This window comes from Bacillus rossius, chromosome 13 (genome assembly GCF_032445375.1).
Source record: "Bacillus rossius redtenbacheri isolate Brsri chromosome 13, Brsri_v3, whole genome shotgun sequence".
NCBI classification, from domain to species: Eukaryota; Metazoa; Arthropoda; class Insecta; order Phasmatodea; family Bacillidae; genus Bacillus; species Bacillus rossius.
In genome coordinates, this window is record NC_086340.1 from 21,727,903 (window position 1) to 21,872,081 (window position 144,179).

Consider the following 144,179-nt stretch of genomic DNA (forward strand, 5'->3'; position numbering starts at 1 on the left):
ATTCAAAACATTTTTTATACATAAAATTTAATCATGTAGCCAGAAATTCACAAGTTGAGCTTTCGTGCAAAACTCGACATGTCCATCGCCAGTAAAAATATATGTTTCGAGACCATTTTTCTGAGGCGAAGCACACTGCCATCTTAAGATGATGTGAAACCCAACATGTCCAAGCCAGTTAAAGTGTAAAGTATGGGTTTTTTTTATGCAAAATTCAACTTTTCCTCGTGCAGCTGTCCCTATTATCGAATACATTTAAAGAAACTTAAGGAATTTGCTCTAAATGAAAGTGGGCTGTATCAGGTTGTGAACAGGCCATATTCAATTTACTTTTTAATAGGAAGATTGATTACATTATTGCACTTTATAATGCAAGTTTTTAAGGGGTAGTGAATTGATAAACACTAAATAATGTAATATTTTAGCATAATAAGAAATTTACATTTATATAGTGCTGGCAATTTGTGTATAATAAAGAATGTGCAACCATGGAATTCGTAAAGGTATTTTTTATTTTGACGGACATAATTACTACGTATATTGTTTTATCTTTGACTTTCAAATATTGTTATAAATTCAGTGCCCTGACTTATTATGTCATGTTTCTGCAGCAAGATAACCTTATAAATCATGAATTCTACAAAAAAAGTTTAAATAAATGCAGGAAATGAAAGCCAAGAGAGAGAGAAAAGAGAATATGCCGAAGAAGCAAAGGTTTGTTGTAACTGTTGAATGATATGTTTTTTTAAGTAATAAAATATATAATACTAGCTAAACCCGGCCACGCTTTGCTGTGGCACAGTTTAATATTAATTCATTGTTTAATTTAATATTTTACTGTGCATGGCTGTGGAATGTAATAGAAGAAATAAAAATGTGTTTAGCTTAAATATTTTTATTGTAAAGCTAATGGAAGGACTACATTCCTTGTTTTCCCATTTTTTGCATAAACATATATAGATCAGATGGTTTACCGACTCTGGAGCACCCGACATATAACTGTCCATGAGAGAAGCATTCATTTTCTAAATTCAAACCGCACACTTGCAAAGATTGTCCTTGTGCTTTATTGATGGTCATAGCGAACGCAAGGCGTATTGGAAATTGAAGTCGTTTGAACTCGAACGCCATATCTGTCGGAATAAGTGGCATTCGTGGAAGTAATACGTCTTCACCTTTATGAAGTCCAATCAAAATTGTTGCTTCAATAAGATCATCCATTAATTTTTTAACTACTAATCGTGTACCATTACATAATTTAGGCTGACAGATATTTCGAAGCAATATAATTGGCACACCAATTTTCAAATTCAAAATATGTGGTGGTAATCCTGGAACATCGAGTGAATTGAGAAATTCCGTTGGAAAGTTCACTGCTTCATTTTGGTGCACTACTGAATCAATAGATTTGTATGTCATTGTTTCACCTTCGATTCTGTTTATAATACTATTGTTCATATCGTGTACGTCAACATTTTTAGCCGCTAGAATGGCTCTTTCGCTCAACCATGCATGATTTTTGAATTTTGTTTCGATGTTTTGGAATACCTTGTCTACTAATTCCTCTTTTGAATCTACGATGTTGCATAAATCAGATGATAAGCTGATTTTTCCTGTTTCTGGATTTGTAGGTACAGTGCCGTTACCAACTTCAATTAATTGTCTTGAAAATATGACTGCTGTTGGATCGTTCTGAAGTTTAACTCGCATATTCGTGGTTAAATGCATTTTTTTTACTGTGCTCCAAAAATTTGAATATTTTTTAATTTAAACGTATTTTTATCAATAGAGTCGAAAGAATATACTTTCAAATTAAATAAAGTTTTTTATTCTTTCTTGAAATATATATATATATACACACATACATATTTGTGTAAATTATAGTCGTCAAGGCACAATGGTCGAGTAGCCTGATGTGCTTGAACTTCGACAATATGGTACAGCATCGTCGAGCGTGGTCACAACTAAGTTGGGTGACCATGATATTTAGTTATAGAAACTTTTTTTTCCGACTTTTCCGGTGGATTTTCCCAAACTTTTATTTCATATAAACACTCTTCTGTTAAGATGCAATGTTCTGTAAAAATTTCAATCCAAACCATCGTATACTTTCCGAGTTTTGCGGCCAAATACATACGGAAGCTAAATTTTTATATATATATATATATATATATAGATAGATTGTCTTACAACCCCTTTTATAATACATATATGCATTTTATCATTACAGGTATGAAAATGCAAATCCTCTATTATCAACTGTCCAAATGCCATGCGAACACTAAAACAAAACCTTTACATGTAAAAAATTAACGGTGGCAGACTTTGATTGTGTGGATCAGAGCCAAATTTTATGTAAAGACGGGTAAAGAATTAAGATAACCGTGTTGCCCTATGCTTGGAGTAGCTGAACCTCACGAACAACGTCAGAAGCATTTAGTTGATGGCAAGAAGAAAACACATGCCATACACATTACTTATCAGGTATGCAGGAGCGCAACAACTAAATTTCCAAGGGGGGGGGGGGGGGGGGCAATATACCTTATTATAAAGAATCATCGATCCCCCCTATTGAAGCGGGGGGTCCGGGGGTCCTCCCCCGAAAATTTGTATTTCAAGGTGGAAAATGGTGCTATTTAAGCAGTTTTATTATCTAAAAATTGAATACACAGCACTTTCTATGCCCCCGTTTGCCCCCCCTTAAAGGTTTCAGAGGGGGGGCAAGATACCCTGCCCCCCCCCCCCCCCCCCCTGTTGCGCCACTGCAGGTATGTATCATAAAGTCTGTGTAGAACATACAATTGACGTCGTCTGGCCGACGACCACCCCAGAGCCCGACCTGCACCCGCCAGTATACGCTCCCGCTAACGGAACACACCCCTGGCCATGGCCCACCCGAGTCAGGCGAGCCGAACAGCAATTAAAGGCAAAACCGCGGAAACCTGAGTATACAAGAGAAGAACCGTACCCATTCCTCCTGAAACATTAAATTAGGATTTTAGCGACAATAAAATCTCTTCCAGACACATCCGTTTGGAGTCTAGCGTAATGAGGTCACGCCTGGCGCGAGAGAAGCCGAGCCTCCCTCGGACGCCATGCCAGTTCGGCAGTTCAGCGCAGCTCACGGACCGGGGCGGACCTACGTCCCACGGAGAGGCAACATCCTTTGTCTACATTGAAAGTAACGTCCGGTAAATATAGTCACTAATTAACGAAACCCCTTTTATTACTTAACCTCTCCGTGAGTACCCGGTCCCTTTTTTCGGTCCAGGACCTAATCCGGCCGCATCAACTTAAGGACACCCCGCACCACACTTGGTCAACGGGGCTGCTCTTCAGCATACGGCACGGGCCGTCTCCCGCAACGTACAGAACTTTATTTAAGGTCACGCGCACGGCGCTGACCACAAACCCGCAAGGGAACTTGGACAAACTTAATTGCGGTGCGTGTTTCACCACAGTGGGCACAACACCCGCGCCGAGACATTTGCATACGGGATTGGCCGTTTCCAATCGCCCGCCCCCTTAATTCAGTGTATTTTTGTATCCCGTATTTTGTACTGCTAACTTACGTTACCCGAGTAACGAGTGCCACGTAACTTGTGCGTGCCCCCTTAATTCAGTTTATTTTGTGTCCCGCCTTTGTGTTACGAAATTACGTTACCTGCGTACCCAGTGAGATGTCTGAGACATAACAGCATCCGAGGCCACGTAACGCGGAACACAAACAATACGGCGCCACGGAATAACAAGTAAAAACCCCCGGGGACCTCTGTAGAGTGTTGTATTGTGTACGACTCGCTCCTCTGAATAAAAGGTACGACACCGCCACCTCAACTCCACGTCTCTTATTTAAAATCATCTCACGCAACACCGCCGCCGGCCCTAGTGGGCCACGCAGGGGCACATACATCCACGACCCCAAATTCACGACTAGAAACGAGCTAGTCTGGCGCCCACCCGGACAACACAGATCAAGAACCGCCTTTTCCCACTAGAAGCCACACCGGGACTCGAGCCCGAGACCCCGGACGACGGCACAATAAGCATAGAATATACAAAAGTATTGTCTTTCTGTGTGGTGTTGCTGTTCGTAGCATGATAATCTTTGAATCCTAGAATCAGTCATTGATGGACATGTTACCACATACATCGTAAACCTTTTAAAAATAAAAGGGGGGGGGGGTATTTTACAGCTTAAAAACCTTACGAGCTATTTAATTCAAGATTTTAGTATGAATGTGTGTCTCAGTGCTCTACAATAAATTAATATTTTGTTTGTTTTAGCTACCGAACATAAAAGATGGAAAGAAAGCAATTTCTAGAAGTGTTTTCTGATGGTCTTGGGCACATAAGAAGACAGTGTAATTCTTGTAACCAAGATTCTTCACGGGGGCAATACTATCAAAGAAAAATGTGGAGGAGATCATGTTTCTCACAAATAAAAGTTGAAAAGGAACATGTTAGGAAATACATTGGAAGTCTAAAAGCTACAGAAAGTCACAACAGAACAAAACCCAGTCGAATATACCTGCCAGGAGATATGAATATAAACAATTTGCACAACATGTGTAACAATTCAGGCGGGTTACACACATATGCATCTCGCACGGTGCGATTAGCATTTTTGATGCCAGTAGCACTGTGCGAGATGCACATGGTCGTGGCACGTCCTAGTGGCAAGGTGAGAGAGGTGGGGACGTTCTGGCGCTCAGTTCATTGGAAAATGTCGTCGTCGTCGTCGTCGGATGATGAAATGCTGCTGTTACTTACCGTCATTAGAAGAAGACGACGTCGAAGAAGAATAAATATTCAACGTGAATATTGGGTACACCCTTATTGGCGCAAAATGTTGAAAGTAGCCAGTACATAATCAGTAAACAGCTCTTGGAACATCCAGAGAAGTTCCAGAAGTTGTACCGCATGAATCCAGACACATATATAAAATTACGTGAACTTCTGCGAGACCATTGTGACATAAAGAATAGTAGATGGCGTGATTCTGTCGGTGTTGAGAAACGACTCTCTATTTTCTTAAGGTATGTAGTATATGAAAGAATACATTAGAGTTTTTGCAATATATGATATATATGAATGTTAAACGCCTATCGCTAAGTATTAACATTATATGTAATGGAATCAGCTGATTATTTTAGCGATAATATTAATATGAGTCTGTTTCTTTAGTTATTTAAGCAAAACCATTTTAGTGAATTTCACAACAATAAACAAAACTTAACTAAATGAATAATTGTGATTTGTACAGTCATAAATTGAATGTACAATTAACAATGGTGAATCCATTTAATTTAAAACGTTGTAAATAGAGTTAATTGGTAGGCCTACGGTAGTCCCATGTCAAGTAGGAAGCAGTAGCTCCATCTGCATCCGAAGCATCGTAAACTTGCATGTTGTTGAAGTTCTGAGAAGAGGTCATGGGAAATTCATTTTACATCATTACTGGAACTGGTGGTGTGGTCGCTGAACAGTTGAAGTTTCTAGGAGAGTTCATAGATGCACTGGGAATATTTCCTCCAACCCTTTCTAATGGTGTATTTGCTGAAGATGAGCGGCTTGATGATGCAAGATCTTCTTCTACCAGCTCATCTATAAGATCCAACACTTTACGTTTAAACTGTCTTTTGGTTGGAGGTGTAAAACCCTTTATGTCCGGTAAAATACTTTTGAAGAAGTCGAGGTCGGCTGATGATGTATCTTCTCTTTCATACCTGGTTGATTTCTTGTCTAAGTATGTGGAAACAGCATTCTCTAATGAGTCTTCTTTTTTTTGTGCTTTTCTTAACTTCGAGCTCCGCCATGCTGATAAAAACGAGAAAGGCGTAGTTGAAGGAGGGGTTTGTGAAGAATTACCCGTAGAAAATGTTGTTGTGGCCGTTTCAGTAGGCTGGTTCTGTTGTTGTTCCTCAACTTCGTCCCCTAACTCTTCTATCCCATCTTCTGTTTCCTCCTGTTGAGATAATTGACTTAAGCCGAGGTTCCCCGACTGAGATTTAGACTTGGTATAGGGTCGTAAATATTGCAACTGGTTCCACAAGTAGTAAGGTTTCTTCGCTCCGCTTCTAGTATCGCTCATACTCTTCAAGTACCTTGTGAATCCACCACGGATGTTTTTCCATCGCAATCTGCATTCCGCCTCTGAAAAAATAATAACACCTATAGACATTTTAACCCTATAATATTTAACTCAAAACTTTAGAGTAGCTACATTGAAATTTTCTCAGATTTTTTAGTAGCAGCAGCAGAAGTCTTTTTGCTCCTCAATACCTTTTCATACTCAGCAAAATAATTGCTAAAAGTTACTTTATATGTTTGTATTTTCAGGTATTTATCTACGGGTTTGACCTTTACTGCGCTGGCCTACGAATTTTACCGTGGAGTGTCAACTGTAAGCGAAATTGTGGAACACCTGCTGAGTGTTTGTGGGAGACTCTTCAAACAGACTATATGCCAATGCCTTCAAAAAACGATTGGAAAGTGATAAGTGACAGGTTCTACCAACAATGGAATATCCCGAATTGTTTGGGAAGCATAGACGGGAAACATGTGCGTTTGAAGTGTCCGCAGAACTCTGGATCGGCTTATTACAATTATCATGGATTTTTCTCCTTGGTATTGTTGACCTGCGTTGATGCGGACTCCCTGTTCACATGGATAAGTGTTGGAGATTATGGTAGGAACAGCGACGGAAGAGTAATAAAATATAGTGGCTTCCTCCAACCTATAGAGAGGAATGATCTTCGTATCCCGGATCCGAAGCCATTACCAAACACTACAGACCCACCATTCCCTTACTTTTTCATCGGAGACCAAGGTTTTCCTTTAAAAGAGTTTCTATTTCGGCCGTACCCAAGAAAAGGAGACAATGATGTTAAGAGGGCATTTAACTATCGGTTGTCCCGTGCAAGAAAGAGTGTAGAATGTGCATTCGGAATGTTGGCACATAAGTTTCGAATTTTCTTGGGCCAAATAGAATGTGAGCCAACAAAAGCAATTAAAATAGTAAAATCTGCATGCGTTTTGCACAATTTCATCAAAGTTCATGATGGGAGGATCGGCAAACCTCAGTACGAGAATGAAGTTGAAGAAGCATACAACAACTTGACACCACTACAACAAACTCGCCCAATAGGACAGTCGTCTCGTGCCAAGGACCTTCGTACCATGCTGAGTGATTATTTTACAAGACCAGAAAACGCGTTGCCTTTTCAAAATATGTATAACTTTGTATGAATTTGTTAATTTAAAGAAGAAAACATCTTTCATTATGTAATAAATTATTCCTTATCTAATCTCATCAAATCTATATTACAAACATTCGAATCAGTTGTCCTAGTTTTTTCTATCGTTATATTGCCTAATTTAAAAATCTAAATATGTTGGGGCAAATCTTAAAATAAAAAAGCCTTATCAATTACAAAGTTTCCATGTATTGTATTACTAATATAGGTAGCTGTTGATAGCGTGGTATGTAATTTATCATTAATAATTATTATCTACGTACCTTATTATAATAAAATATATAAATAACACTAACCTGAAGCGTTGAACTTCGATGCAAGAAGTCTCCATGCCTTGTCCTGCTCATTTCTGTTACTGTATTCTTTCAACTTAAAATTATACAGTATTGGAGTCTCCTCCACAGCTAACACAAATTCAATATTTGTTTTTTTCGTCCTCCGGAAAAGGCATTTCTAATTATTACAGCAAACTATTCACACAATTTTATTCACTATTTAATTACAAATTACTAATAACAAACTCAAGCTATTCAAAAAGTGACTTTCCGCACTTGTCCACGCAGTACACGTGGGAACGAGAGCGTCAGGGCTCTCTGCGTATCGCCATGCGACTTGGAAATGTGTTCTGCGCATGCGCCAACTCAAGACGCACGCTGCATGCAGCGCAAAAACACCCACCGATCGGTTCCTGTGGTGCTGCAAGCTGCATGCGACTAGCACTCGAGCTGCACGATGCCAGTAGCACCGTGCCAGTCGCATATGTGTGTAAACTCCACGTGATTAACACAGGTTATTCTTCGAGCTGCATGCTAGTAGCAAGAAAAATGCTAGTGGCACCGTGCGAGATGCATATGTGTGTAACCCGCCTCAGTTGAAAAACCACTCCTTGTAAAATATGCCATTTGATAACAGAGAAAAGAGTTCACAAACTATGCTCTAATGCATTTTATGTTTGACACTGTGTTTTGATGTGCAGCAAATTCAACCTCTGCCGACAATACCTCTTCAAGAAGCATTATATGCACGTTAAATTTAGGGTTCTATGCTTTGTGTGTTGGTATGGATTCAAGGAATCCAACCTTTTATACATGTATGGAAGATTTGGCCAAAAGTGGAACAAGAGAAGTAGGATCAGCACTGTTAAATCATTGGACCAGCCTTAATTTGGAATGGATTGAAACGGTTCACTTATTTTGTGATGGATGTGGAGCACAAAATCCTGAAAGTAAGGGGCCGGACCTCCCCCCCCCCCTTCCTTTTACCAAACGTAGCTACTACGTCCCTGGTTTGAATGGGAAGCCTTATTTTCACAGACGAGAGAGCCAAAACCCGAAGTTCATGTTTTTTTTCCGTATCTTTAATGTAGATATCCTAACAAAATCAACCGTCCACAATGTTTTAAAGTATTTATAATGTAGCTAACCTATCCTAATTGACCATTAGAATCCTTTTATCAACACCGCCATATTTATTTACAATGAACAAAAAAACAAAGATGTACGATCGGGCGTTTGGCTCTCTCGTCTGTGAAAAGAAGGCTTCCTGTTTCGAATGAACCAGACACTGCGGGCAGAGAAAGAAGCCAAGATGTCGGACGTCGCCCAGCGCCTAGTGCGATAGCAGTTATCGCTGATAGTAATCATTCGAGGCCGAGTAGGTACTTTTTTTTTTTAACTCCCCATTCGCACGACGTATTCACGTTAAAAACTTGGCGCTTGTGTCCCGACACAGCCCACCCCAGTTTATTTTTCAAAGGGCAATTGCATGGATTATTTGATGATAATATGTCACGTCTTATTTCTTCTCCAGTTTCATTCTGTTCGCTCTGTCGACGAAGACGTCTAGTAAAAATAAAATAAAAATAACTTACGAGTCATGTTCATTTAAAACCCTATCGAAAAGCGTAGGAGAAAAATAAATGAAGAATTGAACACAAACAAGTATAAAAAGGTATTAAATGAAACGCGTTTCACAAAATCTTGCTGAAAACAAGTCACATGCGCTTTTAGGCCCGTTCTACAATGGCACGGAAACAGAGATGGATCTTTCGTCTGCTGCTTCCACAGTGCACGGAAACGTACCTAACAAATGGCAACCAATGAGATTGTACTTCAAGGTTACGAAATATTAATTTAATTTTAAAATATATTATGCTTCGAGATCATAGCACGGGCAGAATGTACGTATAAAATTAAAATAATCAACAAAGTTATAACAGAACACTAGATATTCTTGTACTTGAAGTAATTTTTTAACGTATTTGGAACAAACATGGCTACCACCGCAGACAAGTACACGGCTTATGTTGTTCGCACGGAGCAACGTAAGCTGAAGAGCTCAGCACTGCCGAGCTGATCCGTACGGGTCCGTCTCCGTTTCCGTGTCATTGTAGAAAGGACCTTAGGCAGGTGTTGTATTGAGGTTGTGGGGAATTACATCCGCGAAGAAAGACATCGGTTGCCTCTTGCAAAAAATCCAGAACAGCAAAGTCTGACTGCCACATATTTGCTGGATCGTTGTCCTTTAAACGAATTTAAAATAAAATTCAATTCACACGATGATAAATTTCTGTACTACATGCAGGATGGAGCTCTCTACTCAGAGCTGCACTTTATATTTGTCTCCTGTGTAAACTGTTAACAGCTCCGCATGGGTGATGTGAGGGTTGCAGAACTCCCAGGCGCCGTTGGTTGCCTTTCAAAAGAATTCCTACCATGACTTCTTCCAACAAACCTCTGAACTCTTGTAGCCATACTTTAAAGTTCTTGAATGGTTAATGCAATTAATTGTTTTTTTTTTACATCCGCCATCGCTGAGTATACTGCAATACTAAACCGCGGCTTTAGACCCGATTTTCGACAAGGAATTTTATAAAAGTAGCGTCCATATTTCAAAATTCATTTAAAAGTTAATGATATAACGTTTCCATTTGTCTGTGTGAACTTGGAGTTCGCGCCATCCGCCACAGATGGCAGCACTGTGGTTACACATTTCCGTTCCGAGTGACATCTGTTCCATTCACGAAATTATGCCCACCAAATGTATACCGAAAACTAAAATGTAACACCTCGTGCATGGTAAGTTGTTATTATATTTTTAAAATTTGTACTTGTCTTCAAAATATAGATTAACCTTTCACTCTTAAAAATGGAATGGTTCGATAGTTATCGTAGTTACTCCGGTAACGAATTCTAACGGCAGGTTCGGAAACTAAGTGTGTAGTTCAAAACGTAATTTTCGGATGTTTGTCACGCTCGATATTATTTTAAGGAATTCCGCGTTAAATTTCGTGTCCCGAGTTTTTTTTTTTTTTTACATTATTAGTGTATTCGCAACACGGTAACACGTGAATTTACTCGTTACCGAGGTTAGGTATCACATACACATCACTGGCGAGCACTGAAAGACTCGCTTACTTTTTGACGTGGCAACGTCTATTAAATCAATGAACGCCGGCTGCACGCACGAAAAATTGTCCCGTTACGCACTGTGTCCCGTTACGCTCATTGTACGTTTGCGCCGCATCTATCTCTCTTCCACTCGATTGGAACAACCATCGATTTGACTTTCTCGAGGCACATTAAACTTCAAAGACTCCCATTCGTTTCCTACTTTTCCTATCATCGTCCTATCCTTAACAGAATAACACAGATTGGAAGAAGTTAAATAGCAAACATGTACAAAAGTTATAGTTAAAATAATCTCTTCGTTAAAGCAATAAACATATTTGAATTAATGAGTGCAAATAAAAGTAAAATTATCAATTAAATTGTAGATTTCATTTTACTCCTTCTTTGTATCCATACAAAATAGTGATAATTCAATAAAAATTATTCAATTTATTCATAAAAGTATGCAATCATTTCAACAATGTTTTGTTATGACCCTGTCACGTTGAACTATCGTCCGTAAACCGACTTTACAGACAACCAACTTTTTTTTTTAAATGTTATTTGGCAGCCACAAGAACAGCATCAGAGCACTTCATATTGTTTGCAGGACGAGTTTAATTGGTGCGTGTGTGATGGAAATGAAACAAGTTTGTTCGGTGTGCGGTCCGCCCCCAGGTGCAACACGGCGTGCAGCGAGCGGTACGTTGGAGAGCTAGACCGCGTCGCGCGCGGACCCGTCCTCGACTCTGTCGCCAAGGCTGTCGGGTCGGGAGACCGGGGGGACACGGGTGGGCCAAGGCGACCCGGTGCGAGCTCCCGCCTCGCCGGGCTCGGTCGTCCCCGGAACCCGCCGCAGATGAAAGCATTCTTCGGCGAGCCCGATCAAAGCTAATGCGCGTGATGGTGTGGCGGGGGGGGGGGGGGGGGGGGGGGGGGGGGGAAATGTTATGTCCGTAAAAGACTGTCCCAGTTACAACCGCGATGAAGGGGACTGGATAATTTCTCTAACCGACTTCGGTCAACCTGAAACTCTACGTATCCACACTTGAGTGTAGGCCCGATGCACTAGCCCGTGACAAAATTATATACTATAAATTTAATAAAAGTTACCAAATACAAACATAAATGTAATGTTTATTGTAGGTTAGTTTACCTTCAATTTGGTGGATGATTTGTTGTAATTTGACTAAATTAAACTGCTATACAGTTGAAACTGGGGCATTTTATTGTGGACAACCTGTAAATAAATATTAACTTGAATGAATTTAAAACACATATTACAACACTAAGTATTTGTATTTTTATTTGTTTTTGCTAAGACGACTGAAATCAGTCACAAAATAAGTCTTACATACAAACCTTAACCTTATTGAGCTGATTCAATATTAAAATTTAACATGAAGTTTCATCACGAAATTCTTTTAATTTTTCATGGCTTCGAATATATGTAAGCTAACAATTTGTTATGCTTCTACAGAAATATGAAGGGTTGTAATGCCAGGATTCTAACGTATTTTTTAAGTGCGCTCCGTTCCGTTCATGGAATCACTCCTAACAAATGCCGTACACCGAGAGCTAAGATGTTGCACGTCAATAAATAGAGTGCGCCGTCAGGCGAGTCCAGCCCGTCGGCTAAGCGGTGGAGCTTCCGACTGATGCGTCAGATATCCCGGGTTCGATTCCCTACAGCAGTTGCCAATTGGCGGCCCGCGGCATCTTCAGTACCGTACGAACGGGTTAGCAACCTTTCATCAACATCAAAACCCTTATTGCCGTTTTAAGTTTTAAATGTTATATATTGAATAGTAATCATAAAAATTCAAAATTATGAAGAAAAAAAATGAGAATTATACATTGTTTAATCTAATAAAAAATAATTTAGAGTAGTTTGGTGACAGTCGATAATAATACAAATTTTCTGTATATCGATATAAATTCTATATCGATATATTCTCAGATCGATACATATCGTCAGTAACAATTTATTATCGAAAAACATGGCTGATTCAGGAATGGAGACTTGTATTTCGGATCCAGAGTTGTCAGATTCTAGGAAAAGACCACTGGACGGAGACGTCGAAAATGGCTCAACAAAGCGCTCACATTTTGGCGGAGGTAAATGATTGCACATGAACTACATGTTGTGAGCTTGTTAGATATTATTTTTATAACGCCATAAGCGTAGAAGAATGCTATCGCGAATCGCTGGTATGGCGACGCCACGATTGGGAGAAGTACAGTGTGTGGGTGTGTGTGTCGGCACTGTTTGTTGATGTATAGAGTATAATTGCGGTGTTTTTGTTTTGGAATACACTGTTATGATAATTATCCCGTTTTTAAAATTTTCCCTTTGTATGAGTTAAATTGTAATCTCGTAGACCCATGATTTGTTTTAGAACGGGATGATATATCGTTTATTAACGCCAAACTGTCAGAGCATATGGCAATATTTACACTTTAATACCCAGACTGGATCAACATCAGCATTTCATTAATACGTCATAATTATATACACATATATAAGGAGCGTGTTATTCAATATGGCTTGCTTTTAATGCCGATTCTATCTGCCTACCAAGCTACAATTTTAATGTTGACGCGAGGGCCGTTAGAAGAAACTTAAGCTGTGTCCGAATTCAAGTACATACGCGAGACTCTGCATTCTTCACTTGCCCTTGCGATATATTGGAGCAGTTTCGATGGATGTAACTTTAAGCCTCGATAAATACTATTAGCCAGCTAGACTACAGGCTGTCCACATTCTGGAAAGTCAGGGTAAAGTCGAGCGAACTGAAATTGGTCTGGGAAATTTAGAAAATTTACTTGAAATCCTGGCAAAGTCATTAAATTTTTTAGTGATAGTGATTTGAGGGAAAAATGTCTCGAGCCGGTTTACCAAAGTAACCCAGACTGAAAGCATTTTTTCTTCCCAGATGGTGTTTTAGTGCATGATCGTACACACAATAAAATGGTGTATGAACGGTAATTAGTTAATTTTTTTGTCTTTAAGAAATTTGCAAAATTAATCAATTATTTTGAAAAATTTCAGGGAAATTTGAAATTTTGGATCTGGGAGATTTTATTACAGATTTATGTGTGGACATCCTATAAACAGGCTGTTAACATTAATTTATTTCAAGAAATAAATTTATTCCCAGTAAAAATTTTTAAGATAAAAATAGTAATTGTTAATTTCAATTAAAAATACATGAATTTGTGGCACTATACCCTTTGAATATATATACTGTATAGAAGTCGCGAGTGGATAGGATTTACTCTACGTTTTTCAGAAGCGTATGATGAGCAGCTTGGGAACTTCACCGCTGCAGTGCGCTGCCGTAACGCCCTGTATTGTCTTAGTTGTTATTTACACGTTAGAACACAGCTCTGTCGCCCGCTGTCATTCCCCGCACCCCCCACCAATCATTCACTGCAGCTCAAGTTCGTTCTACGGGAGAGGGAAGGGGTGTTTGAAGAGTTCGACACTTGTCCGCTAGGGACCACCACAAGTCAATGCCCTAGAGATGGTGGCGATTGCGGCGGTGAATTAACCAACTACCTCAAAACCGTATTAGAAATTTTAACCTGGGCTGGCGACTTCTATACAGTATATATATTCAAAGCTATACCTATGTTTATATTTTAGTTTCATAAGTTACAATCTGTGTGTGTACGTACATTTTGTTGGTAAATTGTTACTATCATGAAGAAAACAAATTCCTAAGAGAATTTTTGAGCTATCGTCTCTTAATTTTTCCTGAAAGTGGCACTCAGTATTTTAAATGTCACGTTCTTTCATAACCAACCGTTAACACAATTTTACAAATGTAACTAACCTAACCAACCATTAAAATGATAGGTCTATTAATAATATTAGAATTTCTACAGAATGTTAATAAAAATTATTAGGAAATAAAAAAAAAATTAATTTTCAGATGTTTTCTATTGCTCCGATGTGCAGTGATAGAAACAAATTAACAGTTTTTTTTAGACTTTGCTATAAACCTGTTGAAAATTCATTCATTTTTTTTCTTTAAATATGGTTAACTCTGTAAAATAAAAATGAAAGTTATTTTATTTACTTTGCTTACTAAAAGTGTCTCTTGAATGTAACATACCTAAAACTTTTCAAAATGGAGAGGTTTCTTTACCAGGAAGTACGTGAGAAGAACACAGCTTTATTTACTTGCACACCTGTGTGTGTACATAGGGACGCAAATCTGTGGGATTTGCAAGGGGGGCAAACAGGAATTCACAGGGGGAGGGGGGGGGGGGCATTTCCAATAGTTTTGCACGTGGATGTTAACTGACTGACACAAGTTGTCCCTAAAGAAGGTGCTTTTATGTTACACTGCCCATATTTAGTTTGGCCTATATTCATAAAATAAACAGAAAATCTTAGAAATGTACAGAAAGATTACCATTAAACAATAAGTTTTGTCGTTCATGTTTATCAACCCAGTGTCACAGTCATGATTCTGTAAATGCAAGCGAGCTTCGCTAGTGAGGGGCTTCTTAATTCCGGGGGGGGGGGGGGGGGGCTGAGCCCCTCTCCACCCCCCTCGGATCTACTCCCATGCCTGTGCATGTCGTTTCCAGTTCGTACATCACGCATGATCCCACTGAGTATGTCTATACCTCAGGAAAATTCGGACATGCCCCAAGACCCTGGGCTAAATAACTTTGTCAAGGCCCCTCTCCATTAGTTAGCCTAATGTATAACTCTTCAAAACTTTCATTTTTAAAAAATATATATCTGAAGTCTTTAAACATTTAAGACATTATATTGCTCCATAAATAGAACAAAACTATGTTTTCAGATGTTTCTCTAAAGAAAATATTTTCGTAATTCAGTTTTTTAGTGATAAGAAAATACAGAATGTGGTATATTTTGAGTACCTACTAATGTCTTGCAAAGAATAATGTTTTATTTTTAACTTGATTCTGAAATACTTACTGGTAAAAGCAATAGAATCCAGGAAAATTTGGCGTTGAAAAGCATTAAAACACAAAAAATATTGAAGGATACTTATTTAAAATCACTTAAAGATTTAATTGGTCTTAATAATATTTTTCATTTGCATACCACGTGTTTTTCCTAGACTTCAAGACCCGTGGTAACTACTGAGTTTTTTAGAATTCATTTGGGGTAAAATACACTGTTTTTAAGATTTTAGAGTACTTCCTTTTTTATGTCGCTGGCCCAACTTTACGCACCTTCCACTTTAGTTAGATAACGTAGACATGTGAAATCTTACTCCTAAAAAAAAAAATTAACTAATTTTACATGCAATTAAACTATTGTACCTAACGACTTTCCATATTGTTTATGTAATTGACAGATTTTTCAACCTTTCGAATTAGCTAGACAAATGCCATCTACTCATTTTTATGTTTAACTTCTTACTGTCAAATTATTAACTGTAACTTTAATATTGCTTGAAAATAAGAGTGTAAAAATTTGAATATTCAATGAATTAACTGCTAGAAAAGTATTTCTTTATTAATGCGCAGCAAGCAGGTTGTGTTAGTCAAACAAATCGAAATACAGGTATATTCAACGTAGTTCCTCACTAAATGCAGCCTTGGGAATCAAACAAGGCTTTGGTTAATGCTACATCGGCAGTATTGATTGTGAGGCATGCACCGAATGTGTTTGAGTTTGAGTGTTTGCCGTGTCGCAGGTGGTGATGGGATGTATCACCTGAAGATCCTGGTGCCCGGCACAGCCGCGGGCGCCATCATCGGGAAAGGAGGGGAAACCATTGCACACATACAGAAAGATACCGGTGCAAAGGTTAAGATGTCCAAAGCTAATGACTTCTATCCAGGTAAAAAAATATGTGTAGAGTTTTATCAAAGAGAAAATTGATTTTGGTACTGCTTTAATACCAAATGCTGTTTTTAACATGAAACTATGAAACTCTCCAAATCGATAAATTAGGCGATGGAGTTTAGTCTCACATTTTACTGTCTCTGCCTGTGAATTAATTGACTCTTAACATCTCATTACAAGGAATTTTCTTTTTGTTAAAAAATGTGTAGGCCCTATACGGGGTTGATGTCATACCCATATGTTCAGAAAAGCAGTCATAATCGTAATACAATAAAACAAAGGAAAATGTGCTTATGAGATCACCTACTTCATCTCATAATTAACTTGACATTCATTTAACCAATTTACGGAATAAAATTTTGCATTAAAATAAATTTTTATATTATATATGTAACCATATTGGCTCAAAATTGGTTTTTTCAAGCTCTAGAAATTTGTTAAGATACTAATTGACTTAACAACCTTAATTAAATGACATTAAAATTGTATATATACTTGAAAACACTAAATTATTTATCCTTCATAAAAGTAACCTAAAACATTTGTTTAAAATTTTAACCATGTGCCCCCCCCCCCTCTTTTTTTTTTTTAGTGAATTATGGTATTTGAAACTGTTCTACTAAACCCGTCTTTATTAAAATTAGGTATTTAGTTATTTTAAAATAGGTATTTCCAAATAAACCAACAAATTTTTTTCTTTAAGTTAGTTTATAAGAACCACTGTAATGTAATTAAAACAAATAATCAAGGTTTTGTGGCTCTTAGCCTACCAAGTTTGATTTTTTCCATTTAAAATTATTTGATGCATTTCATCGTTCTCTACCAAATTCCATGCAATATTCAGCATCTGCTTCAACATGTGCAGAAGCTTACTTAATAAAAATGAAGTTGTGCTGGTTTGTTCATGTCCTAGATGTTTTCTGCCCCCCCCCCCCCTCCCCCCCCTTTTTTTTTCACATTGTTTTTACCGTAGGTTTTTAGAACTGAATGCCCACAGTCATTCATGTTAGTGTCTTTATAGGTTTTTTTGTGTGGAGTGGTCACTGTAAATGGCCACATCTTCATAATAGGTATTCATTATAATCACTACAGAATCCTTCGTGATCTTCCAGAGCCACCAACATGTGATGTCTTCAAAATCAGGATAAAAAGCACAAATTTTTCTTGTGGCCCATTGCCTTAATCTATGACGTTTACCCAGATATGCGGTCACTTTAACACAGTGTAACACGGCTTATGAGGCAGCCACAGCGTAGCTGATGTAGGTTATGAGTTTACGTGATAAGGGAAAGAAGTACAAATCGCGAGTTGGAAAAAGAAAACACGTACCATAACGTGTTGCTGTCTCTGAGACTGCGCCTCGGGTGTTAAAGGGTTAATGTTTTTGGCCAGTCAGTGTAGTAATACTCAAATTTTTTATATAGTAGTTTTAAAACATAACCAAGAGTTACAGGTATGCAGTTCACGATGAGTTGTTACTATCAAATTGTTTTTGTCTTAGGCACTTCGGAACGAGTGTGCTTGATAACAGGCAGTGTGGAGGCCATCATGTCTGTGATGAATTTTATCAGCGAGAAGATCCGTGAGAAACCAGAAAAAGAATTTGAAACAAAGCCGTCTGATAGAGAGAAACAGGTTGGTTTGTTAGGAGCTCAGTTGGCAATGCTTGTTTTGCTAGTTTGTACATCTTTTGCGATCCGGTTAGTGATTTTCTTAAAAATAAAAATTTAATTTAGACTCGCACTTCTGAAGTTAAGTTGTGCCTTCCTTATACTAGTATGTAATGTACTAGTGTTGGGTTTACAGTAGACTCACGATTATCCGGTTATAGGTTATCTGGTTTGTGGGTTAACCGTGCCATATTTCACTTCCACAAACCATGAAAACGAAAACTTTTTGACTTTTTATTTCCTTGTGCGCACAATGGCAATGGCACTTGTGGGCATTAAATACAATGCAATGAATTAGTAATGCAACAAATTAATAATGTGATGACTCAACAAACAATATTTTACAATTTCCTCAATAGCTATTCGCTTCCTTCATTGCATAATTATTTCCAACGCCGCCCAAGAGTTCAGCAAACGTTTATATTTGGCCATCCTACATGTCAATCAACAGCAGCTCTGAAGAGAGAAGCCAGAAGCTTTCAGGGATAGTTTACCCTTTGCCACTAGGATGTGCTAGTGGCAAATCATGGCAGACACATATTTAGTAAATAACAGTGTCGGGAATCATGTTAACAGGTCAAATATTCTTTCTGATAATAGAAAATGTTAATTTTATGCTTTTTAAATTCCTATTAGAACTAAATAGCTCCTATAAATAATTACATTATTAGTTTCTAACTAAGAAGTGTAGGTAGTGCTTAAATTGGAAAAAAAAAAACAATGCCCAAGCCCTATTATGTAAACAATTCAGTAAGTAAATTTTTAAATTTAATTTTAGGTTGTTTAATCTCTAAATGTAATACAATATTTATTTGAATGTACTTCAAATGTATAGATATTAGTAGTATAAATTAATTTTAACAGGAGTAGTGTCTTGATTAGAATGGTAATAAGCAAGTACAATTACCTGTTTGGAAAACAAATTATTTTGATTAAAATACTCTCTAATAAAAACAAGTATTTGACTAGCGTTGTTTTGATTAGCGCTCTGTTTTACTGTTTTAAAGAATTGGGGCGTTTCTTTGAGGGGCGGGTGCTACGGTGTTTGTTAAAATAGATTGGATAAAAAAATTAACTCAGTTTTTTTTTTTAAATTGTTTTAACAGTGTTTTCCAGTTATCCATGTACCCCTGGCCAATCATTATCCTGAGGTAATCGGGAGTCTACTGTATTTAGGTTAGTGTTGGAAGTTATGAAACTTTAATTTCCAGCAGCTTTTATAAACTTGTAGTTGGTTTATAGTCACATGTTAAATATAAATAGTTTGAGGCTATCCATTTAAATCTCATGGAAATAATCTCTGGAAAGATGTTATCTTTTTAATATAAAAATCTGATTGTTCCTTCTGATACCAGATTAATTAATTTTTTTATTTTGTTTAATTTTTGTTTATAGTAAAAAAGAGCCTGTGATATCAAAAAGTAGTTACAAAATATTATTAAATGGTCTTTTAAAGTCATGAATTAGTTCACCAGGTATTTGTAGACACTGGAAGTTGTCAATACTTTTTATTTTTTACATCAATAAACGCAGTGAAAGGTTTCTGAATCAGGAATACTGTGTTTTGGCACATTCTATAATCCTGCATCAATCAAACTACTTGTATTCAGATATTTGTGGATGGATTTCAGTTGTTGGCATTGGCCACTGGTTCGTAGCACTGCTCTGACGATGTTTTTAGTTCGCTCAGAGCATGTCGATTTTCATTTCAATACAGCGTTTTCTTTTGTATAGTGGGTTACTTTAAACATTTAGTATTCCTGTTAAAAATGACTACATCGGCGTGACCGTAGTCTCAAATATGCCTAATTAAAGACATTTTACTGTTTTGTTGTGCATTAAAAATAACTGGCCTCAAACAGTAGTACTAATGATATTTGTATGTTTTTGGTAGTTTTTTTAGTCAAACTCTATAAATTTTAGTTGATTAGTATTATGTTGGTAATCTTTACAAAACTATTAACTTGCATTCAGTCTCGCATACAGGTGAAGATTCTTATCCCGAACACCACAGCTGGCATGATCATTGGGAAAGGTGGAAACTACATCAAACAGATCAAGGAAGAGAGCGGTGCTTACGTGCAGATTTCCCAGAAAGCCAGAGACCAGTCGTTGCACGAACGCTGCATCACCGTTATTGGTAAGTTTGCGTTCCTGTCGGTTTTGATTCCAATCACTCAAACTTCGGGACCAATTTTCTTCGATGGATTAAACAGTTTCAATCCAAGAAATCAAAGATATGCTGTGAATGCAGATTCACATACGTAACTGAGTATATAAATTTTACCTTCCACTTTAACATGCACATAAAATGTTCTTGTTATTTTACTTTTTTTATTCTGACTCATAAATGTTGTGTACAGTGATTCTACTGCATCCCCTTAACCTTTTTTTTTATTTTTACTATTTTTTTAAACTATTAAATGGTGTTTGTGAATGAGGAGAGGAATGAATGAGTTAGCTTAACATTATGTTTGTCAAAATTGAGGTCATTAGAGATGATGAGATGTGATACGATAAAATAGATAAATTATGGAATGAAAGGATGGGGAAAACTGGATGGAGTACCCAGAGAAAACCAACCGGATCACAGCATCGTCCGCCATTTTTTCCACTTGGGAAAAATCCTAGTTCAACCCCTTTCTGAAAGCAAACTTGGATTGTCTTGGTGGAAGGCAAGTAAGTGGTCTGACCACTAAACCACTGTGGGCCCTAGCAGGAGAAGTTTAATGTAAAATTTCAAACACAGATATTGTGACTGGCTATTGTGAGGCGTGCTTTTGAACAATCTTGCCACCCGTTTGTGCATTTCAAGTATTCTATGCCTAATTTCAAGGTAAGTACGTCTTGCCTTTCTTTGCAGCATCGTTCTGCTTACTGGCAAGTTTTGCGTTCTGAACCAGGCCAAACCACTTCAGCATAGCTTCCTCTATAATTGCTTGTTACTTCTTTTCTTCTGCACTATGTTAAAAATTTATTCCCCCTTTTTTTTGCAAAATCGTGAAGAGAGTCGACTTTTGAGGTGCCATGTGCCGGGAAATCTCCATCTTTGGAGACATATCAGATAATACATTATTCTCATCCTCGTCCTGGATAATTTTGTTTTTGTGCTTTTAATCAAGGACAAACTAGCTCACTTTCTACTCAATTTTTCACAAATCTGAAGTTATGTTATTATTAAAACAATACCATACATTTCTTCTATGTCAATAATTGTTCACAAAATCAAGCCTAAAACCCAAAAAAATTGGAGCCCTAAAAAAAATGTGCGGGGCACCAATTGTTCACCAAATCAAGCCAAATTTTTTTTTTTAAATTGGAGCAAAAATTGCTTAATAATAAGTTGTCTACATGCATCACGCAAATCCCACAGAAGCAAACAGGAGGGTAGCATGTCCAAGAGCAAGCAATATAATGGTTGGTTGCCGGACACTGGGCGGCTGGGCCACGGAACCATTATCTGAGTTGGGTTTTTCCAAAACCGGCCATCTCCACAAAAAAGAAAAAAATGGTTTTGTTCTAGAAAATCTAATTCCATGGTAACCCACAGTGAATAAGGAGCAGTTAATTACAAAAGCGGCCATATTCATTTAATAAACCGTCTTGATTGCCACATCATGGAATTGAGTAAACAGTTTTCCTCGATTTCTCGAAAAACTGTTCTGAGGGAGATGGCCAGTTTTGGAAATACACAACTCATCTGTGATACAAGGGTATAGAGGATCAGCTGTGGGGGGGGGGGGGGGTGGAGGGAGGTTGTGTTTACTGCATGCCACGAATGATGTTCTCCAAGAGAAGTGCAGCGCAACGCCTTTCTAATGAATTTTCGGCTGATTTCCTTCAAATTTTTGAGTTTTTATCATCAATCTTTCATGGTTCCTCGAAAAGGGATCGTAATAAAGAGAGGAGGTTGTAAGAAACAGGGTCGTAACAATTGTTTTATTTTTTATTTTTTATTGGAATTCAACAGCAGCATTTGTAAAAATAAAACTGGTTCACACTTTCAAAACACACACAAACACACAGATTTATATGCATATATATGAATAAACAAGATTAGGTTTTCTTCGTGTGTAAACAGCAGAGTAGCTCAGGCCTTCAATCATAATAATCATAATAATCATAGTAAGTAGTTCTGATTTGTGGAATTCAGTTTTTACTATTCTAGAAATATCCATAAAAGTATGCTTACTTGCACTCATCTTTATACTAGTTGTTCATAGACTTACAGAGTAAGGTGATGCAACAGTTAATTGTTGTGCTCACTATTTGGGGAGCCAGGTTGGTTTAACAGTTTTTGTGAGTGGGGAAAAATGTCAGGCGATGCTGTAAACGAGTTGGTTTTCTCTGGGGACCCCAATTACCAGATTAAAGTTTTTCCATACTTTTTCTCAAAATCCTTCCAGGTAAATGCAGGGATTGTTCCTTACTAAGGTTATGGCTAATTCCTTCCTAAAATTTCCTGACTTGTGTTGTATGACAACATTGTGGTAAGATGCTGAAACAAAAAAAAAATAGTCTGATGGTGGAATCTCAACTATGTCATGGACGCAACATGGTTAAAACAATTTTCTATCTAATCATGTTTGACACTTTTAAATGTTTTAATGCACAGTGATTGTTCCAAATCAACGTTAAATTTTAATTTATCTCATACCAATCAAAAAAACATTAAAAAAAAAAATTGTAAGCGTGGATGGCTGTCGTATGTTCGGTGCATATGTAAATAAGCAAATTACATAGTTTGTGTTTGTTTGCCATAATGTTATAAGCCTCATGGTCACAATTAGCGTATGCAATATTTTGCTGTCGTGTCACATCCCTTGAGTCACGCTTTTGTGGTTCCAGCATGACTCCTCGCTATCAGTAACAGACTACTGTTACCAGGGGCGCAACAACTAAATTTCCAAAGGGGGGGGGCAATATACGTTTTTATAAAGAATCATCGATCCCCCCTATTGAAGCAGGGGGGTCCGGGGGTCCTCCCTCGAGAAAATTTGTATTTCAAGGTGGAAAATGGTGCTATTTAAGCAGTTTTACTATCTAAAAATTGATTACACAGCCCTTTTTTTGCCCCCACTTCAAGGTTTCAGAGGGGGGGGGGGGGGCAAAATACCCTTGCCTCCCCCCCCCCCCTGTTGTTGCACCCCTGACTGTTACAGAAGGAACCTGTGATTGTGTTTTCAGGCGACGTGGAGAGCAACAGGAAAGCTCTCCTGATGATCCTCGAGAAAATCGTGGAGGACCCGCAGAGTGGCAGCGTGCTGAACGTCAGTTACGCGGACATCTCCGGCCCGGTGGCCAACTTCAACCCCACTGGGTCCCCCTACGCGCACGGCGGAGGCGCTCCAGCGTCGATGCACGGCTTCGGCGGGAACTCTCTCAACAGTGAGTGTTTGGTGCGGAGTTGGGAAACTGTACTCGCGTTCCAGACGTCCTGGTTTCGAATCCCGGTCTGTCCAATCTTTTTTACAAAAATTTATAGATAAAATAATGATAAAAGACAAGAATATAATATGCTAAGAGAACACAAACAATTTTAGCACCCCTTTTTAAGAACCTTTTTACGTATAGGGTTATCAGTGTAGCTATGTCTCCATATCTATGACAGCACCAAAACCGCTGGAGTAAATAAACAATGACCACATTACCTGCGGGACGTTAGTTTGGAAGCTGGTATGAAACTTGGAAATGTACATTAATAACATTCAATAGATATTTTTTGGATGTGTTCTTTTTTAAACAATATTGATACATTATTTACAGGTTTATTTTGTTTGGTTTTATTTAGGGATGGGGCGAATCCTGATTTCCTCGAATCCGAATCCTAACTCGAATCCTCGACTAGAATTGCCGAATCTCGAACCCAAACCCGAATCTTTTAATAGATGATGTCCACATATCTAATGTAAGTGAGATGTATTCTGCTTGCACTAAAAGTCCCTTGACTTTATCACATGTAGTTTGGTACATTTCTGGTATAAGTGTATATAAAGACAACAATTTTTTCTTGAGAAATTTCAGTTTTTGTACAGATTAGCGGTTAGGATTTTTTCTATAAATAAGCTAGAGGTCTGCGAGCCTAAGAATTTTACTTCGAGCCGAGCTCGAGCTTTTGTGGTACAGTTACACTTTTGGGAAATTATTTTTATCTTAAACTTAATATCATGTTTGAATAAAGTATTAAAATGAAGTGGGCTTATTAATTTTGGGTAACTATTTACAGAGTGTGTTTACATTTTGCACTGCTAGAAAAAAAAAACATTTTTTTTCATTGAATCTTACCTGTTTCTATTGGTTCATTAGTAACTGATATCATCCAACATAACCAAGTATATGTTTGTGTAAATGTAACATATCTTTGGAAAAATTTCACCCTTGTCAATTTTTCTGGAGTCCTTACTGAGCTTCAACAAACTTGCACCAAAAATCATGTTGTTTGAAAAGTACATTCACATTGTTTCAACATTTCCACTTTTCAGCACAATAATTCTGAGAAAGATTGTCACAGAGTATTAAATTCTGTTCTTTAATCTATCATTCAGAACAATAATTTGTTCTGCACGTTCAGGAGTTAAATTAGCTCTACGATTGGAGATAGTGTTTCCAGCAAAAGAGAAGCGTCTCTCGCTGGCAGCCTGCTTGGCTGGAATGCGTTAGTAAAATTGCTTAACCTCAAAATTAGTGTCATAAATATCTGTAACTGGTCATTAAAGTTTAATCAATTGAAAGTAATAAAAATAAAAACATTTTACTTCATTCAATTTACACTTGCAAAAAAAAACATACACACAATAAACCTACATGGAAATTAAAGTCTTTTTCAATATCCTGAAGTCTGAAATATGTTTACTCATGTCATTAAATGTAGAGCTGTATTGAAGAAGCCGATTTTGCCAATATTTAGTTGAATCGGCATTTCTGCCGACTTCCGATACAGTACGCTCGTTAATTTTCGGCCGATATTACTGAAAAACGAAAGACACTGCCATCATAACCTAAAAATCCACGAGTACCATTTTCACTTTTCGTAGTAGTACTGCATTCTTTCAGATTGCATTATTTCTGAGCAACATGTGCCAACCGTACATATCAAAGTTTAACATCCTTTTTTTTTTTAACAATGTTCTTTAATTTAATATGTCATAAATAAATAATACATTACTATCACGGTAAATGTACATCTCAGTTGTTACGGTAACTATAGTGCAAATATGGTAGCTATCATGCTTCTGTAGTAATTATGGTATTCTACAAAGAATCTTTAGTTCTTTTTATGGTAATTATCTTAAAATAACTATTGGGTTTGTACTGTAGTTATGGTACATCATCCATATTTCTTCGTATGTTGTTGTTCATTTGTCTTTTCTTCATATTTACGTGTGCCATTATTTGAGACAAGAAGTTTCAGAAAAAATTTTAACGGACATTATATCACACATTTAATGGCGTAAGTGACGAGACCTCGGGCAATTTAAACGCTTTATACGGAAAAACCTACCATGCGGGACCTCGTAAGCGAGTTTTACTGTATTTTTTTCCCGTAAATAGTAAAAACCGAATCCTTTGACGAATCCTATATCAGACCCGCCGAACCTTCGAATCCCTAGGATTCGGCGGATTCGGCGGATATTGGATTCGGTCGCCCCATCCCTAGTTTTATTCTGTGGAAACAAGCAATTTAAGTGTTTTGTTGCAAATTTCAGTGTTTTATCAAAATTTGCTGAATTTCCGTGCCTCTATTCAGAGCTTTGTATTATTAGTTGTTGTAATGTTCTTGTTCCAGTGGGAGCCCTGCTGATGGGCGGTGGAGGTGGTGGGGGGATGGGAATGGGAATGGGTGGCGGCGGGGGCGGAGCTAGCAACAGCTTGAACCTCAGCCTGAACCTGAGTGGGCCGACGGGCAGCAGCCACTCGCTCACCTCCCAGCTGCTGGACCACATCAAGGTGACGCTGCGGTCCAGTGGCTACACGGACCAGGCGACGGGGGAGATCATAGGGGCCATGACCACGCTCGCGCGCTACGGCATCCTCGGCATGGGCCTGGGCCTGTCCGGCGGCGGCAGCTCCTCGCAGTTCCTCGGCTTCGGGGGCATGGACGGGGGTTCCCAGCCGCTCAACGGGGGCGCCTTCGGCCCCATAGGGACCATGGCCAGCTCGTCGCCCCGAGCGGGGGACCGCTTCGGCGACGGGGTCAACTACGACCTGTTCAAGCGCCAGGGGAACCCGCTCTCCGTGAACAACAACTCCTTCGGGCTGGGCACGTCGCAGTCGGCCCTGTCGCCGGGGGGCGACGGCGGCGAGGGGGCGGACAACCCCAAGAAGATCGAGATGGAGATCAGCGAGAACATCGTGGGGGCCATCCTGGGCACCGGAGGCCGCGCCCTGGTGGAGATCCAGCACTACAGCGGCGCCGCCATCCAGATCTCCAAGAAGGGCGTGTTTGCACCGGGCACGCGTAACCGCATCGTGACCATCTCGGGCCCGGGACACTGCATCAGCACGGCGCAGTACCTCATTGAGCAGCGCGTCACGGAGGAGGAGGCCAAGCGCTCGCGGGGGAGCAAAGTCACGGCCTGAACCGTGTCCCCTTCCTCTCTCTGACACACACGCATTTATTCCACGACTCATTGGTAGGGTGTCTGTTGGGTCGTGAATGTCCCTTTAGTCCTCGCAAAATCACAAATTAAAAAAAAAAAAGGCTGGAAGAGACCCTAAAAATATTGAAAAAATGAAATTTTTAGTTTCTCATCATTAATTCTGAAATTGGCAATAGTTGGTGCCTTAATTTTGCTATTGTAAAAAAAAGTTAAAGGACAGTCACTACCGTATTTTCCAGCATAGGAGGGAGCTAACATTACATACAGGCCGGAAGTGAGATTTTTAACTATTCAAAATTAGAAAATAATTCCCATTTTTATGTGATTCACATCCTAACTCTGTGCAACAGTATTGTAGGTACTGTTGGGTCTGCAGTTTCGTTGCGAACGTAACGTAAGTACCATCACGACCTGCCATGCAACTTACTCTATGTCCTGGAAAAAATGGTGGATATCCGCGATCCAGTTGCCACCCTAATTCATCTCACCGTGGGACAATCTGCAGACTTGTCGGCTGTGCGACAGCTCTGTTCCCCTTGAAACACGCAGTTACTCGTTCCCGCGAATATTACAAGATTTTATTCTTTCCAATTTTAGGTTTTAAAACTAGCCTCATCGTTTATGTTGCCAACTTATGTGTTTATTTTTCTCTGAGGTCTTTCGTTATTTCTTCATTCTTTGGAACACAAGCTCTATTTTCATATTACTTAATGTTGTGCATTTTTTAATTCAGTTTTTTACATAGACACACCATTCCATTTGCTTATTCTCAGCAGATGTATGGCAACAGTTCTGACGTCCAAGTTGTGCACATGTGGTTATAACATTCAAATATGAATTACGTGTATGGTTTTGTGTTCGGAATAAATTTTATGCTTAGGATCAAATTATATTTGTCGTAAAAAGTTGTTGAAGGGAGGTTTTCGTGGGATTTGATAATATGTAGCATAATTATTGTCGGGTGGTTTATTAAATTGCATAGTACGTACCGTATATACTCGTGTATAGCGCGCCCTTTTTTCCCCTCGGGTAAAGGAAAAAAAATTAAGGATGCTCGCTATACACGGAAAAAAAAAGTTAGGGGGTGGCGGGGAGGAGAAGTGGTAGTCGTTAACTGGACATTTCTGGCCAGCCCCCACACATACGCACAAGCAACAAGGCTTCTCTTTCACACACACACACACACACACAGACTCACAACCTCGTCTCTCCACACATGCTCACACACACACACACACACACACACACACACACACGTGCGCACGCAAGCTCGCACATCATGGTCTCTTGTTTATTTTTAGACCTCCCCCTCTACAGAAAGCCAGCACAGCAGCTAGTAAAATAAAAGAGAGAGAGAGAGAGAGAGAGAATGTTGTCACCAGTTCCCCCCCCCCCCCCCCCCCCCCCCCCCGACCACTTTCATCGCTTCCTCGTCCCGGTAGACCGGTGAGTCATCTAGTCCTCCGTGCCAGCTTAGCAACGTAGCGTGGCACGCTTCATTTTGTGTGTCCCTAACAATGTGTTAACTATCAGTTGAAATATCTATGTAGAAGCTTCGTGAAGGGAGTGGTGGTGTTTAGTCCTGTCAACTGTCAGGGTTACTTGATGGTCATAGTCCCATTCCTGCCTGCCTCCCTCCCCCTCGCTCCCGTCCACGTACCAGTTGTGATGATACAGCGCTTCATTATCGTCCGTCTACACAGCAGAGTTTAAGTATTTTCCTGACTCATCACCACACATCGATATAAATAATCATTTGTTTCATAAGTAATTACTTAACAGGTACTACAAAATGTTAGTAAAATGTATTTATGGGAAAAAAAATTAATTTTTTTTCTTTGGAATTTGTTGCAAAAATCGTGGTGCGCGCTATACACGAGTAAATACGGTATGTACAGTAGAACCCTGTTACAATGTTTCTGCTTATAATGTTTTCCTGCTGGTAACAACACATTTTTTTAAGTTCCGACATTTTCCCCATAAGGACATTCCTTTTACAAATGGTGCATATCCTGCTTGTAACGTTTGCTTTCTAAAATTCAATAAATGCAAAAAAAAAAGTAAAAACCTTACTGTTCTAACACTTATCACCATTTTGTTTACTGTTATACCATGGATGCAAATTGTTAGGGTAGTATTGTTTGCAGAAACAAAATGTAAATATACCAGAACACTAGAGCTACATGTTAGTGCTAGCTAACGCTGTGTATTATATATACCGAAGGTACAAAATGTTAGCAGTTATGTCTGTTGGCACCCTTGTCTTGAACAAAAAAATTTCAGTTCCTGGCCAATCTAGAATGTTTTCGGATGTACGTACGTAATCCATCAATCTTTTAGTTTGCACACCTTTCTGTGATGGCAAAAAAAAAAAGCTTTCTATTGCTGATGTGATAAGAGTTAAATTTATTTTATTCATAGGTAGGAATTCCAAAATCACACATTTTCAAGTAGCATCATCATGAATCATGAGACAGTTTTACAGAAATCTAGCAGTGTGTCTTTAAAGATAAATAAAATAGAAGCTGGAAGCATGACGAAGTTGAAAAGTTGGCTTGGTTAAGCATATTTGAGCATAAGAGTTTACCCATCGGTGGTTTTAACCATTAAATTTGTTTACTTAGCTTGATGAATCCATTGGTAGAAATTTCAAACATTGATAAGTGCTAAATTGATATTTCCTGCTTATGTTTTTTTTTTCCTTATACTCTCTTGAAAAACGTTATAACAGGGTTCAACTCTGTGATTATTGTAGTAACATAGATTATATCTTTGTGTTAAATGACAAACAGTAGCAGTAGAATGTGTTTGGAAAAAAATTATCTGTATGTTTGTTGTGTGTACAGTTGTGTTCTGTATGTGTGCCATAGCAAAAGGGAGTACTTGTTGGTTCTGATTTATTTTATTTTATTTTAAAGACAGGATGAATTTTATACCGTATATTAATTAGGAATTTTAAGTTGAACAGGGTAATATGATGTGTGTTTTTTGAAGTGATTGACTGTTTGGTTCCAGTACTTTATAGCTTGAACAGACGGACGTCTTTTTTTATATACGACCGATTCAAGTTTTGAGTGTGAAACTACGAGAAGAAACTGGAAGCCAAGGCAAAACTGAAGCAGCGCACCATTTCCTCTCATTTCATTATCATGTATTACCTCATTGTAAGCCATTATCAATAAATCCATGACAGACAAACTTGTACATTTATCATTTCAAAAAAGTTTCTACCCTCAGTACTTTTCCTGCACTCTCTTTTGCTGCCCTGGCTGATAAGTCTCTAGTGTTCCATATATTATAAACTCATTAACAGTGAATGCTTATTTTGCTACACATCTAGTGATTTACTGTGATTTTTTAATTTTAATTTTATTTATCAGCAAGAAATATTTCTATTAATTTGATTCAGGTTTTCCAAAAATTTATAAATACAGCACTCGTTTGCCCAGTGAAGAGTTGTACAGGATTAAAGTAACAGAGGATCAGCCATTGTCATGCCATGAAAACCCTTTCCTTGTGTCATGTTCACAGTGTCATTTCCTTGTGTCATGTTCACAGCGTCAGCCAATGCAGAGGTAATTCTTTGAAGTTTATGTCGTGAATCATAATCGTTTCTTTTAAATACAGGCCAACAAAAAAATTTTCACATTAACATTTGCATGCTTGGCTGTGGTTTCATCTGCAATTTATTTATTTATTTATTTATTTAACCACTCTACATGGTCCGTCACTCACTGTCTTCCAGATCATGACACAATCGCATCATCTTCATTCGCCATGCACTGAAGCCTTGGTTGAGCGTAAGTTGTGAAGACTGCAGGTAATATATCAAGAGATAAATTCTGGTGGTTATGTATTTTAAAGCAAAAGTACCAGCTTATTTCAGCATTAATATTTAATAATTTTAATTGTTTTATATTTGCATAGTGAAGGAAGTGCTTTCTCTGGTATAAGATTGCTATTTTTTTATTTTTTTTACATTGTGGTACTTTTTTATGGCTAATGTTAAAAGCACAGATATCATGTTAAATTTCAAGTATCTCATATTTCAGTAAGAGTTTCTTGGTTTTTATGTTGATTAGCTCTTGAAAAAATATGTATTGAATGTTTTCATTCTTGGCACATAACAAGGTTTTTTTTTTGTCTTGAAAAACATTTCTGTGCCAGCTCTTAGCGGAGCATATTCTGTGCTTTTATGAAGAAAGCGTGTATATTCGTATAGTAATGTATTGTATCCTATGGATGCGAGCAAGTGAAGAGAGCATTTTACAAGTGTGTTTCGTGCCTGTATGGTACTTTGTCTCGGATGTTCAGTGTATGTTGTTTCACTTTGAACAATCAAGATTGGTTTTTGTACGAGATTACAAAGATGCATGATCATAAATGTAAACTTGAAAGTTTCAAAATTGTATACATAGTTTTTTTTTTTTTTCATACTGAAATTTTAATATGCCGGTAGTTTATTGAATACTTTAACAGAGTTTATTATGGTGGAATAGTAGATAATAAATAAAACATGAGGTATATTTATGGTACAAGATAAAGAGTTGTTATTGAATAACATGTAGAAGTCCTTGTTTTACAGGCTGTTAACATCCCTGCTAAGCATTACATTCTGTTTAACAGAATGTTTATTAAGAAAATGATGATTCCTCATAATCGTAAGGAACAGCATTGATAAAGAAAAAGGTCCTGAGAAATATGCTGGATGATAATTTTTTGGGGGGGGGGGGGGGGTTTGGATATTGTGAAGTGTGAAGATACCAAATTTTTTTTGCATGCAGTGTTTGCAAATTGCATGGCATAAATTTAATGCATGCTAGAAAATACCAAAACAAGCAATTTTTGTTGTGTGTGTCCTAAAACAAAACCTTGTGAATATTAGTGCACAAATTTGAATTTGGCGGGCTTGTGGGAACTTTTCTACGGGCTGAGAGGAGACGCGATCTCAGCGCAGTGAGGAACAAACACCCCGCGGAAAGTTGGTGATAAGCTGGGCACAGCTTACGGCGAAGTTAAGCACGGTGTGTCACTGTCTTTGCCATGCTGTGGCCTGTCCTTTCATCCTGAAAAGTTTTAAAATTTTAAATACATTAACATGTAATTTATTACTGGATTCAATTTAAAATACTTATACTTTAAAATAACAAACCTTTGATTATATTCTAAGTGTAGTGAAGCGGTTGCATATAATCTTGTGTTACTGTTAACAATGAAGTTAAGAGTATTGCGTTATCAATGTTAATGTACCCAGTGTCAGTATATTAATGAGCTTGATATAGTTAATCAGTGATTCTTCTTTGTTTTTCCATGTGCACATGTAACTGCAGAATACCAGAGATTAAGATGATGGGACAGTGAATAGTAGACAATTTTTGATAAGTACAAAAAGCTAAAAATAAGCAAAAAAAAAGTTTAACATTTGTAATTATGATTTAGTATTTATAACCATTACTTAATGTGAAATATTTACTGTTGCACAATGCGTGTAAAAGTTTTTTATTTTTTGAAATATGTCTTTTGACTTAAAACTAGGTGTTAAAAAATTATTTGAAGAAATATTTACAGGTTTTTTTCCTTCTAAATTGTATGTTTGCATTTGAGAATATTTAGATATGTAAAGCATTCCAGGGAAAAATGATCCTTATTTTAATGGATCGTTCACTGACAGGAAAATGTTGGGAGCAGAGAATTTCTGCTTTGGACTGGTTCTGTTTGTTTTGGCAGTTTGTAAGCATTGTCTGTAGTGACTGGTAATGTTCACTGCTCGATGTAGCGTGGACACAGACTGCTCTAGTCTTCAATCCGGGATTTTGTGGTTACCCACATTCTGTGATCGGGTGCCGATTGAGTCGCTTGTGTTCAGATTATTTTTTTTGGGGTTGGTTCAGGCATTTGTTGTCCTGTTGCCTGTTACTAGTTCCAGTGTTGATTGTGACAGTTTTCATTTCAACTCACTTGTTTTTTTTTTGTTTTTTTTTCCTGTTTTCAAGTTGGTTACATATCACACTTGCACAGTATATAATAACTTTGTACAAAAAATTCACAGTCCCTGTTATGAAGATTCTAAAGTTACACAAAAATTTAAACTTACTAAAAGGGAAAACATATCATAAGGGAAAAAATTGTATGTATTAGTCGGACGATGCTGAATTTTTGCTACTTATTATAGTAGGGAATTTTTTTTAGTGGGGTTATTTCTTAAGTGTGTTTTACTATACCTATATAGACAAGATTTAATTGTTTAATTTTTGTTCCAATTTTGTTTTTAAAATAGGATTTTGGTTTTACTTTTTTTTTTTTTTTTTTTATAAAATCTGTTTTGTAATACTTCACAAAAAATATGGTAAAATTTACATGCTACTTTTTTTATGGTAAAATAAGTTTTAATAAATTGGTCTAAAACATGTTCATTCAGAACAATAAAAATAAATTAAGTGACCATTATGGTTTGAAAGTGATTCAATAAGAGATACACAATAAAAAAAAATTTAATTTATTTTTCTGGTCTATGCACTGGGGTACAAGCTTTTGTTCAAAAATGACATTGCTTGAATTTCAAACAATGAAAGATGATTTTTTAAATGATTGGAATATAGTTTCGGTTAAATGCTACTTAGTTCCGTGATATACCGTATTGGTCCGAATATAAGGCGACCATTTTTACATAAACGAGAGATGCAAAAATTGGAAGTCGCCTTATTTTCGCACCCAAGACGTCAGAACCGCAAACATTGGTTCCAAGCTGAAAGTTACAGTAGAAACATTGTTAAAAAAATGTTCACAATTTTTTATATTAACTAAAACTTCGTTACCTCACACGGGGAAAATGATAAATCCACCCAATATTGCAGTAATTCACAATTGTTTAAAGTTGAAAATTAAAATATTTGTTCTTGAGTAAATATGTGAATGTTGAAGCATCTCAAAATGGCAACCTTTTATTACACAATTCATATTTGTACTTTGTGTACAATCGCGTGTTAACATTTACAGTAATTTATCTTCAGATTTTTAACGGAAATATTTGTACTAATATATAACAGCTATTTTCAGAACGATTGTTTACGTTTACAAACATTTCTGATGTAATATAAATTAATTGTTATATGTAAATGCAAAAAGGATTTATCAACACAAAATGTATGTCTAATGAATTTTCACATTAATTTCTACCAAAATTATTTTTACATTTGTTTGGCCTCCTGAAACTGCAGGTCGCCTTATACTCGGGGTCGCCTTATATTTGGGCCAATACGGTAACTTGCATTTTGGGGTTATGTGTTGTTTTGACACACTTTTCTGTGTTACTTCGGTTCTATCGCAATTCACCATGTAATCTTGTCCCTGCTTATTATATCAAGAAATTTTCTTAAATGGAGGTTTTTTTTCTCGAGAGGGTTTTACTACACATACGTTCTTCAATAACCCAGCATGGCTGTGGTCCCAAAAGTTCTGGATTCAACTGCTTTTACGGACTACCCATTAATTAATGGTTTGGTTTTAAAAATTTTAAGATTTTATTGCTAATAGTTTTATTCCAGCAATTAACTTTCAAGTTTAAATACAGTATTCAACATACATGAAATAAAAATATGATAACTTCACCTAAATATTTTAATTCTGTGATACAGCCTACTTTGATAAAATAATCTAGAAATGACTATTCTAGGACATAAATGAAAAAAAAAGTTGCAAGCAGTTATTTCTTGTTGTTATATTGATATTTTTTTTATTACCCCAAGTGATCCAAACTTTTAAGTTCTTTGTGCCAGTAAAATAACTTCAGACGTCTAATTTTTAATGGTGAACCATAGCATTTACGTAATAACCTAATAACATTTAAATAATATTTTAAGTGATACTTATTAACAGATGGTAGGGTAAGTCAAGGCTCAGTGTTGATGAGTTGGGTTGAAGGTGAGGGAATTAATAAATTAAGAGAATTGGAAAGCCTTAAGACTCTTTTGTTTTCGCTTCCGTATTAATTAAAATAATGTGTACTTTCAGTTTCATCAAAGTGAATTTGTGAATATTTTGTTTTATATTTCAAGATTATTATTGGTATGTGAGGTTCCACTTATAGCATGCGTGGTGGCCACCCATTCGTTTTTTGTTTTTATTTGTATATTTTTTGTCTACACACTGTCGGAGTCGAGAGTTCTCCCAGAAGCTAATGAGACGAGCAGCGTGTGAGAGTTTCGTAGTCTGGTCGATATATGTTGTACTCTTTATCACCAGGCTCCAGGGACAAGCTTTAACATTGTCCATGTATTTTTTTTTTTTAATTAAGTAAGCAAGCAAGCAAGCTTCTATACGATTATAAAACTGTAAAGAGAAATGTGTTCGTCTGTCTGTTACGAGCATCATGCAAAAACTACTGAACCTATTTTTATGAAACTTTTTGCGTTTAAAAAATTTTGATTATACTTAAAAAACTTGTGTAGGTATGTTTTCTCGCTATGATGGTGGAAGCTGGAGTCTGTTTTTTTCGAGCATGATGCAAAAACTACTGGTCCGAATTTGATGAAACGTTTTGTGTTCAAAAGCTGATGATTATGTTTAAAAACTGGTATATGTTTTAACTCATTACTATGACGTGATCCAGAGATAACAATAAAACCACATTTTTTCACAACCAAGTGGAACAAATATAAGGTAAGCTCCCATTTCAGATTCATTCATATTAAAAGGAGGGGGGGGGGGGGGGGGGGTAAGGGGGTTTGCCAGTTTTGAGTGGCCCTTGTACTAAATGCCAAGTGCTGTAATATACCATAAAATAAGAGTTAAAAGAAAATAGGAGCAAAACTGTAGATTTGTACTCTTGCTAACCTGCGTTTTGATATTCAGGTTGAATTGAATTCTGCTTTAGGCGTTTATTTCACTAAGACAGTGATCTTTCTTGTGTATCGAAGGTCAAGAGTGCAAAAAGATTCAGAATAATTCCTAAAAAGTTTCTCGAGTTTCTGTTGTTTCTTATACAAATCTACAGCCTTCAGCATTACTTTTGCTGCGTCATAAAAGTGAGTGGTGAATTAACGAGTAGGATAATTACTTGTAGCTAATTTATTCACAACAATTGGAATCGAAGGATGCTAGCTAGTAAACTTGCTCATTTGATTTAATTTTAAGACGAAAGCCTGGACGAGCTATTGCAATTGTAGTTCAGAGCTGCATTATTATATTCTGTTTGCAGTCTGCATGAACATTTGAAGATGATGATGCCGCTTCTGTAAGATAGCTGTAAAAGGTAGGATGTTATTAGTAAGTTTCTCAGTAATTGTGATAGCAAAAATGTCATGCTCGTATCACAAGTGTGTCTCTTTTTTTTTTTTCTTTCAAACTTCTGGGTTAATTAATGAGCAAAGTTTGGTACGGAACTTCTGGCATGAGTAAATTAATGAGCTAATCCCAAAGTTTTATCTTATTGTATAATAGTTTTGTTTCAACTAAAATAATATAAAAACATGGGGGTGATCAATTTTGATTATTACAATCTAAAAGAGAACTGAAAATTTTTCATAGTAACAAAGAGTAATTTATTTTAACAGGTGTTAATGCACAAATACAGTGTTTACACAAGCATTTAAGGCATACAGCAATCTTTAGACAGACAATGTAAATATTTTGAACAGTTAAAAAGCAACATTTTGGTTGACAAATAGAACATAATTTCAATTTTGTTAAAAGGATAGTTCCATAAATTTAAAAAGAATTAATCTATATGTTGAAGGTTTTCATTTAATTAAATAACTGGAAATTTTGTACATACAAACCTACCTACTGTTTTGTAACAGGTACTGCACATTTTATATTTTCTTTCCCAATTGAATCACACCGTTACATCTCACTTCAGGATGTTTGGTAAGATATCATTGTGAAAGTTTGTTAAAATAATGGCTGGTTATATAAAAAGTTTCCAATTTTTTGAACTTAATAATGCCAAAAAAACAAATTTGGTTGCATTGTGTCTCACAAGTAAGGTCAATTTTTTTTTTTTTTCACTCTGAATTCTTATCACGTTAGTGTCTTGCTGTCTGGTTTAAGACGGAATTAACAAGTACCATATTTTTCAAATCCATAATTTCATAAATTCTTATACTCTTAACTATTTAAAAAAAAAAAAATATATATAGAATTCCATTTAAGCACTTGCTTTCCCCCACTCCACTTTGTCTCTGTCTCTCTCTTTCCCATCACCATCTCACTTCCTCTCTATTTTTCTCCCCTCCTTTCTCCTTTACGCTCCCTCTGAAGAAAAAATTGTGTCTGTTTGTTTTTCATGGATAGCTGTCTTCAGATTTGGGCACAGATTTTGGTCGATCGTGCAGTCTGTTTGATCTTTCTAAACAAATATTAGCCTTTTTTTCAGCATGGTCATTATGATTATTGTTACTTTATCTTCGTGTGATAGTTGACTAGTTAACAGTGATGCTGTGGTTAATGCGCTAAACTCTCATTTCATAGGTCCAGGGTTGAATCCTAGTTAAGCTGTTCTGATCTAGGTTTCCCATCACTTGAGGCAAATGATGGGATGGTTTATAACTATGTAGACATGGTCGATTACGTTCCTAATATCCTATCCGTATTGTGCGTTACGGTCGCTAATGACTTCGCTGACGACAAACGTCAATTCCAAATAAAATAGAATAACAAACCGTCTAGCCATCACCAAGAGCGTATCTGGCCAAAATGGAAAAGATTATAAATGTTTGGAAAAAAAAAGGGGGGGGGGGAGAGCATATTTTGGAATTTCTTCTTCATGGTTGTAGTATTTGTGACTTCTCACATATAACGCAGTGTCTCTATTTCTATTAGTTTCTTTCAAAGTGTTAAAAAACTGTTGGGAATTTGTAGTTCATATATATTTTCCTGGGTTATTTTTTTCTAATCTTCTAAAGCAATGACTGGGAATGCCCACTCTACAAACTCCCTGCCCAAGAAGGACATTTTCGTGACCACCGCTGTTTTGTGCAGTGTCCTGAATTACGGCGTCACTTAATATGTTTTTATATCTGTTTGTGATTGATAACGATTATTCATTTAACTGTAGGCTGACAATGATTTAAAAATTTTTCATGATACAAAAGTGTACAAAAGGAGTAATTTCGGTACATATTTATAGTGTGATTCGTGAAAACAGCGGTGGGAGAATTGGTCACCAGACCGCCCTGGCCTAAAGGTGAGAGTCGAGCGGTTGCAGGACGACCGGCTTGGGGTCGGACGACGACATCTCCAGCGCCCTCTTCAGCCTGAGCTCGTGGTCGGAGTTGAGGTTGAGGCGCGTGTTGCTGTTGCGCAGCGGGTGGGGCGAGCCCCGGGGGCAGCCGTCGGACGACGAGCTCCTGGGGGCTCGCTGCGGCGGCACGGTGGAGCTGTTGCCCCTCGCCTGCGCCGGGTTCCCCGTCTTCCCGGCGCGCCGCGGCCACCAGCCGCGCCTCACCAGCGCCGACAGGTCGCGGCGGTACTGCTTGGTCAGCAGCGCGTACAGGTAGGGGTTGGCGCACGAGTTGAGCGGGTAGCAGGACACGAGCAGGATTTTGGCGCGGGTGACGTCGATGAGCGGGTAGCCCGCCACGGCCGTCATGCCGAAGAAGGAGACGGGCGCCCAGCAGGCGAAGTCCGTGAAGACGAGGAGCGCCATGCGCTTGGCGACGGCGGTGTCGGAGCGCGCCGAGGCCGAGCTGGCCCCGCCGATCGCTGCGTACATGCCGCAGTAGCAGCCGCATATCAGCGCGAAGGCGGCACCGTTGAAGGCCATCAGGGAAGACAGGTACACCACGTCGGCCAGGTCCCGGTTCTCCATGGGCAGGCAGATGCTACACACGCAAACATAAATCTACGGTTCGGCACATTCTGTAATCGGGTGTTCATCTAGCCGCTCGAGTTCAAACAGTTTTGAGTGGCGTTAAAATATTATTGCCAACATGTGCAAAAACATGCTTAGTTTATATTTAATTTCAGTACATTGTTTACTGTTTTCTGGCTGTTTACATAGGTACCTGTGATGATTTTAGTGGAGATTTGAATCATGGATGCAACATGACAGCGCATCCTATCATCGAGCAGCTTACTATATTTTTATGCACCATTGCGCTTTATATTAATTTTCCGTTTGTATTTCCCGACAAAACTACTGACATTTAATCAACAAAAAAGCATTAGGCTGCATCCGAATACTGGCCTAATGGATCCCTTAGCTAAGGGATCCACTAAAAGTGCATCGTAGTGGACACAGCCATCTTTGTGTTGAATCCGAATTATCATAAGGGATGCCGATGCATCCCTTCACGCATCCACTAATTCGAGATTTCTAGGGATGCGACACTCGCATCCACTAACGCGTCCCTACATCCATTAGCTTCGGAATCTGGTTTTATTTTGTTTGTGTATACTATTACTTCAGATTTTCAGCATAATATTTGTTTAAAACATTATAAGCGAAAGTGATAACTTAAACAGAGGCTGTATCCGAATACATAGGGATGCGTCCTTAGCACACACATCCCTACATCCCTTAGCAAATGCAGCCACAATGTAGAGGACGCATTTCTAATGGATGGATAGTATCCGAATACTTTTACTGCTAGCACCACCTGTTGACTGTCAGTCGTACTAATGTTCACGCAGCCATTTTGTGTAGGGATTTCTACGAATATTCAGCAAAACGTAAATAATAAATACCTACCAATTAAAAAATAATGTAACATGTATGTTATACATGTTAGCGATCCAAATAAAATACATTTTATAAATTGTAAACTTTAAAAATACTTATGAGTTTTGAATTATCCTTTAAGTTTAAATTCGTATTTTTATTATATTTATTAACGTCTTCATTTGTCTCTGTTTAAGTTATCACTTTCGCTTATAATGTTTTAAACGAATCTTATGCTGAAAATCTGAAGTAATATTATACACAAACAAAATAAAACCCGATTCCGAAGCTAATGGATGTAGGGACGCGTTAGTGGATGCGAGTGTCGCATCCCTAGAAATCTCGAATTAGTGGATGCGTGAAGGGATGCATCGGCATCCCTTGTGAGAATTCGGATTCAACACAAAGATGGCCGCGTCCACTACGATGCACTTTTAGTGGATCCCTTAGCTAAGGGATCCATTAGGCCAGTATTCGGATACAGCCAATGACAAATGAATACGTTAATAAATATAATAAAAATACGAATTTAAACTTAAAAAGATAATTCAAAACTCATAAGTATTTTTAAAGTTTACAATTTATAAAATGTATTTTATTTGGATCGCTAACATGTATAACATACACGTTACATTATTTTTTAATTGGTAGGTATTTATTATTTACGTTTTGCTGAATATTCGTAGATATCCCTACACAAAATGGCTGCGTGAACATTAGTACGACTGACAGTCAACGGGTGGTGCTAGCAGTAAAAGTATTCGGATACTATCCATCCATTAGAAATGCGTCCTCTACATTGTGGCTGCATTTGCTAAGGGATGTATGGATGTGTGTGCTAAGGACGCATCCCTATGTATTCGGATACAGCCTTAATCGCGAACGCGTTAGATTAAAACCTTACTCTGTATACTATGCTAACTTCAGTCTTCTTTTTTTTTTTTGTGGGGTCCCACAAACATGGCGCAGACCATCCACTGGATAAAGGGGGGGCCTATTGCACTATGGGCAGCCCCCTATTGTAAATAGGCCTAAATATGGCGGCGTTGATAAAAGGATACCTACTAATGGTCAGTTAGGTTAGGTTACCTTAGAGGTGGGTTGTTACAGCAATTTTCGGTATCTGTTCCAACCTGATACTGATACAGTAATGTACCTAGTTACAAGTCTCTGATACTTCTGTATCAGACGGTCCCAGGAAGCAACAAAGCTCCGCGTACGCAGACTGTGCGACCAGAAGGAGAATCTGATACATTATTTATCACGCCCGGTAATTCTCTACCTCTGTTACTCTCATGCCCGCCTGATACAGCCAGTATCAATCAGTTCAACATTCACTGCAGTTCGTCCTGGCCGTGTATTAATTACCACCATGTACATTGTTGCGGGCTGTCATGCTTTGTAGTTAGTATCTTTATAGTGAAATAAGGAATGGATAAGTGCAGGAAAAAGACTTCATTAGTGTGGAATTTTTTAAAGGAAAATAATGAGTTTGCTAATTGTAATTTGTGTAAACAAAAACTGAGTTATAAATCATCATCGACTAATCTGAAGAAACATTTGAAACGTAAACATTGATATAGTATGCTCACTAATGTACGTATGTTTTTTTTAATTTTTAATTTTTGATAAAATCTTAATCTTTTAATGTATGAAAACACTAGTTACTAATTGTTTTCGGAAAAAAAGTCCATATGTTAATTACATCTGTTATTAGTGTCAACTGAGAATTTATTTGCATTTTCAAAGCTGTTAGGTGCACAAATATAAATATTATATCTTGTATTAATGTACTTTTTAATATTAAAATTTCATTAGTTTTATTATTGAACGAGACTGTGCACGCACTGCGCACTGAGTGTACTTTGATGTGGGACAATAACCAAACGACTCGTAACAATTTCGTTTTGCGCCTCTCCTTCAACGCCTTCCCCTGCGCTTCCTCCCCTACATTATTTCCCTTCTTTATCCCTTATTCGTCGTTCCTGCTCCCTCCCCTTTCACAAGCTCCGCCCAAGTGACCGTCATCTGCGATCGGGTTCTGCGCACATTGGCCGTGGTGTGGTTCCAGGCGAATTCTGAACTGTTACTAAAGTACTTGATACTTTTAAAGTGTACTCGTTTGCCGTTCCTGATACAGGCGCGTATCAGTGCCAAAGTATCAGGTTGATACTTTTCGACCCACCTCTAGGTTAGCTACATTATAAATACTTTAAAACATTGTGGACGGTTGATTTTGTTAGGATAGTTACATTAAAGATACTGTGAAATCACGTAAACTTCTGGGAACTTTGGCTCTCTTGTCTGTAAAAGAAGGCTGCCCATTGCAGTATCTATGTAGTGATGTGTGGAAGGCCAAGACACCTTTCTGATAGAAGACTTTCCATTGAGTTAGGAAATGTCCGGAGACAGTATATGAAAAGAATTTGAAGTCACTTTTTTACCTCACCATTGCCATATTGTTACGCACAAAGAGATTGGGGCTTGACCAAGTTTGGTGATGGTTTAATAAATATTGATGTCCCTCGGCTTTAGGTCCCTGATTCCCCGTTTACGTGATTGTCCAGTTAAGCCCGTACTGCTCTCGTCGGTGAGGTGTGGGTCCAGGCCAACGTGGCCGGGACCGGGTAATGCGGGACCTGGAGGGAGAGTTAGGTGAGGAGGGATAGTGGTAGGCTGTTCCAAGGATAACTCGACGTTGACGATTTCACGAGCCTCTTTTATTGTCGTTTTAGAGCCTGCCGCAGCCTGGCGGAACCGTCGCGGAACAAGCGCCCTTCTCGCGGCGACCCGGACTCCCATAAGACCGTACTGTCCGTTAACACGTCCCGACACGGATTGGGAATTTTCCCACGTAATACTGACCCTGATTAAGGTTACTCCGCGAAGAAGCGCAACACGTGCGCGGCCCGTTACGTAATGTTCCGTAAAGACGACGAAGGTTCAGTGACCCGTAATTGCGCGTCCGCGTTCTGGAACTCTCGACTGGTAACGTAACTCGAAAGACTCGTAAACTCAGTTAGATGAACGACTCGCGGAGGCAGTTCGGCTGCCGCGACAATCCGTGAACCTCAACGTACGACTGGCCACGAGCTCAGGGTATGCGCCTCGCGAGCAGCGCGGAGCGGCGTACACGTCTGTCTCGGCTCGAGCCCTGAACATTACTGCCCTTCCCCGCCCGCCAACGGGCCGGAGCCCGCGGGCTACGGGGGAGGGGAGGAGAAATCGGCCGGCGTGGGAGAGGTCCCGCCCCGCGGCGCGCCAGTCTGCAATTACATACTAGCACGGCGAAACACTTGAGAAATCACAGAATATCTACTCAACTAAACGAAACATTAATCAAAAGCAATTTTACAGAATTAATAAATTACGATTACATTATTTACATACTTGTTGAGGCCCGTGACCATTTGGGAAAAATATACAAACACAGAATTATCTATTGCACAAAAAAGGCTCACTGGCACGCTAGGGCGCACGCGGGTGCATCCCTGGCCGTCGCACTTCACCGATGTTGCACTGGGGAAAACACACTACCTCAGGCCAACGTCGGTGGCCAGGTACGGCCTCTGCATCTGGGAGGGTACGACGACTGTTGTCAATATGAATTAGAATCAAGGCAATAGAGAGAAACTATGGACCCAGGAGTAAAAATTTTTGTCCATTTTTAAAATTTTATTATTTATATTTAATTTACAACATTCCAAACCACATGAAACAAAATTTAAGAGACTAAACACAACCGTGACCATAAATGTAAATGTTTTTGTGCGTATCGCATAATTTGTAAGGTTTCTTTTGAATTATATTTAAAATATACTAGTAGTTTGTTATTTTATCAGGGTAAACACAAACATTATAAAAATCTTGAAATTCAAGAAGGCCCTGGGGATTATGCCCTACCTGCCTTTCCCGCTTGACGACCCTGATTAGAATCTCCATTGTTAAACACAGTCCCTTCTATAAAAAAAATCATGTAAAACTGTTTCAAAATGCAAACATTATGCTTCAGACAATGTTTTGCACATCTAACTAACATGGTGCAGACCATGAACTGGAGAAAAAAAAAGGCTTCACGTGTTTACCATGTAATCACACAGGCATGGCCACCCCCCTGGGACAACCCACCTTGTGCGGGAGTAGCTGCTGACTCCCAGAACCGGCAGCGCGGCCATGGCAAGAGCGTACAGCCAGCCGGCGCCCATGACTCGTACCGCGGCGCCCAGCCGCAGCCGCCGGTCCACGTGGACCGCATGCGTGATGGCGTGCCAGCGCTCTGTCGTGATGACGGCCAGTGTGTACACCGACAGCTCGCTGGAGAACACGGTCAGGAAGCCGGCCACCTGGCAGCCCACACCTGGGGACAGGGCGCAGTGGAGACACCACGTGCTTGCTCTCACCATCTCTCTTTCTGTCTCATTAGATTTATTTCTGTACCTACCATGCAAGCATAACACACTATGACCAATGTTGTTCAAATGAACCTTCTAAAATAATACTAACTGAACTTTTCACACGTTTTTAGCGGTACACAACATGGTGAGTGTACAATAACACTAGGGGGTTCATGAATCCAACTCTATCACATCCTATTTAGCTTTCTGCCACGTGGTTTGACTCCACTCCCATCCCATAAAACACTCCATCTCTGCTATTCTGGCTGGAGCATTTGTCGGCTCCCGACAATCCACAGGATGGTGTACACAAAACAACAATCTTATCTATTTAATATTTATCTGATGAAAAAATGTGAGAATACTAGGAAAATGCTATGAGTTGGGGACTTATAGATATCGTTCTCCTTTTTTTTCTGGACACAGAAATACAAGAAGTTTATCCCCCCCTCCCAAAAAAAAACCACACACTAATGATAACATGGAAGGGATTTTTACATGGGGACTCACCACGCTGCCAGTCGATTGCATGATTAAAGTACTCGCCGATGGAGTGCGCGTCTGTGGCAGCGATGAGCAGCAGGTAGAGCCCCATGCAGAGATCGGCCAGTGCTAAGTTGCACATAAGGAACTTGGGCACGCTGAGACGCGAGCCAGAACCGAGCAGTACCAGCAGCACGGCAAGATTGCCGACAAGGGCCGCCACGGCCACCAGCCACGCTGCAGCCCGTAGCGCCCAGTTGCCCATCAGGTCCTCGCACGGGCTGAACGCATCGGGCGCCGGCTGGCATGCCACATTCCGAGGCAGGCGGCTCACATTGCCGCAGTATGCCTGCCGCCAACGCCACCATCTCGGCCACTACTCATACCACACTGAACAGGGAACCTTCTACATAGGCGACTTGGGTTTGATTTTTCATCAGGGTCAAACATATATTTTTCGCGAATTGGAATCACATCTTTCTTTGCTGAATGCCAGGGTGGTATCTTGGGGTACTTTCATTTCAATCAACAAAGAATGACTCTTATCAATGCTCAATCACACTGTTTTACCTCACATATTTTTCTAATAATCCTCATATCGATATTCTGAAATTTAATTTATTAATTCTTTCATCAATTCATCTTGCCGTCCTTCATACATTATTTCTCTTATTTATACAAAGAAACTTTCTACTAGGTACCTTTGTATTGACGCCGACCGCCAATGCTCCTCTGTCGCATAGACCGCTATGCCTCATCAACGTCTCGCAAAAGCGTGTGCACCGAACGCGCCCGTGCGCGCAGCAAAGTGCAGTTCGTGCGACGAGGCGAACGCCATACAACGAGTGCTACACCGGCGCAAGGATCCGGCCGGGTGTGGCATATCCTTCCGCCGCACTACAACAAATTGTTATAATTATGTTTTTCCACAGGATTTTATTAAACATTATTTTTTATTAATTAATAATTAAGTCTTTGCAAAATCATGTTTCAATGTGCGATTTGTCCCGAACCTGGCCGGTTCAGTTTCCCGCGAAATTCACACGTTTCCGCGGGAGGGCTGGCGGGGGAGGGGGGTCGTGCGCGGCGACACCTGCAGTGTCCTTCGAGAGCTCAACCAGGCCGGCAGCCTGCGCGCAATGCGGAACCTTCAAACTTTGCATTCACCGACATGTAGTTTTCCATAGTGTAATTTCTTTTCAACCTTTTGTACAGTTCCGCGGTCGGCCTAAATTTACCATGAGGTACTAAACTTAATTCAATCAGTGCTCAAGATGAGTGTTCCACGTCATACGTAAGTACTGTGGGGAGATTATGTGGTTTCACGTCGGCGCTTCACGCCCAACCTAGCCTACCGGCTATTTAGTTTTGGCCCGCTCGGGGCAGCCAGCAGGCGACACGTGCTATCAGACTTAATAACGATTCAGTCCCTGGGACACACCTAGACACCACGTAGAGTCGCCAGAGACACGGGCCTACGTGCTGCTAGCCCAGTTTATCAAGTGTAATGTATTAGTGGAATAGTTGTTCGCCTAAGTGTAATTCGTCATGTCAGGGCTTATGTATCACCGTCGTACGGCAGTGCGCCACCAAACTTAATCCAGAGCTAGGTATTAGTGTAGTGTATTGTGCTTCAAAATATCGTGTGCCATGTCAGAGTGTCTTTTGTAACTTTCGCATCACGTAAACGAGTCTGCCCCTCACGCGCATAAGAATCGTGAGCTGCCACTGAGGAAGTGAGCTGCGTGTGTGACTAGTCGCGTCGGGCAAACCGTTACGGCCAGAACAGGCAGCACCATGTATTGGGCTGTGCTGTATTAAATTCACGAACTATCTGAAGAAGTTTTGTGTTATTATTCAGGCGTCCCGAGTGGCCTCAACAGCTCGGGGGGCCCTACTGCGTTGACTCCTACCTCTAGCCACAAGGCCGAACCTTCCCTGAGATCACGAACTGAACAAAATCACGTCTAAATACTCAGAGGTAGCGGGGACGGCGTCAGTATAAATTTCTGTATACATACATCATTTGGTGGTCAGGCACACATACATCACAACATTATTTTTGTTTACTAAAGAGCGAGTGCTTTTTACTATGCAGCCCAAACATTTAATATACTTTCTAGGACATTGCAGACACATTCCAATGTTCCACCTAGGTAAAAGTTATGTTTCTGAAATTAATCCGAATCATTGTGTGCTACATGTTATATCAACTGGTGAGAAAGCATACAAAAGAGCTCAAAATAGCTAGGTACCTTATTACTTCACTCTCTACAATGCTTTAAGTAGGAGGGACAGGAACATATATATATCTTGGATTCAAGTATGTTTTAGTAGGTACTTCTTAATTGTTTATTTTTGAAATTATACTTTGACACGGTCCCCACTACCTCCATTGAATTTTACGTGATTTTTATATGGTTCGTGATCTCAGGGAAGGTTCGGACTTGTGGCTAGAGGTAGGGGTTAACACAGTAGGGCCCCCCGAGCTGTTATGGCCACTCGGGACGCCTGAAGAAGAACACAAAGTTACTGATTGATGCCTGATGAATTTATTACGGCACAGCCCTATACATAGTGCTGCCCGTCCTAGTCGTAACGGTTATCCCGAATTGAATAGTCACACGCGCAGCCACTCTCTCAGTGGCGGCTCACGATTTTACTAAGCGTGAAGGACATACTCTTGCACATGATGCAGCGGTTACAGAATAAACCCTAACATGACATATTATACCCTGACGAATAAAACACTTCACTATTACACTTTACGTATTACACTGGGCTAATGACACGTAGGCCCGTAACTCCGGCGACTCTACCTGACACTTAGACTTGTCCCAGATATTGACTCATTAGTAAGTTTGGTGGCACGTGTCGCCTACTGGCTGCCACATGCGGGATGAAACTATTTAGCCGGTCGGCTAGGTTGTTTCGTGAAGCGCCGACGAAACTTCTCATAGATTCCCCACAGTACTTACGTATTATGCTGAACACTCGTCTTGGAGCACTGAATAATTTAAGTGAAATACCACATGGTAAATTGAGGCCGACCACGGAACTGTACGAAAGAGATTGAGAAAGATTACGACTATTGAAACTACATGTCGGTGAAAACAAAAGTTGCTGGTTCCGTGTTGCGCGGAGGCTGCCGACCTCTCCGAGCCCCAGAAGGATACTGCTGCTCTCATCGCGCGCGACCCCCCTCGCCCGCCAGCCCTCCCGTGGAAACATGTGATTTTAGCGGGAAACTGAACCGGCCAGGTTCGGGACAAGGCGCACAGTGAAACATAATTTTTGAGAGGACTGAAATAGTAAATGATGAAAATAATGTCTAATAAAAACCTGTGGAAAATATACATAGTTACATTTGTTGTAGTTCGGCGGAGGGATATGCCACACCCAGCCGAATCCTTCCGCCAACGTAGCACTTGTTGCCTGGTGTTCGCCTCGTTGCACGATCTACACTTTGGTGCGCGCACGAACGCGTTCGGTGCACACGCCTTTGCGAGACTTTGATGAGGCAGTCTATGCGACATAGAGGAGCATTGGCTGTATGCGTCAACTTCTTTAGATGCATTATGTAAAAATGACGAGTATGAATTGTTACGATCTGCGCGCACCCTGAACGAAATTTTTACAGGTTGAAAAAAAGGCTACATACAAATAAAAATTATATATATAAAATCTCATACTTTTGATTGATATTGAATTCTAGTCAATATAATTAAAACATTTCTTTATTGTGAATATTATTGGTAGAAATTGTGTAAATAAACTTTTTCAAGTGTTCTTTCAAGTGTATTTATATAAGTGAGGTTTTGTTTCCATGTGCATTAGGATGTCAGATTGCTTGCAAGCTTCCATGGTCCCTGGCAGGAAGTATCTGTGGAAGGTGTAGTAGTCTCCTGGTTTTCATGGGAGTGTTTGTTAGGTTAAGTTTCTGTATATATAATAAATTTGTATTATATTTTTATAAAGTTCAACATGATTATTTAATATGTAATTAACATTAATAAATTAGAATTAACATTTAGAATATTAATTAATTTTTATTATTAATTTAAAAATTATCTAGATTATATTAATAAATTAAATAAATCGTGTTATAAACATGTTTTAATTACTATAAAATACTGAGTATTTATTACAACTTTTTAAATTTATTGAATTTATACTTAGCCAAACATATTTTTAATACCATTATTTATTTATTATTAATTATATTAAATTTTTTTATCATACCACTTAAATGTAAATTCTAATTTATAATTTTCCTCTGTTACTGCAATGAGCAACAGTTGTTTCACAGGATAAATTATTTTCTGCAGCTAATGACTGTCAGAATTAAGTTTTCAGTTAGCTAAATGGTGTACTATACCACAACAAAGGAATAATTAAAAATATTAACAAAATAGATACCTATACTTAAAAACTGTCGAATCCAAGATTATGTTGACTGTTCATGTCTCTCTTACTTAAAGCATTGTTGAGAGTGAAGCAACTGAGTGAAAAATATATATTTTGAGATCTTTTGCATAATTACGTTAATTTATTCTCACTATTTGGTAAAAATGCAGCACACAATGTTTCAGATAATTTTTAGGTACATAACATTTACATTGGTGAAACATTGCAATACGTCTGAAACATCATAGGAACTGGATGAAACATTTGCGCTGCATGGGAAAAATATGTTATTTTATTGTTATATTTTTTGAGTCAGTGGCAGTTATAAACTTTGCAGGGCTCTGGGCTATTTAATTTTATGGAGGCTGTTCCCTGGAAAATTAGAAAAAATAATTTCTTAAAACAACATTGTTAACCCAACCTCTAACTTAAATTTCGACGATGGTTTTGTTAATTTATTTTAGGGTAGGTATTTAAATAAATAGTTAGACTAGGAAAACTGAGAATACGAAACTGTCGAAACTTAAAGTAACCCCCAGGTGGTGGGAGGGGAAGAACTGATGGAACCCCTGACCTGCACTAGCCTCGGACTGACGGCCGCAGTACTCTGGTGGAACACGCCATCCCCGGTCCAGTCAGGTCCTCCTTGCGGGAACATTTCCCGGCTGATGGCGCCCCAGTCGGGCCCGTCGTACCACTGGGTGCGGTTATCGGGCGAGAACACGACCCGGCCGAAGTCCGTCTCGTTGGGGCTGCCGCTGCTCCGCCGGCCCCTCCTCGCACCTGCGCCCGCACAATATTTGGCGTGAATGTGGGACACGAACTCCTGCCAACACACGCAAAAACTACGTTTGGAGTTTACATCACCAAGCGCTACAATTGTGCGCAATGTTTGAAGCCATGAAGTTAGGAATTGTCAGGAGATGGCATGATGTGATGTAAGTGGTCACTTTTTAACATTGCCATCGCCATATTGTTCCGCCCAAAACATTCTACAAATAGTGCTTAATAACATCTGACGATGTTTAGTGAGTATGAATTACAATCTCTGTCGTTAAAAAGAATCAATTTTGTAAAAACAAAAAATAGCCATTTAAAACTGTTTCCACAATGCAAACAGACTTGAGTTTTGTGTATTGATTCTACAATATTTGCTACAGTTCACAGGGAGTAAAGTCACAACCACAAACCAAAAATTTCCGGATTTCACCGAAGTAAAATGATAGGTTAGTTTTGATCAGTGTTGGAAATAATAGTTTTTTTAAAATGTAATTTTTGGTGAGTGTTTGTTAGTTTAGTTTAGCATTATGTAAAATACTCTTATGACCGTAAAATATATAAATCCTTGCAATAGGAATTTTTTTTCACGAGCGATCGGTAAACTTTGGAACTGTTTGTGTATGACTTTCATCCCTGTGAACTGTAACCTTCCTGTGATTCAAGCTGTACGTTCTGTTCAGCATTTGCCACGTCTTACAAATCAAGCATGCATTTATCTATGATGCTTACGTTGTTACTGAAATGTGCTTGGATTCTGTCTATCGTTAATTCTACCACAACTATATGAAGAAAATAAAAATTGTCGTAAATGCACTTCATAATGTTCAACAATTAGCACCACACTACATTTTATACACTTATTTTTAACCTTCCATGAAATTTAAAGCTGTGTTCTAAACAAGACAAGTTTGAAGATTAGGTTTAATTTTGAAGGAAGGTGAATTAGTGCTCACGCCCAAGGTTAAATAACAAAATAAACAGGCCTTTTGATGAAATATGAAAGTGTGTTCCAATTACGTGTTATCTTAACTCCTTCTGTTATAACTTAGATATACTATCCCCAACGAGCGAAAGCGAGTTGCGAGTATAATATGGAAAAAAAAAAAAAATTAAAATCAGTTTTAATGTAAAAGTTGTAATGTTTACAAAGACAAAAAAAAATGTTTGTTTTCCGTAGGTTTCTGTTTTGGTGTTCATGCTAGTTAGTTAAGTGATCATGTAACATGATTGTTTGTACGATCGATATTTGGGACCAAAAGTCGTTTTGTGCAGCAACTGTCTGCATTCTATTCCTATACCCACTCTATGTGTCTTACTTGAAATTTATTTAAACGGTTAGATGGGCAAATGCACTAGTGTACGTTATGTCGGTTACACTTTACCTCGTGCTTAGCAAACTCGTCAGGGTCGTGTGTAGCTGGGAACTGGAAGGCACAGCAGTGGTATGGATACGTCAGGTACGCTGTCTGCAAGTACTGAAACACACGTAAGTATATAATAGCATTAGCGGAGTTCTGTTAACTGTTCCAATGATAACAATCAACTTAGCGTAAACTACCTTAAGACTTGTTTTAGTTTTCATGTTTTGTGAGGTAGTTTGTAAAATACGAGTGAATTTAAAGTATTTTATTACAACAAAGCAGTGGCGATCGCAGAGCGTACAGGAAATACCTAGAGACTACCGGGTTGCTTCGTGCCGGACCATTGTTGCCAGATGTACTAGAGGTGGGTCGAAAAGTATCATCCTGATACTTTGGCACTGATACGCGCCTGTATCAGGAACGGCAAACGAGGACACTTGAAAAGTATCAGAGACTTTAGTATCAGTTCAGAATTCAGCTGGAACAACACCACGGCCAATGAATACAGTACCCGATCGCAGATGACGGTCACTTGGGCGGAGCTTGTGAAAGGGGAGGGAGCAGGAACGTCGAATAAGGGATAAAGAAGGGAAAGAATGTAGGGGAGGAAGCGCAGGGGAAGGCGTTGAAGCCTTGAAGGAGAGGCGCAAAGCGATATTGTTACAAGCAGGGCTGCCACTCATGGGTTTTTCCACCCAGATCTGGGTTTTTCCAATGGTGTTTGGGTTTCTGGGTTTTTAAATAATGAATTCCAACAATTCTAGGTTTTTTATAATTTTAATTATTTTTATACCTAAAACAATAATAAAGGTAGTAGCTACTGTATCTGTTGCAATATCTGTTTGATAAATGCAAACAAGTCTATGTGTTTCACACACAAAAATACATATAAACACAAAACTAGTTTTCAAGAAGCTAAGTCGAATATTAAATTAGACACGTTCTTCAAAGAGGCTTGCAGAACACAAAACCAATGCAACAATTAACCTTCAAACCAATCTTGTAGAATCAGACTCTGAATAAAGACTAACGTACATGATGCAGTTTTATAAAAACAATTACCGGTTTAAAGGATGCAGTGATGGTGTTTGTTTTGTCATGTATATATTTGTAGGTTTTTTTATGATATGTACTGGTCCAAGAATTACTTATACAGCCATTTTGCTGCAGTGTAATTTTCTTGTATTGGTTGTATTTAACCGTTTTCAGTCTTGTAAGGTAATTAATTGTTTTATATTAAAACCAGTTATGTTTATATTTTTGAATTAGTACGCAAACATTTTCAACGATAGCATTTTAGACGCATCTGGGTTTTTTACCCATGTGTCTGGGTTTTTTTGTAGGTTATCTAGGTTTTTCATGAATATCAGAGTGGCAGCCCTGGTTACAAGTCGTTTTGTTTATTCTCCTACTTCAAAGTACGCTCAGTGCGCAGTGCGTGCACCGTCTCGTTCAATAATAAAACTAATGAAAATTTAATATTAAAAAGTACATTAATACAAGATATAATATTTATATTAAAATGCAAATAAATTCTCAGTTGACACTAATAACAGATGTAATCAACATATGGACTTTCTTTTTTCGAAAACAATTAGTAACTAGTGTTTTTATACATTAAAAATGCACGATTTTATCAAAAATAAAAAATAAAAAACAGATAGGTACATTAGTGAGCATACTATATCAATGTTTTTTCAAATGTTTCTTCAGATTAGTCGATGATTTATAACTCAGTTTTTGTTTACACAAATTACAATTAGCAAACTCATTATTTTCCGTGAAAAAATTCCACACAAATGAAGTCTTTTTCGTGCACTTATCCATTCCTTATTTCACTATAAAGATACTAACTACAAAGCATGACAGCCCGCAACAATGTACATGGTGATACACGGCCAGGACGAACTGCAGTGAATGTTGAACTGATTGATACTGGCTGTATCAGGCGGGCATGAGAGTAACAGAGGTAGAGAATTACCGGGCGTGATAAATAATGTATCAGATTCTCCTTCCGGTCGCACGGTCTGCGTACGCGGAGCTTTGTTGCCTCCTGGGACCGTCTGATACAGAAGTATCAGAGACTTGTACCTAGGTACATTACTGTATCAGTATCAGGTTGGGACTGATACCGAAAATTGCTGTCCCAACCCACCTCTAAGATGTACCCGAATTCGGGTACGCGTACCCAAATTTTTATATCTGTACCCGCTACCCTAGAAGATCCGCTCGGTTACGCAAATGTTCCCGAATTTAGGAAAAAGAAGAAATTGATAGTAAAAATAATATTGAACAATATTCACTTGGAATGGAAAACCAGTTAGTCTTTGCCCTGGCCGTAAAGTACTGACATTAAATATCCCTGCCTTTTTGATAACAGCCACGGCTACGCTATATTCGTAATGATCTCTGGAGAATCACAGGTTCAAGTTGTAGCTAATATCAAATAAACAGTAGGGTGGCATCAGGATCAAGGATATCTCTCATTGAATTAGTATCGGTTACACTATTAAAACACAACACAAATTTACGTTGCCATATTTATATCACAGGTAATATTTACTATAAATTTACACAAATCTTTAAATTGAAAATACCACTTTTCGTTTGTAGCTGAAATAGATGTATTAAAAGTTCACTTTATTTCCTCTCCCTCCCTCTCCAATCACCAATGAAGCATTTTTAAAATTATACGCACTTGCCTTAGCAGTAAAGCAAATATTGTTGCATCTATACTATAAAATTTTATGTGGTCACACTATCGTGAGATTTAACAGAACAGTGTATGAGATATTTGCATTGAAGAAGTCAGCAATATTTTGTTTTCATATTTTTTTTGTGTGTGTATGTATTTGAATGACACCCGAACTGAGAACATCTTGTACCCGAAAATACTCGAATGCACATGCGAGTGCACCCAAATTGTATGTACTATGGCTGACAACACTGTGCCGGACGTAACAAAAACAAGCAGTAAAACTGTAAAGTTAACTTCAGTGAATCATATTTCACTGCTTATTGTTGTTCTCATGTTGAAATTGAAGTGCATGGGATGAATGTTGAAATATATTGTGATATAGCGGATGATACATTCTATTAAGAATAATGAAAGTGATTAAAATTTAATTATATATAAACAGTGTGTGATTCATAAATAAGGTCATCGAGAGAGAGGGTTAAAAAAAATGGTTGGGGAGAGTGAGAATATAAAAAAAGGGGGGGGGGGGGCAAAATCCCCGGGGCGTGGTTGTTTAATAATATTTATTTATATTCTATAAAGCAAAAAAAAATGTTAATAAATGTTCGTTATTTTCTGTTAAACCTTTTGAAACGGAAACCGGAAACAACAATTATTACGAGTGTTCATTCTTCTATGCTACCAAAGGACACAGATTGGGACAAGAAGTTCGAGTTGACCAATGTATTCGGACCATCGCCCACACCACGCATGACGTCAGAGGGTCACGTGGGCCAATCAGTGATCAGTGTCCGTCGGACACAATTTATCACATTGCAATTGTAGACGGGCCTTAACCCTCACACCCTTTGATCACAGGTCGCCTTTTGCGTTTGGTCTGCTGTGATACAACTCTATAGTGCTACTCTAGCCGAAGTCGGGGCGTGAACCACGAAATCCCGATATACAGAGTGACTTCAAAAGTGCCGCTCAATTTTACCCACGAGAGCTGGCGCAGTGAACGGTTAACTTTTCTTCCTCACTGACGCATAAAAACTAATTGTGTCTCAAAGGAAAAAAAAAATCACAACACTGTACATTTTGTTTTGTAAATTAAACAGAAATATTCATGTAAAATTTACAGATATTTGTAAATTGGTACATTTTCATGACAACAACTTTATCGCTACAAAATAGTGTTCGCAGTAATACTAGTTTCAGATTATTACCCAGGCAACCGTTCACTGAATAATTTTCCAGTTTTAACTACGCACATTAATAAGCATAATGAAACAACATAAGTCTAATCATCGAATATTCGATTATATTTTAAATGATTAAAAAATAATATATATATATTTAATGAAACATCAATCAAAATATAAAATCATGCGTCAGTTTTCGTAAGAATTACTCAGTGTTATCTCAAAGGACGTATTTCATCTATGCAAAAATACCATAGCTATGTGTTGTACGAAGTTATAATATATTTCTTGTAGTATTACAAACTATTTATTGACAACTGGTTTGAAAAGGAATTTTCGGTAAAAGTACAGAAAGTGATTTTCCATGAATATTGTACTTAAGCGAACGCGTGTTGGCCACATTATCTTAGTGATGATTTGGCATTAAGACACGGAGGACGATCTCCTACACACGTTTTTTAAACTGGAGGAAAATTTTCACGTAAGCTTGGCTTGACGGATAACGAACGCCCTTTCAAATATTTCTTTTAATTTTTTGTAAAGTACCCACTTCTACGTCCATAAGCGGCCTTTTGAGCTAACTCAAAAATGCCTTAATCGAGAAACGAGCCCAGGAACTCTCAATGCTTCAATGTTTTTAAAAGGTTGTGAAATGTATGAAAAAACAAAAGGTGTTACCACCACGTTATTTCAAAGAAATCATTTCACAACAGCGACAAGTTTTGCAGCGGTAGTAAAATTTTGTTTAGTTAAACCACAGAATAAACAATTGGTAACAGAAGCGACAAAATGTTGTTTTATCCTTGGTTAGTGCGTACCAGCAATCTGATGCTCTCGGGGCGTACACGAATGTAAATAAACAATGTTTTCCCATTGAAAGTAAGGGGCGTATGATATAATGAAAAGTTTGTGAGGTAGTAAATACAATAATTCGTCGTAATTTCACAAATATGTTTGAATTCATAGTATTTAGAGTATTCATGCGTGATTCCAATCAACATTATTCTTTTGTATTGGAATAAATAAGCTAGTTCGTGCGCATTCTAGCCTTGTGTTCCGTGATTCAGGGAATTGTGCAGTAAATGCCGAACAAATTTATTTCAGAAAGAATGCATAATTTATGGTGTAACTCGTCGACATGTTATTAAATAATGATTGAAAGCCAGTAGGCGTCTTCTTGTCCATCTCGTTTGCTGGAAAGAATGCGTGATATTTGTGTAACTCTGTGCTTACTGCCATGCAACGTGTCTCGATGCCTTTATTTATTTATGTTTTGCCACAATGCACCTAAGACTACAGCAATCAAAATGTAGAGTGATTTTTGTCTATAATTTAATATGCCATTTATATTAAAAATGCCACACTTAACATACGTGTGATTTATTTTCCTGTAGGCCTAATGTAATATTGTTGAGAGTGAATTTCTTTAAGTCGTTGCTTTTAATTGGCCCCTACGTTATGTAGTTAACACGTATAAAATATGTATTTACATACTTATAATAAAATTTGTAAATGCACATCATATCTAGGTATTTCTAATGTAGGCCTAAATAGCTACCTACTTTTTTTGGCTTGTTAAATAAGTAGAATCTCATTAATACAAATTAATTTAACATTTAAGTTTACTTAACCATTTTCTTATTGACACTAACTGAAAAAACTTTCTTGTCTGTAAATTTTAGCTCTTAATGGGAGGACAACATATCATTATGTCATTTTGTTTAGCTTATTTTGTCCATCTTGTCAGATCTGTGTGTACACGTTTGTACAAATATATTAGACGTCAATACAAAACAAAAAAAAAATCCTTGCATAATCTGAATCAATGTACGCAAATGTGAAGCATACATAATTAAATCATTTACAATGCCAGAATTTACTCGCAATCACTAACTAATACAGTACTTAATTCAAATCCGACTAAACTGCTATCCCAGCATTGGCTAAACGCGCCCCGAAAAGATGGCGACAGAAAAGTAAACAAACGATGAGCGAGTACGCGGGTAAACCCACTTTGTCGCTTCTGTTACCAATTGTTTATTCTGTGGTTAAACACTAACCAGTCTCTTAATGTTCCAACTCAAATACTTATTTGCAATAATAGGTGTTTAAATTCAGCACTTTCAACCATAAGTCGTATACATGTTTTCAACCGTTTTTTTGTGTGTAATATCTAAGTTCTCGGTATACGGCATTTGGTAGGGATAATTACGTGAATGGAACGGAAGCCGCATGGAACGGAAATGTGTAACAACGGAGCTTCCATCTGTGGCGGATTGCACGAACCAGTATTTGTTAATGAATTTTAACAAGATGGGTAGGATTTTAATGAATTTTCTTAATACGAGTCAGGTCTAAATCCGTGGTTTAGTAATTTATCAAGCCTGTTACGCTTTTGATCGGAGCCTTTTCACCATACAGATTAAAATTTCTGTCTGCAAATGGAATGATTTGACTGTCAACGTAACTGCTGCGGCTGCGAATTCCAGCGGCGGTTGCGGTAACTACGTGAGATTAACGTCCAGACATGCAATTGAAAATATTTTTTTTTTACGTTTATTTATCACTCTCGGCGTTGTTTTAAAGACTTGTACGTTAAATTTCGCGCCCGAGTTTCGTATCATAACTGTATTTGCAACATGAGAACACGCGAATTTTCTCGTTACCGAGGTTAGATGTTACACATCTCTGGCGAGTTCTGAAAAATTAGCTCGATTCCCCTCCCCCCCCCCTCCAGCCATTAATCGGTAAGCCGAAGTTTATCGGTGGAATTCTGGCTCATTCTGTATGTGTTAGCCGCCTCAGAACCCTGCTTGAAAATAAGTCAAATTAAAAGTAGAACATGCGCTGACACTTTGAGTCTTCAGCGGCGAGCACAGAAGCGTAATACATAGTGTGATTTCTTACTTGCCTCAAAATGATAAATGGATGGGAACTTCTTCAGGCTGTCCGTATCTTGGAGTCTTAATATCTCCAGTTCTCGAAGTCCGTTAGTAGGTAGCTTTGAAATCGCAGTCTCAGACAGATCCCTGGAAAAATACGTTTAGTTTCCACTGTAAAAATAAAAACTTTTATTGATAAATATAAAAGAGCATTGTTCATTTGTATTGTAATAGTGCAACAAAAAAAAAGGACCAACTCAATTCCAAGTATATGTGTGTATACTTACAGATAATACTAGGTTTTTCGTAAAGTAAGCTCCGTTTGGTCATTAAAAAAATAAACTCGTAAGAAAAAAAATATTATATACAGTTTTAATTCACAACATATCTACTTCACATCTTCACATGATCGCCATTCAGTTCCAAACCCTTTTCGTAACGCTGTAAGTACAGGAGCTTAGTAAACATCTCCGGAAAACGTTTAAAGCAATATCCGTACTCGAGTCGAAAAATGATGGCTTCCTTTTTTTTTTTTTTTGGGAGAAAAATTGTTTCATTTTGGTTGATTTGATGAAACGTGGATCAACAATTACAGCAAAAAAATATTATAAACAAAAAAATACGAGTGTTAACTAGTTTAATTTCCAGGCGGCGAACTTCTGCGCAGAGGGGTTAAAGAAACTGGCGCAGCGTTGCGAACAGTGCTTGGAACTGAATGGCGGTTACGTGAAAAATGCAAAGTAGGTTTGTAGTAAACTAAAACTGCCAATAAAAACTTTTTCTCCCGAGTTAATTTTTTAATGACCAAATGGAGCTTACTTTACGAAGATCCCTGGCAGTGGCGTAGCAGGCGGGTGGCAGGTATGTCCCCGCCAGGGGCGCCGGAACAGGGTGATGGAGGGTGGGGGGGGGGGTTCCGCCGCCGCCGCCGCCGCCGCCGCCGCCGCCGCCGCGACGGTTTCGCGGTTACTGCTTTAATACAAGAGGGAGCGCCATTCTCAAGTCTGGCCAGGGGCGCCAGTCACCTTAGCTACGCCACTGATCCCAGGTATATCTGATTGTTTAATGCTCAGGCGCACATATCAAGTTGTTTTTTTATTTTACTTTATTATTTGTAAATTTATCATGAATATTATTGTTTAGTCACAAATTTTTACATTAATATATATATATTATTGTTTAGTCTGAATTTTACATTAAGATATAAATACATATATATATTAATGTAAATATACATTAAGATATATATACATATATATCTTAATGTAAATATACATATACATATAATACTTAGGGACAATTGTATATGGTGAATTGCGATTAAACCTAAATAACACCGAAACACATGTCACTACACCATGAAACACCGAAATGTAAGTTTATACATCATAAAGCTTCGAAATGGGACTACTATTATGAAATAATTTTAAATAAAAACTTAACTAAAAAAAATGTAATATTTAATGTATATAATTCAATGAATGTAATGTACTCAGTATGAAATTTTCACGAAAATGTATGTACTAAGTATATTGAAAAAAAAATTACTTTTTAAATATTACGATTATTGTTATTAAATACTCATTTTTTTACATTATGACGATGATACATTTTTCATACAAGTACGTGCAAATAAATTTTTGTTCCGAGTGCATCATCTATGAGTCAAAATGACACTTTAGGCGAAATAAGTTATCAAAAACATTTGTGTCATATGTGCTCAATTATATGCTATCTTTATAAATAAAAACAATAACATTGAAATCTTCTGTATTAAAAACGAAATTGGCCAAAAAAATAAAACCATAAAATCTTGTATCTAATATCCGATATTAGTAAAAGTCTCATACAAGTGTTTACGACATTAAAGGGGCTTGACCGTTCGTGTATTTTAATTTAAGATTACGGCAACGTAACGCGTATTGGTGGGTTCAGGAAAACAGGCAAATACGCACGACAATTTTTTTATCACGTTCGCGCAGCGAGTTGAAGTAAACACTCACAAGTCTCGCAAGCTCTGGAGTCCAGCGAAGGCATCGTCTTGAATAACTCTCAGCTGTCTGTTTCCTTTCAGGCTTCTGGAAGGTAAATCACACACGTGACCACGTGTTTGGATAGCGCAGTAAAATAAATACTAAGAAGAAAACACCGTTAAATGAAGACGAATAGCATAAAAAATAAATACTTAATTTTTTAAAGCTATTTTGCTCAGCTAAAATCCGAAGATAAAGACGTTTCAAGGTCAAAGGGACATTTCCGTCAACAACTTTTTTTTTCTGATTTTGATTTGTGACTGATTGCAAGATTTTTTTCATTAAAATAAATAAATTTCCTAAGAGAACAACTAAGGCAGGGCCTACATGTGCCTGATTCGGCCTAGAGACGACTTTTATTTGGAGGTCGCGTGCGTTTCCAACAAAATGGCGGAAAGAAAGTCACAGTTATAACCGACTCATGTTAAATCATTATTATGTAACTTTGTAGTTATGTAACGTCTCTGAAGATGATGGCCTGCCGGACGTGTCTATTTGAAGCCTTCTTCAAGGACAACTAACAACTGGCGTGCTGGCACAGTATTAAAATAGGGCCGTTCACAGCCCAGCTATGATTGGTCGCTGCTGGTGGCTGTGGTTGGAGAAGAGGCCTGGCCTATCAGGAATGAGTCTGCTTATGAGGTGCAGCATAGCCTCGGATGTGAATTGGACACGTTTAAAGGCTGCTGCACAAGTAGACTCATGTGCCGCGACAGAACATCAGGCCTTAAGGTGTTGATCGCCCTTGAATATAGTTGAAACATGACATACTGCCGAAACGTCGGAAACACCACTATCATCATCATCACCATCATCATCACGGCAGTGGTATCAACCCAGAAACCAAAAAGTTGTTAGTGACCATAGCCACGCAAGCCACGAACTTGTGCGACACTCATGAATTTATTTAACTTGAACATAGGCGCAAATCAGTTAATAGAAAATGACCAGCAGTGACATATAAACATGCAAAGAAATATTCAAAAATATCTCTAGGATGGTTTTATATTTACCTTCTATCGTTCTTTTAGTTGTATTTGTTTAGAAGACATGTAATCTATTGAGGAGATTAGGTCCCGTCATTTTGGATTTTTCCAATTTTTTTTATATAATTATAATTTTGTACATTTTATCCCAAATTTTGGCATGTCAAGGCATAAATCATGTCTCCCAAATATTCTTTACCTTGTTGCAACGATATATTTACTAAAAGGCTCTAGTCTGTAAGCTCGGCGAGGAAATAACATATTATTTTACGCGGGCGACTATAACTGTCATGATAATCACACCAGTTCACAAGTGTTGAGTTCACAAGTAGCCAAAGTTAAGACGTATGCCATGTCAACCTCCCCCCCTCCCCCCCCCCCCGCCAAAAAAAGAAGCTTTATTGCAAGCGGTATAAAATATGTGAAATCGCAAGATGGTGAAGCCTAATCCCAGGTAAGGTGCAATTTTAAGCCACCGCGCCACATTCCAGAAAAGTTCAGTACAGGTAAGTTCTTGTCAAACTGCATTGTATTTACTGTATTTACTCAGTCACTCATTCTTTTCACACATGTTTCACGGGACTTCTTTTTAAAAGACTGATCCTGTTTGTATACTTCACATGAAATTTATGTATAATTATAATGTTGATTAGATACTGATCATGTCATATAATGGTTATGTTAAACGAATGAGAATTAAGTGGTTTCCATAATACATCTTTCAAACTGAGTCTCATGAATCCAACTCTTGATATACTTAATTGACAATATGAGTTACTTAAATTTTCTTTATTTTAGTCGCCCTACACGAGCCCCATATCTCATCACTTGGTTACTGCATGTTTTAGGCTTATAGTCGTTCGCCTTGCATTGATTGTTTGATGACAGGGCGGTAATAATATATTGTTACGAACGCAGACAGGACCGCGACGCGCGGCCAGGTTCGGAACTGGCTGGCGGCCCCGCACGGACACTGACGTCACGCGCCGTCCGCTGACGTCACGGCATGCCACGCGTGCCTGGCCGGATTGCGAGGATCCTCGCTACCCCCCTTCCCTTCCCCTCCCAACGCACCGTCCCGCCACACGGCATTCCTGTTACTGGCCTGGGAATTCAGAGGGTTTCCCGAGGCCGCCGCGCAGAGTGGTGCGAATAAACACCGCCTTTCTGGACTTTTCTGGGCGTCGGGTCGGCCCAAGGTGACGCGACACTTTCAACTCCCCCCCCCCCCATGACGGTTATAGAAAGACCATTAAGAGTATAAAAGAAGCGACGTCGGCCTCCGCGAGAGTTCCATCCGCACAGAGTTTAATAATTAAATTCTAAGCAGAGAAAAACTGTGCAAATAATTGGCCAGAGCCAATCTCCTTCCACAACTAACGAAGCACCGACTTCCTCACAGCTAAGCCGTAACATCAATTTAAAGCCAAACACTAATTAATTAATTCATTAATTAATTAATCAATTAAACCACCTACTCATTGTATTATATTTTTGGAGACCAGGACTGCATTCCCCGATCACCGACTAGCTTGCTAATAACACTTTCGGCTTAATGCTTAAAATCACCCAATAAATAAATTAAGACCCACAATTATTCAAAATTTCCGACCGTTTCAGGGCAAATGTGCAGGGGGGTAATCCTGCGCTCGACCTCATCCTCAGTGGGCAGAGGGGGGTAGATAATCAAAAGGACACCTGGGGGAAAGGTGGCAACATTTTTCCCCTGACAATACATCAGCTGGGAATGCGCAAGCTACCCTGAAACACAACTGAAAGACGAGGGGGGAGGGGAAGGGAGGGGCTATCCCTCTCATTCCTCCCATCCAAATAAAGATGACAAATTGGGAGGACAAGAGCCCTGCCGGGCTTGTACCTCCCCCGCGCTGAGGGGCTTCGCCTCAGTGATGAAAAACCGGCGGCCGCGATAGTTCCGAGCGAAGAGCGGAGCAGCGGAGATAGTCTCCCCCTCGGGGAGTGATACCGGCGATACCCGTGCGATCAGCGAGAGGCGAAGAGGGCAAGCCCTGGCTGAGCGGACCGGACCTATCGGGAGGCGATACCTGCAGGAAGGCCTGGCGAGCGATAGTTGAGGACTGCACTGCGGCGCGGTGTGGGTGAGTGTGCGAAGGAAGCGGACAGAGGCGGACAGAAGAGCGAGCCACTGTCGAGCCAAAGCTCCAGTGGGAAGTGTCAGTGTTTCAATGATCTGCGTAAGACTAATTGTTGTGGACAGAGATCTTGAGTGCAGTAATTATTTATGATGTAGACATTAGTAATAAATAAAGTTGAACCAATTAATTGGACTATACCTCAGGAACCCATATTTATCCCTTCATTATTCTCGTAACCAGGGGCGCAACAACAGGGGGGGGGCAAGGGTATTTTGCCCCCCTCTGAAACCTTGAAGTGGGGGCAAACGGGGGCAAAGAAAGTGCTGTGTAATCAATTTTTAGATAATTTAACTGCTTAAATAGCACCATTTTCCACCTTGAAATTCAAATTTTTTCTGGGGGAGCCGCTTCAATAGGGGGGATCGATGATTCTTTATAAAAAGGTATATTGCCCCCCTTTGGAAATTTAGTTGTTGCGCCCCTGCTCGTGACAATATATATATCCGGCTAATACTCTGGAGGCTGTGGATACAATGCCGGCCGTGTGTGCTCTGGCGTACTTCAGGCGAATGCTTGTGCAGTCCCTTGACGTATAAACCGGCAAAAAATACTTACTAGGATCAAACAAAGAGTCAGGAGATCAGACCAGGCGTGCTTTCTGCAGCAGTGAGAGCCACAAGCAGCGCCTCCTAGACAGACTGTTGGAACAGGGGGCAGGTTACAACGTGCCTTGCAAACAGAAACAGGGCGCAGGCGGCCTCTATGGAAGTAGCCCCGTGGTTTGTGTCACGGCAACTACAGAACACCGCACAGTCCGTGGGAACTGGACGTAGATCCGTTCTGTTCTCCGAAGAGTCGCGCTTTTCAGCTTGAAACCTGATAGTCGACGTGTTGTTATCTGGAGGGAACGTGGAACACGAAACAACCAAGCAAGGATCTGGTGTGAATCCTCTTAATTATTTTTTTTTTACCCAGAATAATTTGTGTTCATTTCCGACCAATTTTTGTCTGTTCCCTTAAATTTTTTGTCCGATCTTCTAATATCCTTTGTCCATACCCTAAAATTTTTTCTGAACCCTAATTATTTATGTACGATATCTAATTATTTTTATATGATCCCTAAATAATTATTTTCTGATCCCCTAATATATCTGTCTGATCCGCTTATTATTTTTGACTGATTGTCTAATTATTTCGACACCTAATTACTTCCTCGAACGCCCTGCCTTTACGACTCTGACAAGTCAAGTGCATGTAACGAATTTTCGCAGAAGCTATCGTATTTACTTACAGTTTGGCTATTTCAGCGTCAATAAATGCGTGGTTTTCAACTTCCTCTATCACGTTGTAGTTCAGCAGGCTGGAACAGAGGATAAATTGTAACCAAATAATGTTTTACATATAAATGATGAAAAAAAAAATATTCAAGAATTTTTTCTAGGTTGAAGTATTATACGTAAAATAAAACTGTCAATATTTAAGTTATGAAGTAGTGTAAATCAAAACATTTAAACTGTAAAATAGTTTTAAACTTAGAATGTGATAGTGAGTACACCAGCGCTCACCTACTCAACGGCCTAATAAATTTAAACTAAATCAAAATTTGTGAACTATTATTATGAATTTCTATGGGTGAGAGCCATGATTGTACTGATAAAATGCTCAGTTGCTTGTTCTTATATACCACCAAAAACCAGAATGGCATTTATAAATAAGGTAGGTAAAGTGGTCGATGCTAAAAAGTCCATTCAAAGTAAACTTGGGTCAGCCAATTACTTTTTAAATGTTGAATACCCTTGGTCTAGACTATAAAAAACTTACTATTTATAAAATTATTTTTTACGATGTATTAATTTAAAATTTATTATTATTTAGTAGCTCTCTAGTATGCTCGAATTTAACCAACATTATTTATAAACGACGAACATATTAAAGCACGTGTGATGGCTACATATTCGCTGATGCAATATTGAAAGCTAATTATTTAAATACATAGAGAACAGGTTGAGTGAAGTCCGTGTTACTTACAACTGCTCGGAGCGCACCTTAACGGACTGCCTAGGCACCTTCTTAATCTTGTTGTTTTCCAGATCTCTGAAAAAGATAATCAAAGTTTTGGGTTGATGTCGGAACTTGTAACCTTAAAACGCCTGATTATACAAAAATAGCTAAAATTGAGCCAGTTATATATATATATATATATCTTTTGATTTTGAAGATACGGCTATACAGTAAAAAATAGTACCGTTTATGGTTTATTTAGAGTATTTTAGTAGTTTAATTCACACTACTTTACAAACAATGGATGAAAAACGTTTTAAAGCTATTACGTGATGGAATATACGATTAAACTCACATTTCCTGGAACATTTTTTTTTTTGTAAATTTGGTCTACTTTTCGGCTTTTTTTTTAAAAATGAGTTGACCATATTATATTTATATTTTATATTTTTTAAAGAAACTACTTTTTGAGTTAACTACTATTTACCACCAACATCATGTGTAATGGAAAGTTTAACCAATAACCCAAGTTAACACGTATTTAATAAAAAAAATTCTAAAGTACTCTTTTCACCCTAAATACCAGTTTAAAATTTGTCAAAATGTTTGTTTCTTAAAAAAAAAAGAAATATTGAACGGCGGGTTACTCACTTGACCTTATCGTTAATTATTTTGCCACTACCCATATAGTTGTCTACGACATTGTTTTCTGGAGTGATGACAGAAGAAATTTGAGCAAGCAACAAATTTCTTAGCATTGCTAAGTTTTCCCATTTGAACCTTCGGGTGTTTCGGAAATATGAATACAATTTTCTTTAAGCTATTTATGACCCAAGAATATGAACATTGAAAAAAGACAACCAGGGTACCATTTAAAAACGTAAGTCTCAGTTTATAAACTGCGCAAGAAACGCAAGAGCGCAAGGACGCAACACGTAATGCAACAAAACTACGGTAGTTTATAAAAACACGCAAGTCGCAAGACATCGCCAACACTACAACTAGAAACTGTTCAACCATAGAAAAATATTTCATTTAAAAAAAAGGTAAAAAATTAATTTTTTTAAAGCTTCATTAACTTTTACTGTGCGATAGTTTTTTTAATTAGTTAAAAAATGATGGATTCGATAAAAGGACCATCGTAGCCGTACGCATCGTAATCGTACGCATGGCGACTGAATCTTTATGATTTTTCGAATAACCACACTTCAAATACAAAAGGCAGAGCTGAATGCCGAAACAAAAGAAGTTGAAAGTTTTTCCGATGCTCGTCAGAAAAAAAAAACTTAGCGGGTGAAATAAACTAAGTCCACTTCCGCCATATGCGACTCCAGGTAAAGAAGGTAGTTTTAGTGCTAAAACAGCACGTAAAACGTTAGACGAAAGCCAATCACGACGAGCTTAACGGCGCCAGAATCACCCGTTCATTCATTGGTGGTTTATTTAGACCACGAACACACATGACGGCGTACTATTTAATTGTTAACTGGCAAAAGTCAGCATATCAGCCATTATTACGTATTCAATATTTATATTGTTAGCAAATTACGTAGATACCTAAACCAAACGTAACATTAAAAAATGTGTTTTTTTTTCCTTTCTGACTGTACAAGATAATTTAACTCATAATATGCTGATTTCTTGACTTTAAATCCAAAGACGTTTAAAATAGTTACGGCAGAATTAATTTAGTGTTTAATTTATTGTGATATTTAAAACAGTTCCACAGATAATAAATAATAATTATACATCAAAAATTGGTTTATGTAAAGCATTACTGCGTAGAGTTATCATTTCGGTGCATAAAGGTAGTGTATTTGCGTTACTTTAAAATAGTTTCATTCATGTATAACTTGACACACATGCACGTATACAAATAGTAAAATCTTTATTAGTGATGGGTCTAATCTCAATTTTATCGAATCCGAATCCCGGATTCGAATCCCAAAAAGCATCTCGAATGTACTCCTTGAATCCGAATCTAGGCCTCAAGGGTCAAAAATAAAATAATGTACAAGAAATGAAAAAAAATATTAACTATGGTTTTGTAAAAAATAAACCTTTGAAAAGTTTATTTTTCAAATTACGTTTCCCAAATAATTACATATAATAATTTTATTAAATAATTACATATTAAAAGTACACTATCTTGGGGAATGGTAACAGGTTAGGTGTGAAGAACAAAATTAACCTAGTAAACGTCAGAGGTTATTAGTGTTGAACTTCTTAATTTACTTTATTTACTATAATATTTTTCTTCGGTTATTTTCCCGACTATTGAATCCTTCGAATACCAAGTATCTCATGGTATTTGAGGAGTTGATTGGCCCATCCCTAATTAATATACTTATTGTTAACGTCATTAAAATAATATCTTGATTGCAATTGCAACTAAGTGTACATATTCGTAAACAGTAACTTTCCGTTTTTTCAATGTGAATGACCTGTGTGAACAATCTTGCACTGTTAACAATCACAGTAAATTTACAGATTCTGTAACGAATAATTCACCTCAAACAAACGAAGAGTGCTTCGTAATTTAATATAACCGAATCTTCGTAGAAACTACGTCGTATTTTAACTTCTAATTATTTTTTTCTTTCGGTATAAACAGGGTAAACGCTATCGTGGAAAAAAAAAATAATTGTGTGTTTGCGTGAGTCCTCACCAGTTTTTGAATGTTTTTCTTCTGTAAAATATTATTTTAGTACGTAGATTCAAATTCACAGTAAGTGAACTTTGTACCCGTAAATTTACGAATATTTGATTTGTAACCAGCGTTCTTCATAAATTTGAGGTGAAAAATTCTTAACAGCGTGACTACGTGAAGTCTCAAACGCTAGTGGTTTAATAAGATCGGTTATGTACTCACACCATGTGTAGTATGGAGCTGGCGTGCATCTTTCTGATGAGGGGTATGTTCTCCAAACCCGTGTTGACAATCCGGCTGGCAAAAAAAAAAGTGAGTGAGTCTTCCAGCACTCGTCAGTGATATGTAGAGACTGGAAAAAAATTCGCGGGATCAATGACCTCTAGGATAGACTTCACGATCCTCTATGAACTAGAACAAATTGCACCTGTTCATTGGATAATGACTCGGTAACACGTGTTACCTGGGATGCTTGTGATTTGATACTTCTTTTGTTGAAGGTTTTTCACTGGCTTAAGAGTCCTTCAGGTAAACGGTGTTCCAATCACTGACTCACAATGAAGGTGAACGAGTTTGGAGTCTAGCCTACCGCGAATTTTTCCGGTCTCTAGTGATGTGTAAACATCCAACCTCGGTAACGAGCGAACTCACGTGTTTCCGTGTTGTTCATGTTGCAAACGAACTCACAATACACGGAACTCGGGACACGGAATTTAACGTATAATTCTTTGAAACAATTCCGAGCGTTTTAAATGAACAGATAAATAAAATAGAAGCTTTTCCAAATACCAAAAATGTCTGGATGCGAATCACACACTTACTTTCTGCGCCCGCCGCTAGAATTCGCTGCCCGAGTCGTAAACGTTGCGTAAACTGGCGTGAATCTTGGGTTTCCCGAATAAAATGGGCACAGGTAGTTTTAAAAATTCAGCCAGGTATTTTACATCTGCATAACAAATAGAAAGCTGTTAAAAATGTTTTATTTTTTTATTTTTTGAAGTGGAAATTCTGTACAGCTATGTAGGGCAAGTCGAAGTCAGTAGGGACATGCAGACCAGCTGATTGTTAAAACACTGAAGCATCGTCTTGTGACTCGAGATTATTTGAGTTTGATTTAAGCTGCATGTCCATTGTAGGGGCGCGACTCACAGTCATTCAGAGCGGAAACAAACACGTCCTGAATGGCCCGGACGACCGCCAATCACAAGGATGAATCCGCTGGGGTGGGCATACCTTATGTCAGACAAACGATAGCTCAGATTTTTTTCTCTCGCGTAAAATACCTGCCCCTACTAATTAAATTGGAACAAAAAGTGCAACTCCGAGGAATGTGGCAATCGATTATTGTAGAAAGGGAAGAGGAGGGAGAAAACGAATAAAATAGAGAGCCAGACAACTGTAAGATTCTTTCTTAGCATTATTTTCGTTGCCTTGTTCTTGACAGTAGTGGACCTTCGGTGTGAACCTTTCATTATATCTACTGTATTGTTTAGTTTCACCGTTCGAGTGAATTATTGAATTAAAGTGTACTTTTAAAGTGTGACGTTTCACTTCAAACGAACGTGGCCCCAACCCCAACACAACAAAACCACAAAAAACAACAACACAAAATAACATTAAAACAACACAAAAAATAATAATAAACACACAACACCAAAACACAACCAAAACACACACAACACCATAAAAACCAAAAAACACACTTCAAAACACAACCAAAACACACACAACACCAAAACAACCAATACACACAACAAACAACCAAAACACACAACAAACACAGAACTAAAACACACACACACTTTTTTTTTTTTACTTTTGAAAGGTTGTCTACACGTCTCTACTAAAAAGAGACCGTCAGAGACAGCGACAAGCAACGACACGAATAAGTGGTGTTGGGGAAGGAATGCGCCATTCCTGTACACAGACGGAAAATTTTATTGGCGGCCACAAAAATTTATACATATATTAGTACACAACCAACAAAATATTGTTACGAACGTGAGCAAGGCCGTGACACGTGCAGGTGCAGAGCTGGCTGGCGACTGCCGCAATATATGCGCCGCGCGCGCCTGGACGATTACAAGGATTGTCGCTTTCCCCCCTCCTTCCCACCACTCTCAGCGCGGCGTCCTGCCTTTGACACGTAACTGACACCGGACAGAGCTGCGGAGTTACGCGAGCCGCCGACACGTGTTTTCGAGAGATTTGTGCCGTCGGGTCGGCACGGAATGACGCGACTGGCCCTGGCCGCGCTCGTGAGTTCTGGAAATTGCGGCTGATATATAAAACGAGGACGGCGGCCTCGGGATAGAGCTGAGCTGAGTCAGAGTTCAGGCGGAAGCTTTCCCGCGGTGGAGTTTCCGGGGCGATAGTGCCGCGGGTGCGGCAGAGTGGCGAAGTCCTTGGACGAGGGTTCCAGGGCAGGGAGCGAGTGAGTGAGTGGAGTCGGGAGTTCTCCCGCGGCGGAGTTTCCGGGCGATAGAGCGGCGAAGTCCCTGGACGAAGGTTCCAGGGCAGATAGTTCAGTTCCGGGCGATAGTGTCGCGGACGCGGCGGGGTCCCGAGCGAAGTTCCGAGCGAGGCGTCGAGCGGATCCTCGGCGAAGGGCAAGTGCGTCGGCGGCGGCGGAGTGCGGCGACCGAGAGTCCCACGACGTAGATCCACGAGGGGTGCTGCGGCGAGAGTTGCGCCAGAGGTGCGGCCCAGCGAGGTGTGTGGATTGTAAGAAACGAGTGACTGGGGAAGCAACATTATTTTTAAGGGCAATTGATTATTTGCCATTTTAGAAGATTATTTGTAAGTGACATAAGTAGTGGCCATCAATAAAACTGTGTAGTGTGTAGTAAAAATTTTTAATTGTGCTATCCTTTACGAACCCGGTAAATCGTAACAATATTTTGTTCTGACAACATAATAATATTTTGGTTTCTTTACCATGGTCGTATCCACGAGGGGAAAATAGGGTATAATTTGCTCCCTTCTGAAGTGCAAGTGCTAGCTAGAGAAAATTTGTAACTAGTACTTACAAACTAATGTTCAAATAAATATTTTTAAAAGCTGAGATTCTTCCCTTTTTGTTGTGGTTTACTATTGTATGGCCCCATGCTTCTCCCACATGAAAGCGGCTGAATTCCGGATAGTGCCATCCCCTCCCCGTTTTGGGTCCCAATAAATTATCTTCCTTTCTTTTGGAGCGGTATACGCCCTTGATACACGTAGTCTTGGCTTAATTTATATTCATCTGCCAACTTACCGCTTTTATTTGGCAACAGCCTTGAATGCAAATGTTTTTACACTATAATTACCATTTTAATTGTATCACGGGTTATTTGACACGCTATGAAAAGGGACTAGAAAAATTCGCGGTTTCAGTGCCATCTAGGCTGGACTCAACAATCCCCTACTTACTCGGGCAAACACCCACCTGCCCATTGGCTACTGACTCGTGACGCCTGTCAACTGGGTTGCTTGTGATTCGATCAGGGACCGGAAAGTTACTTTTAAAAAATAAATATAGTTTAAAAAACTAAAGAAACATGCTTTTAAAGATTATCAAACTAAAAAGTAAAAAAAAAAAATTAAAATTTAATTTATGACAATAGTATATAAGCAATACTAGTATAAATGAGAAAAAAGCTTGAGGCGCTTTGTGCCATATTTTTTGTATATTAAGCGCCCCATGCTTTTTTCTCATTTATACTAGTATTGCTTATATACTATTGTCATAAATTAAATTTTAAAATTATTTTTTACTTTTTAGTTTGATAATCTTTAAAAGCATGTTTCTTTAGTTTTTTAAACTATATTTATTTTTAACTTTTTAGTTTGATATTCTTAAAAAACATGTTTTTTTAGTTTTTTGAACTATATTTATTTTTAACTTTTTAGTTTGATATTCTTTAAAAGCATGTTTTTTAGTTTTTTAAACTATATTTATGTATAATTATCATAGGGAAATGAGTTACCGACACTACCTATTACCATCTGAGATAACTATTTGGAGTTGCAACGTCACAAAGAAATGGTAAAGTCTCTCCAAATAATTTACAGTTAGATGTATGGATATAATCTTAGAATTTACCGGAAAAAAAAAATTTTTTTTCGGCGTAGCCGGGAGTACTACCCACGATCGCTGAATCCGAAAGCTGACGTCATAGAAGTCGCGCGCCTTAGACCGCTCGGCTAACGAACGTAATGAAATTGGTGGGACATTTTACAGTGATGAGCCACTCACTCTTAGTCGAAAGATTTACAGACGGACAGACAAACAAACATACAGGTGAAGCTAATATAAAGCATGTAAAAAGTAACTCAGTTACAGTTACAAATACTCCATTGGAAATGTAACCCTGTTACAACTACAAGTAACACTACTGAAAATAAACCAGTTACAGTTACAGTTCTGAGAAAAGTAACTGTAAGTTACTTTAGCAGTTACTTTGTGAAAAACTAAAAATGTGATACGTAATATTGTTATAATTAAAAGCTAATAAAACATATTGTGTTTAGTAAATATATATGTTTATTTAAACTGAAAAAATTTAAATAGGTCTTAAATTACATTGAGTACCTAATTAATTCACACTACAAAATTGTTCGCAGAACCACACAACAAGCACTTCACAATAAGGTTATTTTTATCACTCGAACGAGTGAAAAAAAAAAAAAAAAAACAAAGGCTACGGCAACGAAAATTCTGGACTGCTTTCTCGGCTTTTCGCTTCATTAGATTCTGGCATTGCTTTCGCGCATGTGCACAGGTAGGTTAATTAATTAAACAGCACAGCAGTAAACCAGCATGTCGCAAATATTAAATAAATGACAATCAAAATACGAGCGCAGGCTCGCCAACAGCAGTTTTACAAGTACAAGCAATATCATCGCAAATAATTTATGCTTGTCGGGATTTTCGTTCTGGGATTGAAAAAATCAACAAATCTTTCGTTCAATAAGAAATATATTTAAAAAATGTAACGCAAGAAGTAACGACAATCATTGTTACTTTAAGGCAGAAAAATGTAATTCAGTTACAGTTACAGTTACTGAAAACTTAATATATTGCGTTACCACGATCGTTACCATAAAAAGTAACTGTTATAAATAACGTCGTTACTAGTAGCGCGTTACTTCCAGTCCCTGGATTCGATACTTCCTTTATTGAGGGGTTATTCACCGGCTGAGAGTCAGTTACAAAGGCAGCAAGAAGGTGAACGTGTTTTGTATTTCAATTGTCGTGAAATTAATCCGCGAACTTTTAACGGTCTTATATCAGTGAATGACCACAAGCCAGTGGCAGACGCCCAGGAAAACATCTGAACGAATCACGTGCCACGGGGAGACTTGGAGGAGATGAGGCAGCAGCCAATGAACACTTAGCTGTAGAACTTCATTGCGAGCACGTCTGTGGCAACAGAAAATAAAGTGAATTTTGCAGGTGTTTACTCATTGGCGGGAGAAAAAATGTTTTCTGTCTCTAGAAAGTTTTTTTTTTCAGTGACTATAAAATTATTTAGTTGTCACTTAAAAATATTTCGTAGGGTAGTGCACTTTTCGTCTCGTTCCTATGAGTCATCGTCTCGACTTACCCTACCAGCTGCTTATGAGTTCAGTTCAAATCCCTTTAAGAATTTTATTAATGATGTTGGATAGCTTTAAATTTTGAGGATACCAACATTTTTTGATAGGTTTTACACCAAAAAAAATTAAGCAACTTTAATTTAGTTCATAATTTTGAATGCTTTTTTTAATAAATGACCCTGCTTTTTAATAATTAAAGTATAAAAATCTACTTTTTTAAAATTTAATTTTTGAAAGTACTTTTCATCCCATTGTCGTGGATTATAGGCTCTTTTTCCTTCTCTTACACGCACACACACGCATACACACACCATATGTATATATGTATATATACATATATACATATACTAGCTGATGTAACCGCTTCGCTGCGGCAGTCTACAGGCAGGACACGACCGCAGTGCTCATTATACATTCTCCTTCTCGTGGGTACGCCACTGCGGTTACCATGGATGCGCAAAAAGGCATCAACAATGCAAAAGCCAGTTTGCCACGGTGACGAAGAAAGCACCATCCAAGCAATGGCGAAATTTCACCAAGACTAATAATTAAATTCTGCTTCAACGGGTGGTTTTATCGTAAGTTTCGCCCCGACAGTGACATTCCTCGTGTTTCGAAGGTCAACAGTGCAAAATTATCGAGATCGGAGGAAAAAAGTGAAGATATGCATAAGAAACAAAAACAAACGGAAACTCTGCTTTATATGTATGTAAGTGTAAGAATAAGTTGTATACAGCTATAAAAATCACAGTTTGTTGTAAGTAAATATTATGAATAAGCATGGCTCAAATCTGTAGGATTTGCAAGGGTGGCCCGTTGAAATTCGTTGGCCCCCCCGGGGGGGGGGGGGGGGGAAGGGAGAATTTTGTTTGGGCGTGGCTTTTAACCAACACAAGTAATCTCTCTGGAAAGGGTGCTTGTATAATGAGTTGCTGCAAGAATCAGAAAAACTTTAAAATATAGGTACAGAAAGTTTCCCCGGTGTGAAACATAGTTTCGCGACGTTTTACGTTCATCCACCCTTGTTTCACAGTCAAGCTTTTTGCAAGCGCGCAAGCGAGTCTCCCGAACAGGGGCTTCTTAATCCCCGCGGGTGGGTTTGGGGGAGGACGGGGGCTGGCCAGCCCTCTCCCCGGGATCTACGCCCTTGACTGACGTAACTGAAAATCTTACTGACCCGCGGGGAGCAACGTGACATCGGGGACTGCAAGTGGTGACGTGCATGCTCTAGATGGCCGGGCCCCGGCGGGCAGCCCCGAGCGACACTGACGGGTCGTTACCACAACGCCGAAATACCACAACGCCGAAATACCATAACGCCGAATGTCGAAATTGACCACCACGCCGACAGCTAGAAAACTGCAGTGTACCACAACGCCGAAATAACAACTGAATGAATTTGTGTGTGTTTCTTGAATGTACCTTAACGCCGAAATACCAATATCAAACCTAACCCAACCTAACCTAACTTAACCAAGCCTATCCTAGCCTAGCCTAACCTAGCCTACCCTAACCTAGTCTAACCTAAATTAACCTTTGTGGCAGTCCTGCAATGACATTTTTCGGTGTTAGTGTATTTCGGCGTTGTGGTAATTCGGCGTTGTGGTACACAGCAGTTTTCTAGCTGTCGGCGTTGTGGTCAATTTGGCATTTCGGCGTTGTGGTGCGTCCCCGACACTAACACTAACACTAACACTAACTGATGTGCTTACAGGCTGCGTAGTGCGGGCAGTTGCAGGTCGAACACGTGGTTTCCGATGCGCCGCAGCGAAGGAGCGTGGCTGATGTACCTGGAAGCAACATTTAAAATGTGTCAGATTCAGGCACAGCGGAACAAACACACGCGCTCTTACCAGTTACCAACGCCATGATCCGTAGTTTTGCAGACATCATTTGTTTACCATCAATTACTCAGCAGGGTGGAAAATATCCGTCTGCAACGTTTCAAATGAAAACTCTAAACTTTCTAATAAATGCGATGGCAAATTTTCTTCATCAACATTTATTTGAATTATTTTCTCTCCTCTGTGAGGGTTGAGCCTGTGTATACTCAACTACGTGTTTATGTGTCCCGGCTGGATAAATTATTAACAGTCATTATTTACGTCTCTGACATGCGAAAAAGGGACGAGAAGAAAATAAACATAAAAAGAAATTGAATAAAATCTAGTGTGATGTATATTGCGTTGATTGCTGCAAAACTACAGATGCTACGTGTTATTATGATGTATCAAGCTAAACTGTTTGACAGGCCTGAAATAAAGAAACAACTTATCCTCATACAATGTATTCGTTACGTTAACTATTAAGGCCTTCAAATGACAGTTTCAATATTTCCTTCATAAAGTTATTTATATTTAAGCACACTTTGTATTTTTATTATTGTATTAGGACGTCAGACATTAGGATCTGATTGTAGCAACACCAGAGTCAATGTTTACGGTCCTGGGTTGGACAATAACAGCAAGCTGTGATACTGTGATGCCAATACGATGATTCACTACACTAGAAGTGCAGACTCTCAGGCAATCAGCGCCTCAGGACCTCCAGGTCATAAGAGCAGCCTGGTGCAGGGCCGGATTTACTTCCTGTGGGCCCCTAGGCTGAGTCTGTGGTGCGGGCCCTCTCTAAGGGGAAAGGAAGGGGGGGTATATTGAGTATCCCCTTCCAGTGAAACAGTGGGTGCCTCTTGCCTGGGTCTGGGTGGGTAGTTTATTTTAATTGACCTACAAAACTCATATTTTTGATCAATTTTCTATTTTGAAAAAAAAAAAAAAGTTTATTATTAAACTAGACAATTTAACCAAACAGTATTTAGAGGTTAAGGAATTAAGTTACACCAAAAACAATGAAAATAATAGAAAATTATTTATGCAGAAGAGTTTAGTCCGGCGCAATTAATTTGCACAAAACAACTGGACACTATGTCGACGCGTATTTTAAGAATATAAGAAGATACAAATCGCAGCATAATTTTTTTTTTTTTTCGTGTCGTGTGGTGCGGGCCCCCATTTGTGGTGCGGGCCCATAAGTAGATGTATATAGTTCATCCTGGGGCAGGGGAGGGGGGAGGGGGATCGGGGATCCGATCCAGCCACCTTAACGCTTCGCTTCATCAGCCATGTTGGATTATGTCACTTCCTTCGACCATACACACACGAAAAAGTGTCCCGTTATGTTCATCAGCCATGTACGCACGAAAAAGTGTCCCGTTACGTTCATCAGCCATGCACGCACGAAAAAGTATCCCGTTACGTTCATCACCCATGTTGGATTACGTCACTTCCGCCGGCCATACACGCACGAAAAAGTGTCCCGTTATGTTCATAAGCCATGTACGCACGAAAAAATGTCCCGTTACGTAACGAACGAACGGAGGAGGACGGACAGACCAGCTCGCCAGGACGTCTCGCTCTGAAAAGTATTAGGCGGTAATAAACAGCCAGGAGGTAACGAATATAAGCCTACTTCTACACGTGTTATGAACGCCGGATACATACGGCCAGGCAACCATGTGTTTTGGCGCGCTCTACTTCCACGCCGCGCAACGGCACCGGCAAGTTTTTATTACTACCTCCTCTCAAGTTCTGATCTCCTAATACTTCACAGCAGAGAAGCGCTGTTGGTCGGAGCCTGTAGGTACTTCCTTCGCACACCTAACCTAACCTAACCTAACCTAACCTAACCTAAACTAACCTCACCTAACCTAATCCATATGCTAATCTATGCTAACCTAACCTAACCTAACCTAACCTAACCTAAACTAAACTAAACTAACCTCACCTAACCTAATCCATATGCTAATCTATGCTAACCTAGCCTAACCTAACCTAACCTAACCTAACCTAACCTAACCTAACCTAACCTAAACTAACCTAACCTAACCTAATCCATATGCTAATCTATGCTATGCTAACCTAACCTAACCTAACCTAACCTAACCTAAACTAAACTAAACTAAACTAAACTAAACTAAACCTAACCTAACCTAACCTAACCTAACCTTATCCATATGCTAATCTATGCTAACCTAACCTAACCTAAACTAAACTAAACTAAACTAAACTAACCTAACCCATATGCTAATCTATGCTAACCTAACCTAACCTAAACTAAACTAAACTAAACTAAACTAAACTAAACCTAACCTAACCTAACCTAACCTAACCTACCCAAACCTAACCTAACCTAACCTAACCTAACCTAATCCATATGCTAATCTATGCTAACCTAACCTAACCTAACCTAACCTAATCCATATGCTAATCTATGCTAACCTAGCCTAACCTAACCTAATCCATATGCTAATCTATGCTAACCTAACCTAATCCATGCCAATCTATGCTAATCCATGTCAATCTATGCCAATCCGTATGCCAATCTATGCTAATTCGTATACCAATCTATGCTAACCTGTATGCCAATCTATGCTAATCCGTATGCCAATCTATGCTAATTTATATGTTAATCCATGCTAATCCATTTGCCATTTTGTATTTCTAGTAATTTCCACCAACTTCGAATCGTGACGTCACCGTTGCACTTTTCGTCACGGCCGCCATCTTGGATTCGAATTTTTTTTTCGAACTTCAACTTTTCGAAATTTGATGTAAACATCAGCCGCCATCTTTTGCCTTCCTTAATACATACCTAAGACGTCACATTTGAAATTAAAATTATTATACAGCCACCATCTTTAATTCCAGCACAGACTACCAGATGGCGCTAAATTCAAAAATTAGTTGCCATAGGCGAAGCCATCTTGGTCCTCAAGTTGGTTGGTAGATGTCGCTAGTATCGCGCGCCAAATTCAAAAATTAGTTGCCAGAGGCGCCGCCATCTTTAATTCTTAAAGTTACTGCCGGAGCGCGCCACCGTCGCCATCTTTAATTCTTAAATTTACTGCCGGATGTCGCCAAGTCGGTAGCCTGTATTCACCAAGTTCTCTGTTGCCGCCATCTTTAATTCATAAAGTCGCTACCAGATGGCGCCACTGTCGGCCATCTTTAGTTCAAGGCATTGTCGCCGGATGATGACAAGTTTGAATTTAAAAAACCTACAAGTGTTATGCAATGTGTAACCAGTCGAGACAAGTCGAGATAAGTTTGGAACATGAAGCCATATTCTAAACTACGTTTAATATATATATGTATGCATTTATATGTTTAGGTTTGATGATAGAGTAATGCAAGGGAATGGCTTTTCATTTATATTTGCGACAAACAAACCATCCATCCGATTACATTATTCCAAGTAACCATATTGGATGATGACATCACCGTTGCAATTTCCGTTACGGCCGACATCTTTAAATATATTATCCGAGTTTAATGAAAAATTTTTTTTTAAATTTATAAAAAAAAAAACTTTTACGACACTGAGCTCGGAGTCCTCGGCTCGAATCTGGTGAGGGCAAAAAAAATGGCGACCGATCCTTCCCTCGTGGTGGCTGCAGGCAGACTGACCCCCACCACTTTTTTTTCAAAGTATATATAATGTCATCTAGTATGATGCCATGTCCGCCATCTTGTCTTCGATGCTGGAAGCCATCATCATTGTATCGTCAGCGAGAGTACGCTGGTGCCATGTTAGTTTAGTTCTTATCCACTAGAGTGCAGTAATCATTTATTACTGTGACACCAGACATCTTGAAATTTGGCCGCCATCTAGAAAAACCGTAATTATTTAGTTAGGAATTCAGGAAAAAATCCAAAATTCATCAAAATAATCACTCATTAACTTACATATTGATTCGATCCGCTCCAGTCCTTGGTTCGATACTATATCGATGCAATAAAGTTTAATTTTATGAAAAAAAAATAATAATTTCAAGAAACCATGTTCAACATTCTTAAAGAGAAATAAATCCTCTACTACCATCATCCTATCAGACATCAAGACCAACATCTTTGGAATATTCGTAATAATTAACCTAGAAATTCAGGAAAAAGTTAAAAATTCATTAAATAAATTTGCAAACAATATACTGATTAATTAGGTCGACTAAGGTCCTTGGCACGATCCTGGACGAAGCTAAAATATAATTTAATTTAAATACCAGAAAAGTGTAAGGTTCGAGAAATAAAACACCACAAAGTCTTTTACAAACATAATATTTATTACACAATTTCTATCCTACTACAGGATTACTTGCGAAAGCCAGCAATCTTATAAACATTTAGCCCTGCATAGACGTGCAACGACTACTTCTTAGCTCCAACAGCTCCAAATGCTCCAACAGCTCCAACAGCTCCAAATGATCCAACTGCCTTTTCTTTCAACAGCTCCAATGATATTGGGCTACAATGGTACGAGTCTAAGAGACTACGATGCTACAAGGCTACGAGTTTAAAAGGATCTAGCTGGTTCCGAGTTAAACATGACTGTGAGACTGCATGACTAAAAGACCGCATTGCTACGAAACTACATGTCTATGAAGCTACATGGATACAAGTCTACTCGGCTCCAACACGCAATCTACACACAGTACACACAGGAAACTGAACGTACACACAGTACACACAGGAAACGGAACGTACACACAGTACACACAGGAAACTGAACGTACACACAGGAAACGGAACGTACACACAGTACACACAGGAAACGGAACGTACACAAAGTACACACAGAAAACAAAACGTACACACAGTACACTCAGGAAACGGAACGTACACAAAGTACACACAGGAAACAGAACGTACACACAGTACACACAGGAAACTGAACGTACACACAGTACAAACAGGAAACGGAACGTACACACAGTACACACAGGAAATGGAACGTATACACAGTACACACAGGAAACGGAACGTACACACAGTACACACAGGAAACGGAACGTACACACAGTACACACAGGAATCGGAACGTACACACAGTACACATAGGAAACGGAACGTACACACAGTACACACAGGAAACGGAACGTACACAAAGTACACACAGGAAACAAAACGTACACACAGTACACACAGGAAACGGAACGTACACAAAGTACACACAGGAAACAGAACGTACACACAGTACACACAGGAAACTGAACGTACACACAGTACAAACAGGAAACGGAACGTACACACAGTACACAAAGGAAATGGAACGTATACACAGTACACACAGGAAACGGAACGTACACACAGTACACACAGGAAACGGAACGTACACACAGTACACACAGGAATCGGAACGTACACACAGTACACATAGGAAACGGAACGTACACACAGTACACACAGGAAACGGAACGTACATACATTATACACAGGAAACGGAACGTACACACAGTACACACAGGAAACGGAACGTACACACAGTACACACAGGAAACGGAACGTACACACAGTACACACAGGAAACGGAATGATCATACATACAGTAGCGGAAACACACAGGCTTAGTTGGAAATCGGAATACAAGAAATAAAAATATTAAATTTTTACTTTCAATATTTAATTACTTCTCAACATTACCCAAATACAAGTAAAAGAAGCCATTATTGTATGTAGCCAGCTCTCCTCAGTTCTTTGATTATGAAGGATATTTCTTTGATGCACGAATAGTTTCCTGCACAAAGCGAGCCATGTAGAAGTCTTAGCCGGTCAACCAATATGTTTGGATCTATCCATGACGTGTAATCAATCTCTTCTACCACCATCTTACTTGCTTGTTTATTATAAATTCTTTTATAATCACAATCGTCCCAGTGATCATAATAAGCATTATCAGATTTATTTATTATAACACGACGTTTCCATCGTTTCGGTCTCAGGACATCGCCACATTCTTCGATCTTGTCAGCTCTAGGTGCTTCATCACAGTCTATGCCTTTGTCAACAGCATCAGAGTCACTGTAACAATCACTGTAGAAGACATCCTCTTCACCCAGATTACCGTATGAATTCGCTATCGATGATGTCGAAGTGTCTTTATCGTCTTCATGCTTCCTTTCTAGGAGTCCATCATTTTTACAAAGAATGGAGGATCTACTGAATATAGGCTTGAATGTATTCTCACTTTTCACGGTGTTGATACTTACATTAGTTTCAGTCTTCCCGAAGCCATTAGCATCCTTCAATTTATGTTCTTCCTCACGATCGGGTGAGCTAATACCATCACGCTCAGGACAAGGAAAATTATTGTCGTAATGCAGATCACTCTTCTTTAGTCTAGTGGATTCATCGGTGTCCTCTATGCCGTAAGTAGTCTTGACTTTACATGTTCTACCATGTCTTTTTAAGCTGTCAATTCGTGTTAACAACCTGCTACAACGATTACAGCTTAACATGTTGCGTAGTGGGTTTCTAGCACAATCATTCTTCTCATGACGTCTAGCATTCCTTCTCATGACAAAATCCTTGCCACAGTATCTACAGTGGCTTCCTTCCGATTCAGCTGCAGATAACAAACCATGATCCATGGTAGCTTCTGTGACTAATGTTAGATACAAACTGTCAGTTTTCTCCAATTGGAACCATTTCTTAAATAGAATTTTTTAAATATTTCATCAGCGAGAGTTAAGTTATCTAATGCAAAGCAAATTGATGCAAGTAGTTCTGGCTGTCATCAAAAGATGTCGCCACGTGTTGCTTGCAGGTAAATAATATCTATTTCATTAATGCGGGATGCGGAATGCTCACTATCGATCGCAAAGGAAGGTTAGTTTCGCTAGACTCCAAGGAGAAGGAAGTTCGACCTTCCTGTTAGTGCTTCTTAGATTTCTCATAGATTATTATTATTCGACTGAGAAATGATTTTTTTAAATATCCACCTGATAAAAATATTACAAGTGATGATTCAGTGGCAGAAGTTCACTAATTAAATGCAACCTTGAATAAAAATTACATGCCTCATTAAGTAAAAAAATCCTTCATGCAGAGATCAATTCCTCATCAGTAACCAGAAGCACTCGGAGAAAACCATCAGATGTCTAGTCAGGAATAATCAAAAGCACCCCGAGAAAACCATCAAAATATTGTCAAGTATAATCAGGAGCACACGGAGAAAACCACAATAATATTGTCAAGAATAATCGGAAGCACACGGAGAAAACTATCAAAATATTGACAATAATAATCAGGAGCACACGAAGAAAACCACCATAATATTGACAAGAACGAACAGGAGCACCCGGAGAAAACTACCATAATATTGACAAGAATAATAAGGAGCACACGGAGAAATCCACCATAATATTGTCAAGAATAAACGGGAGCACACTGAGAAAACCACCATAATATTGACAAGGATAATCGGAAGCACACGGAGAAAACCGCCACAAGTTTTGTTTGATATCATAAAATTACAACAAAAAAAATATTAAAAAATTAAAAATATAAACGAATAAAATTCAAAATCTGATTCTGGCTTGTACTAGAACTCTAACTTTGCACATCAAAGAGAAGTTCACAAGCTAGCAGAATCAGATTTTGAATTTTATTCGTTTATATTTTTAATTTTTTAATATTCTTTTTGTTGTAATTTTATGATATCAAACAAAACTTGTGGCGGTTTTCTCCGTGTGCTTCCGATTATCCTTGTCAATATTATGGTGGTTTTCTCAGTGTGCTCCCGTTTATTCTTGACAATATTATGGTGGATTTCTCCGTGTGCTCCTTATTATTCTTGTCAATATTATGGTAGTTTTCTCCGGGTGCTCCTGTTCGTTCTTGTCAATATTATGGTGGTTTTCTTCGTGTGCTCCTGATTATTATTGTCAATATTTTGATAGTTTTCTCCGTGTGCTTCCGATTATTCTTGACAATATTATTGTGGTTTTCTCCGTGTGCTCCTGATTATACTTGACAATATTTTGATGGTTTTCTCGGGGTGCTTTTGATTATTCCTGACTAGACATCTGATGGTTTTCTCCGAGTGCTTCTGGTTACTGATGAGGAATTGATCTCTGCATGAAGGATTTTTTTACTTAATGAGGCATGTAATTTTTATTCAAGGTTGCATTTAATTAGTGAACTTCTGCCACTGAATCATCACTTGTAATATTTTTATCAGGTGGATATTTAAAAAAATCATTTCTCAGTCGAATAATAATAATCTATGAGAAATCTAAGAAGCACTAACAGGAAGGTCGAACTTCCTTCTCCTTGGAGTCTAGCGAAACTAACCTTCCTTTGCGATCGATAGTGAGCATTCCGCATCCCGCATTAATGAAATAGATATTATTTACCTGCAAGCAACACGTGGCGACATCTTTTGATGACAGCCAGAACTACTTGCATCAATTTGCTTTGCATTAGATAACTTAACTCTCGCTGATGAAATATTTAAAAAATTCTATTTAAGAAATGGTTCCAATTGGAGAAAACTGACAGTTTGTATCTAACATTAGTCACAGAAGCTACCATGGATCATGGTTTGTTATCTGCAGCTGAATCGGAAGGAAGCCACTGTAGATACTGTGGCAAGGATTTTGTCATGAGAAGGAATGCTAGACGTCATGAGAAGAATGATTGTGCTAGAAACCCACTACGCAACATGTTAAGCTGTAATCGTTGTAGCAGGTTGTTAACACGAATTGACAGCTTAAAAAGACATGGTAGAACATGTAAAGTCAAGACTACTTACGGCATAGAGGACACCGATGAATCCACTAGACTAAAGAAGAGTGATCTGCATTACGACAATAATTTTCCTTGTCCTGAGCGTGATGGTATTAGCTCACCCGATCGTGAGGAAGAACATAAATTGAAGGATGCTAATGGCTTCGGGAAGACTGAAACTAATGTAAGTATCAACACCGTGAAAAGTGAGAATACATTCAAGCCTATATTCAGTAGATCCTCCATTCTTTGTAAAAATGATGGACTCCTAGAAAGGAAGCATGAAGACGATAAAGACACTTCGACATCATCGATAGCGAATTCATACGGTAATCTGGGTGAAGAGGATGTCTTCTACAGTGATTGTTACAGTGACTCTGATGCTGTTTACAAAGGCATAGACTGTGATGAAGCACCTAGAGCTGACAAGATCGAAGAATGTGGCGATGTCCTGAGACCGAAACGATGGAAACGTCGTGTTATAATAAATAAATCTGATAATGCTTATTATGATCACTGGGACGATTGTGATTATAAAAGAATTTATAATAAACAAGCAAGTAAGATGGTGGTAGAAGAGATTGATTACACGTCATGGATAGATCCAAACATATTGGTTGACCGGCTAAGACTTCTACATGGCTCGCTTTGTGCAGGAAACTATTCGTGCATCAAAGAAATATCCTTCATAATCAAAGAACTGAGGAGAGCTGGCTACATACAATAATGGCTTCTTTTACTTGTATTTGGGTAATGTTGAGAAGTAATTAAATATTGAAAGTAAAAATTTAATATTTTTATTTCTTGTATTCCGATTTCCAACTAAGCCTGTGTGTTTCCGCTACTGTATGTATGATCATTCCGTTTCCTGTGTGTACTGTGTGTACGTTCCGTTTCCTGTGTGTACTGTGTGTACGTTCCGTTTCCTGTGTGTACTGTGTGTACGTTCCGTTTCCTGTGTATAATGTATGTACGTTCCGTTTCCTGTGTGTACTGTGTGTACGTTCCGTTTCCTATGTGTACTGTGTGTACGTTCCGATTCCTGTGTGTACTGTGTGTACGTTCCGTTTCCTGTGTGTACTGTGTGTACGTTCCGTTTCCTGTGTGTACTGTGTATACGTTCCATTTCCTTTGTGTACTGTGTGTACGTTCCGTTTCCTGTTTGTACTGTGTGTACGTTCAGTTTCCTGTGTGTACTGTGTGTACGTTCTGTTTCCTGTGTGTACTTTGTGTACGTTCCGTTTCCTGTGTGTACTGTGTGTACGTTTTGTTTCCTGTGTGTACTTTGTGTACGTTCCGTTTCCTGTGTGTACTGTGTGTACGTTCCGTTTCCTATGTGTACTGTGTGTACGTTCCGATTCCTGTGTGTACTGTGTGTACGTTCCGTTTCCTGTGTGTACTGTGTGTACGTTCCGTTTCCTGTGTGTACTGTGTATACGTTCCATTTCCTGTGTGTACTGTGTGTACGTTCCGTTTCCTGTTTGTACTGTGTGTACGTTCAGTTTCCTGTGTGTACTGTGTGTACGTTCTGTTTCCTGTGTGTACTTTGTGTACGTTCCGTTTCCTGAGTGTACTGTGTGTACGTTTTGTTTTCTGTGTGTACTTTGTGTACGTTCCGTTTCCTGTGTGTACTGTGTGTACGTTCCGTTTCCTGTGTGTACGTTCAGTTTCCTGTGTGTACTGTGTGTACGTTCCGTTTCCTGTGTGTACTGTGTGTACGTTCAGTTTCCTGTGTGTACTGTGTGTAGATTGCGTGTTGGAGCCGAGTAGACTTGTATCCATGTAGCTTCATAGACATGTAGTTTCGTAGCAATGCGGTCTTTTAGTCATGCAGTCTCACAGTCATGTTTAACTCGGAACCAGCTAGATCCTTTTAAACTCGTAGCCTTGTAGCATCGTAGTCTCTTAGACTCGTACCATTGTAGCCCAATATCATTGGAGCTGTTGAAAGAAAAGGCAGTTGGATCATTTGGAGCTGTTGGAGCTGTTGGAGCATTTGGAGCTGTTGGAGCTAAGAAGTAGTCGTTGCACGTCTATGCAGGGCTAAATGTTTATAAGATTGCTGGCTTTCGCAAGTAATCCTGTAGTAGGATAGAAATTGTGTAATAAATATTATGTTTGTAAAAGACTTTGTGGTGTTTTATTTCTCGAACCTTACACTTTTCTGGTATTTAAATTAAATTATATTTTAGCTTCGTCCAGGATCGTGCCAAGGACCTTAGTCGACCTAATTAATCAGTATATTGTTTGCAAATTTATTTAATGAATTTTTAACTTTTTCCTGAATTTCTAGGTTAATTATTACGAATATTCCAAAGATGTTGGTCTTGATGTCTGATAGGATGATGGTAGTAGAGGATTTATTTCTCTTTAAGAATGTTGAACATGGTTTCTTGAAATTATTATTTTTTTTTCATAAAATTAAACTTTATTGCATCGATATAGTATCGAACCAAGGACTGGAGCGGATCGAATCAATATGTAAGTTAATGAGTGATTATTTTGATGAATTTTGGATTTTTTCCTGAATTCCTAACTAAATAATTACGGTTTTTCTAGATGGCGGCCAAATTTCAAGATGTCTGGTGTCACAGTAATAAATGATTACTGCACTCTAGTGGATAAGAACTAAACTAACATGGCACCAGCGTACTCTCGCTGACGATACAATGATGATGGCTTCCAGCATCGAAGACAAGATGGCGGACATGGCATCATACTAGATGACATTATATATACTTTGAAAAAAAAGTGGTGGGGGTCAGTCTGCCTGCAGCCACCACGAGGGAAGGATCGGTCGCCATTTTTTTTGCCCTCACCAGATTCGAGCCGAGGACTCCGAGCTCAGTGTCGTAAAAGTTTTTTTTTTTTATAAATTTAAAAAAAAATTTTTCATTAAACTCGGATAATATATTTAAAGATGTCGGCCGTAACGGAAATTGCAACGGTGATGTCATCATCCAATATGGTTACTTGGAATAATGTAATCGGATGGATGGTTTGTTTGTCGCAAATATAAATGAAAAGCCATTCCCTTGCATTACTCTATCATCAAACCTAAACATATAAATGCATACATATATATATTAAACGTAGTTTAGAATATGGCTTCATGTTCCAAACTTATCTCGACTTGTCTCGACTGGTTACACATTGCATAACACTTGTAGGTTTTTTAAATTCAAACTTGTCATCATCCGGCGACAATGCCTTGAACTAAAGATGGCCGACAGTGGCGCCATCTGGTAGCGACTTTATGAATTAAAGATGGCGGCAACAGAGAACTTGGTGAATACAGGCTACCGACTTGGCGACATCCGGCAGTAAATTTAAGAATTAAAGATGGCGACGGTGGCGCGCTCCGGCAGTAACTTTAAGAATTAAAGATGGCGGCGCCTCTGGCAACTAATTTTTGAATTTGGCGCGCGATACTAGCGACATCTACCAACCAACTTGAGGACCAAGATGGCTTCGCCTATGGCAACTAATTTTTGAATTTAGCGCCATCTGGTAGTCTGTGCTGGAATTAAAGATGGTGGCTGTATAATAATTTTAATTTCAAATGTGACGTCTTAGGTATGTATTAAGGAAGGCAAAAGATGGCGGCTGATGTTTACATCAAATTTCGAAAAGTTGAAGTTCGAAAAAAAAATTCGAATCCAAGATGGCGGCCGTGACGAAAAGTGCAACGGTGACGTCACGATTCGAAGTTGGTGGAAATTACTAGAAATACAAAATGGCAAATGGATTAGCATGGATTAACATATAAATTAGCATAGATTGGCATACGGATTAGCATAGATTGGCATACAGGTTAGCATAGATTGGTATACGAATTAGCATAGATTGGCATACGGATTGGCATAGATTGACATGGATTAGCATAGATTGGCATGGATTAGGTTAGGTTAGCATAGATTAGCATATGGATTAGGTTAGGTTAGGCTAGGTTAGCATAGATTAGCATATGGATTAGGTTAGGTTAGGTTAGGTTAGGTTAGCATAGATTAGCATATGGATTAGGTTAGGTTAGGTTAGGTTAGGTTAGGTTTGGGTAGGTTAGGTTAGGTTAGGTTAGGTTAGGTTTAGTTTAGTTTAGTTTAGTTTAGTTTAGTTTAGGTTAGGTTAGGTTAGCATAGATTAGCATATGGGTTAGGTTAGTTTAGTTTAGTTTAGTTTAGTTTAGGTTAGGTTAGGTTAGCATAGATTAGCATATGGATAAGGTTAGGTTAGGTTAGGTTAGGTTTAGTTTAGTTTAGTTTAGTTTAGTTTAGTTTAGGTTAGGTTAGGTTAGGTTAGGTTAGGTTAGCATAGCATAGATTAGCATATGGATTAGGTTAGGTTAGGTTAGTTTAGGTTAGGTTAGGTTAGGTTAGGTTAGGTTAGGTTAGGTTAGGTTAGGCTAGGTTAGCATAGATTAGCATATGGATTAGGTGAGGTTAGTTTAGTTTAGTTTAGGTTAGGTTAGGTTAGGTTAGGTTAGGTTAGCATAGATTAGCATATGGATTAGGTTAGGTGAGGTTAGTTTAGGTTAGGTTAGGTTAGGTTAGGTTAGGTTAGGTGTGCGAAGGAAGTACCTACAGGCTCCGACCAACAGCGCTTCTCTGCTGTGAAGTATTAGGAGATCAGAACTTGAGAGGAGGTAGTAATAAAAACTTGCCGGTGCCGTTGCGCGGCGTGGAAGTAGAGCGCGCCAAAACACATGGTTGCCTGGCCGTATGTATCCGGCGTTCATAACACGTGTAGAAGTAGGCTTATATTCGTTACCTCCTGGCTGTTTATTACCGCCTAATACTTTTCAGAGCGAGACGTCCTGGCGAGCTGGTCTGTCCGTCCTCCTCCGTTCGTTCGTTACGTAACGGGACATTTTTTCGTGCGTACATGGCTTATGAACATAACGGGACACTTTTTCGTGCGTGTATGGCCGGCGGAAGTGACGTAATCCAACATGGGTGATGAACGTAACGGGATACTTTTTCGTGCGTGCATGGCTGATGAACGTAACGGGACACTTTTTCGTGCGTACATGGCTGATGAACATAACGGGACACTTTTTCGTGTGTGTATGGTCGAAGGAAGTGACATAATCCAACATGGCTGATGAAGCGAAGCGTTAAGGTGGCTGGATCGGATCCCCGATCCCCCTCCCCCCTCCCCTGCCCCAGGATGAACTATATACATCTACTCCCATAGGCTACAGCCTAGATAACCTGCGCGTAAATACGGCCCTGGTGCTAGCTGAAAAGACAGTCCAGAAGCTAACGACGGGAGCCATCGTAGGGGGTCGATTCCTCAGCTTCTGCAGTCCTCGGGGGGCTGTGAAATGTCGGGACTTGGAACGCTCTCGCCCAAAGACGACCGGATCGGCGTCAGCAACTGAACAACACCAGCACCTGAACCAATTGTGCAGGCGGCAGGAACGGAAATCTCACGCCAACGCGGAAGCCCAGTCACTGCACGGCGTTCAGCCCTGTGTCTGGCGAGAAAAAAAAAATGTCGCCGGCTTCCCGTAAAATACACTTTCAGATGAACAAACTGCCAGTGGCGGTCTTTGCGGAAGTAGTCCTGTCATCCGTGAGGGATTCCAGGGACCCCGGAATTGCCCTAACACGCGGATGTCACCTTCAATGAGGTGTATTCACCGCTGGCAATTCCAATCCTCGCCGATGCTTCCCTTTCGATTTCGTTCCAACACCAAAGAGCAAGCGTGCCAAGACAAATACAGGACGACTTGCAAACCGACTGTAGCAGATACATCCCTGTATGTATCAAGGAAAAATTATATTATGTGTTTCAATGTTGGTTAACAGAAAAAAATAATCAATCACAATAATAAATATATGAAATAACTGATGCAAAAAAGAATTAAATAGAAGATCAAAATTAAATGAACTAACTGTGGTATAGTGTTGATCCTTATCTGACTGTCTCAATAGATCTGATTTTACGTAATTTCCTCAATAAAAACTGTCAATACATACATAACTTAAACAAGTACAAATAATAACAATAATGTAAGAATTTTCAATTATTACAATATTGTAATCAAAAAAATTTAAAACCAAGTATAATTTATTCCCTGAAGAACTTACATCACTATTATTTTGCACACAGTACAAACTAATGACGAAAAAACTAACCTATAGCAAAACTCACTGTCATAAATATAACTAGCATTTCATTCACTGGCGGATCCAGAAAAAATTAAGTTTTTCTCCCAATTATTATCATAGTTGAAAAAAATTACTGAAGTATTATTGTACTGCAGTGCTGTTAACAACTTGACGTTTTTTGAACCACAGATAAAATGGAAGTATGTAGTATATTTCGGTCGAGTCTTGCGCAATGTAGTTCCTATGGAACCACGGTTTTGTGTTGGCTTCTAGTAGCGGCTTGCAAATCGTGAGGATTTGGCTGTGTTCTGGCGTTTCCGCCGTTCTTTGCATATGATTGGGAATCCCTCTCCCCACCCACGCCCCCTTTCCTAGTAAAAATATAATTCTGCGTATACTTCTAGTCAGAAACTACCTTATTGTAGTCACAACCAACACATCCTTGGTAGAATCTATAAGCACGATAATCTGCCAGCAAAGAAACATTCAATTCCAAAATTTGGACTGTTAATTATATATATTGTCCAATGTGATTACAGTTGGGCATGGAAGATAAATTTCTCGATTCACAACAATTTATTGTGTGGCAAGATGAACTGTTTTGATTTAATACTTGTTGCCTTTAAAAATATAATTCACTTAAGTAATGTTGATAAGATTCTTAACACTGTCACAAAATTTTGAAATATCTACCTAATTGTTAGAATTACGTTAATAAATATAAAAGACGTTATGTAGGGAAAAAAATATAACAATTCTCTGCCATGTATATAAGTTTACCCTTGATCCTAATGGCTTGATTCTGTGGTACATTGAAAGATCCTAGACATAACGAAAACATGTGATGCAACATTGAATTATGATCGTAAGTTGAATACGAATGAGAAACATTTCCTAAAGACCTGACATAATTTGTGTGCATTGTAATATTCGAGTATTTTATGTCTATGATTTTTCTACGTACTAGATTAAAACAGCAAAAATAATAAATTATAGGATCTATGTATACAGGATCATGCCATCAGGATCAAGCGATAAACTTAGAAACGTGATACGGAGCAATCACCACATGGTATAGGTCTACTGGGGAAACTAACCTTGTAAAAAACGAGTTAACACATTGAGCGCTGTACCTCTTGAGACCTTTTTCACAGGCGGCTGTAAAAACTAATGCATTTCTTCAAAAGAATTTCGATAATTCACCAGCAAAGATGGTACATACCATTAATTTTTTTCTCATGTAAATTGCTCGTCTTTGATTGGCATTTATAAATTGCGTCTAGTGGATTTTTTCTGCATACATACAGGGTAAGTCTGAAGTAAAGTCTTGTTTTCTGAATAGAATAAAAATTCAAATTTTGTTTTGTATTATAACATATTTTCAAATCTTTCTCTAAGAGGGCGTTGTAATATTTTAAATAGTTTACCATTTTAATAAGTGGTTAGGTAAGTTACATTAAAAAAATACTGTGAAATTATGCGCACGGTAGGTAAGGTTACCTACGTCAGCTATATTAATAATACTGTGATATTGTATGAACGGTTGGTTAAATTAAATTACTAACATTAACATTACTGCGAAATTGTGTGAATCATTGGTTTATTTAGATTAGCTACATTAATAACAGTATAATTTAGTAAGGATGTTTGGTTAGGTCAAGTTAGCTACATTTTAAATAGGCAAATCCTACAAAACCATTCAAATGATTTTACTTTTTGAAGTGAAAATTTCTAAAGGAAGGTTTGGATAGCGATTAAATTCATGTAAGTCGTCATCGACATGATCACGTGACGTGTTAACGATAACACTAAATCTGTTGAAATTGTGTTTTTGTTCAATTTTTATTAAATCTTAAGTATACGATTACTGTGCAGTAAAAAGTGGGTATAAAATATATTAATATTCTCATATAGATATATAATTTGAATAACGAAGAAAACTGAGTCTTTGTAGCAATATAACCTAAAAATTAAGATCATCATTATTTATTTTTTAATACCTACAATTACTATGCAATGTGTCTTTTATTGTAATTTAGGAGTTATTTTACTAACGTGATAAAACAAATTTGTTGTGTGATAATATTTTTTCGTAAAATTTACGAAAAAGTCTCTGATTTTTATAAAAAATATATTCTTATGTTACACAATTATATTTTACAAATTAAGTATTTCTTATTTCAAATTATTTTGTATTTTTTAATTCTATTATTATTATTAATAGTTACTTCTATTATTATAATTATTATTATTATTAATTCTATCACTTGAAGTTTAGGAAAAAATGTTGTGTACATTACATTGTTATTCTCTCTAAATATATATTTTTAATATTTTTTTAGATCCTCGATTCTTGGAGGAAAACGTTAAAGATATCTTCAGATGACAGAAAAAGAAAATTGAAAATAACTACTGTTTGTTTATTGTTTTAAGATTTCACTTCTGTCGGCAGTCTGCTTTGAATTTTTTTTTAATGTGGGAAACTTAACCAAAAAATGACGCAATTTCATTTTCTCAAATTAACGTTAAATTTGTATTAAATATATTTATCTTTAAACATGTCGATTGATTAAACTTGTAAAAATAGATGGCTGTTGTAAGTGTAGTGGCAAAGCCTCAGACAAATTGGGTGGTTGCGAGGTGATGTAGGCTACTCAAGCTGGCGTTTTAAAAAAATTGGTGATTTACGACAAATCTTGTTCAGATATCGAAAAGTGCATTTATTTTTTATGATAACATGTGCTTCACAATAGATAGCAACAAGTTAAACACTTTAGATGTTATTTTCTTCAGAAGGTTCTGTTCTGAATAAATAAAATTTTAAAATTGCACTAGTGAGTTTCTCTGATTAAATTTGATGATTATATAAAATTTCATCGTGATATTAATTCAAATAGATTACGTGTAATTAGCCATTTTTAAGAGTAGGTTAAAAATACTTTACTGTATTTTTTTTGGGGCAATTAGTACTCAAAAATACCATTTATATATTTTTTAAAATAAAAAACTACCCTCTAGGAAATCAATGCAAGTAGGAGTTTATTCTTTTTGTCAAGTGAATTATACTTCTTTATTAAATATCAAGGTAATTCTGGAGATTAGTGGCTTTTGGGAAATACAATGTAATATAATTTAAGTGAAAAGATTGTTTAGGTTCGGTAAGTTTATAATACTTGAATTACCATTTCGACAAGATTTTATGCAATATTAATAAAGGTGGAGAACCAAAACGGTTTTTTTCCTAGCTGCTATGAATGCTAATTTTCTCAAAAAAATAAGTACACATGAATATGTTACTTAAAGCTCTCTCGGGAGAGGGGGGTGAGGAGAGACCACTCGAAGAAAATTAATATAGTAAATTGAGAACGTAGAGGCTCCTGGGATATAAAGCAAATAATAAAAGCTAAAGGTTTTAAAAGGATTAAGAAACTACACTTTTACAAATGTATAAATGGTATAACACACATTTTCATATCATTAATGTATCTGACATACCTACTCAGGTTTACACTTGAATCATCATGCATTTTATTTTCCTAGAGCCTCTGTTATAAATATTTATTAATAAAAAATAATAATTTTTAAGATGACACCTAATCATAATTGAACATAATATTATCTCAAGGTGGAGCAGTTTGTGGGCCTATTTTATTTTTACTTAACTATATATCTACATTCTTTGATTAAAATCAATCATATGCTAAGATAACAAAATATTCGTATATTCGTTTATATATCAACATATTTTATGCTTCTTTGTTTATGTATTACCTGTATCATCACACATTGCCTAGGTTGTTAATCATTCAATGTGATTTCCTCTTAAAACACATCCTAGCAATAGGTTTGTTTTATCTTGCTACGGAATTTAGATTATCCCGTTGAAAAAAGGGCCTTGAATCTCTAATATAAACAGTAAATAGACAACTATAACTCGTAATGCACACATACGACTACAATAATAACAGACCCATGCACCTCATTTAAAAGTAGTTTTTATTCCATTGCAGGTAATTATTTTAAATTTAAAGCACATCGTGATGAGTTACATTCCGTTTACTCTATCAAATTGCCTACCCGAAATAAAAGAAGTCGGTTCAGTAACTGACGTACAAGTTAGTAACAAACGTTGGGTCGAAGAAGGCTTAGCTAATCTTACACATCGCACTACAATGAAACTGCATTTAACATTGTTTTTCACTCGTTCCATCTTTATTTATTACCTGCAAAAACTGTAAAATTGCGAAAAACCTACAATTTTACTAGCAACTTGCAGCTTTCTCCCATAAGAATCAATGCTTTTACAGCTTCGTTCTGCCCACCAAGCTGTCAAAACAGCTCTATTGTCATGATTTCTTAAGATGTAATATTTGTAAATAAAACCAGAGAAAAAAAAACGAACATTGAGACTACGTTTTTGGCTTACGCTAATGAAACCTTTAGAGATACAAAACAACGCGGTGCACATGTGTGTTAAAAAGATGTTATCTTATATATCCTGTATATCATTTACATATTTCGCAAGTGAAAATAACTCATACATCCTAATCCATAATTATCTTGGCTATCACATGGAAACAGTATTTATTGGTTATATATAAAAAAAACGGTATTTGAAGGTCACATACGAAAAAAAAATTGTTTGAACTTGAAATGAATATAAAGATATCAGTTTTTTAAATAGTTACTCTTAAAAGAAAATTTTATGAGTTAAAAGAATATGTTCATCCGCCCTAGCAATGCCGGGTAGTACGTAAAATGAAATTACACTATTTTACACAATTGGCACAACCACACACAGAAAACCAATTTCTGTACGTTTACAAAAGATTAATTTGGAAAACAGTTGCCAATAAATAGTTTTTTAATACCTACTACAAGAAATATATTATAACTTTGTACAAACCCACGGCTAAAGTTATTTTTTGCATATATGAAATAATACTGAGTATTTCTTACGAAAATATGCTCAATACTTTATATTTTAATCGATGTTTTATTCGAGCATAATTTTTTAAAACCATGGAATAGATAATCTAATATTCAATAATTTGACTCTATTTTATTGTGCTTATTAATGTGCGCAGTTAATACTGGAAGGTATTCGGGGGGAACGGTTTACAAAATGATTTTGAACTACTGGTGGTACAGGGACGACGCAAATCATAAATGATCGGGAAAGAATCCGAACAAATTATTACCGCGATCACTTTTTGTTTGTGGTGATACAGCTGTTGTCATGTGAATGTGAATATTTCTGTTCTGTTCACAAAAAAAAATTACAGTGCGCATTCACGAAATTGTGTTTGGACAGACCCAGCGCCGGTAGGCCTGACCACCCAGCAGGTCTGGAGTTCAAGGTATTTATTTATGTAACATTGTCTCGTCGTTGTCTGCGTGGGAAAATCACGCGATAAAAAAAAAACTGCTCTGGAAACCCGAGTGGTTGTGGGCTCTGTTAACGAAAAAGCGGACGGCCGGCGGGTGAATAGCGATGTCTTGTTATTTTTCTTTATTTTCAGAAGAGCGGAAACGGCTCAAAACGCGCGTTTTCTGAAAGCACTCAAAAGGAAAATCTGCGTTACACCTTTTGTATTAATTTCTCCACCAATGTTATTGTTACCGCTCAAATCTCATAGTTGCTCCTACGCACGACGAGAAGACTGCGCGCCAGTCCAGAGGAGACACCGCGCTAGAAGCACCAGCGAGCGTCGCGCTTATCATCCCGCCTCGCCGACTCAGATACACCCCTTATAGAGGCCTGTATTCAGCAATGTTGGATTTTCGAGAAAAAATATATTGCCCTCAAGACTGTGGCTCAGAGGCATTTTTTTTTTAAATATTGTGGTTCAACAAAACACACGATTTTTCTTCTTTTTTTTGCCTAGTGTCAACTGAAGCTTCCGACGGGAAGTTATCAGTGGTTTACTCCCGGTGGTTATATGTTGGATCGTGTCCACCGATACAAGAATGATAACAGCTTGAACGCACTTGGAAATGCTTATATACTAGCTGTACCTGTTTCATGTGAACACTTAAGTTAAAATTGCTAAAGATTTCCTGTAGAGAAAATTTGTGATCTTACTTTCAGCCAACTATTTAGTGGAATCATTAACTCGAGAACTTTAAAAGTATAATTAAATGGGCGAAACAATTTCTGTTCAATTATATAGATATCTAGTTTGAAAAAGAAACTTCCCTTATGCTTCATTAATAATTTGTCATTGAAAACTTTGATAACGGGAATTCGTAATTTTTAGAACTGAAATGGGTAGTGTGTTGCTATGATTTGGTCACCATAATGTTATTGTTAATTTTTTTTGAAATAACGTAGAAACGTAATAACCCTGCCTCTTAATGTTAAACGGAAATCAATTCTTGATATATAATTATCAACATAATGTCGGAAAGGTTTGAAAAATCACTTTTAAAATAAAAACTAAATTAATACTGTGGTTAATATCTAACACTTGTTCAGGTTTCAGATGTTTTGGAGTTAAATCATTTCTGACAAACAAATAAACAAAGTATTTTTTAATGTTAAGTTGGTAAACTATATAATTTGCTAACATTAAAAATATTTTGTATGCAAAAATTCGAACATCACAGACCGAAACTATAATTTTATTCGTATGTAGCATTAGTATCGAAACTATTTTTAATATATCATTAATCAAATCAAGAAAAATTTATGTTTTACAAAACCATATAATTAAAAGTTTTTTTGGTTTGAATGATGTACTAAAAATATAAGTTTTATTACGAATTCTACATTCAACTGCTAATCCAAATGGTTTCATGCTTTCAGTTAATGCTAGGACTGACATTAAAATTTGCCTTCAAGTTCATAAAAAATCATTGATTAAGGACTTGTTTAGAAAAAAAAAGTCTTATGAACAAACAAGTGTGGCTTTTTAAAACCATGTACTAAAACACGAAACTTTAGAAGCAAAGTAATTTAGCATTCTACAGAAAAAAAAAATCTGTACTTTTAAAGGTTTCTTTGGAAACCAGTTAGCAATAAATAGTTTGTAATATGGTACGTTATTTTTGCATACATGAAATTCGTTTTCGAGATAATAATGGGTGTTTATTACCAAAATTTGGAGCATGATTTTATATTTTAATTTATTTTTCAATCAAACATATTTTTTTAAACCATGAAAAATATAGTCAAAATTTCAATATTTGGGCTTTTATTTTTTATCATGCTTATTAATGTGTACAGTTAATGCAGGAAATCTATCCGGGGAACGGTTTAAAAATAAATTTCACTTTTGGAAGGTACTGGGACCACACAAAGCATAAATACTCAGTTGTTTTTCGTGAAAATGTACTAATTTACAAATATTGGTAATTTTACACGATTTATGTTCCATTTAAAAAAAAAATATAAATTTACAGTATACCCGCTTAAGCCAAGTTGAAGAGGTATGACGCCCCTTAACTCATCCTCGCGACGTGAGCTCAGAGACCGGCCAATCAGCAGTTGCTGTGCTTTGTCCTTGATTTAGGGCTTTACTTGCCAGTGACGAGCTATTTTGCGACGGGAGGGAAAAAAAAAACGGATCGCTCTTCATTTGCGGGACGAAAATGCGGTGATAAAGTGGTCTTCATCCGGGTCCAGAACGCAAGAAAACGGTCCACGTCTTTTGACGTCAAGCGAACCAAGTACGCAATTAGGGAAACTTCGGGAATAACATCAACAATAGGATACTAACAACAACAATTAGCAATACGACATCAACCAACACAATCTCTTGCCTTTACGGTATAAGCAGAGGTGCCCCCCCCCCAAACACTATGACTCACCCCCCGTAACCTAATGATACGCCCCCCCCCCCCCCGAAATTTTTTATGTCATTTTCTCAATGATTTACTAAATTATTTTATAATATTATACTTTTTTAGTATTATATTTTATCACATTTTGCAATAATTAAAACTGATTTTATAATAATAATTTTGGTCATATCATGTAATATTTCCATCCTGAACCGACAGATGCCAAACTGCTTTTGTTGAGGAAAGTGCGGGGTTTCCAATTTGATTTGCAAGATCCCTTTCAATTATCAAAGCACCAGAAACGTATTTTCACATTAGAAGCTATAATTATCTAAATAATATATACATTTTTCTCGTCTTTTAACCACCTCCCCCCTGAAATTTTAATGACGCAGTCTGCGTCGTTACCCCCCCTTGTGGGCACCCCTGGTATAATGCAGTAATTAGTTACCACACAAACCTTCAGAACACGAGTATTTTCAAACTCTTACCCACAAGCAATACACTGGACCTTTATTCTTGTTTTAATTTGATCGGGTGATTCTATTAAAACATTGTTTTACTGATACTCGTCGTTTGTTTGTTAAAGTATGCAGCTTTTCTAGGGGAAGGGATATTGAAACTAAACCCCCTTTTTTTTTCGGATCAGAAACAAACATTCAATTTTAACTATGGATTGTTTACGTGCTAGTGCAGCCAGAGAAACTACACGGCGCTACTAAATACTAATTTTATCTAGAATTTATAATAATAAAATTCACATTTTATAAATTGACATGCTTTAGTGACTTACAGTAAAAATTATGACATGTAAGATAAAAAAAGGGGGGGGGGATTTGTCTAAGGATTAGGCATCGCCTCATTGTATAGGTTTCGGAAATCTAACCTGAATTACTGACGTAATCCATTTGTACCATCGCTGGACTACCATAAAATGATGAAAATTACTTGATGCAGGTGGATAATTAATTATCTTCAAAGATAAAAAAAATCTGCTGATGGACCATTCATCAAAATGAACGTAGTACGTTTATTATACAGATATAATAATTAATATAATTTTTTAAAAATTTTTAATGTAGTAAATAATTAGAAATAGTTAATACAAAAAATAATTAAAATTTTACAGAGTTAACATAGTAACAGTAAATGTTATTCTAAAATAAATTTTATTGAAGAAAAAATGAAAACTTAATTTACGTTTAGCTCTAGCGTAATTTTTGTTTCTACGACTGGCAAACTGAATTTACTTGCTCGTATTTTTTTTTTAATGAGTGCATTATGATTATTTTTGATGTGTAAAATCTTAGCTCTCGGTATACGGCACTTCGTAGGAGTAATTTCGCGAACGGAACAGAATTTGCATGGAACGGAAATGTGTAACCACGGTGCTGCCATCAGTGGCGAATGGCGTAAGCCAAGGTTTACAAAGCCAAAGAGAAACTCTATAAGATTAACTGTTTAGTAAATTTTAACAAGATGGTGAAATATTAAAAAAAAAAAAATTCCTTGTCGGAAATCAGGCACAAAGATGGGGTGTATTATTTTTCTAGTATTTTTCGCTTTTATCGGAGCGTTTACATTATATATTTTAAATTTTAGGTTTTCTAATCAAATTTTTAAATAGTTGAAAAAGCTGCTCCGGCAGCGAATTATAGAGGTGGGTACGGAAACTACGTGTGATTCTGGTTTTGAAATATAGTTGAAAACACTATTTGTGTAAACTTATCACTCTTGGAATAAATTTAAAGAAGTCTACGTTAAATTTCATGTCCGATACCCGAGTTTCGTATTATAAATGTGTTTGCAACAAGAGAACACATGTATCTGCTCGTAACCGAGATTGGATGTTACGCATCCCGTGTCGAGTACTGAAAGACTCGCTACATTTTTTTATAACGTGGACGCCAAACAGGGACGCAACACAACGCCGAAATGCCAAATTGACCACAACGCCGACAGCTAGAACACTGCTGTGTACCACAACGCCGAAATACACTAACGCCAAAAAATGTCATTGCAGGACTGCCACAATGGTTAGGTTAGGTTAGACTAGGTTAGGTTAGACTAGGTTAGGTTAGGCTAGGCTAGGATAGGCTAGGTTAAGTTAGGTTAGGTTATATTACGCTAGGTTAGGTTAGGTTAGGTTAGGTAAGGTTAGGTTTGATTGCGGTATTTCGGCGTTAAGGTACATTTAAGAAACACACACAAATTCATTCAGTTGTTATTTCGGCGTTGTGGTACACAGCAGTTTTCTAGCTGTCGGCGTTGTGTTAACGACCCGACGCAAACACGTAGTCGTGTCGCCACGCCTGTCAGTGCTTCGGGATGCAACCCTCTACATCCTGCAGCACTGCGGGCGGCGCAGTCCCACAGGGGACAGGCTCTTGAGTTTTGTGAACTGGAACGCTGGTCGTTACGACGCGAATACGTTTGAGCGTTTCCTAACACCACTGTGTGGCACGGTGCCCTATCATTCACAGCGCTGCGATTACGCCGCGCGCACGTAGGGTTGCCAAACCTGGCACTCACGCCAAGGTTTTCGTCACAGCTTCATTCGGCTCGATGTTCGGCGTGGACTTTTTACATACAGGATGGGGCAAAATGGTGTGTGTAGGTATTTGAAGGGTTATTAGAAACAAACGGAGCAACTTAAAGAAATTAGGTTTGTTTAATGAAATCAGTATACATTAAATTTTTTGACGTGACGTCTAATAAATCGATGAACGCCGGCTGCACGCACGAAAAAGTGTCCCGTTACGCACATTGTTCCGTTACGATGTGTCCCGTTACGCTCATTGTGCGCTTGCGCCGCATCTATCTCTCTTCCACTCGACTGTTTATAAAGTAAAGTGAAAAGTTAATGTGGTTTTCATTGCTTATTACAACAATAATTTCGGCAATAAAGGTTAATTATTCTTGCATTTTAAAAATCTGATTACCAGTATAATTTCAAGTATTTATTATTTTTTTATTAAAATAAAAATGATTCAATTTTATTCATAAAAGTATGCAATCATTTCATCAATGTTTTGTTATGACGTAGTCACGTTAAACTATCGTCCGTAAACCGACTTTACAGACAACCAATTTTTTAAAATCAAGTTCTGGAGATCACATCAGGAAGATGGTGGGCCATCAGCAGCGATGCATCGATGAAGGCGAATTCGAAATTTCGAAGGGATGTAGCGGTGATTTCCTCCCGAATTCGCGTGTTGAGTTCCTCCGAGGTGTGAGGACGATGTTTGAAAAACCTGTTTTCCTTGAGGTAACCCCACAGGAAGAAGCGCATGGGCCACCCTACGTCAGCCCTCGGAGCGTTTGTGACTTCTTCCTGCGGGACTGCCGCGAGGAACAGGTTTACAAACATCGTCCTGACACCTCGGAGAAGCTGAACACGCGAATACTGGATTAAATCACCGCTAAACCACCTCGAAATGTGACGAAAAGCGGTCGAAGAGTTCCGAAATCGCCTTCATCGATGCATCGCTGCTGATGGCTAACAACCACCTTCCTGATGTGATCTTTAGAGCTTGACTAATGAAATGGGGATGCATACTGATTCCAATAAAATAAACCTTATTTCTGTCAGCTGCTCCGTTTTTTTTTAATAGCCCTTAAAAAGCGATACGCACCTTTTGACCCCACTCTGTATAAGGAAGAAAAAAAAATCGGCGCAAATTCAGAAAATATTTGGTGTTGAATGTTTTATTTATTTGCCTTGCCTTGCATTTGGAACATAGGTTCTAAAGAAAATAAAAACAGGGGTTTTAAGTAGCAGCAGTGGTTGGTATGACTGCGTTGGAAATAGCGCCACCACAGCTGTTCACAGCGCGCGAGTAAAAGGGGCCTAAAGGACGCTCGCCAGAGCCACGTAATGTGCAGAGCGGAGGGGGTTTGGTTTGCTGACGGGACACAGCACCACAGACGTCACTCGTCCGACCTTTATTGCACGCCGCAGTGTAGCTCGCTGCGTTAAATTCACGGTCTATTTTTATTCTGCTGGTGCTTTTATCAGTTGGAATGTTTTTTTTTTAAATCCAATTAATGCCCCGTTTCGCACGTCGAGTTGGATATTTCATTTTCATGTCATTTCTATAAATGAACGGATATTTCCCCCTTTAAATTTATTCCAGCAGCTTTCGTGCATTTGCTGTCAGTTCACAAATTTTCCAACTAGATATTTACCAACCGTTATTTTACAGCTGTAAAAACTCATGCAAATGATCATCATTATGGAAATTATTTGCGTGATTTTTATTCTGTTCACAAAGTTGGTAAAAAAAACATGAAGTGTAAGAGAGATTATTTGTTAAAGTTACATCAAAAGCCCCTAAGTAAAATTAAGATTTATAATGTGGGTAGAACAGGGTTCGTAAGGGATAGCCCGATTAGATTTTAACACAGTTTTATTGATTACTAATATTTACATTAATAATAAATAATTGTACTTAAAAATGTCCGATCTCAAATCACTGGCACTTAAAAATGTCTATTCTCAAGTCACTCACTGTCTGTCAAGTTCCACAGTTCGCACTCCTCACTGGAGCCAGGCTCGACAGTGGTTCGCCCCTTGCCCCGCGCCTGTCCGCACACACAGTCTCGCGCCACTCAGTCGCACTCTCTCGATCCCGTCGCTCCGCGTCGCGCCACTCTCAAGGGGGTCTCTCACCCTCTTAACCAATGTAGCACTTCCCTTCACTCGGAATATGCTCGGAACTGCCGCAGAGGCCGACGTCGCTGTTTTAAGTAGTAAGGGCGCCCTTCTCGAACCGACGAGAGCGACTGTGACGAGCCGCGTCATCCCGGGCCGACACGACGCCCGAACAGACCAGAAGGGTGCAGTCCATTATCGCCTCTCCGCGTGGTGGTCCGCGGAATTCACAAGGCCGCTCAGCGATAGATAATGGCACTGAAGCAGGACGATGCCCCTGGGAGAAGGAGGGGGGGGGGATCTACTACCCTTTTAATCCGGCCAGGCGCGCGTGGCACGCCTTACGTCAGCGGACCGCACGTGACTGCGCGTGGTGCGGGACCGCCAGCCAGCTCCCAACCTGGCATCGCGATCTGGTCTCTCGCGTTCGTAACAGTAACAATTACAAGACACTGGAATAACCTACATAACTGGCGTGTGTTACAAATATCCCACAGCGTCAAACAAACGTCCGTGACTAAATACTATAATATCTGACGTACTCAGCTGCACAGTGTAGATAAAGATTTTTAACACGAGCCAGTTTACTTTAAAAAAATCAATTTGAAATTGATATCCAAATTAATGTCAAATTCCATGTAATTTTTTTTGTATGTGGCTTTCAAATTAAAATTATTTTTTACCAATAGTGTATATATATATATATATATATATACATTATGATGAATATAATACAGAGACACCGAACTTAGATTCGAAAATATCTAAACAAAGTAAAGTGTAAAACATAGCTCGAATGCACGCAAAGCGTGATGTTATTTTGATATGCTTGTAACGGTTTGGTCAGAGTAAACCAAGTAAGCAGTCAATTGGTCGGATCTCTCCTGTTTTAGTTAAAAATAATGTATAAATAAAAAAAATAGCATATGTCCATCTTGAGTAGGTAATATAACTTTATAAAAGCAAAATAAAATTCGAAGTGGTTATACTACTTGCATAAAACAAACTAACCCACACTCTCTCTTTATAATATTGGTATAGATATGCATGCAGATGTTATCCATGAACAATACAATATCATAGAACACGTAAACAGTAAAAAAAATTGAATAAAAAAGTTTATACAAGATGTCCACGAAATAATGTCCCAGTATTAAATTTTAATAGTATCAACTGCAATCGTTGCAGAGTGTTCGTTCAAGGTCTCAATTAAAGAGTTTTAGATAAGCTCATGCGCAAGTAATGCTTTGTTGTTTTTTTCGCTTGCAGCGCCACTTGCGCAAAATTGCTATTACTGAGAGCAAAGCGTTTTGTGTTCTGCAAATTTGCTAAGAGTGAATCTGTAATTTCAGTTCTACGTGCGTTTCGTTCAAAGTTTAATTGTGATACCCCCATGTGGCGAAGACATCCGCCGATGGTACTGTCGGTTCGAAACAACCGTATGTGTCTTTAAAGGGTAGAGCACGGAAATACCAAAAGTGTCTGTACAGGATGTTGACTGTGTCAGAGCATCTAAATCTTGAGAAATCTGCTCGGAAAGCAAATCTTGATCTTCAGTTGTCAAATGCGACCGTGCAGCAGAAGGTTTTAAGAACACGTTTACACATGCGTCCTTACGGGTGACAGTTTCTACATGCTTTAAAGCCTTTAGGTTAGATGTGTGCCGTATAACTAAAGGTGCACATATTGCAAACTCGTAAGAAAAACTAGGTTGGTTTACCTTCAATTTGATGCGTGATTTGTTGTAAATAGTCTTAAATTAAACTGTTATAAAAAAAGGGCGGTTGTCTGTAAAGTCGGTTTACGGACAATAATTTTACGTAATAACGTCATAAGAAAACATTGATGAAAAATTGCATACTTTTTAATTTTAAAATATTATTTACAGTTTTTGCAAATGTAATTTAAATTATTTGTTTAAATATAATCACGAACAATTATTTAAAATGCCCGCCTTAACCTGTTTGATATTGTAGAAGATTTTCTCGCTCGGTGGTTGGCCGGTTCTCGCACGCTCGGCTCAGGCGGAACGTGACAATTTTTCGTGCGTGCATCAGGCGTTCATCGATTTATAAGACGTTATCACGTCAAAAACATTGAAACCGGAATATTCTTTTATGGACATTCTGTATTATCAGTACATTTTCACGGATATGCTAGCAGCTGTAGTGCGATATAAATTTTTTTATTATAATTGTAAAATGATAGAAATACTCACACCGTCCGTAATCTGTGCAGACTGTGGAATGCCTTGTCATGTATCTTTCCCAGCATCTTGACGTTGTTGAGTACACTGGAAATACAAAAATAAATGTAGGTATAATAAACGAAAATCTTTTGATACTTAATCTATCTTTTACTTCAAGTACCCAATTTGAAAATACAGTTCTAATCTCACTCTAGTTGAGGTAAGTATAGTGGTTTACTTCGTATGTATGAAAGTCAAGAATGTGGACATCGATATAAATCGACTATTACCAATAGTATGAAGCCTACGATTTATTCGCTATAGCAAACACAGTTAACTACAAAGCATTGCCTCGCAAAAAAAAAAACACTCTTTGAATTTAATTTTAGTTTATACCTTGGGAATGCACATTAGCTACTGCGCATCTTACGTAGTGTCTGATGACTGGCCACGAACTGAAATCGTTTCGCAGCACAGAGAAAAATAAGAAGTTTGACAACTCTATGTACTCCGTGCGTGCGGAGTTTTCATATGAGTGCGCCATTTTCCAATGTAGCTGCCACTCGGACCTCTGATTTTTTTTGTAGTGAACAAAATCAACTTATTTCGACCGTCAATAAAATATTTTAATGTCAAGTTAAGATTTCAAAAAGGTACATTTTAAATCAATAATTATTTAGGCCGCAATTTTCTATAACTTTCTGGTTTGCACAGTTTTCATTTCACCTGAAACTCTAGCGGCATCGGTTTTAAACCAATATATAAAATGACAGGAGTGAAGGCTTAAAATAAATTCACTTAAAATAAAGCCTAAAATCAGAAAATCTTAATCTATCGCCTAAAAAGCAACATTCCTACTGCATAGTATATAATATGAAATTAGACGATTGCAGTGTGTAGTTCATAGATCCAAAGTACATATTAAAATTAATTCCCAAGTAACATAGATGTAAATAAAAATCATCGAATCGTTCGTAAAAAAAAAACCAAATTCATAGTTTTCAAAGTTCATGGCGAATGTAGAACATACAGAATTTTCGTGGAATTTATCACAATATAAATACACGTTGAAATAAAAATAAATATTACTTCGTGTACGTACGTATGCGTACAGTACTTTTAAACATTCTCAATTGCATGAAATGGCTGCATTGATAACGAACGTAGATTCAGAGCTGTAGCCAGCTAAAACGAAACATCGAGTGTTAAGGCCCACACACACACACGATCAGTCCAGCTCCCAGTTCGGACTGCTCAGCGCGAGCTGACAGTTTGGATTAAAACTGAGGTCCACGCACACGTTCAGTCCTAACTGACAGTTTGGACCTAACAGGAGCCTTCCCCAAACACGGTCAGTCTTGTGGTTGCTGTTGCTGTTTGACGTATCGTTTCATCGTAGAATATGGAATAAACTTAGTATGTTCCAGTTAGCACTTTTGGCTAGAAAAAAAAGAAAACAATATAGCAAAGCAACCATAGAGTACAAACAAAGGTGTCTGCCATGGCACCCAGCTGATGGAACTGACAGTTTTGGACTGGCGGGACTCTGTTCCCACACAGGGCAGTTCGGACTGAGAAGAAGCCAACAGTTTATTATGAGTCCATCAGTTCAAGACTGATCAGTCCATCGTCCTTGCACTCACACTGTGCAGTTCAGATTGTTCAGGGCCGAACTGACATTTCGGACTGATCGAGTGTAGGGGCCTTAAGATTTACGAGCGGGTAGCCGGTAATCCGAAAGATTTGTTGCCTGTTGCAGTCTCGGTGCGCCCACGCGTCGGTTTAAAAACCGCGAGTCGTAAATCTTTTTTTTTTTTTTTTTTTTTTTTTTTTACAGTTTTGTTATCTTAACGGGCTAAGGGAGTTGGCACTTTTTTTTTCCGTCCACAAAACCTACGATCGTTTTTCTGCTTTATGCCAAGGGATTCGGCATTTCAGAGGATTACTGCAATTTAGCGTGTGGCCTTGTCTGCTCGATAAGCCACACTGCGTTAAGCGGAGACGCTAAAAACCAGGAAAAAAAAGGGTGCTTGTACTTACGTACCCGCGTTAGAAGTCACACTTACTTGCCGTACTAAAAGAAGTAACTTTAATTTTGCATGAAGATAATTAATAGAAATAAAATAATAATAGGGCTGGCGTGATATTATAAATACCGTTGGTGAAAAATTAATCCAGCCAAATTAAAAAATAAATAAGTAAATACTCAATATTCAATATTAATGTAAAAAGTGTAAAATTAATTATTTAATTAATAAAAAATATATACATTTTAATTAATAATGAAAATCAATAAAAATGCTGATTTTCATTCAATTTATAATTTTTAATTATTTATTGAATAATAATGTAAAAATTTTCCATTTATAATGCAAATAAATCATACACACGGGAACATAACCTCACTTATATAAATACGCTTAATTATGCACTTGAAAAAGGTTTATAACTACAATTTCTATCAGTAATATTCTAAAATAAATGTTTTTCAATTTTACGGACCAGTATTCAATATCAGTCACTAAAGTGCATGATTTAAAAGAACATATAATTTTTATTTGTGTGTAGACTTTTTTTTATCCTGTGATATTTTTTCATGTTGCGCGCGCATCGTAATATTTTTTTCATAACGCGCCTAAAGAAGTATAAATTAAAAAAAAAAACTCCAATACCTCCTCATTTAAGGAGAGAGAGAGAGAGAGAGAGAGAGAGAGAGAGAGAGAGAGAGAGAGAGAGAGAGAGAGAGAGAGAGAGAGAGAGAGAGAAAGAAATGGGTGCGTGGATGCCACGCGCGTGAGAAGTGAAACTTTACGGTTAGAGTGATAGGGAGTTCGTAGAAACACGAGCACATGTGCGCACGGGCTCGTGTACAGGTATGCATAAGAATGTGCGCAAGTGTACGAGTGCGGAAGTATGCAAGTGTGCCACAATTCAGACATGCCGTACGAACGCTGCTGCAGCCATCTGTGTTCTCGGCAAGTAATTTTGATAACTAAAATAGGATACTCAAATTAACGCTGCACTTTTAGTTACTCTCTTGAGTCTTACATTTTTTTTCTCTACGTCATAATGACGTCATCGAATTTACTTGCCATACCGGCTCTAAAGAAGTTAGATTTCAAACACTTATTTATGTTTATTTTTTTTCACATACATGCTAAGATGTAAATAACCATTCGTACATGTCTCGGAGGTAACAATTTAATAAGCGAGTGAGTGCAGTCTTTGTCATGTTAATTATAATTGAAGTCAAAAATAGAACGAGAAAATTTTGGTGGTAGAAAAATGAGAAGATACAGGTAAACGCAATATACAGGTTGAGCCAAAAGTTACTAAGAGGTTATAACTGTGAATGAATTTTTTTTTATTTATAATTAGTTTTCATTGATCATCACAGATTGAATTCTCCACATAAGTGAAACAATCTCCCATTCTTTGTCTATAATCAGGTGAAAAATCAATGGAAAATAATGGTAAATAAAGATTTTATTCAGAGTTATAATCCCTTTGTGAAATTTTGGGCCCATCCTGGAGATAGGTTTGGCAACTTCCAATCGTTCTCCAACCTGTTGGTGAGGCTGGAGGTCACTTGCAAACTAAAGGCGCAAGTAGTCGACACACACACAGTCTTTACATTGTTTTTTTAGTGGGAGTTTCGTATATAATTGAATATTATTGATGTGTACACATCTTAGCTTTCGGCGTACGGCATTTGGTAGGAGTGATTTCGATAATGGAATGGAAGTCTCATGTAGCGGAAATGTTTAACCCCGTTGCTGGCGTATATGGTGGACGGCACAGAAATTTCGAAAAGATGGCGGAACAGCGTGATTCATCCGTATGTATTGCTTTCGTGAACATCGCCCAATTTACACAGCTCACAGGTATTAAAAATACAAGTTTATAATGTAATACAACTATATCCTTTAATACTTTATATTATTATACACATCTAGTCATTAAAATTAATAATGACAAAATATAGGTACGTTAGAATACCGGCATTAAAACCGTTAGTTAACATACTGTAAACACACAAAAAATTGTTATCCTACATATACTCGGCACCATGTAGATAAAATAATTTCGTGATTAATTTTTTTACTGTTAAATCTTTAATGTTGAATCAGCTCAATAAGGTTGAGGTTTGTGTGTAGGAAGTATATACAGATGATCTCATGTTAATCGTTTAAAAAAACAAATATACATACACATACTTAGTGTTACAATATGTGTTTTAAAATGTTTCAGGTTAATATTTTAGAAATGCCATAGAACTATTACTTCTATCATATGTACCTAACTACACAACCTTTTTTTTTTTTTTTTTTTTTTTTTTTTTGAAAAATCAATAGGTCCATATTACTAAACATAATTATAGTTATGTTTTTAAAAGGGGGCACCATCTTTACAGTTTTTCATTAAAATTAATATTTTTCGTATTTTTGTAACGCTGGGAATTATTTAAAAGAATTCTACGTTGAAATTTGTGTCCGAGCTTCGTACTATAAGTTTATTTGCAACACGAGAACACAACAATTTGCTTGTTACCGAGGTTAGAGGATACAATCACTGGCGAGTATTGAAAGACCCGTTCCCATTTTTTTTTATAAAGATATAAATCTCAGGCACATATATTTACTATATATATATATATCTATATATATATTTCTTGTGTGCATGTGTATGTCACTGAACTCCTCCTAGACGGCTGGACCGATTTTGATGAAATTTTGTGTGTGAGTTCACGGGGATTCGAGGATTGTTTAGATTCACAATTGGATATTTTATCTCGATTCTGAGTTAAGAAAAAACTAAAAAAACACGCTTTAAAAGCAAAAAAACTAAGCATTGTTGATAATTAGCCTCCATGGCAACGGGCTTTTGCATTGTTGTTGCCTTCTGCGTAACCATGGGAAAGGTTTTTGGTAACGGCAGTGGCGTGCCCAAGAGGAGGGGTATGTATAATGAGAAGATACAAAATGTCCAGCGTAGAAATACTTACCGCCATATCCATATCTCACAAAAAGTACATTTGGGCAGGACAATGTCTGTCGGGTCCGCTAGAAAGATATATAGAGATATATATGTAGAAAGATATATAGAGAGGTAGAGATATAAATAGAAAGATAGAGAGAGATATAGAGAATTAGAGAGATAAAGAGAGATGCTTAGTATACGTTTAAAAAATTACATTATTAATAAATTAAAAAATTGATTGAGGCATTGCAACGCATGCCGGGCATTATCTAGTGCGTGTGTGTGTGTGTGTATATATATATATATATATATATATATATATATATATAGTGAGTGCTGCCTTTCTTCCAAAAGAATAGTTGTTAGAGTAGGCCTAAGTTCTTTATTTTTTTATTTTATTTCTTTGCAAAGCGATGCACAAAAATCGCATTTGAAGTTTGGACGGATTGACGAGTAGTCGGAACGGGATTGAATCTTCGCCACGGATAGGGTACAGTCTCCAGAGCAAGTTTCGCGTGACGCGAGAGCGGTTGAAACGCGCCGGTTTGCCGGCAAACACGCGGGATCCCGTCCGTCGCGCGACCATTAAGTAAAAGGACGAGATCAAAAAAAAATCGAATACGAAGTTCGCCCGCATTCGAACTCAGGTCCGGGTTCGCAAACTGGGCATGAAACGAGAGACGCAGTGTGACGCAGGTGGCGGGTGACAAGAGGCTGGTGGCTGCACCGGCGGATCCTCGGAGCGACCTGTGAGAGCAGTGAAGTGAAGAGAACGAGCGACAGCGGACGACAGGATTCGTGTGCACTGCAGTGTGCTGGGACTGAGGTTCGTGGTAAGAGACGAACAGCAGAGAGAGAGAGAGAGAGAGAGAGAGAGAGAGGCAGAGACAGGGAGAGACAGGACGAGAGACAGAGGGACAGAGAGAGACAGAGATAGACAGAGAGACAGACAGAGAGACAGAGACACATAGAGACAGACAGAGAGACAGAGAGAGACACATAGAGACAGACAGAGAGAGACAGATAGAGACAGACAGAGACAGAGACAGAGCCACAGTCGAGCCGAGCTACAGTGGGGAGAGTGAATAGTGAACTTATGATATCGTGATAAATTTGTGGACAAACATTTGAATTTCTGTGAATAAACTAATAGTGTAAATATTATCGAATAACTAAATCGGTAATGATTAAAATTGGGCTATCCTTTCCGAACCTGAATTCCCCACTTGTAAAAAAAAAAATTCAAAATTAATTGATGCTCTACAAGAGACGCGAGTAGAAAGGAAGCCGTTCCAATCAGAGCACTTTCATTGCGAATTATACCGCGTAGGTATCGCAGACAAGAGAGGTTTGTTATCCCCTCCACTCTGAGAACACTTCCCCTTAATCGGCTTAGCCGTGTCTCTCGTCGGCGCTGCCGTAGGAACGGTGCTGCCTAGTTCGGCGACCCTCGAGCGCCGATCCTCATTACAAAATGGCGGATAGTAACACTGGAAAATCTGGTATGATATCGTAACTGCTATCACCGTAATACTCTCTTCGCGAGTTTGCAATTCTATCGTTCTCGCAGTGTCAGGCCGACCTAGACTACCTGATCGAACTCTCATGTGATTTGTCTGGACCACCTTATTTTCAGAGACCGGAAAAATTCGCGGATTCATTTCACGATATGCTATAATCCAAACAACTGTACCTTTATATTGCTTCTCTGATTGGCTCACAGTTTATCTGAAGGACTTTGAGCCAATGAAAAACCTTCAACCAAAAACGTATCGAATCGCAAGCGTCCCAGTTGACAGGTGTCACGAGTCAATAGCCAATGAGCAGGTGGCATTTGCCTGAGTGTGTAGGGGATTGTGGAGTCTATCCTAGAGGTCATCCAAAGCGCGAATTTTTCCAGTCTCTCCTTATTGATGTGCTATCTGAACTATTTTTTTTTTCAGCGAATTGCCACTCAAATACATATTTTATTTTTTGAAGGAAAAAAAAAATAGTACTCAACTCTAAGTTTTTTTTAGCTCATTAAAACAGTATTAATGATTTTATTCTCACAAACCCCTTTTTAACAAGTTTATTTATCAACTCCTAGCATTTTTTTCCTTGTATTTATCTTAACCAGATAAAAAACTAAGCAGTTAACGATAACAATATTTATTACATACTTGTGTACAGATTCTATCGAAACAGTAACAATCGTTGATCATCATGACAGCTACTATCGTGACAGAAAGTTCGTTGAGACAATTGTTTTCTTCATTTCATCGTGAACGTCGGGATTTTTTTATTGGACGCTATTATCGATGTGTTACAACTTTACAGAAAAAAATTGGTTGTCTGTAAAGTCGGTTTACGGACGATAGTTTAACGTGACAACGTCATAACAAAACATTGATGAAATGATTGCATACTTTATGAATAAAATTGAATTATTTTAATAATAAAATAATAAATACTTGAAATTATACTAGTAATCAGATTTTTAAAATGAAAGAATAATGAACCTTTATTGCCGAAATTTTTGTTGTAATAAGCAATGAAAACCACATTAACTTTTCACTTCATTTTATAAACAGTAGAGTGGAAGAGAGATAGATGCGGCGCAAGCGTACAATGAGCGTAACGGGACACAGCGTAACGGAACAATGTGCGTAACGGGACACTTTTTCGTGCGTGCAGCCGGCGTTCATCGATTTATTAGACGTCACGTCAAAAAAAATTAAGTTTGCTCTCTATCTCTGTAGTAAATGCTGCACTTTCAATTTAAAATGGAGTAAACATTGCTGTGAATCGGTTGCGTTTGTTTGCAGATCTGTTGAAACGCTTCCACTTGATTCAGCGAACATCCCTCGTAGTTAATTTCAACGACGGACTCTCGCCAAAGAGGTCTCCCACACGAGCCAGCCAATCATGTTGACACCTAACCGCAGACGTGTAGGTGGAGAGACTAGCAAGCGTGTTAGCCCTAACGCGCGAGGAAGGAAGCCCAATATTCACAGACTTTTCCGCACACCAAAATATTTGACTGTCTCGTAACTCGGATGTCCGAACAGTTTAGAAGTTTACCGAAGTTTCACGATCGTTATTATAGGTTTAGCTACAGTAAATATACTTTCGAAAAAAGGGTAAACAGGATAGGTTGGCTTCATTACAAACACTATAAAAAAATTAAGGGCAATTGATTACGTTATCTACATTTTAATTTTATAACCGTAAAAAATATTTTTAATGTAACTAATCTAACCCAACCGTACATTCTTACGATATCAAAAATTTGTAGTGTTTACACCTAACCTAACAACTCGTTAAAATGGTAAGCTACTAACATTTGTAATTTATTTTTTGTTTCCAAAAGAAGTTGTTTTTCTTTTAGAATTACCAGTGCTTTAACCAATGAACATAAAACTTCCAACCAAATACAGAACATACACTGTAAATCCATTTTAAAATTAATATCCTAGGATGTTTTAATTACAGGTAAACACAGAAGGGGGGTAGCTTACAGTATCTGATTTTAAGCTCCCTGTTATTTTTGCAGCAAGCTGTTTGCAAGAAAAAATTAAAAGTCCAAGTTACCCTAAGGTAATTAATAGGGAAGTCGAAAACACTTTGTGAAATGTAGGTTTGCCAACAGGAAGAAGAACGCCTACGATTCACAAATACTTTATTATGCGCTCGAATACTTGCCAGTAGTATTTAAATATGCGTCCGGAAACAGGCTGGAGGCTGTGGATCGTGTGGATTGTGATTGTCGGCCGCCATCTTAAAATGTGACGTCACGGCGGCCATCTTGAACGATGACATCATCGTTGCATTTTTTGTTACGGTCACCATCTTGTATTGTGACGTCATGGCGGCCATCTTGAATATCCCTGCCCTTGATCTTTGACCTTGACAATGACCTCGGTGGCAATTTTGAAACAGCCATTTTGTTTTTTCACCATTTTGGATTCTAGTACATTCAGCCATCTTAAATTCTAGAATGTTGCAATTTTTGTTACGCCTGCCATATTGAATGTGTATGATGTCACCGTTGCACTTTTCATTACGATCGCCATCTAAAATTCATATTTTTAATGCTAGAAACTCAGGAAAAATGAGACAATTTATAAAGATTTTAATATAAAAACAACCGCCATTTGGAAAATTCTCCACCATCTTGAAAATCAGTAAATTATTATACAATATTAATGGAAAATATTTAAAATTTATAAAAAAAATTACTTAGTTAAATTTTATTTTGAAAAAATCATGGAGTCCTCGTTCAAACCCGGTGAGGGAAATAAATTAAAAATGACGATGGATCCTTCCTCCACAGAAGCCGCTGGCAGACTGACCTCACACCACCAATGCCAAGGCAGATATTACGTCAGACAGCATGACATCAAAGCGGCCATCTTGTTTTCGTCTGCTGGATGTCTCTGCCAACATAATATTTTCGTCTGATAGAGTGCGCTGCCGCCATATTAGTTTAATTTTTGCCCACTAGAGTGCAGTAATTATTTATTGTCAGGGCGTCCGCAATTTTGAAATTTGGCCGCCATATTGAAAATTCACATTTTTAATATAGAAATCAGGAAACATTTTCCAAAAATATTAAACTAAATTCAATTATTTTTACTGGCTGATTTAATTACCAGATCCTTTTCTGATGTGGAATAGGTAATTTTTGTTTTAAAAATATTATTTAATTAAAATTACCAAAACTTCGGAAACATACAATTTAGTTTGTGCAGTTTATCAAGGATACAAAATTCAATGTATTAATTGCTTTTTATTTTACTATTTTAAACTTTTTGAGTTGAGTTATTTAAATTTTAAAACAGTGTTTAAAGTTATGTCTGTATGTATATATACCTATATAAATAAAAACGGTGGGCTTAAAAACATCAGAATTTCCTAGAACTCGAAATGGCACCGTCAAGATTCCAGCCAGGTTCAAGTTCATCCAAGATGGCGGTGGGGTCAGGGGTCTAGGCCAAAGGTTAGAAGTCGAGATCATCCAAGGTGGCGGCTGTGATGTCATACAAGATGGTGGAGCGACACCTTGACACGTCAGCGTGAAGCTGGACTCAACAATGATTTGTCGCGTCCGTCCGTTTTCCATCCATCAGCAAATTATATTCAGAAAACAACTAACCTTAAATAAACATGCACGCCTACAAACAGTTATTATTTATTGTATAAAAAAATTAAATCCAAAACAATTTTTAGGACATGAACTTATTTTTCATTAGAGTAACTTACTGTTTTGGCAAAAATGGCAAATATGCACGAGAAAGAGACTGCATTTTCTCAACCGACGGAAGAAAAAAAGCCCATGGTATATTTTCGCACGAATGTACGCACATATGTATGTATACACACAATGGAAGGATGCGAGTAGAAGTAAAAAAAAAAAGTGTTTTTACTTTTAGAAATAAGCTCACATGTACTATCACAAGCTCTAACTTTCGATGGATGGATGGAATTATAACCTTCAAAGTTAGCGAGGTATTGCCGGTAACCTTTACTATCTGAAAATGTTTTTGTTATTTGTTTAGCTGCTTCCATTAAAAGCTTTTTAACTTACTTTGGAACACATTTTAAAGTTTTATGTTTGATACGAAGTTGGTCGAGACATAGAAGTGTAATTAATTACCTATGTTAAAGTCGAATAAAAATATTAATTACTAATAGAGCGAAACAAAAATTGAGTTTGATGATTTATAAGCACTTAACTTAAATGATCGTCAACGTCTACAAGATAAATTTTCACCTCTGTTTAAGCCTTCTAGTCAGTTGGCGGCACCAGAATAGAAAAGTATTCGGTGGACTTGCGTACCATTGTGAATCGTTCGGTTTTGCTGACGTACGGATGGACGGTTGACGGACGGATGACGAACGGAGTTGACGGATAATCGTCAATACTGTGCTGGAACCTACAACACTGTGAGATTAGCGCGTGTGGGGAGAGATATTTGCGCTCCTGATAAAGTGTCGATATCTCCTTGCGGATAGAAACGGAATGGCGCTCGAGAGTCAGCTCCTACGGGGGGGGGGGGGGGGGGGACTGTTCTCCGGGGATGTTTCGGAATGCTTATTGCGACATATCTCGTACGAAAACCATACAAACATGTATGTGGAAAACGAATAACGCAAAACTTGACTCAAAATACACAAGGGGAGAGACCACTAGCAAACTATCTACAGCCTGGGAGCAGCTGGAAAATATGAGATACGTTTACGAGCACACTTTAAAAAATATTTTTTAAATAGCACTGAAATAATAATGCAGATCTACATTGAATATTTACATGAAAACAACTGCATCATTACAACAAATAAAATGTTCGCAGTATAAGTGGGTTCCAGTTCTTGCCCGGGCTGTTTATGCTTTCCGATGTCCCAGTAGCTACTAAAGTAAAAGTTATTCGTTAACCGTTCCTTGAATAGTTTTACAGTATTAAAACTGGATAAATTAATAAGCATAACAAAAACACAATAGTCAAATCGTTGAATATTCGTGTATATTTTCCATGGTTTAAACAATTAATGCTTGCACAAAACATAAATCCCAATTTTAAATCATGCGCCGATTTTCGTAAGCGCGACAAGAAACATTCAGATATGTTTTCGAACATGTATTTTATACCTTGAAAAATTAAGAATATATTTATTGTTGTGTTGCAAGCTAATTTTTGGCAACTGGTTTGTTAAGTACAAAAAAAAAAGATTTCTGTGTAGGGGCATGTATTTTTCGTGAAATTTTTTTTGATTGATCATTAGACTGCAGTAAGATATGCCCGTGCTAACGATTGTTTCCCTGAAATTAATTGGTGGCCGTCTGTAAGATAAGTTATCGCCTTATTCAGCCAGGTCATTCAGGACGTGTTTGCGTCCGCACTGGATGGCTGACAGAAGAAATGTGCCTGAAATAAACCCAGCCAGCCACGAGACACACAGACAGTGCTACAAAGTTTTTAACAGACAGCTGGTCTGAAAAATATTCTCGCGAGAAATGCATGGTCCTAGAGATACACGAGTCAAAGCGAAATGAAGTGAGCATGGACAATGCGAGGATTTTTTTTGTTGTTTGTTGGTATCGTTGGAAAGGGAGCCATTGTTCGTCGCTGGTGCATTTTACCGACTGATGTTTGCTTGCTTTTGACGAGTCTTATGGACAAGGTCGTTTCCAGATAAAAATGGCAAAGCAAGGGGGAAGAAATTTTTACGAAATTCAAGTTCTCTCATGGGGGAAGTGGGTTCATGGTGCAATACTATCATTCACAAAAAAAGAGGACTATAATTTATTTAAAAAAAATTATATTCACATACAGTGCTTCGTAGCCATGTTTTCGTACACAATAAAAAAATTGAGAGCACAATTTTCCGCTTCGGAAGGGGGTCAGTTTGTCTCACTTGCCCCCTCCCCTTTCTATGATTTGCATGTTTAGTGTTTGCCGTTTGCGTATTCATGTTTATAAGCTGTTGCAGGGACCCATTTGAGTAAATATTTTTATACGTTTTGTGTAGTGAAATCCAACACGGATTACAAGGGAAGTTAACTAATTCACCAGTAAGAAACAGTTACTAAAAATAATTGGTCGATTCTTATTATTACACTTATAACCGACCAGTACCTTGAATTTGAATAATCTTCTTTAAAAAAACAATTGGTTGTCTGTAAAGTCAGGTTACGGACGATAGTTTAACGTGACAACGTCATAACAAAACATTGATGAAATTATTGCATACTTTTATGAGTAAAATTGGATCATTTTTATTGAATTATCACTATTTTGTATGGATACAAAGAAGGAGTGAAATGAAATCTACAATTTAATTGATAAATTTACTTTTATTTGCACTCATTAATTCAAATATGTTTATTACTTTAACGAAGAGATTATTTTAACTATAACTTTTATTCATGTTTGCTATTTAACTTCTTCCAATCTGTGTTATTCTGTTAAGGATAGGACGATGATAGGAAAAGTAGGAAACGAATGGGAGTGTTTCAAGGATGATGTGAAGGAAAATGGCTTACCAAACACCAAGATGTAGTCAAAAATAATATATTTGCGCCACGGACTCTACAGCAATGCTAGGAGGAAGGGGTTAGCAAAGAGCAATAAAAATGTTACATTGAAATGCATGAAAACAGAATTACGCCACGGACTCGGTCGCAATGCTAGGAGGTTCAGGTTAGCAAAGAACAATATAAAATGAGCGTGACGGGACACATCGAAACGGGACAATGTGCGTAACGGGACACTTTTTCGTGCGTGCAGCCGGCGTTCATCGATTTATTAGACGTTGTCACGTCAAAAATTTACAATGAACTGAATCTTTTTAAACGTTATTACAATTAAAAAAAATACTCCATAGCTTCAGATAGCAATATAAAGGTTGGTTATGAATCGGTGGTACACACGTTAGGGGTTGAGACGAACGCAGTTGGAGAAGCCCAACTTCGCCAGACAACGTAACCTCAGAACTCGACCGGTGAAGCACTAGAGGACGCCATCCGACAGACCATATAAACGCGCAGTTCACAGCGACCGTCGTCCTTATTGTACTGCGGGTCTCTAGCAAGGAGGACGCGTACGCGAACAAAAAGTGAAACTCATTCGAAGATGCCATTTTTTTTGTTAGGTGTTTCCCGAAGACCCAAGAAATATTAGTTTTATTTTATTCAGGGTGTGGGGAAACCTGGTTTTTATTAATTAGTGAATGAAATCCTTAAAATCAAGTGTTTGAAGATAAAGGCTTCATACGAACGGTTTAATCCAAAACGGAATAAATTTGCCTTTAAGTTCATTGAAAAATTAAAATGAGGTTTTTTTTTATTAAAAAAAAAGCAAAAAATATTTGTTCTCCTGTTGGAAATACATTTTCAACACAAAACTGGGACACGGAAGTTATTGTAGGATTTTTAAAAATAATGCTGAGCGTGATAAATACATATACGCAAATCTTATTTTCAACTACATTTACTGATGCAAATCACACCTAGTTTCCGTAACCGGCACTAGAATGCGTTGCTGGAGCAGCTGCGTCGACTATCGAATGATTCGATAGAAGAGCGAAAGGTTAAACTATATAATGAAACAGCTCCGATAAAAAGCGGGAAAAAAAGGACTTGAAAAAAAATACCGTTACTATTTATTGATGCTTGGAGAACTGCTGGGTTCGTAAGGGATAGCCCAATTAGGTTTCATTACAGTTTTATTGATTACTAATATCTACATTAAGAACAAATAATTATACCAAAAAAGTCCAATCTCAAACTTGCACTTAAAAATGTTTATCGAGTCACTCAGTGTCTGTCAAGTTCCACGGTATGCACTCCTAGCTGGGCCGCACTCCTCGCGGAACTCTGTCGCCAAAAGCCTGTCGCCGTATTCACCGCGGAACTCCGTCGCGGGCCTCTGTCACCCAACACTCTCCGCACCCGCGGCACTCACCGGTCCTCACCGTCGCGAGACCCTGTCGCCCCCAAAAAAACTGTCTCGGAGGCCGGCGTCGCTGCTCAAGTAGTCTGCGGCACCCTTCTAGAACCTTCGCGTCATCCCGGGCCGACCCGAAGCCCGAACAGTCGAGAAGGGTGGCGCCGCTTGCTCACGCGGCGGCCCGCGGAATTCCCAAGGCCGCTCAGCGATAGATAACGGCGCCGGGGTAGGATGACGCGCATGGTGTGGGCAAGGGGGGGGGGGTATCGACGACCCTTGTAATCCGGACAGGCGGGCGAGGCATGCCTTAGGCCCGTTGCACACACAGCGGATTTATACGAGCGGATACCCCACCGTCGCTTATGGTCGGATATTTTACCGTCGCTAATGGTCGGATATTTCACCGCCGGCAATGTACGGAAAAATTTACGTCGGTACCAGCAGTTGTAGTTCTGGAACCAATTTCAGTTCAGTTGTGTAGTCTGAAATTAACCAAGAGCAGGTCCTAGCATTGTTGTTATTCCGTCGTCGAATGATAAGACGAAGAAAATTTCGACTGTTTTGGGTTCATCCAATTAATGAACGAAGAAATGAGGTTGGCGCATTCTACACATTGTTCGAAGAGTTGAGGAAAGATGACAAGAAATTCTTCAACTATTTCAGGATGTCAATGACTTCCTTTGACGAACTACATGGTCGGTTAAAAGATACCATTCAGCGCAGAAATACAAAAATGAGAAACTGTATTCAACCAGTATAAATGCTGGCTATAACATTAAGGTAAGTGAAAATAACTCTTAAATGTGAAATTTGAAAATAATACGGGGTAATATAATATAAGAAATCTGTGCCAGAGACTGTATAAACTGTTGTAATAAAAAACATACAGTATAAAATAAAGAATAAATATGTAAGTATAAATTATTTAAAAGTACATCAATTTACAATTAGAAAATTTATGTCCATTGTATTTGAAGAAAGTGAACTTGGTATAGAACATTTTCCACAATCTTCATCGCCAACGAACTCGGCAAAATGTTCAGCTGCTGAGGCTTGTGGTTTGTGCTGTTGTGATGAGTAGGGAGCCAGATCTGTGATAGTTCGAGATGTTTGTCTCGGCTGACACGGCGGTTTAGGTGGTTCGTCTTGTCGGGGAATTAATGATGGAACGTAAGGTGGCACTTGTGGAGGATGGGATTATTGTGGGTTCATAGAAAAATGTGGCTGAGTTGGCTGTGGAAATGTCGAAGGTTGGGGATCATAGTGTGGTGGGCGGATATGATGCTGCTGATGAGAAAAGCGTTGCGTAGAGCATCCCTGATAGTAAGGCGTGGCAAAGTTTTGATTTTTAATATTGGAAATCAGGCGAAGAACCTCCACTTGGAATTGAAGCCACTCATTGCTATTGAAGGTTTGTGTGTGGTGAAGTAGACTATTAAAGGACATTTGGTGGTCAGGTTGTTCTTTTTTCTCTAAAATCTTCAACATTTTCAAATATACTTCATCTTTTTTTTTTCGTGGTTGATAAGGAGGTACGGATTCTGATGTTGCTGTAATTCCGCATTCTTGTACAGTGCTTTCAGTTTGCAACGTACCGTCGGTGTCATCATTGTTCTGTTCTTCAATAAAACTCTCTGCTGTGTCTGCATTAGTGTATATTTTCTTCAGGAACTGAAGTTCGTCATTAAATATGTATTTTCTTTTCTTGGTAGCTCCGAGCTCCGGAACCAGTGATTTTGTTTTCTTTAATATTCTTCTCGGGCTTGGCAAAAGCGTCACGTAGATGTTTCCAAAGCTTCATCACTTCCTTTCCTGGGGAAAAAGGAAAAAAAAAAAAAAACTGTCTCTGCAACTACTAATGTTTCTATTAGGTTAGAATTCATAAACGAATTCCAGGCTTTTTTTACTTTCGGAAGTGAAAAGAAAAAGTAACACACTAATTTATTTATAGTAAATGTATGTTTTCTTAAATAATATATACTATGCTTTTGTGATGATTTTTTGTGCGTTTTTCAGGTGTCTAGCAAGTGGATGTACTTTCACCGATCTTCATTATTCCTTCAGAGTAGGAATCTCAACAGCAAGAATGTTAGTTAGAGATGTTTGTCAAGCAGTGTGGAGGGACATGAAAAGTGAGTGCATGCTGTCCGGACCAAACGTTGTGGTAGCTGGACTCCCTAGTGCTGCAGGCGCGTTAACTCACTACTTCAGCAATAATGTCTCTTTCTCGACTATGAATAACTTTATGAGACCGTCGGCAGCGTCCACGTCCGTCCATTTCCTTACGTCTCGTAACACGCGCTGCGAGTTGGTCACGTAGCAATGTTTTCATGCTGAACGCTACAAGTACCGACCTGCGCGCGCATCGCCTGCCCCTCCGCCGCCTTGCCCCTTCACCCCCGCGCTGCCTGCTAACACAACGTTTGGTCCGGACAGTACCATCCCCTACAAAACAAATGTGGGAATCAGTAGCAGACGGATTCGAACAAATAGCAAACTTTCCTCATTGCATTGGGGCAGTCGATGGAAAACACGTCCGCATCGTGAGTCCAATAGAAAGTGGATCTATGTATTTTAACTATAAAGACTATAATTCAATTGTGTTGATGGGCATTGCAGATAGTAAGTACCGATTTATTTTTGTGCATGTTGGTAGTTATGGTAATGACTCTGACTCGTCGATTTTCAAACAGACTCAGCTGTGGAAATCAATATAAAGCAGTTCAAAAATGTTACCTGATGAGAAGTGCCTACCAGGTACAGGAAGTCCGAAAGTGTCATATTTTTTTGTTGGTGATGCAGCATTTGGGCTACACAAACACCTGTTAAGACCATATGCTGGGAAACATTTAACAGAGGAAAAGAGAATCTTTAACTATCGATTATGTCGAGCAAGAAGGTACATAGTGTGATTTTGGTATTCTCAGCAACAAATGGAGAATATTCCATCGACCTTTAAATGTTCAACCATAATAAACTAATGATATTGTTGAAGCCTGCATTGTTCTTCACAATTATGTTAGGGATAGAGATGGTTACATAGTTGAGGACGCAACATCAATTGTAGGGATTGAAGAAATACCAGGAGAGAACACGATAAGAGGCCTGATAGCTAACAATGTGAGAAACATTCTCTGTAAATATTTTGTTTCAAGTGTAGGAAGGGTTTCCTGACAGATGTCCAAAGTGTAAATTGTTTAAACATTTTTCTTGTCACACTGTGTCTAATTTGGGAAATTTTTGAATAATGTAAGATTTTCAATAAAACAGGTAAAATAATAACTTCACTTTTTTCCAATTAAATATTTTCCATTCCATTCCATTCCAAAATTATAGAAAGGCACAAATTATAAATGAATTGAATTATAGAAGGAATATGGACTTGACTTACCAAAATTGTTCCTTTCATTTTCTGGCTTCTGGTCGAAATCACTTCGTGATTCCACACACACAGCATGCCAAGCGATTTTCGTGGCGTTTCGGTCCTTAAAAATGTCTTAGAGTTCAATCCCATAGCACAGACTTTGCTTCCACTAACGAAATACGGATTTCATTATCAATTTCGTCACTCATGATAACCAAAACACACGGGGGAGAGGACACGCGATGCGGAAACAGAAACAGCACGGTGCGTGCAGGAGAGTTCGAATCATACCTGCCCAGAACAAGAGCGGTAAAATCCGCCGTGCGTGCGAACGTGGATTCGATCACGTAGGCCACTACTTCGAAGCGACGGTAAAACACTTCCGTCGGCTCCAGTGGCACCGGGCGGCTGCACAGCTAACGCCGATGTTAGACTTACCGATCGTTTTTTTCCCCCCCGTCGAATGTGCAAGCTCCAATGTACTACCAGTGGGCTACTAGTGGAACGGCGGCGACGGTAAAACATCCGCTCGGATAAATCCGCTGTGTGTGCAACGGGCCTAAGGCCAGCCAGTTCCGAACCTGTCATCGCGGTCTGGTCTCTAGCGCTCGTAACAATACTAAACCCACCGTCTTTGGACCTGATTTTCGACAAGGGATTTTTATCTAAATACTGCCCATCTTGCTAAAAATCCATTAAACCGTTCCATGCGGCGTCCATTCCTTTCACTGAATTACTCCCACCAAATGCCGCACACCGAGATCTAAGATGTTACACACACAAAAAAAAAACCCTTTCTATAAACTATAGCATGTATGTATATATTTAAAATCATGTGCAAAAACACGAAATATCAGAAGCGAAACAATACCTTTCTCGTTTACTGCGGCCAAGGTAGAGGATACTCTGTTAAAAAATGTTCACCTTAAAAAAGAAGATACTATAGTTATAAACTATCTAGGGACCTTAAGCAATTTACAAGAGTTGAACATAAAACCAAACGAATAATCTTAGTACATTATCCAAACCTTATAAAACTTGCAAAAAAAAATTTATTCTTTACGTGTTTACCCTAATTACAGCGAGATATAGTAGCTACTTGGTAGTAGGACTCGGACCCTTGACTGGCCTGCTACCGAGAGCTATGAGACGGGTAATCAGTCAACGTGAGGTTTTTCCTTTCGCGATCGTAAATTCCTCCAGGGTCTTCTTTTTTTTTTTTACGACTGCGGGGCGCGTATCTCGGACCATCAGGGTTTAAATCAGCTGCCCCTGACCCTCCCTCCCGGCTCTTCCCTTTTCCAATACCTCTCCAAGGGGTCGGTGGGAAATGGGAGCCCTGGCTACTGCATCCAAGGGATTCTCTCCAGGGCCACTCTACGAAGAGGGGGGAAAAGTCGTGTTTCATTTCATTTAAGTTGTCACTCTGCAACCTCTCTTGGGGAAGGCCTCGTGCGTCGGATAGGGAAGGATTTCGGGCGGGCCCCGATAAGAGCTGCCAAAGGAAACTCCCCCCCCCTCCTAACACCAACAAACACACACACACACACACACACGATACTTTCTTCCCATGCCACTTCACTAGTCTGTATTACGCCTAGACTGCGGTACAGAGTAAATGGTATTTTTTTTTTTATCGGAGCCGTTTCATCATATAGTTTAAACGTTTTGCTTTCTTAATCGAATTGTTATATTGTCGACGTAGCTGATACGGCAATGAACTCTGGTGACTGGTCTGATTGGTGTCAAGAAATTTAGTTGAAAACACAATTTTCGTATATTTATTACGCGCGCATTATTTTAAAGAATTCTATGTTAAATTTCTTGTGAGAGTTTCGTATTATAAGTGTGTTTGCAACACGAGAACACATATATTTGCTCGTTACCGAGGTTAAGATGTTGCACATCTCTGGCGAGTACCGAAAAACTCTATCTTATTTATTTTCCAGGTTTCAATCCTAGCATGAAAATGGACCACGTGATTTCATTTTTTTTTTACAGATTTTTAATAAACGTTTGTTTTTGGTCGTAGTCGTAAAACTGTTTTTTTTTTATCTTTGGTAAATAAATAAAAGTGTGGTTTCCCCCCCCCCCCCAAAAAAAAAGCCTAGAAAACTTATATTTTCATGCCTTTAGGAAAATATAAATTAAAAAAATATAAATTAAAACAAAGGTTACATACAAGCCGTTAGTTCAAAATTATACAACACACGATTTTATGCTCTCATCTCATGCTAGGGCTTATCAATTTCCGGAAACCATAAAACAACAGTTATTGTAGAGATAGAAATATTTTATAACTATGATTTTGTTACTGTTTAAATTCAAATAACTGTAAAAATAACCCCACGAAATTGTAAATGTTAAATCACCCCTTCATTGTACGTTAGTAAGATTACCAGAGCTTTGGCTTGAGGTATAACCATTTGCACTTGGCTAGTGACAGCAGTGGTATGAAATTCCCCCTCCCCCCGCCGTCACCTCTTCTATCTTGTTTGCGCAAAGCTATTACGGACGTACCTCGCCACCAGTTCCGATACTCCATCTAGGCACGACTTAATTGCAATTCCGATTGGTGGTCCGTCGCCCCAGTCTGTCTATTGTCTGTCTGTCCAGCGTCTGTTGACAGGCAGACCTCTGCCGCACACGATTTGATTACGCCATTGATTGGCATCCAAACTACATCTGCTCTCTGGCAAAATAGTTAAAATAAAATAAAACAAAACCGAAATTGGATGACCGATCTTCGTTGGTAGTCTACGAGAGGCAAATACAAAAATCACATCTTTAGTTTGATCATTGTAAACGTGTTTGCATCGTTACAACAAATACAGTAGAGACAGATACAACCTGGCATTGTTGCTTTGTCAATCCGATGGATGGTAGCACGAACAACGTTTCTGTTTGATACATATTGTACCAACATAATGATAACGAAAATAACTTTATTTTCTCTTAAAATTTTTTAAAAATAATTATACTGATTTATTGAAGGGCGAGGGGGGTCACCCTCATGTGATTCAAATTTCTTAAAAAGCAGTTAATCATGTTGACACCAGATAATAATAAACATTTAATTTAACAATTTATCCATAACATATATATTTTTTTCTCTCCTCCTGCAGGTAGGTTATTTTTCACACGCTCAGCGCTCTCTAGTGTTTTTGGTTGGCCTTACTGTAAAATATTTCTTTTTGGTACAGATTAAAACCTTGCTATTATTTAGTCGGGCATATTTTTTGTAGGTATAACGTGAGAATTACATATATGCTAAATATTATTATAAAAGGAAAAAAAAAATTGTTTTGTAATGCCCAATCACACAACGGATATGAATTAAATTCATGAAAGGTTCGTGTGACTGGGAAAAACATATTGGTTTTTTGTATCTATTGCCTCAGTATTCACTGTGGGGTATAAAACGATATTAAAATTTTTTTTCACAACACATACATCAGGTTTTTCATTCATATTTTTAAATCGGATGTTTCAATCAAATTAACGTATCTTTCGAGAAAAATATTTTTAATCGTATCATCTAACACTCAAATTATTTTTATTAAAATTTAATATCTATATTTGAAATATCGATACATTCAAAATTTCATTAATTTCAAGTTCATTTATTTATTAAAAAAGGAGTTCTTCAGCTTTGCAAATAGCATTACGTTTATATAATTTTTTTTAAAGAAAGTAACAAATAAATGTAACATGAAAAATTACACTGTAAATACAAAGTCAACTGTGTGCGATTCTTCCAAAATTAGACGCTATTAATAAAATTCATACATTATTTAAAATTTGTTGAAAAATTGAAAAAAAAAAAAAAGTTTTTTTTTGTGTCTTACGTGATGGGATCAAAATAATTTTACCTCAAAAATGTGTCAAAATTATTGAAAAATATGATGTGAACATTATGAATGAGGAACTAGTTTTTTTACATACAAGGTTCAAAAAAACATTACAACTGGAATCAATACGTGTAAATGTATTTTCTTCATTTTAAAAATATATTTGTATTTTTTTAAACTTTAAATGCCTAATAGTTATTTTACAATTAGCTTTAATGTTATGAAAATTTAGTTGAGGTCCATTTTGGGTCCCAATTACTTCAAAAAAATGTTTTATTTAATTTAATTTATTCTTAACACGATAAAAATATATTTAAGTAAAATAATCTAAAATTAGCTGAACAAATTAAAATACATATTTTTAACATAAAGAAATAATAAGGGTTAAAACGAAATTAAAAATGAAAATATGATGCACGAGTAAAATTATCTTGATTTTAAATGTTACTTTAAATTTTTTTGAGTTAAATGTTTTTTTTAAATTAAAAATTGTATATATAAATTAGGAAATATCAGGAATGTACATATATTACTAATATTATTTCTGCATCGTTAGTTATTTATGACAATTTCATTTTGAAATTTTAGATTTTAAGTAGTTTCAAGTGGACTGCCATTAAAGTGGCGGTAGAGGTATTGGTACGAATGTCACCACATAGCTTGTTCTCTGTGCTTCATATAATTTTTCCCAATTTCCCCTCTCGTACGCACGTCAGGTCGATAAGCTTCAGTTCGTCCATAAGACTAATTACGTAAATTATTGGAAAGGCCCTGCGAGGGGTTTAATCAACACGACACTATACGTAATTGATTTGACGCGCAGCATGTATACGGCGATGTGCCAAATATTATGTAGACAGTGGTACCGTTAGTAGCTCGTGAAGAGAAGAAAATTTCTACAGTTGGGCCTACTAAAATTATTAAAAAAAATCTTATAGTGCTAAAACTAAATGCACTATTCATAAAGTTCACATGGTGAAAACTGCTATGAATTAATGGAATTAAACTATTCCAATAAAGTGAAAAATTGTCCTGTGTAATTAATTTTTTTTGTGGTCACTTAATTTCTTGCTGCTAAAATGATCGGTAAATAGCACTTTTGCACTTACTTCAAAATATTACTGTATTTAGACTGATACCAAGCACATGTTTCAAATACAAGTTGGTAATTATCATTATTATTTTTTAATTCATAAGGCAAAAGACTGATTCATCGCAAATTTCCTAAAAGCTACAAGTTACCTCAATTCGTGCTTTGAACTTGAAGCAAGCTTAACAATTTGTATTTTTTTTAAGTTGTAAACATCTATCGGAAAACATAGTAACATAGAAATATAATTATACCTAAGGAGGTAGATATTAGCCTGTGGAATGGGTGTATGCTCTAAATTTGAAGTACCTCTTGTTAGCAATTAGTTTGAAAAACAAACCGCAGTTGCATAAAGGCTGATACTAGAATTTTGTTTTATATCTTAAAAGGAATTCGAGAGGTAGACTCGTAAAAATGCCACCATGAAGTGAGTATTGTTAAACAAAGATGTTTACAACACATCAGCAAGTTATTTGGTTTAACCTATGATAAAAATAAATGGTAATTAAGTGGACACATGGGATGGGAGGTATTTCTCTTTTGAGTTCCATTATTGACATGTCAAAATATTGCACACACAGTAACTCCCTAACTTATTACCTCAATGATTATGCCCTAACAGTTAGAATCTTTACTGTCCAAATAAAATTCAACGCTATATTACAAATCATATATTTTTAACCGACTTCAAGGTTCTCAATTCGTCTGTATATTTTTTTTAATGTTTGTTACCTCAGAACTTTTGACTGGGTGAACCGATTTTGATGATTCTTCTTTTATTTGAAAGCTGGTGCTTCCCGTGTAATCCCATTTTAATTTGGTCCAGTTCTGACAATGGTATCCATTATAAAATCATATAAGTCTTAAATTTGCATTAAGTATGTGCGCGACAAATGGACGAATAACTTAATATCACGCCAACCGATTTCGATGATTCTTTTTTTTTTTTTTGGAAAGGATGTACTTCAAGGGTAGTTATATGAAAGTTTGATTAGGTTCTGATTATGGGATCCATGACAAAGTAACGGAACTCTTCAATTCTTAGGAGCAAATTAACGATACTCGGCTGAATCTTTTGTAGGCTATCCGGATATTTTTGTCTACCGTAACGTGGATCAAGCTGAGACGGTTTTTCACGTTGCTCTTCTGTCTCTTTGGATAGACGATCGTGTATCACGCTAAGTCGGTGGGCACGTTGCTCCTCCGTCTCATTCGATAGACGATCGTTGATCGAGCCGAGACGGTGACTACGTTTTTCGATATTTTCCCTGTTCAAAACTTTTTTCATGTAAAGCCGCATTTTCGAAAGTCTATTTTTGCGCTCTTCGCAAGTCTCTTTTGAAATTGTCCTCGAGGTAGATTTCCTCTGTTGAGATAGGCGTTTCTCTCTGACTTCGTTTGTTTCATTTAAACGGCGCTGTCTCATATGAGCAGCACGTTTAGTAGGTCTACCCATATTCAGACAAATTAGTAAGTGTACTTCAGATTCACTAAAAATCAAAAAAATAAACACAAATTTTAACAAAAAACGACTTAAAAAACTATTCCAAAACAAATTAATATGCACTAAAAAGTAAAAAAATTAATTGCGTATTCTTCTACAACTTAATAATTAATAATCAACTTACTTTTTTCTACTCATCAATGTGTAGCTACGATCTATGTGTTTATCACGCAAGAAGGTAGGTATAATGTAGTTACAATTATTGTTATTTTTGGAGTCGGTGTCAGCCAAGGAAACACTACAATAAACCTAGCAATCATAATACGAGAATACTTTAAGAAATATTTTTTTTTACAAATTAACTTTTATACGAACGACAATATACTATGAGAACTGTGACAGAATACCAATACCTAATTAAATATATTTACAAATTAACTTTTATACGACAATATACTGTGACAATATCTGCGACCTTGAAACGACATAAATAATAGGTACCTAATTAAACCAAACAAACTAACTTTAATACGATACTATGCTGAGACAAAATGTAGCAAACGGTGATACGAAAATATATCCAATATTAAACACAAGGACTTACCGTGAGAAGGACGGTGTAGGTATGTGTTGAGTTAGATTTGAAGTGTAACACCGACTCCAAAAATAACAATAATTGTAACTACATTATACCTACCTTCTTGCGTGGTAAACACATAGATCGTACCTACATATTGATGAGTAGAAAAAGTAAGTTGATTATTAAGTTGTAGAAGAATACGCAATTATTTTTTGTTACATTTTAGTGCATAATAATTTGTTTTGGAATAGTTTTTTTTGAAGTCGGTTTTTTTTGTTAAAATTTGTGTTTATATTATATTACTTTGTTATTGGCAAACAAAATTAAGCCAGTCTAATAAATTTTTCAAAGAAATATTCAAGCACTTCTTCGAAGTTTATTACCGGGTGGTCCTGAATATTTATTTAACTGAGAGTGAAACCATTACATTTTTATGTAAATTGGCACACAAATTAAGTACATGTAATTTTACAATAACGCAAATATCAGGTGACACCGAAATAACGTACAAGAACATTCTCCTGCTGTTCACAAGGAACACGAACCAACAAGTGACACAGGCACACACTTAACCGGATGAAACAAAACAGTACTCACATCTCTTCAAGTGAGTCCTGGTACGGTTGTAATGCTCCTTCCTTCAGCTCTCTGATGCCAGCGTGAACCACCGTTCTGAAAAAAAAAGGTATTTAAATAAAATTAAACCTCTCCATGGCAAGAAAATCATATATAGATTAATAGTTTTATAATTGTGAATTCCGATTGTATTTCTTCATAATTTGCTTATGTTTGATTTATCTAACTGTTAAATAAATAAGTGCAAAGTGAAAACCTTATTCAGACAAACCTGAACGGACCACAAGTTTCTAAGTTTGCAATTAGTTTGTAGTAACCAAAATATTACAGTAATATATTTTTTTCATTATTTATAATTTTTTTTAACAAAGTGAACTTTTTTTTTTTATTATTTACTACATTCATAACACATCTAAACATGCGATGCAAAAAATTTCACATAATATCGTACAACTCCAAATGTACGTTTTTAGGGATAATAAAAATACATTTTATGATAGCTACACCTGTGGTAAAAAAAATTATGGTTTTGTACTGCACTTTTCTTAAAGTGATTAGCGAAAAAAATAAAGTAAAATTTTATAAATATCTACATCATAAATGTAATTTATCAGTATTATTTAATTTGAAACTTACATCGTTTCTTTCATTATTCTGGGCTGTTTGCATTAACCATCCTTTAATACACGTAATTTTTTACCCTTGGGACGGAAACCACTTTGCATTACATAATAACCATATTTTGTATGAACCAAACCTTTTAGAATTATAACTCTATGTAATCTCAAGGGCCTATGAAATGAAAACACTTTGTATTGAGTGAATTGTTTGTTAAAAAAAATTTCCGTATGATAATTTAATTTTGTACAGAGTTTTATAAAGTAATTTGGTTGCCGGTATGATATATTATATATTTTCCCTTAATTTAATTGAGATATTTAATTTTTAATTAGGCTAATGAAAGGATTTTTGATAAAAAACACAGGGGTGAGATAAGTCTGAGATTATAACCATGGATGAATACAACCTTATTTTGCACCAAGATAAAGTTCCATTGTCACAAGTGCAATAATTCTAATATAGAATAATAAAAAAATAACCCCATGTTAGACGCTATGTGGAGTGTTGTATAGAAATACATCTAAGAAAATACCTAATGATTCAAAGAAAGACGATAACTGGACCAGGAGACACACAAATCATCATAGAATAATTTATTTACAACATTTGTATCTGCGTTATCTGGGTTTGCTCAACGATTTGGAGTTGATTGCAACGAATTTTTCATTTACAACTAGTGCAGCGGTTCTGAATAGTGACGTGTCGTTCGTGAACGATTCGTTCAAAACGAACGAATCTATGGGCGAACGAAATCATGCGATTCTCGTTCGCGATGTGAAGAATCGGTTCACTGAGGGTCGATTCCTTGTAAGCTGAGCACGGGTCGGAAGAACGAGACGGCGAAAGAACGAGACAAGAACCGGTCACGCGGACTGTCTGATTCGTTCCTTGGATTAGTTCGTGAAGTGAATCATGACGTCGGGAGTCAACTGGCGGATTCTTGGGGGGGGGGGGGGGGGGGCTGCATAGTGGCTGCATAGTGGCTGCATAGTGGCATGGGCCCCTTATGAACCCTGCATAATTTTCTTTTTTCTCCTAATTCCTAACAATAGTTTTCCAAACTTACCAAAGTATTATTTTACTGAAGTGCTAAAAATTACGTTTTTGAACCGAAAAATAAAATGTACTAAAATTATATTACAAAATTTAATTTGACCCTCCCCTGAACATCATTCGGCATCCGCCTTTGCGGGAGTCGGAGTAATCACTAGGGACCGGAAAAATTCGCGGGTTCAATGACCTGTAGGATGAACTCCATAGTTCTACGTACACTCGGTCAAATGTCACCCACTCATTGGCTGCTGTCTTGTGAGACGTTCCAGCGAAGCAGCCTGTGATTCAATAAAGCTTTGGTTGGGTGCTTCTCATTGATGCAGAGTCATCCAGGTGAGTGGTGAGCCAATAGCAGAGGCAGCACTAAGGTATAACGATTTGTATTTTAGCCTATCGCGAAATGAATTCGCGAATTTTTCCCTGTCTCTAGTAATCAGTAATCGTTGCGTGAGCGTGCGTATACACAAGAGCATACGATACTTGATAAAAATAAAACAAAAGGTAACATGAAGATTATCTACACCTGACAAGGTCAACGGTTAAGTAGTAGTTTCAAATTTATTTTTCACGCACACAGACAAAAACTTTGGAAATAAAGAAAAACTAACAAACCATACAATCTAAAAATAACACGGAATGTAACAAAAAAAATAATATTTGCACCACTCTGATCATTTTTGGGTTAATTACTACTTTACATTGCTTGTAGTGGCTTTTTTTTAGAGCGGTTCTAAAACCATGTTGTTATAAATATGATATAAAGAAAAATAAAATATGAAATTTTGTTATTAACAGTGCTTTTTATTTTAGACAAAACTATAATATGAAAATTGCCATCAGGTAACAGTCAGTATACAGCTAGACGTCTGGAAATGTCAGCTATCCGAGCCGAGCGAATTACGTTAACCGGCCATGCGAAAAGACATAACCAATACTAAAAAAATAAAAAAAAATAAATAAAATAAAGTCGAATTGAAAAACCTCCTCCTTTTTTTGAAGTCGGTTTGAAAAGGATAATCGGGTAATGATTCTTGACAAGAGCCACATGCCGTATAAGAACGAAAAGAACGAATATTTGAAACGAATCATTATACACGGAACTGATTCAATTGAATCGATTCGGTAGAAAAGAATCCGTCTGCCCCGTCACTAGTTCTGCACGACGGCTCATGCAACGGAGCCACAAGCGAAGTCGTGCGGAATCGCTAGACGCCCGTCATAATTCGGCGCGATGATATGGAACTCCCGAACGAATCGAAGAAAAAAAAAAAAAAAACCCCGTTAAACTTCGAGTTTTCCGCGGACTTCTTCACGCAAGCATTCACAGAAAAAGAAGAAGAAAAAAAGACGAGCTGAAGAGTGCTGCCGAAGTGACAACTGCGGCGGGAATGTGAACTATGTTGCCCCCTGGCCCCCACAAGGGTGGGGCTGGGTGGAATCCTGGCTCCAGGACCCGGGCCCAGACCTGTTTATTTTTAAATGTTTAACTATTACAATTTTTTTACGAACTAAAAAAAAAAAATTGAATATTTTTTTATACAATGAAATTTTAGAAGATTTTACTCAACTACAGTAAATTTTATTTTTTCTGTGACTATTTTCATTTTTATCTTAGTGTGTGGAATAAGTATAGCCTATATACTTGCCGCGGTTCGGACTTATAAAATAGTAACCATGATTATACCCTGTATTTTCAGGTTAAATGACATTCTAAAAAGAGTGTAGGTAAGAAATAAACATGCACTTATAATGATGTAGCGCGTAACTGTAAAATTGGAGGGGTGGAGGGAGGGGGGGGGGGGGTTGGGCGTCTCCGCTCCTGGGTCCAAGGCCCGTAATTGAATGTGGAATTTCCGTGAAGAAGTTCGATATCTTTCCCTCTTGGGCAGAAAAGAAAGTCCACGGAGCGACGAGCACGTGTTTACAACCTCCCGCTGACTCCTGGTCACCTGATACTTTCGGGAAGGAACTGCTCGAAAACATTATTAAATTATTATTAATTTACTGACTTTAAACAATTTTTTCTTTTTCTTTTTTTTTCTTTAACTTTTTCTATTGGCTTGAACATTTTTCTATGCCCGCCATTTTACTTTAACTTCCCCTTACAGCCCACACACCAGAGTCGGGAGAGAGAAAAAAAAACGGCTGTGAGCTGACGAGGTCGTAGAGATGTCACAGAGCCGTGGGGGCCATGACAGTCGCCACACTCGTCACTCCTAAAGCTGCTGATGGGATGGGTGATGACAAAGAGGGGGGGGGGGGGGGGAACGCAGCACCTAATCTTCTCCTTATCACATCACTGTCGCGTCGGACCTCGGAAGAAGAATTCCACACCAAATCTGCAGGCTGTCAGGTCTAGCGAGCGCACATGCGCATAACATATTTCTGCTCTGTAAGGTTGTGCAAATATAGGTGAGGAGGGGGAGGGAGATTCTATAATCATTCTCTCTCTCTCTCTTTCTCTCTCTCTTCCAGGAAATTAATTCCAGTTTAATATTTGAGGTGGTGGTGCCGAAAATTGGGTTTGTAGTTATTTATATAGTTAGAGACTGAACATTGAAAGTAATTATTATTACCAAATACAAAGAAACCACAATAGCTAGCAAAAAAAAAAAAGTTGCAAACAGGTGGAAATTCCCAGATAATAAGGCTTAAGTCGGGGCTCCTGCGGGCTCAATTATTTACTGCTTTATGTTAATATTGAAAATGGCGCTTGCAACGTCGGTGCTGGGACCACATGTCGTTGCAATCCTCTGTTTTAATAATTAAAAAAAAGTTTTGAAAATAAATTTTGCTGATTTATTTTTAAAGAAGGTCATTAATTTATTGCTGTGAGTGGATTTAAGGTATTTTGCTTTGTGGAAGTTTTAATTATTAATAATTATATACTTAATGCAGTTTATTCAAATAAAGTAAATAGTGAAAATTTCCTCTCAAATTAATGTTTTTTTTTTTTTACTTTGCAGCTATCATTGTTCAAAGAATATTAAAATTTATTTTAAATGAGTTTATAAGCCAATAATTTAAATATTATAACAATGAATTTTATGCTTTCTATGTTTTAGGTTAGCCACACTTACCATGGCATAACTGAAGCGACTAAACGAACAGTGTTACTTTAGTGCATGAAGATAAGTGCATAAAAATTCTGCGTTGTGCAGCAAAACCACGATTTAAATCACCTGCATTAAAACAGTATTTCTTTTTCTTTTTAACGAGTCCATATACTACGCTCCTTGCATCTCCGGGCGTGAGTGAATTCACGAGCGCGCGGGAAGGGCGGGTGCAGTGACGTCACATGTCGCCGGAACTTCTTGCAGTCTGTCCCCAGGGAGAAGTGTGTGTCTCCCGAGATCTGGAGGCTTGTCCGACCCGGACCACGGGATGTGCACTCATCAGAGAGATGCTTGAACAACGTTTTGTTTGTGTGCACGGCCGCAAGAGCGCTAGTGTGCTCACTGCTCAATGTTTGTTTACGATTCGTTGCCAAGGCTCATTTGTAATGGCGGCAATTTCGTATTTTTGTTTAGGACTTTAGGTTATTTGCGTGCGACTTGCTTATTGCTTCGTAGGTGGAAACTGGAAAATATCTGGCGTTTATTTATTCAATTATTTAGTGGCCATATTTTCATTGAGGTAAGATTGTTAAATTAAGTATAAAATTACGTATTAAGTAAAATACAATGCCGCCACGTGTACGAAAATGCTGTTTGCCTGGTTGCGATGATAAATTTTCTGTTATACACCGCTTCCCAGTTTACGAAGAAACGATATACAATGAATGGATACAGAGAATAAACGTCGAGAAGCTGAAAACTCTCCACCTTCTTAATGCTGTAGAAGTGATTGCAAACTTCAATAGTAATGCTAGCATGTGACATAGGTGGTTTTTAGCATAAATAGCTACTTAGGTCATTCTTCCACCAATGTTCATACGGTTAGTACTGTGCACGGCCGCAACAGCGCTGCAAATAGCGTTCTAGCTGTTATTCAGAGAGTGGCCTTTCTATCCCTCCCTCTCTTTTCTATGACCCGGACAGAACAACGGGCAAACATTGACTTTTCCGATTTACGATCTCCATTTTCCTTTCCGCCGACGAGAGAGAGAGCACTATAATCACTGATAGCACTTTCAGCACCGTCTGATGTTACTTTGTTGCTTTGAAGAAGTCACTTGGCGTCTGGTGTTGTAGCCGCGACCAAGGCGAATACATATCCGATGGTTTCCGGTCGACGCTATAGTCACCATCCCTCTGACTTACTATTTAACACATTTTAAAATGTTAATGATACAAGAATTGACCAGACACAGAAGTGTTATTAAATAGGTGTGGTAAAACTGAAAATATATTATTAAATATCGGAGCTAATGAAAATTTATAAAAGTTAAACTTTCACGACCGCCAATCGAATCTACATGCAACCCAGAAGCCAAGCGACTTCAGACAATGGCCGCGAAAAGTCTGCGATCTTTATCACTATTGCTTTGTCCGTCTCAAAACCAAAATACAAATCTGCGTTGTGAAAGTCACCGAGAAATTAATTATTAAAGCGCAAAAAAAAAAAAAAAAAATGTTAATGCGTTTTTCAGCGCAAGTTCTTATAAACAAAATACTACAACTTAGCAACAAAGTAACATTTTTAAGCTAACACAGACGTCTACTAGTATGTGTGTAATTAAATAGCAATTCCAGAGTTAACCTCCATAATTATGTATAACGTTTGGTCAAAATATTTTATATTCAGTAATCTTCCTTTCAAACGGCGAGACGTTGAATTTTTTTAATTTACGAGTTGAATTTCGGAACTTCAGGGGTGGGTACATTGACCTCATGGCTCCCCCCCTCCACCTTCTTACACCTTGAATACGCGCCTGAGCAAGAATCCGGTGGAAGAATTACTTTGGATAATTCTGTATTAATTTCTAAACTTTCTGTTCCTTGTTGGTTTTCGATATAATAGAACACAACCCTTACCATTCTGAAAAATCAGTAGTTTGCCCTTTTTCTCCGGCAGTGTTTTTTTTTTACGTCTGGCTTCCAGGGATGACTTAATTGGCATTTCTTACACATTGTTAGGAAGCATATTCTCCTTTTTGTGCCAGAGGTTTGAAAAGGATGGCAGCAGGAAAGAAGGAAGAAACAGCTTTGTTCGAAGACAGCCGCCCTTGACTCCTTCATGACAGGCCTGGAAAGAGTGAGGATTACATCGGTGTTCATTGTGACACAACTGCTAACGACTTACAAAAATTTTCAACATTTAATCTATTCAATATAGTAATAAAGTGCCACAGGAATCATCGTATAGAAGAATGGTCATTAAAACTGACAGATAAAAACAAACTTAAGCTATCTATATTTATTGTGATATAATAACTTTAACGAAAATAAGTTCTTACTTTAATTGGTTAAAAATATTAAAATTAATGTTTCAAGTACTGAAAATTAAGGTTTATTTTTAAACAGTGAGTACAATCTACTTGTTATATACTCAAATATTAAAAAAAAAAAAATGGGTGCCTGTAATTACTTACGTGCGTTAGAAAGTAATATTTACTTGGCGTAATAGAAACCTTACTTTAATTTTGCATGCAAATACTTAATAGAAATAAAATAATGAAAAAAAAAAACTGGAGTGGTAACATAAATACGGTTGGTAAAGTATAAATTCTATCAAATTACAAATTGAAATAAATATTCAGTATTTAATATTAATATAAAAAACGTGAATTACATTAATTATTTAATTTAGTAAAGTAATCGAGATAAAATTTAACTAATAATAAAAATCAATAAATAAACTGTATTTTATTTATAATTTATTTATTTAAATTAATTATTAAATTTTTATATACTAATGTATAATGGAAATACTGGAACATTACCTAGCTTACATAAATACACTTGAAAAAGTTTATAAACAAAAATTATATTACTAATGTTCAAAAAAATAAATGTTTTTAATTTTATTAAATACCAATTGTATTAAATTCCTGTCACGTTTCAAAATAATAATTAAAAAAATTCTTGCAATGGTTTTTTATAATGGACTGATAAAATAACGTGTCTGATTAAAGCAAAATTCATCTATGCATTTATCGTTCAACGTTTTTGACAAACGACGTGGAAAATGAGAAAATAAGCAAGCAACTCTACGAATGTTTGTAACATCTTAGCTTTCGGTATACGACATTTGTTAGGAGTAATTTCATGAATCGAACGGAAATCGCATGGAACGGATATGTGCAACAACGGTGCTGTCATCTGTGGTGTATGGCGCAAACCAAAGTTCACAAAGACAAAGGGAAACTTTATAATACTGCCTGTTTAATGAAATTTTACAAGATGGGCAATGTTTTAATAATAACAATAATAATAACATCCCGAGTCAAAAATCTGGTTTGAACCCAGAGTTAAGTATTTTTTTTCAATTCTTTTTCGTGTTTTTCGGAGCCGTTTCATTTTATAGTTTAAAATGGAATGATTCGATAGTCTATGTAGCTGCTCCGGCAACGAATTCTAGCGCCAGGTGCGGAAACTACGTGTGATTCGCGTACAGAAATTTAGTTGAAAACACAGTTTGCGTATATTTATTCTGCACTAGATATAGTTTCCAAATTTCGTATTATAAGTGTATTTACAATATGAGAACTAACGAATTTGCTCGTTACCGAGTACAGAAAAGACTAGCTCACATATGTTTTTTTTTTGTGTTAGAAAGAGAATAGAAGGAAATGGGTGATTTTAAAGTCTTAACATCTGCATGTCAACATTCACAAAAATAAATGAATACCATTCGAAGTACTCACGGGCTTGTTATAAGTGACTGATAAATTAGACGACTTCAATATTACAGAATAACTGACTTGCAGCTGCTATTTAGAGAAACATCAGATATTTCTGCACGTCCTCTCGGGAATTTTTGCATTTAATTGATGGTAAAACTGTAAGAAGCTGGTGAGCGAAGAGAGAAAATAAAAAAATTCAACGCACGAAATAACGAGAAATTTAAAAGTCATTTTTCTGAATGACGTTGAAAAGGATTAATGTAACGAGGACTCATCCGTATAAAAATAAGGTTCTGTGTTTTAAGAGGATGAATGCAAACATAAAAAAAACTGTTTTAAAAATATATCAACACAGCAACAAAAATTTTTTTTTGCCTTTACTTCCTCTTTACACTAATTGTTTGAAGGGAGATTCGTTAAGTAGTTTTCCAATTTTAATTAATAATTTTAGGGATGGTTTTCGTTTGCAAAACCAAATAGTTATACTGTGGTAAATTTTTTTTGTCTGAGCTCTAAAAATACTGTCGTCATTTAGACACACACATTTATTAAGCCAGAATTTTCAAGCATGCATCAGCACCACACCAATGATACACTAGAAATCATTTTCCTGGGAAACAGAAGTGGTTTGAGCTCCGTCAGTGATTATTATCCCCCGCCTTTGTAGTAATTTTTTTAATTTTCGAAACTATATTTTGTTCTTCCGATTTTGTAAATTTCCAGATTAAGGTCTCGGTTTACGCTCGTGCCAGTCAAATTGTGTTATCGTGATTTACATGTTAAACTTAAATGCACGCGATTCGGTCAGTTTTTATCATAGAACGTTCAAATAAACGCCAAGTTGTAGATATTTCAAGCACGCAGGTCGCTTTGTGGACAAACTTTAATTTTTTTTAAATATTTCATGTTTAATAATGCGATGTTAAGTTTTCGTTTTTGTCACAAATCTCAGGCAATTTGTTATAACACCTGAAACACCACATAGCGACCTTGGTCATGTCTTAATCTTAAAAAACTATTTTTTGGTGGCGGTATTGTATCTCTTTAAATATACAAGCAAATATTAATTTTTAAAATGTATATTTTTGCAGCGCCTGATGTATAGGCTGCACTGTGCGCTGTTAACATGACCAATGAGTGAGCAACTAGATGAGCAATTTGCCATGATATTTGGCTCTGACAGTACTGAGCGACAGTTATTTTTAACCTCTTTATAAATTTATATTCTAAATTCCGAATATACAAACGACATGCAAAACTAGACTAATTGTACAACTTTTTTAAAAAGAATTTACACAGATAGGTAAACTAAAAATTTCCATATTTCATTTCAGACTATTAAATACGTTTATACATTTTGTTTACTACGATCTCAGCGCACGATGCACGCCATTATTAAGAAAAATATAAACACAGGTGAATTATTTTACTGATCATATTCGTTTATGAAAATTTTGTAATATGTGTGAGCATTTAAAACCCAAAAGTAATTTAAATTTTATTCGACTTTGTCTCACAAATCAACGCAAATAACTAATTAATCTAAAACAGCACGTAGACTTTTGAGCAAGCGCACACAAAATACAAATGCAGTGCATGTTAGACCGAGTTCAGAGTTGAAAAATAATATCAAATAAGACTCTTTGCAGTTTTTTTTTTAAAAATTTGGAACAGCAATTTCTTAATTGTTTCTAAATTGAAGTGTTTGAAATAAAGCCACAACCTACCTTCTGAAGAAGAAGAAAAATGTTCGCTATAGCTGATGGCGATTTGTAAGCAATTGATATCGTCCGGCATAGCGATGGACAACCTGCGGTACGAGCGGAGTACTATAATGATCCACGTGAGAACAGATTGTTACTGCGTTATACTCTTCCACTACCCATCTTGATTTTGTTAACCGATGAAATAATTATAACTGTAAATATTTTACTAAGGAAATTTAGATGTACATATCAGTAAGTATTTTAAAGGAAACATGCTATGGAATATTTTAACGCAGTGGTTTACATCTTACCCATCAAAATTACGATGCGGAAGTTTAAATTTAATTTTAATGCGTTAAGAATGAAGCATTCTTGTCTCAAGTGATGATTGCGAGATGAAAAAAACATTGTATGCTTAGAGAAGTTTCTACATGGTTATTATAAAACACAAGCGTAAAGGAATATTTGTAGTTTTAAATGACGCTGACTACGATAATTGTTCGTCAACACGAACTGTGGCGATATTTTCCAGTTAAGAAGTGTCATCGTTTCCGACAGACTCGTTATTGAAGATTGGATCCCAGAGATGCAGCAAAATTTTATTCACGACGTCACTACCGTGAAAAGTCTTCCACAGAACTGTCCCATGAATAGATGAACTCTTCAAATTCTCCAAATTCACTGAAAGTTTAAAGTAACGATATAATCTTTTGTTGTTTGTGTGGATATAGATTTAGACTAAGTTAGACTAGTCGTTAGACTATTCAGTATCCATCTGAAATACTTTTTTATTATTTGTAATTGACAAGTTGTTCAGCTCCAACTTCAAAGGTTGGTAACCAAACCGCACTGTAAGCTATATATACAAACACACACACACACAATGTCGCATTATCTCGGGTGCAACGCGTCCAACTACAGTGAATATAAACGACCTAATGAGCACATGATTGAAATGAAAAATCAAAACAATGTATATTACTATTAAGTACACGTCTTTGTCACTTAAGCTAATTATTTCTTTTCAAATACGTATATATAAACAAACACAACACACACACACACACACACACATATATATATATATATGTATTTGTGTTGTTGTATGTATTTTTTTTTTCAATTTACACTTTCGTGATAAACGCCAGCCTGAGTTTGTCGGTCAAATTATGACTAAACCCTACTCCTAATCCCTTGTGTAAACGTGCATGTAAGAAAGAGGAATAATGCAATAAATGCACGCTAGAAAGACCACTTGGTGTGAGATACACGATGATGGTTTTGGTTTAAAAACTATAAACAAATCGCAGAGATGTGTGTTACAGCATTTAGAATGTTAGTTCTCACCACTTGTGGGAACTCAAACATGGCAATCACCACGCCGAGTCCGATGCTCCGCATATTCCAGATGCCATACTTCTATCTCTCTCTATCTCTCTCTCTCTCTCTCTCTCTCTCTCTCTCTCTCTCTCTCTCTCTCCCCCTCGCGAGCAGTCTGACCAGTTCCCCTGTCCTAGCAACTATTCCAGGGATTCCTTTATTGCTTCTTAAAGCAGACGCATTCTTGTCGTGTGAATGCCTGAGCAATTGTGACCTACTTTTAAGAGCGAAGTTTCCTTACGTTTCGTCTGTAAGATAACGTGTTTATTCTCCACTATTTAAAATTAAATTCATAGCATAACCGTGGGTTAATGTTCGTGAATGATTTTATTAATTCAGTGAGTGTTCATTTAATAGTTTTAAAAACTTAATCAATTTATTTTTTAAACCCTACCTGAACGGAGAGCATAGGTTATAGTTTCGAATTAACCATTTGTATGTATTTGTATGTATATATATATAGCTATTTAGGTTGTGCATCCAGTATATATATATTTTAAAATATTCTTGAAGAGACTTATTAAGTTGCGTTATAATATTTATTTCATAAGATTTGTTTGAAAACACGCTCGTTGTTGTTTACATTTATATTTGTGCTGGATCGAGTTTAGCAGATTACGAATATCAGTTTTTATGTATAAGTTTTATTTATAATTGAATTTCAAGAGGAAATTAATTGTCAGACTCAAATCCCGGTGAATAGTAGACTTTTAGAACGCCAACGTTTACACACAGAAATTTTAGCAAAGGTTTGGCTTGAAAAAAAAAAAAAGAAAACTTATAATTTTATATATTTTTTTTTGTTTTTTATTCAATGTTTTAATACTTTGTTCCTAAGTCAATTATTTGAATAATTGGTTAAAACACGTCATAAATACAAACACACATATATAATGTTATTATATACACGAAACACTCGTGTCAAGATTGTGTGCAAATTGGAATTGTGAATCGACCACTTGGAAACAAAATTCCGGCCGCTTTTGTGTGTGTGTGTGTGTGTGTGTGTATGTGTGCGAGGCACTATAATGAGGAGGATATACATCAATATAGCCCACTGAGGATAAAAAAATTCTTCTAAATTAATATAGTTGTAACCTTATTTAGCTCGGTGGCTGTAATTTTGTTATTCTTAGTTGTTTTTTTCTTCCTTATTTTAAAATCCTGGAAGGGATGGTCCAACAGTTGGTCACGTCCTCGGCACCTTTTTGAATACCATTTTTTTTTTTGCGTTGGTAATGTAAGAGAATGGGACGAACGGAGAATGGAACACGTCAGCTTCTGACATCCAGACACGTTGAAACAAGGCACGGCGCAAAAAAAAACTCGAGGCGACGGAGGAAACTGGGGGGTTCAAAAGGAAATGACGGTCCCAAAGAAAAGTCACTAAAAAAAGGCCCGTGAAGGTGGTGGGTTCTGGGGGAGGGGGGAGGAGCCCAAACGTGAGCGGAATGGCCGAGAGAAGGCGGACGCAGAAGAGCTCGAAATTGACTCGGGGGTGTCAGAGCCGTGACATGTGTCATGTGTCGAGTTCACTGTCTCCCGACACGCCGCGCCGGATATACAGCTTTGCTTTCCACGACAGCGCTTTGCATTGGGTTATGAACCGTGGGGGGGGGGGGGGGGGGGTGAAGGGGGAATCATCATACAAATTCACTGACATTCAAATTCACCCGCCATACCCCCGCCAACCGATCGGTCACGAACGTTTCCGAAGTTCGCCGCTGATGCAGCCCAACCAGTCTAGAAGTGCGGAAAGGGGGGGGGGGGGGGGGGGGGAGGAATACCCTCCCGGATGAAAAAAAAAAATGGTTGTCTGTAAAGTCGGTTTACGGACGATAGTTTAACGTGACAACGTCATAACAAAACATTGATGAAATTATTGCATACTTTATGAATAAAACTGAATCATTTTTATTTTAATAATAAAACAATAAATACTTGAAATTATACTAGTAATCAGATTTTTAAAATGCAAGAATAATTAACCTTTATTGCCGAAATTGTTGTTGTAATAAGCAATGAAAACCACATTAACTTTTCACTTCACTTTATAAACAGTCGAGTGGAAGAGTAGATGCGGCGCAAGCGTACAATGAGCGTAACGGGACACAGCGTAACGGAACAATGTGCGTAATGGGGCACTTTTTTCGTGCGTGCAGCCGGCGTTCATCGATTTATTAGACTTTGTCACGTCAAAAAATGAATGACTAAATCTTTTCCGAGAATTTTATTTATGTAACACAACACCTGAGAGAAAAAAAAAACCGTACATTTTCAAAATATACCTTTCGAAACCAGCTGCCAATATAATAGTTTGTAATACTACAGGACAGATAAGCATAATTATTTTTTTGAAACCACGGAAAAGATAACCGAGTTTTCAATAATTGGACTTCATTTTAGTTTTAACCATGCTTATTAATGTGTGCAGTTATTACTGGAACGGTTTATAAATAACTTTTAACTGTTGCAGAGGTATTGGGACAACACAAAGCATAAATGCCAGGGTAAGAAAACATTACGGTGTAACCTAAAGGTGTTCAAATGGGTGTCCCAATCGGGGTTGGCGAATAGTAGGTGAGCTTCAGCCAATCGGAAAGCGCTTAGTGAACGCGTGTGTACGGGTTTCGTAGTTTGTTTGCTTTAAGTTGCGCGAGGTGCCGAGGTTAATCGAACGAACACATGAAAAATTAAAATTAAATTAAAAAAAATTCAGTTATAGTTACTAATCGTAATCCATACCAGTTGAATGTCTTAACATAAGCTTATGAAGACATAATGTGTTTTTTTTTTTTGGCGCAGCTTAAGCGTTGTGTTTGTGTTGAGCGGGTTGATAAGCGCGACATTCGCTGGTGCTTCTAGCGTGGTATCGCCTCTGAGAGCAAGGCTCTGAACTGACGCGCAGTCTTCTTGTCGTCCCAAGGGCATCTACGAGATTTTAAACACTATATGGCGGGAAATGAGGAAGTTCTTTTCGTGCCTTCAAGAATCTGTACCAGGAGTCTCGTACGTAAAAGTTGCCTTGAAAACACACGTTGTTATG

At 37.7% G+C, this 144,179-nt stretch overlaps 2 protein-coding genes across 3 annotated transcripts; one reads left to right on the forward strand and one right to left on the reverse strand.

The window, feature by feature from the left end:
• Nucleotides 1-12,627: 12,627 nt before the first annotated feature.
• LOC134538353 (RNA-binding protein Pasilla) lies at nucleotides 12,628-29,955 on the forward strand. 2 transcript variants are annotated; one of them, XM_063379599.1, is made up of 6 exons: nucleotides 12,628-12,766; nucleotides 16,336-16,482; nucleotides 17,989-18,122; nucleotides 20,132-20,297; nucleotides 23,345-23,545; nucleotides 25,944-29,955. In XM_063379599.1, the coding sequence occupies exons 1-6, from the start codon at nucleotides 12,649-12,651 to the stop codon at nucleotides 26,735-26,737; spliced, it is 1,560 nt and encodes a 519-aa protein (XP_063235669.1). In that variant the 5' UTR covers nucleotides 12,628-12,648; the 3' UTR covers nucleotides 26,738-29,955. The 2 variants fall into 2 exon arrangements, with proteins under 2 accessions (XP_063235669.1, XP_063235670.1); XM_063379600.1 differs by having other exon boundaries at nucleotides 20,144-20,297.
• A 6,323-nt stretch (nucleotides 29,956-36,278) lies between these two features.
• On the reverse strand, nucleotides 36,279-74,837 carry LOC134538607 (lutropin-choriogonadotropic hormone receptor-like). The gene is made up of 12 exons (XM_063380037.1): nucleotides 74,833-74,837; nucleotides 74,681-74,758; nucleotides 67,611-67,685; nucleotides 64,766-64,831; nucleotides 64,029-64,097; nucleotides 59,608-59,682; nucleotides 57,634-57,751; nucleotides 50,862-50,954; nucleotides 49,274-49,525; nucleotides 44,320-44,641; nucleotides 43,544-43,772; nucleotides 36,279-38,576 (listed from the first exon to the last, which is right to left on the reverse strand). Exons 1-12 carry the CDS (start codon nucleotides 74,835-74,837, stop codon nucleotides 37,934-37,936), a joined length of 2,025 nt encoding a protein of 674 aa, XP_063236107.1. The 3' UTR covers nucleotides 36,279-37,933.
• Nucleotides 74,838-144,179: the final 69,342 nt, after the last annotated feature.

Bases quoted from the DNA above. Each gene is read 5' to 3' on its own strand.
- LOC134538353 (XM_063379599.1), top strand. From the start codon at position 12,649: ATGGCTGATTCAGGAATGGAGACTTGTATTTCGGATCCAGAGTTGTCA. The intron at 16,483-17,988 runs GTAAAAAAATAT...TTTTTGTCTTAG, and splicing joins AGCTAATGACTTCTATCCAG to GCACTTCGGAACGAGTGTGC. The intron at 18,123-20,131 runs GTTGGTTTGTTA...ACTTGCATTCAG, and splicing joins CGTCTGATAGAGAGAAACAG to TCTCGCATACAGGTGAAGAT.
- LOC134538607 (XM_063380037.1), bottom strand. The intron at 67,686-74,680 runs GTAAGCACATCA...TTTTTTTGCCAG, and splicing joins CTGCCCGCACTACGCAGCCT to CCGGATTGTCAACACGGGTT. The intron at 57,752-59,607 runs GTGAGTGTTTAC...GTATTTTTCCAG, and splicing joins CTCCAGAGCTTGCGAGACTT to GGATCTGTCTGAGACTGCGA.